This window comes from Siphateles boraxobius, unplaced genomic scaffold (assembly GCF_051911475.1).
Source record: "Siphateles boraxobius isolate OS27281-9 unplaced genomic scaffold, OSU_SipBor_1 19, whole genome shotgun sequence".
Taxonomy (NCBI): Eukaryota; Metazoa; Chordata; class Actinopteri; order Cypriniformes; family Leuciscidae; genus Siphateles; species Siphateles boraxobius.
The window spans coordinates 23,813,056-23,957,234 of NW_027508799.1; the positions used below are offsets into that span (position 1 = coordinate 23,813,056).

General features: G+C 40.3%; 5 protein-coding genes and 1 long non-coding RNA gene across 9 annotated transcripts; 5 read left to right on the forward strand and 1 right to left on the reverse strand.

Moving 5' to 3' along the window:
- Nucleotides 1-25,288: 25,288 nt before the first annotated feature.
- dcn (decorin) lies at nt 25,289-44,878 on the forward strand. Its single transcript, XM_077234442.1, has 8 exons — nt 25,289-25,747; nt 32,806-33,055; nt 40,319-40,431; nt 41,523-41,736; nt 41,863-41,976; nt 42,069-42,162; nt 43,209-43,347; nt 43,607-44,878. Exons 2-8 carry the CDS (start codon nt 32,821-32,823, stop codon nt 43,805-43,807), a joined length of 1,110 nt encoding a protein of 369 aa, XP_077090557.1. The 5' UTR covers nt 25,289-25,747; nt 32,806-32,820; the 3' UTR covers nt 43,808-44,878.
- A 14,848-nt stretch (nt 44,879-59,726) lies between these two features.
- lum (lumican) lies at nt 59,727-62,826 on the forward strand. The gene is made up of 3 exons (XM_077234445.1): nt 59,727-60,049; nt 60,847-61,752; nt 61,832-62,826. Exons 2-3 carry the CDS (start codon nt 60,873-60,875, stop codon nt 61,984-61,986), a joined length of 1,035 nt encoding a protein of 344 aa, XP_077090560.1. The 5' UTR covers nt 59,727-60,049; nt 60,847-60,872; the 3' UTR covers nt 61,987-62,826.
- A 4,602-nt stretch (nt 62,827-67,428) lies between these two features.
- kera (keratocan) lies at nt 67,429-73,823 on the forward strand. Of its 2 annotated transcripts, none has more exons than XM_077234440.1 (3): nt 67,429-67,630; nt 71,171-72,045; nt 72,375-73,823. In XM_077234440.1, exons 1-3 carry the CDS (start codon nt 67,467-67,469, stop codon nt 72,536-72,538), a joined length of 1,203 nt encoding a protein of 400 aa, XP_077090555.1. In that variant the 5' UTR covers nt 67,429-67,466; the 3' UTR covers nt 72,539-73,823. The 2 variants fall into 2 exon arrangements, with proteins under 2 accessions (XP_077090555.1, XP_077090556.1); XM_077234441.1 differs by lacking the exon at nt 67,429-67,630 and adding an exon at nt 69,548-70,034.
- A 4,120-nt stretch (nt 73,824-77,943) lies between these two features.
- epyc (epiphycan) lies at nt 77,944-88,481 on the forward strand. Its single transcript, XM_077234439.1, has 10 exons — nt 77,944-78,009; nt 78,328-78,511; nt 83,106-83,328; nt 83,599-83,844; nt 84,464-85,063; nt 85,419-85,526; nt 85,988-86,146; nt 86,466-86,668; nt 86,946-87,041; nt 87,420-88,481. Exons 2-10 carry the CDS (start codon nt 78,335-78,337, stop codon nt 87,588-87,590), a joined length of 1,983 nt encoding a protein of 660 aa, XP_077090554.1. The 5' UTR covers nt 77,944-78,009; nt 78,328-78,334; the 3' UTR covers nt 87,591-88,481.
- On the reverse strand, nt 87,926-92,722 carry LOC143741903 (uncharacterized). 3 transcript variants are annotated; one of them, XM_077234448.1, is made up of 5 exons: nt 92,701-92,722; nt 90,578-90,726; nt 90,313-90,406; nt 90,105-90,192; nt 87,926-89,432 (listed from the first exon to the last, which is right to left on the reverse strand). In XM_077234448.1, exons 2-5 carry the CDS (start codon nt 90,699-90,701, stop codon nt 88,713-88,715), a joined length of 1,026 nt encoding a protein of 341 aa, XP_077090563.1. In that variant the 5' UTR covers nt 90,702-90,726; nt 92,701-92,722; the 3' UTR covers nt 87,926-88,712. The 3 variants fall into 3 exon arrangements, with proteins under 3 accessions (XP_077090563.1, XP_077090561.1, XP_077090562.1); XM_077234446.1 differs by lacking the exon at nt 92,701-92,722 and adding an exon at nt 91,822-91,945; XM_077234447.1 differs by lacking the exon at nt 92,701-92,722 and adding an exon at nt 91,065-91,154.
- Nucleotides 92,192-94,272, forward strand: LOC143741906 (uncharacterized). Its single transcript, XR_013205272.1, has 3 exons — nt 92,192-93,408; nt 93,492-93,626; nt 93,788-94,272. It is a non-coding gene; the product is annotated as an uncharacterized LOC143741906 (long non-coding RNA).
- Nucleotides 94,273-144,179: the final 49,907 nt, after the last annotated feature.

Sequence of the window (144,179 nt, forward strand, 5' to 3'; positions counted from 1 at the left end):
GATTCTCTTAATTATTTGTCAGGATGTCTTTTATTAAATAAAATGATAAAGAATCAGCTATAAGTAAAGTCTATAGAAACATGACTTAGTGACACAATTTATCAAAGTGGTAAGCTGAATTATGTAATATCTACAATATATATGTAAAATACATTTATCAACATTTAAAAAAAAAAACGATTGAGTAATGCATCCCATTCTAAAATCCCATTGGAAATAAAGCAACAATAATCCATTTTACCCGCCTTGTAAAAAAGGCTTTTAAACTTTTTACATGTGTATCTGTCAATCACAGGCAGTGATTATAATTTATGCACTATTTATGCTTAATTTAGTAAATCAAGGTAGCACAATTTACAGCTGTTACTTCACACCCCACTTTCCCCAATACTTTATTTCAGGAACATTTAAAATTCACAAATATTTCTTAAATTTCACTCTTTCTCCATATTTCCAGTTAACGCTTTGCATGGTTGAATGAATTGCAGTGTGCAACTGTGGCAGTCCTTGCACAAATGTGAGCTAAGATAGGGCATGTTTAGGAACAAACATTATTAGAATCTGGCCTCAGATTGCAGACATCTTCAAATCTTGTGAACCCAATGACTGTTTGCCTGAAAATTCAGTTGCTTGAAGTAGACAACTCAGCACAGTACATTTAAAAAGTAAAGGAAATTCTGAAAATAATGAGGATCACTATAACTACAAAAGCCTGCCTGCTCTTTTAATGCTAATGCTAACATCTGTGATTCCAGTAGGCTTTAGTCTAGCCTGTGGCGTTTAATGAACAGTGGGCCTGAACTTAGTTACCAAAGAAGAATGTCTGCAAACACAAAGCCAGGAAATGAAACCCCACCCTGGAAAAGGAAAAGGAATAAATGGATAGAGACAAAGCGTCTGTCCAGGTCAATAAACAGAAAATCAGGTCAACACTGGTCAGGAGAACCTGTTAGATGTGGGATGACATGGAACTAGGGAGTCGTGCATGTATGAATAATAATAAAAAAAACCTTAGTTTGACCAATCTTTCTGTTCTTCTGTGGTGCTTCCAACATTATTTGGAGTACTGATATTGTTGACTCTTGCACTGTAAAAAAAAAATCCCGTTGTTTTTACTTAAAAAAAACACGGCAGCTGTGGTTACCAGAACTTTACCATCAAAAATACGGTATCAACGTTATTGGTTTTACAGACTTAACGTAAAATTTACAGTAATAAACCGTATTTCATTATCTGATATAATGTTAATCTACCAACCTAATGAAGTATTAATATCTGTGTTGTACCATTGTTATACACTGTGAACCAACAATCATCACAGCAGTGATGAGAGTCACGTGATAAATCAAAGCTTATCACAAGCAATCTTGCACGAAAAAAAAGTTTATACTATTATAGCTGCACAGTGTCATTCGCACAAACATTAAACACCATCATGGTAACACACATGAAATTTTAGAAATGCACTAAACATTAATTTAACAACATTAAATGTGACATAAAACCCTAATGTACATAACTGATTAGAAACGAACTAAGAAAACTAAGAAGAAACATATTATTTCAACAAAAATACATAAAATGTGAAGTGTCACGCAGGGAATTGTGGGAATGTCAATTTACGTTTTTTCACTGTAAATTATATTGTAATTGTATAATTGTAAAATCACGATAATTTTTTACAGTGTGTATGATTATATCTTGGGTTTGTCCTCATTGTTTAAGTCGCTTTAGATAAAATGTCTGCTAAATGACTTAATGTTACAGTCAGTCTTGTTTTTTTTTTGAAGTAACAAGTTTTTTTGATTGAAGTAACAGGTAAAACATCACAAGCGTGTTTATACTTTAACCGCTGGATAAAACTCGACTGTAAATTTTATGAATCACTTTGTTTATTAAAGTAATCTAATCACTTGAAGAGCAAAAGAAAACTGTAACATGATATAAAATGGCTCCCCACACATAATCTGCTCACTTCATTTATATAAAAGTATGACTTTACAAATTTGTTGTGTGGCCCTTGAGATTAAAGGGACCCTGATCAAGTGACCACTATACAATCTAAAGCTGAGTGACTCTGCTATTACTGCAGCCGAAGTGAGGTGGCGCTTGAGTCAGTGGAGAGATGAAGGAGAGAGAGAAAGAACAGAGGGAGGAGAGAGAGAAATCGGGAGGTGGCAACTGAGCAGGAGAGTAAGAGTCGAAGACAGGACCATGGGAGCCAGACGGACCTCTATGCACTCACACCCACACTTGTACACATGTATGTATTTGCACTTACAGCCCCCCGATCTCTCTCACCATCTCTTTTCCTCAACCCTCATTGAGACAAACATTTTGGACACAACGGGTCTGTGAACCGGCAAATGGAAAGTCTCTCATTTAAACATACAGGCTCCACAAGAGGGCCGCTGTGCTTACTATTTTTCAGATTAGCGATTCTTAGAACATATATAAATACATGCAACTACATACATGCGTTTAAATGAAGCAGTTTTCTCTTTCCTGGAAAGCTCCATGCAGGAGTATGTGGTCAAGCCACACCTCCTCTCTTCTGCACAGTGTCTGTGTGTGTATGATACAGGGTTGGTTTATCATTTTTAACTGATTCTTGCAGAAAAATACCTTTTGTTTTTAGCTTGATCATTATTAGCTATGTAAAACTGGTAATATGTAATTGTATACCTATTATCTATTTCACACATGGAGTCTATTTCACTATTATCACACATTTTCCGGCCTTAGAAACATTCACTGAGTGACGTAAACAAGGTTAAGAGCCGTTAACAGTGATAGGGTCATTTGACTGCCAGTCCCCTGAGCATTCAGGTGTCCTCTTTAGGGTCTTTATGAGAATTCCACGTTCCTACACTTTATTTCCAAAGCTTTTTTCTACTAAATGATGCCATTGTGAAGAAGAGAAAAAAAGAAAGAAAACCAAGAAAAGGAACTTTTCAATATAAAACTGATTTTATGTCAGTTTTTGTGAGTAACTGTGAGTTTTGTCTCACCATATTTGTCTCGTTTTCTTTGTCCCCATCCTTTTTTTTTGATATTCTCCCCTGCTGTCACCTTTCAATCATACAGAGACCTTTTAAACATGCAACACATGGTGCTCGCTAGGTAAGAATCACTATTACAGTTAATTACTATTTACTATTCAAACAAATTCTTAATCTTAAAGAATTCAACTTTGAAACATGATGTGTCCTGGACCATGAATCATAAATTATATTGTACAGCTTGTTGGGGAAAGGTGTGTTTTTACTTTTTAAGTGATCGACTTACAGTTTTTCCTTGACAGACAGTCAAATTTTGACTTGGGCCAGTAAACAATGACCTAGCAAATACCCAAAACATCCTAGCAACAGATAGAATAGTCTTGTGCAATTCCTGTTTTCCCATCCCTCTCTCTCCCTTCTTTGGTTGTTGTTGCCCTGACTGGACACAAAATATGTTGTATAACAGAATGTTTCCTCTTTGAGCAGACATTACCTAAGTACTCCAAAGCTGAAGCTTGTCCTCCCATTTTTCTGTCATTTCTTCCTTTTAATGCTGTCTTGTCTACGTCAATGGAAATTAGTACGGTGGCTTCATCATTAGCTGAGAGCAAAATGCTTGTGAAAACACTCAGATGGTTTACCGTTTGCCACTAGGAAGTTGATGCGTTCATGACGCAGCTTTTTCTAGGCCTGTAGACGTTCAGTAATGTGATCTCCAGCTGTGGCAGACCAGTTTGTAAACTTTACTGTGCTGTTTGCTTGCGAGGAGGTTTACCGCACTGCACATCTAGTGATTCATATCAATCCTCACAACATTCTTTAAAATTGTAACGTTATAAAGATGAAGCCAAGAAATCAGAGACTTCGTAAACACGGACTCATCAGCGACAATCACTTTTTAATAGTGCATCTTTTTAATAGTGCATCCAAAAGTGTATTACAAGTCATACTTGTCTGTTTGGGCAAGTACGGGGCCTTCAGAAGAAAGCAGGATGTGTTCTTGAAGATAATTATTGTTTAATGTGTTTCCAGCATCTCACTGAGGCAGCCTGGAGGGATCTTCAATAAGTGTGTGTGTGTGTGTGTGTGTGTGTGTGTGTGTGTGTGTGTGTGTCAAGTCATGTTATTCACACAGGCTTTGTGTGATATACCATCTGGCATTTAAAGGTGATGTTAGCAGACTCATCATTTTTCATTTTGCTTTCAGACCTCTCAGCATGATCCATCTTGAATTTTTGATTCTCCTGTTTTTAAGTGCATAATAATAATTCAATAATAGGATCTTAGGTGCAGAGAAAAGCACAACGTAAAACAATGTCATACCATTCAAAAGTTTGTTGTTGGTAAGATTTTTTTAATGTTTTTGAAAGAAATCTCTTATGCTCAACAAGGGCACATTTATTTGATCAAAATACAGTAAATAGTAAAACAATTAAAAAATATATATTACGAATTAATTAATTTCATATATTTTAAAACGTAATTTATTTCTGTGATGTCTAAGCTCAATTTTCAGTCTTCAGTGTCACATGATCTTTCAGAAATCATTCTAAAATGCTGATTTGGTGCTCAAGAAACATTTCTTATTATTATCAGTGTTGAAAGCAGTTGTGCTGCTTAATATTTTTGTGGAAACCGTGCATTTTTATCAGGATCTTTGAATGAACAGCGTTCATTTGAATCATTGTCTTTACTACCACTTCTGATCAATTTAATGCATCTGTGCTGAATCAAAGTATTAATTAAAAAAAAAAAAAAAACTCATACATAAACCCAAATGTTTGAATAGTATTTATATATAGCAAACCAAGGCCTGCTATTGCAGTTGCATTGCTGTGCTGCTTAAGTTCTGCATATCCATAAGGTTCGAAACAGACCTTATGCTTGAGCTCCTCCATTGCGGACAGGAAGCCACATCTGTTTACCGTTATCTTTCATTGGGATCATATAAACATGTGATCTAATGAAGCTGATCAGTTAATGGATCAAGTGTCTGTATTAAAACATGTTGAGCTGAACCTTTCTTTGTGCTGCTTTGAAAACTCTAACACGTTTGAATACTACACGCATGTTAATTTAATCCCTATTTTGGCTGCAGCCTTAATTAGACATTGTATTAATCAATATTTCTGTTTAAAAAAAACACTCTTACAACAAGATAAAGTTACACGCAATCACATTAAGACTTTTCAAACAAGACACAATTTTGATTACAATATGATTTTTCTTTTTGCAGCACAGAACAGCTGCTCAGATGGAGAAATGAACAGAAGCAGATGTGTTTTGTGTCGATATGAGATCAGCCTCAGGAAACAGAGCCAAGCGGAGATGAGATGAGATGAGAGGAGATGAGAGGCAGACGCGCGCTTAGGTAAGCAGGCAGTCTGTCATGCCAGACATGCCGCTGGATTCGTAGTGGGTAAGCAGGACAGAGTTCACACACTGATCAGTTGAGATGCGAGTTACACAAAATGAATTAGCTGGAACACACACATGCGAGAACACGGTCTCACATTATGCAGATTGAAACTGATTCATGGTGATGTAGGACAGAAACAGCAGATGTATGATCCATCAGTCAGCAACTTTGAGTTTCCAGCTCAAAGTGTCAAAAATACATACAGACTAAAAAAGAAAATAGGGGTACAAACAATTTTCACATATTTTGCTAGTAAATTTCACACATAATAAGAAAGAGCAAGTAACACATTTAATTTAACATGACATTTTGAAGTAGAAAGGGTAAAAGGGTACTGACAATGGATTTTGCGAACGCCAAAAAAGTGATTTGTTTTGCAGATAATATGTTACTTAGACATAATTTATAGACCTTATTCAGAGCAGTGCCATGACAGGTATGAAAGTGGGGCTGTAAAGGATAGACTTACTGTGTTTCCAATATAAAAAGTTGTATAAAGCTCCTAGATCACTTATAATTTTCCTCAGCTCATGTTTTCTGGAGTTTTTTTGTCTACTCAAACTTTTTTTAAAGATATTTCTTCGTTGTTTAGTCAGCAGAACAATAAAAAAGAACATTAAATAACAGTACAATCACTGAAGAGATGTACGTATATTCCTCAAAGCCTCGCTATCATTGGCTGTGTCCGAAATCGCATACTCTCTTGAGTTGGTACTTATTTTGAATAAGTAATTACTTGACGATCATTATCATGTATCAGTTACGTCGCTTCACTGGCATTCATAAATCCTTTCCCGTATATGGGATAGAAAAGTGTCCATCGTATGCACACTTCAGAATCTCAGCGGAAGTAGGTGGTCATCTGGGTACTTTACATCTGGGAATGCTGCGAATTCGGACATACTTCTTTTGTCACATACTATTTTTTGCCTACTACTGTATATAGTAGGGAAGTATGCGATTTTGGATGCAGCCTCTCTCCTCAAAAATCAAAATTTTAAACGCTGCTGTAAACAAGGTCTATAAGCAATTCACTAACACCGTGTTTACATCGGACGCGAGCGACGCGACAAAATAAAATACAACCCATTATAATCAGTGATGCTGTCTACACTGGATGCAGCGCGACACAACATGACAAATTCCTGACAGTAAATTGATGCCCTGTTCTTTTTTTGACGTACTTCAAACGCTCGCTCTACTTCTGATACAAAGAATAAATTGATTTGCAATAGCCGCTTTGTCGCATCCAGTGTAGACATCCTCAAGCTGGAGTAAGCACGGTGTAAGGCTGCTTTTGATATCTTTGGTTTAGGGATTCAAACCGACTCCTAGAACACCACTCACAACACTCTTGAATTGTTGTGGTGAGTTTTGCATGGTGAAAACCCCTTAAAAATTTGAAAATCTAGTTTTATTACAGTTAGGATTCATCTCTGCTTCTCAGGCTCTCTCTCACTCTTTTTTGTCTCACTCAGTGTGAGTATGGATAACTCATTCTCTCCAAAACTCTTTAGTGGCAGCAGACAGCAAGCCACAGGCACTTGATCTCAGTTATGAAAATGTGAAGCATTCAGCCCAGAATATATGCAAACTGTAGTGCAAACACTCGTACGTCCAAGAGAAACAGACTGGGCTGCTTTTATATTCACTGGAGGATGATGGGAAATCAGCCCCACTGGGCATGTGAGAGGATTCACAGTGACATCAGGATTTCATTTATCTCAGATAGACTTCGTTCACCAAAGGCAGATTTGTGGGTGACAGCAATGTAGGAGTGTGCGACATTGCCAAAAAATGATATCCCGCTGTTTTCTGGGAATTTGTTGATAACGATAATTAGACAATATTTTATTTTGTGTTGTTATCTTGACTGGTTTAGTCAATATGGAGTCATTGACAGCTGACTCCCAAAGCGTTTCATATTCTGACATTTTTCATTCTATTTCATACATAAAATGATTTTCAGAGGCAATTTTTTTACCATTATATGGTCAATTTTTTCAAAATAAAAAAAACTTTACCCAACACACAAATGTTGGAAAACATGGCGCGGAATTGAATTGAGTTAAGTTTGTCAATAGCATTTTGCTAAGCTAACACGGAAAAACAACAACAAAAACTTTTGGATTGGATTTTGAATACCTAAAAAAGCTCCCTCAATAGGTACAGTAGCTCACTAGATTCTGGAGCAAAACAATTGTCAAATGTATTTTGGACGGGAACGGGCACCCATAATGGAGAAAAAGAAAACTTTCTCTTTATATTCTCTCTCTCTCAAAAGCACACAACGAGATAAAAACAGGCATAGTAATGGCCAGGCGCCGATGCCTGAAATATACAAAGGAAGTGTTTCGACTGGCAGTCAGTGTTACTAGGCATTCTGGGCGACGGTCATAGAGAAAGCCTGAAAGCTCCACATTGCTCCATTCAGAACAGAGTTGAAGAAAGATGGCTGACCTTCTATTCAGCCAAACTCCCCGTCAGTCATTCGGCTGGCTTACGATGTACTTAGAAGCATGCCAGCTGTGACGGTGGGTGGGTGTGTGGAGAAATACTCCCATAATCTTGTTGAAATGTTTTTTTCTATACAAGTTAGATATTGGTGCTATCTTTTGCCTTTCATTGTAACATATTTTTGCTTTGCGAAACTGCTAGTTAAGATTATCTGAACTTCAAAGAGGTGTGTTGGTGTGTGATAAGGCCAGCATATTAGAAAGACCAGGGAAGGATAAAAAAAGGGGAAAAAAGAATAATGGTTCAAGATGTCTGGGACAGAGCAGGGGGGTTCGACTGTTTATTCAAACTTTAGACAGGAGAGCTGAGCCAAGGCCTCGATAAAATCAACAGGATCGCAGAGGTCTGGGAAAAATAAGCTGATGGGAACGTTCATTCGCAGCAGACACAAAGAGAAAAAGCAACAACATGACAAGCAATCACTTTAAAAACACAGTATCTGGAGAAACACAGTTGCATGAAGGAAATATATACTTGTGTTTTCTAATGGCATGATTAACTTTGCATCAAGCCAGGAGGAGCATCATGCTTTCTTCTGTTTTTTGGTGTGTGGACTCTAGGCTGAATCTTTTTTCCCCTCATCCCGCCCTTTCCTGACCAGCCAGACTCCCCTGAATTTGTGCATTCCTCCGGTATTGCCTAATACATTTTCTTGTCAGGGTGTGTGTGCATAGTATTGGGACTAGAGTATGTGTGTGTTGGATGTTGTTTGGGGTGTGGGTGTGTTTTTGTGTCATGTGTGTACGTTCAGGGTGGAAACATCTGTTTATGTTGTTATCACTGACATTTTTTTGGTGATGAACTGCAGATGTTTGTCTCTCTTGGGTTTCTTTAAAACGTCCATCTTGCAGCTGCAGAGGAGAAAAGGCTTGCTTGTTTTTACTGTATTTTACTGATCCAAAATATGAATGGTTTAGTTGGTGCTGATCAGTTGAAACTGAAAAAATTGTCATTGTGTTGTTACCCGATTTTATCAAATAGGTATTTAGTCTTGCCTTTATCCTTAATACAAGATCAATTTAATTGAGAAGCAACATTGTGCAACACACACACACACACACACACACACACACACACACACACACACACACACACACACACACACACACACACACACACACACACACACACACACACACACACACACACACACACACACACACACACACACACACACACACACACACACACACACACACATACAATGCTCATATTTTCACCAAATACTTAAACAGATTCATTATCAGTGTTTGTGTGATATAAATATCGGAAGATGTATTGTAGCAGCTTGCATCTTGATTGACAGTTCTAATTTCAATACACAAATACTTGTAAGTTTAAAAATATATTCATTTGATCAATTTGAATTGGCCACAGCTGACAAGAAGTTTAATTAAAATGACAGGAAGATGAAAGAGTGACATTCCATGCTTGACGAGACTGGTAAAGACTTATTTTACTTTCTGTCAGGAGTTTTCGACACAAATTTTTCTCACAAATTCACTCAAATACAAACTCGCACTTATTCTGACATTCTGTTTTTCTCAGATAACATATTTGATGTTCTCACACACGACAATCACCCCATGCAGGAACATTTTTAGCTCACATATCTTTTGTAATTTAACACAAAATTACCAGATATAATCAATTCAAGCATTTTTTAAAACAAACAAAAATATAAATGTAGATGGAAGTGGCAGAATGTGAATAATCTGTGCTCAAATCCAACAAAAGACAATTTCTGCTATTTTAAATTAATATTTCACATAATTCATTAATTTATTCATGTAGAAAGACTATAGTAAAACCATATGTACATTAAAAAATTTCCTGGGGGGAAAACTCCTCTAACCAGTAACACTCCAGTTTAAAAGTTAAAAGGGAGTGTGGTGAATTGCAACAAAAGCAAAATCTCACATCATTACCGTTTTTTTTAAAATCTGATTTTATTTGTTATTGCTTTTTAAAGGTTTATTATGCGTTTTGTTTTCTTGTATGGTTTCGCATGTACAAGGATTTCTCCGGGTCTCTGGGTTCCTTTAGTTAGGGACTGTTGGATTTATAAGCAGGTTTGTGTGGGGTTCTGCTGGGTTTTGCCTGGTTTGACATGGATTTTATGGCTCTTTTGGGCTCTTATGACCGAGTTGCCAGCAGTAAAAGCTGTTTGGTGTCTGATGAAAGCTATAAATCAAAACCAGATTGAACCAGATAAACTGACACTGGATCAGCCCTCTTGAAGAAAAGCAGTCTGACTCTGACTCCACCACCAACATACCAGATTTTAAGCAATTAATTGCATCAAATTGTAGTTTAATAACTGAGGATAAAGTTTAGTGGTTTGTTAAATTGGTAATTGAGTTACGTAAATAGCAATGCGGTCTGTCATCTGTCACTTCTTGGCCCTCTTGAATTTCAGTACAACAAATATACACTTACAAAGATGCCAAGGAGATTACACACATCCTGTAACACACAATTTGGTTGTAAAATCCAATTGTACAGAGTTTGGCAAGTCTTGCTAATAAATGTAAAGCTTTGAATGCTTGCTAAATATGCTACACATACAGGCAGGGATATAATCATACAAATAATAACAACACAAATCTAAAAGAAAGTGTGTAGACAGGAGGTAAGAGGACATTCCATACCGCCCATACTTCCACAGCTGTGTTTTGTCTTAAGGCCTTGATTTCAGATGTGAGGTCTGTGTGGTTCCCTTTAGTGATTGTGGTCGGTGATACAGGGATTAGATTAGAGAAGCTTTTAATGAGAGCCTTCATCAGTTTCACAAAACCAGACTGATTTAAAAAAAAAATCACATATAAATCAGTGAACAAAACAAAACACAACAAAACAAAGCTTTAAACTCACAGATATTTCAGCAGTGGCGTGTAACGCAGTCACTCACGCAATCACTAGTCACTTTGGCATCTGAAATAATAAACTAAGTGCAATGTAGTGTTAAAAAAAGAATGATTTTCTATACATGTCGATACCAAAATATCTGAAACGCTTCTAATACTATTTTTTCGCAGAATAGATACATGATACCAGCTGCGCTTTCTCGCTCTCTCATCTCTCAGACAGCGAGTTGGAGCACAAAGCCGCCTGCCACCTCTCCTCACTCACACATTCCATTTCATCACCTCTCATTACTAAATTAAGTTTCCTTTCAGTAGATAACGTCAGATGTAGTCGACGGTCGACAGAAATGGGATCGCGCTAGAGAGCCTATCATCTTCGATTACTATTGAACGAGCCAATGGAATTTGGCGTGCGTGATTTGCATCACACACTCCGCCCCCGCGGCGCGGTTATAAATACGGAAGTGAATGCACGCACTAGTTGCCTTTCGCTTCGGAGCCGTTCGTCTTTGATGTCTCTGAAGAGTGCTGTTGTATTCAACGAGCGAGTGTGTCGGTGTTCTTGTGGGAAGACCTCTCCAGTGTTGGTGTTCTACAGCGTGGTGCAGCGGTGATCGCGAGCTGCTCAGCTCTCAACTGCTGTTTTAACAGCATAAAATTTCTATTGTTTGTTTGTGTGTTGACGGTTGGTTAGAGGGCGAGAAGTGAGTGCTTCACTGTTGATTGAAAGACTATTCAGTGTTTGCCGCGGTCATTCCCTGTGTGCTCCGGCACTGGTGACGGTCCCATTTCCTAAAAGAGCAACACGGGTGTGAGTGCGTCTTTTTCAAGATGCCATTCCATCCGTGCGTTTCTGGGTGCGGTCTGGCGCTATCCCCCTCTGACGGTCACGAAAGTTGTGTCGCATGTTTGGGCTTACAGCATGCCGAGGCAGCTTTCGTGGATGAGTCATGTTCTCACTGCGGGAACATGGCCATCTCGGTGTTGAGATCTAGACTCGCCTTCGTCAAAAGCGTTGGTGCATTCCCCACCTCTGGGACCCGCCCTTGTTCTTCCTCTGGGTTACCTTCCCAGAGAAAGACTGGGGTGCCGTCCAAGCTGGGTGATCTGAGGATCACAGTGAGGGGTAATCCGCCCGGCCAGGCCCCGTGGGTCCCTCACTCCTCTTTCGCACCGCAACCGGTGGAGCTCCCCATTGATCCCGCTGGTCCCTCTGTAATGGACAGGCCAGCCGTGTCATTTGGGGCCCCTCCAGGGGATACTATGTCAATCGCAGCATCGGAGGGGGAGCTGAACTCTGGAGCTGACGACTCGGCTGCACTGCTTCCCTCCGGGAGACCAGTGTTGCCCGAGCCAGATCCAGAAATGTCAGCTATGCTGAAAAAGGCCGCCGAGGCGGTAGGGCTTGTGTGGAACCCTCCACCGTGTCCCGAGCCGTCTCGGTTGGATGATTGGTATATTGGGGCGGGCCGTACTGGTTCTCAGTCCACCGCCCCGGTTGCTTTCTTTCCTGAAGTGCATGAGGAGCTTACGAGGGCATGGATGGCACCTTTCTCTGCCAGAAACCGCCTGAGTGGCTCCTCCCCCCTCACTACCCTTGATGGGGGAGCGGTGAAGGGTTACGAGGCTATCCCTCCGGTGGAGCGGGCTGTTGCGATGCAGTTATGCCCAACGGCGGCCGCTTCCTGGAGAGGTGATCCTTGTCACCCCTCTAAAGCCTGTAAGTTCTCCTCCGCTCTTACGGGCAAGGCTTACAAAGCTTGTGGGCAAGCCGCTTCCTCTCTGCATGCCATGGCGTTGCTCCAGGTCCACCAGGCCCAGGCACTCATGAACATGCACGAAGGTAGTTCGGACCGTGAGCTCATGGGTGAGCTCCGCTCTGCAACTGACCTCGCCCTCCGGGCGACGAAGGTTGCAGCTCGCGCGGTCGGTTCGGCGATGTCCACACTTGTGGTCCAGGAGCGCCATCTCTGGCTCAACCTGGCCGATATGAGAGAAGCGGACAAGGTTCGGTTCCTGGACTCTCCAATTTCCCAGGTTGGGTTATTCGGCGACGCTGTGGAGAACTTTGCCCAACAGTTCTCTACACCTCAGAAACAGACGGAAGCCATCCGGCAAATCCTGCCTCGGAGGGACGCTGCTGCCTTCACCCGCCCACCGAGGTCAGATCCTCCGCCTGTTCGTCGCCGAGGGCGTCCGCCCGCAGCCGCCTCAGCTCCCGCCGGACCACCGCAGCAGCCTTCACCCAGGTTCCGGCGTGGAGCCGGCCGCGGAAGGGGCGCCCAGCTTGCTCCAGGCGCTGCCAAGCCAGGTGGTAAGCATCAGTGCAAAAGGAAACCTGAACCTGGACGGGCTCTCAGGGATGGAGGAGTTGCTCGTGGAGTGGTCGCCGATCCACTCCCTCTGGCTGGTTGGAGGGCCGGCTGGAGTTTTTTGTTATGTGTGTGTCTGTTCCCCCGCTGGCCCCTATAAAAACGGGGTCAGCGGTACCCACATATTCAGAAAAAGAGCAAATTTTCTATTCCTGAGTCCCAAGTGGACCAGTCTGGCGGTGTGACCCTGTAATAGCCTTACATCCCCCGGCTTCCCTTGGTCGCCAGCAGGCAGCTTGGGGTGTTCGAGGACCCGGTCATCCGCCTTCTCACGTCCCCCTGCCGCTAGTGGAGACAGGTAAGTGTTGCACTGCACACTAACACCACAATCTCTACTTTGCTGCCCCACCTCAGGCTCGGCTACCCCGCTCAAGTCAGTGATAATCATCACATTAGGTGTTGAGCAGACGTGCTCCTGAAAATTCAGTGATATTCATCACACCGAGTGTGGAGCAGTGCTCCTGACTTGTGCGTGCTTATCTTATCCTGCTGGCGAAGGATTTGATATAGCCGCTCCTCCAGCCGGTACGAAGGCCAGTTGTAAACTCGTTCTTCGTGCTACTAGGTGGTGGGTCGGGACCATCTTGGCCCAAGATTGGTCTGCAGGTCCGACCTGAAAGACATGTGCTTTAGATCTCTACCTTCCGCACCGCAGGCCATCCTGTGTGTTGCGTGTAAGGGTGGAGTATCAGTACAGTGTCCTTCCCCTCGAGTGCTCCAGAGCCCGTTGGGTCTTCAGGTCAACTGGAAGAGAGTAATCTCGCCCACGGGCTGGGTATATCTTTTTCAGTTTTGGAGATGGACTCGGTCTAACACGTCTCTCCAATGATAATGTGTTCAGCTGGTGTTGAAGTGAGAAAGGGTCCCACTGAAAGAACTTTCAGAGGCTCCTGGGGTATATGGTAGTCGCAGCCTTTGGCTTCCTCCATATGTGACCGCTTCAGCGCTAGCTTCATGATCGAGTCCCGAGGTGACCGTGGCAGAGCAGCTCACCCTGTGTGACTATAGTTCATCCCGGTCTGCTGCCAAACCCTCTTCATGCCTCTTCATGGGGTGTTTTAACAGGGGCCTGGGCGACCCCCGACTACACGGGCATTCGTGCCTCGAGTTGTTAGACATTGCGACCGTTGCGCAAGCTTCCCTTGCCTGTCACAACTCACCCGTCGACTCGATCTTGGAGTCAGTAGCTTCTGATGACCATTTGTTCCACTCATCCCACTTTACTCAATCGTGCCGCCGTCGAGCCTCACGACCATTGTAGCCAGGGCAAGTGGAGACTCCATCCCCTGGGTCCAGCTGGGTCATGACCATTCAGGGGCCGCTCAGTTGCCCCCCCCCCCGGTTTCATCTTCCCGCCAGTGTTTGTGTAAACCGAGCGGACTACCCTTGGACAAACACTGGGTCTCAGCTGCCCCAGGGGCCCGCAGAAATGCTTTTAACCCCAGTGAGCCTTCTAAAAGCGACTGCGACTCATGGTCGCCTTGCGCCTGCTCAAGTCAGTGAAATCATCACACTTCATGTTGAGCAGAAATGCTCCTGAAACTCAGTGAAGTTCATCGCACTCAGGTGTTGAGCAGCAATGCTCCTGTAGCTCAGTGAGTTCATCACACTCAGGTGTTGAGCAGAAATGCTCCTGTAGCTCAGTGAATTCATCACACGCAGTGCTGAGCAGAAAAGCTCCTGGTGCTCAGTGAAGTTCTTCGCACTCAAGTGTTGAGCAGAAATGCTCCTGAAGCTCAGTGAGTTTATCACACTCAGGTGTTGAGCAGGAATGCTCCTGAAGCTCAGTGAACTAATCACACTCAAGTGCTGAGCAGAAAATGCTCCTGAAGCCCAGTGATCTTCACATGTTGTGTTGAACAATGCTCCTGTCTTTTTGCGCCCGTCGCTTGCACCTACGTGCTAGTCAGGAGGAACAGGTCTTCATAGTTGCCCCTTATTGGCCCAACTAGACCTGGTTCCCATCGGCAGCCTTCCTGACTTCCCCTGAAAACTCTTTCAGGGACGGGGCACGATGGCACCCGCGTTCTTCCCCCGGGGATTCTGGGCGGTCATACATCTGAACGCGGAGGTTCAGGTGGCTATCACAGGGACGTGTGATAGTTACCAGCACTTCTGCGAGCACCCCCTAGAAATGGGTAGCGTGCTTACGCCTTTAGAAGTGGAACCTAGTCGTTGAGTGCGTCTTATCTCCAGAGGAGATCCTGAAAGCTTTCGATCACTTTAGTGCTCTCTTTCCTGCAAAATGGATTGGAGTAGGCTGTTTTCCTTCACCCTCAGAATGATGTTGCCTCGGTGTTTAAACGACGCTCATCGTGTTGCAGAAGCACGTTCTGATCGTCAGGTTCCTGAGGAGCAAGGTCTTGTAAATCCTTGCGTCCCTCTTTATCCTCTTGGGCCTTGTCCCTGGTGCGAACTGCACTGCAGAGACCGCCCCTGAGCCACTGCAGGCAGTGAGTTAAAAATTCTGTTATATCAGTTCTCCTGCTCGTGTGGTCTCTACTAGAGGGTAGGGACTTGCTCGCTTTCGGTCAACGTATTGTGCCTGGAGTCTGGGCCGGCTAACTCTCACAAGCTGAGACCCCGGCTCGGATTGTGCCCAAGGTTCCTACCTCTCCCGTAATAGGAGCAGGTGGTGAGCCTGCAAGCGCTGCCCTGGAGGAGGCAGATCCAGCCCTGGCTTCTCTGTCCGTTCACTTGGACATGTACAGAATGCAAGCCATAGACCTCAGACCAGCTCTACAAATATCTGTTGGAACTCAGCACAGAGGGAAGGCTGTTTCCATGCAAAGTTGCACTTAGTGCTTGCCTTCATTTCGGTAAAAATCCGAGATGCAACATGTCCACTTAGGTGTTGAGCTCCTCTATGATGAGTTTAAAGTGCTCCGCCTGGGCGTTGACGATATGCTTTGCTAAACAGATTCTAGAGTTGGGGGCTGGACGACACCTAGTTGAACCGCTGCTTCCCGTGGGCTCCCTTCTCATGAAGCCAGTTTCACCGTGAGCCCGGTTCAAGTGTCGGCTTGCTGCGCCATTCCCCTCCTATGGACTGGATACGTGCGCCTTTCTACTCCAGTTGAGTTCCCTTAAAATTGAACCCTGTTGAGTTCCTCCACACCCCTCCAACGTCGGACGTGCGGAACGTCTGGTGTTAGGCCTACCACTCGTAAGCAGTGTGGAACCTGTGTTAGGCTGGGTCCATATGTTGCGGTCCCTACGGCGACCCCATATCTGTATTCTTCCACGATACGGCTCCCTGCGGCGAGCCCGTGTCTTCCCTCGGCAGAGTCTCTCTGCCGTCACTGTCCCGTGTGTCTCCCCCGTCTTAGGCTGGAGCCACCCCAGTGACATTCCATATGTTAGACTGCCCGGTTTCCGCCCAGTTCATATGTGTATTCTCCACGTTACCTCCCTCTGGGTTGGATGTGGCTTACGCAGCGTCCCTTCCTTCCAATGTACGGGGAACGCTTTCCCAGTGGTCCTGTAGGAACAGCAGTGACTTCCCTGGCCTAAGCCCTGTCCTTCCCTGCCTTAAATTTGCGGGGGCATCAGGAGGCTTTGGTTTAGGCACTGGAAGGTGGCAGCGTTAGTGGCGTGTTCAAAGGGTGATCCCATTTCAGTCGACCGTCGACTACGTCTGACGTTATCGACTGAAAGGGAACGTCCTGGTTGCGTATGCAACCCACCGTTCCCTGAAGGAGGGAACGGAGGACGTAGTCCCCTTGCCACTACCGCTGGACCACCGCTGACCCCGGGTTACTCTCGGCTCCTCAGCGAAAAGCAACTAGTGCGTGCATACACTTCCGTATTTATACCCGCGCCGCGGGGCGGAGTGTGTGATGCAAATCACGCACGCCAAATTCCATTGGCTCGTTCAATAGTAATCGAAGATGATAGGCTCTCTAGCGCGATCCCATTTCAGTCGACCGTCGACTACGTCCTCCGTTCCCTCCTTCAGGGAACGGTGGGTTGCATACGCAACCAGGACGTTCTTTTTCACTGCTTATTGTCTTTAACTGTTAAATACACACAAAATAACACACTCGTCTTGGCGAGTATGCACGTATGTCACGTTTAAGTTAACGTAAAGAAAAGAAAGAATGCATGTGTAACAGTATAATGGATCTGTGTGTCAGATCTTAAAGTGACAGCTGCCTAATATACCTGCTGCCACTATATGAGATAATATTAAAAATATCTATATGGCAGTTATTTTCCCATGGTATCAATGTCAAAACTGTGGCCAGTAAAAATGCATAGTGGCTAGTAATTTTGGAAAAAACACTAGCCACAGTGTCTGGTGAGCAAAAAAGTTAATGTCAAGCAATGTCAAACAATGTCAATGGTTTCATATACATACTTTTATAATGCTTTTTCTAATGAAACACGACAAAAGGTGGCTAACATATAAGACATATTTTATTTGGTCAATACATAATTTACATACGTAGTACTATTTTTATAGTTTTGATTTGATTGAATATCTCTGAATGAAGGTGCATATTTCTGACAATATAACATACATGATGAGGAGAAACAGGAGGAACTTTTAGATTCATAAATGAGTAAACAAAAAGAGTAATTAATGTGTTTCTCATCTGTGCAGCTGATGAGCCTGACCCTAAAACAAGACTTTCCATTGAGTGCTCTTAACTTATGACATTGTATTTTTTATTGTACTATAGTGGTTTATTCAATTATTGGATTATGTTCAGAGTGTGAGTGTCAGTGTCTAACACTGCTGGGAAATTGCTGGGCGTGCAGGATTGGAGGAACAGAGATGGCCACACACATGCTTCACAACATACTTTGCGCAAGATTCACTGTCTCACACTTGTAAATAATCTTTGCAGTATTTTCATTGTAGTTTAACACCCTTGTAAATGTTATTCACCTCATATAGTCTATTGAATGTTGGTATCTTTTGTCTTTTTGTTATGTTTTTCTTTTTTCTCTTGCTCCTCATCTTGTCCCAGCTGTTCAGCAGTTCCAGAAGCAGAAAAGGTTCAGGTTTCTCTTTGCTTCTCCATCATTGTTTGGTCAGCGTTGTGCCTGCAGGTTCTGATGATTTTAACAGACTCTGACCTCCCTTTTCAGATGCATTCATCACGTCTCTCGTCTGGTCTGCAGATCGGTATAATGCCAAGCATAAGGCAGACAGAGCTGCTTCAATCTTGCCACTCTTTACTTGAACCAGTTCTGAGATTGAATCCAGATTGCTTGCAAAAAGTTGAGTCATCGGTCCCGATTCCACTTTGCATAACTAACCTCTGAATGACGTGGGATCTCACACAACTTACTTTTATAACAATGATTCAAAGCCTTTGTCAGGTCAGGATGTCTACAGGAAATTTTAATGTGAGTATGTCACCTATGTTAAGGCCAAGGGTTATTTACCACACTCCGGAGGAGCAGACACCGGAGGCAGACAACCAAGGTAAGTTTAAAAGGTAAGTTTTTATTAAAATTAAAAAGGGATAAAAGCAGGGGCAGGGACGTTCGTGGCTGTGGCTTTGGTACGATACGGGGAGGGGAGTGCTGGTAGGTACTCTTCCGTTCTTCAAGTAAGTATATCCCTCTCCTGGTGGCTCATGGGACGGGTAATGGCTCTTCTCGTCGTCAGACTCGTTGAATAAGATCATGGGACAGACAGTGACTTCTCTCGTCGTCAGACTCGTTGAATAAGCTCGTGGGACAGACAGTGACTTCTCTCGTCGTCAGACTCGTTGAATAAGCTCGTGGGACAGACAGTGACTTCTCTCGTCGTCAGACTCGTTGGATAAGCTCGTGGGACAGGCAGTGACTTCGAAGACAGAACGGGGTACTTTACCAGCCTTCGCTCTCGTTCTAGGTAGATTAGAACGGCGCCGTTGGGAGAAATAGGGAGGCTGGACCTTCTTTGGCGTGGAGTACAGTGCTCGTGAACGGTGGCAATAGAGGTGCGTTGAGCTGTTCTCCTCTGCACCATACACACAGTCCCAAAGACCTAGACACAGCTGAGGGGACAGATCAATTCGAAAGAATCTTCAAAGTTATGGGTCAATTTTTATCCATCAGAAACTCAGAGAGAACACAGTTGTTTGATCTCACCGCACTCGTGCATAAATCACTCTTGTAAATCTCCACACGTGTTTAGTTCACTCTTTCAGACACTGCAAACTCACTCTATCTTCACAGCGATTAATCAACTCGTTTCTCTTTTCTTCATAGGATGGATGAACCAAAGAATAGTGGACTCAGAAGATGAACATAGATTCAACGATCTTCCCAGCCGCTATTGTTACTGTCAACAGGATAACACACACTGCCCATAAACAAAGGTTAGTCGTACTCTGGTGATGGCAATCTTCACATATTGCTTTCTCCAAAAGGTGAATTATAAAAGGGATGCACTTAACTTTTCCTCGCTGAATCGCGTGAATCCTGCAGCGGGTTTCCAATCTCTTTCCTGCCAGTCACTCACCTTCTTCCGCTGTGAAGATTTCTCACTCACTTCGTTGCGTTGCTGTTCGTGGTTTCTTTAAAAAGACTCACTTAATGAGCATGTCTCGGGGGACTCACCATAGAACACCGATCAGGTCTTAAATCTCTGCTTTCTGCACTTGTCACCGCTCACTGCCGCTGCTACAATCCACTCGAACACTCCTGTAGAGCTTTCCTACTGCCAGAGCATTTTTTCCTCCCTTACTGTGCTTCAAGCCCCTCTCTTTATACTCCTTTTTCCAGGACACATGCTTCAATGAAGCGCTACTCACTGGCTTCAGCTGGCGCTTGTTATGGTCGGCGGCCATGACAGGTAAACCCAGAGCCGGCCCGGTGTTACACCGGCATTTCTTCCCCCTAGAAACGAGTCAACAATTTTTTTGGTTCCTGGGTTGTTCACCCGGTGACACCCTCCCCCACCGGATCCGTTCTAGTCCCGAGAACGGGTTCCAGACACCCATTCTCCATACCTGGTAGGAGGTATTCCTCGGGTCTCCCGTTGGGAGTATCGAGTCGGGATAACGGGTTCTTCCTCCCTTGGTTCAGGAGTAGGGGCTCTAGGGACCACAGCCCAACCCACCCAGGGTGGTGCAGGGGCCACAGGCGCCGGCGGCACCTCCGTCTCTTGCAGCGGATAGTTGGGGCAAGGGCGAAGCAAGTTTTGGAGCAGGATTCTCACGGGGCCAGTCTTCCCATCTGGCCGAATGGTATAGACGGGCTGGTCCGGCCTCTGTCGCTGCTCTATCACATACGGCACGGTTTCCCACCGGTCACTAAGCTTCCCCTTCCCCTGGCGCCGGTTATCTCGCACCAGCAACCGTTCTCTGGGTAACAGGGGGGCCTCTGGGGCGTACGGTCATACAGACGTTTGTTCTTCTTGGCGGCCACGTCGAGGTGCTTGGACACTTTCTCATAAGCAGAGTGGAGTTGGTGATGGTGTCGGTGTACCCATTTGGTGGAAGTAGCGGGGGCCTCAGCCGCTGTTGCCCCGAGTAGCAGATCTGTGGGCAGACGCACATGCCTTCCAAACATCAGGTAAGCAGGGGCATAACCCGTAGTGCTATGGACGCTGTTATTGTAGGCCTGCACCAGGGCCGGGAGGCTGTCCGTCCAGTACCCCTGGTGGTCCGCATCCAGAGTCCCCAGTAAACTCAGAAGCGTCTGATTGAAACGCTCACACCCTCCGTTTCCCTGTGGAAGGTATGGGGTGGTGTGGGTCTTCCTGCATCCGTACAGTTGGCATAGTTCTTGAATGACACGGGAGTCAAAGTTCGGCCCTTGGTCCGAGTGGAGTGTTTCAGGACATCCAAAGGGCTGGAAGACCCTCTACAGAGCGTTGGCATTAGTGGTGGCGGTCTGATCTAAGGTCGGTATGGCCCAGGCATACTTGGTGAACAAGTCAGTGATTACGAGGATGTTCTGGTAGCGGTCCGTTGGGCGACTTAAGGTCAAGAAGTCCATAGCCACCATATGCAACGGGGCTCTGGGGCTCACCGGAACCATGGGGGCCCTCACGTTTCGTCTGGACTTGAACAGCGTACAGCGAGGGCATCCTTGCACATACTTCCCTATGGAATGTTCCATCCCGCTCCAGAAAAAGTGCCGGCGCAACAGTGACACTGTTCGTTCTTGGCCTTGATGTCCTAGCCGATCGTGGTAGGCCTGGAGCAATGGCTGGATTTTGGCTTCAGGCACCACCACCTGATATGCCATCTCATGGGTCCTGGAGTCCAAGACAGTCCTACAAATTACTCCCTCCCCCAACTTTAATCGCTTCCAATGCCCCAGAAGCTTCTTCAATCCCACAGGATGCTCCCGTCATTCGTCCGCCCCAGGGAGTTTGTTCCGCTCCAGGCAAATCCGCAGGATAGCCAACCCTTCATCCTGCTCCTGCCGCTCTCTCCATCGGTGGGGGTCCCATCCCCAACTTGCCCAGGGAGTTTGTTCCGCTCAAGGCAAATCCGCAGGATAGCCAACCCTTCATCCTGCTCCTGCCGCTCTCTCCATCGGTGGGGGTCCCATCCCCATTCTGGTCCTGGGGTTCCCCCTTCCCCTGCCGGTGGTAATCGTGACAGGACATCCGCATTTATGTGTTCGCGGCCTGGTCGGTACTGCAGTCGATAGTTGAAATTGGCTACCTGGGCCACCCACCTCTGCTCCACCGCCCCTAGTTTTGCGGTTTGGAGGTGGACCAATGGGCTGTTGTCGGTCACCACCAAGACTTCAGCTCCCCACAAGTAGTCCTTAAACTTCTCACACAAAGCCCACTTCAGGGCCAGCAGCTCGATTTTAAAAGAGCTGTAGTTGGCGTCATTCCGCTCTGCTGGATGGAGACTCCGGCTGGCGTAGGCGATGACCCTCTCTGTTCCGTCCTGTCGCTGGGCCAGTACGGCTCCCAGTCCGCTATTGCTAGCGTCGGTATACAGTACAATTCGTCAGGTGAAATCGCCATAAGCCAGAATGGGGGCCTGCAGCAACTCCTGCTTCAGCCTCTGAAAGGCGATCTCACATTCTGGGCTCCAAGTAATCGTGGGGGAACTCCGACTCCGTGGGGGGCCAGATCCGGCCAGCAGCTGGTTCAGGGGTTTCGCAATCTTTGAAAAGTCTTTTATGAAGCGTCTGTAGTAGCCGACGAATCCCAGGAAGGACCGCACCTGTCGGACGGTTTTGGGTGGATCCCAGCCCTGCACTGCGGACACCTTCTCTGGGTCGACAGCCACCCCCGCAGCGCTCACCCGATGCCCCAAGAACTGCCTCCCTCTTAAGGAGCTGGCATTTCCCTGGCTGGAGTTTCAGTCCATACCGCTCCATAGCCCGGAAGACTTGCTCCAGGTGTAACAGGTGAGTGTCAAAGTCGGGGGAATAGAGGATCACGTCATCCAGGTACACCAGGGTGGAGTCCATCAACTGCCCTCCCAGGTATCGCTGCATCAGCCTCTGGAAGGTCGCGGGGCGTTACACTCGAACAGGCCAAAGGGGGTGGTGAAGGCGGTCTTCTATCGGTCTTGCTCCTCCACCCGCACCTGCCAGTAGCCACTCGCCAAGTCAAGGGTGGAATACCAGGCGGCATTGGTCAGTCCTGTAAGGGAATCCTCGATCCGAGGCAGGGGGAAAGCATCCTTCTTAGTGACCAAGTTCAACTTGCGATAATAAACGCAAATTCTCCAAGAGCCCGTCTTCTTGCGGACCAGGACAATTGGGGTGGCCCATGGACTGCTGCTCTCTTGAATGACTCCACACCCCAGCATCCCCTTTAGTAAGGCACGAACCTCGGAATATAAAGTCGGGGGTACCGGGTGGTACCGCTCTCGACTGGGTGGAGCATCTCCGGTAGGTATAGCGTGCTTGACGATGTCGGTGCACCCATAGTCCTCATCATGGGTGGAGAAGACGCGTTGCCACTTGGCCAACAGGCTCTGTAGTTGACGAGTTTGTTCTTGACCACCGTTGCGTTCACTTGGCAGAAGCGGACCTCCTGCTCCTCCACCACCTGATGGGAACTCACTGGCGTAATACGGGTCAACCGTTGGTGACGATAGAGTTGGACAGGGTAAGTTTTCTTGTTTCTCACTTTCACTGGTGGCCATGACAGGTAAACCCAGAGCCGGCCCGGTGTTACACCGGCATTTCTTCCCCCTAGAAACGAGTCAACAATTTTTTTGGTTCCTGGGTTGTTCACCCGGTGACAAGTATATGGTTTTCACAGGCCCAATTTATGGGTGGCTGACGTGAAATATTCTTTGGAAAGATTGCATGTCCTGCAGTGTGACATGCTATATGGCACGCAAAAATATTATATATGTGTGTGTATATATGTGCCTTTTCCCCTTCAGTCTTAAAGCCCTGTATAACTTCCTCTCTTCCTTTTGACTTAAAGTGTAATAGTTTCCACATTAGGGTTTATAGCTTGCGTGTGTATGCAGACATGCAAGCAAACAGCCATTGACACCAGCAGGGACCTTTGTGTTAACTATCCTTTAGAGACTGGTGGCGTTAAAGATAAACTCATGCAACAGCTGTAACCTGCTTTGATCCCAATGGTTCCTTATGGAATGGATTGCACAGAAAGAGAAATCAGATTTGCAGAAGGGCAAAAATAAATCGCAGTCATGGATTAATTTGCCAGCAAAAATGTCCCATCAGTGAATATATTTAGCATCATTAAGTGCTGCGGTTCTCAAGTGAGCAGTCGGGACCCAAAAAGTTTGTAGAAAGAAAAATATTAATTTTTTGTTGTCAAAGTCAAAGACGTCAAACTTTCGATGCAAATTCATGAGTCACTTGGTTGAAGCTCTACAAATGAGGCAAATGCAATAAGATCAGGTTGCGTGACATGTCCTTATTCTCGAAAACCAAGAACAAAACTGCTCAAGGTAAAAGAAAAACCAGACTATGTTAAATAGAGATTCATGTGCGGTGAGCCAGGGAGAGGAAAAGAGCGAGAAGGACAGAATGTGAAGCGGGTAAATAGGAGGGTGTGGGTCACACAAAAGTGTCTGAGTTTTGTGTGGACATTTGGCCTCAGGTTTACTGGCCATATCCTCTGACTCTGAGCTCAGCCCAAGGCAGATGGCCGGATGGGATGATGAACAGGTCATCATCTGCATCTTCCACTGATCTGACGCCACATCACACTCTCCAGCTTTCCGATAAATGAGCACACAGTGTCTCCAGAGCTCCACCTGTCCCTATAATAGCTGACAAATAGCTCAGGGGTCAGTCAGAAGAAATTTTAAAAACCATAGTACTTTTTCAGCACCGATAAAGTTGGAAACAGTGTGGTCCAAACTCATTGGTGATTTTAGACCTTATTTAGGGGTCTTGATGAGACTTTAATGCTATCCGACTAACCATTGTTTACATATTGAATGGAAAAAAAAATATTATTACATGAGCAACACTACCATTAACAATTGACATTGATAATTGTTATAATAGTTAATTAATTAATCTTGATATGAAGTATTCTAAACTGATGCACTTTATATAACATATGTAACATATTCAAAATGTAAATTTTTACCAGCAGAAAAACCTGATTCTTTGTCCCAATTGAATTATGTTATTTTTACTTGAATTATATCTCATTTGTGATCAGATCTTCATACGCTTTTCAAATGGGCAGTAATGCAGGGCATCCAGTGGTCTGATAAAATCGCTGTCAGTGTGAATGAGACTGAAATCCTAATCACCCCTTTCTAAACGTACAGCTTATCTTTCCTGTATCCTGAAAATGTGCCAGAAAAGCTCAAAAGCTGATTTAGGATAATTGACTCATACCAATTCAGCAGTCTTTCAATTTCGACAGGAAAAAGAGAGAAAGTCAAGCAAGTCTAGAATAACCGAAATAAAGAAAGACACAGAGAGAAAAAAAACTGGGTCTTGATTTCTGTAACTAGCTGAACTCAAGCCAACTCCTCCTTCTCCATTCTGTGTTCCTCCATTTGCACATTCAATGCTCTTCCATGCCTGTTACTCAGTACAAATAAACAAGCTTAATAAGGATTTGGAAATGCTGTACGTGTGTGTGTGTGGTTGAGGTTATGGGTCACCGAAAAAGTTTCTTGTTTCAAAAGAAACAAAAGTATAGTGGGTGGAAAGGAGGGGACTGTTTCCACCATGCAAAAAAGCAGCGTGAAGTCCACCGAAAGGGTACGCGAGAAGGAGGGAGACGCTTTTGTTGTATCCAGAACTCCCTGTCTTTACCAGATGACACAGTATGGGAGTCTGCCAATGCCTGTATAGTCCCAGCCTCTCGTCTTCCAACTTTTTTCCCCCTCGTTCCAACTGATTTTGGATCGCTCCAGACCGGGGGAAGTTCTTCTCCAATTGTCTCATTTGAAAGGGACGAAGAAATCAACCCCTCCCTCTCTCCTGTTCTTCCCTCCCTCCCTCCCTCCCTTCACTCGTCCTCTCTCTCTCCCTCTCTGTCCTTCTCTCCATCCCCTCCCCCCTGACAGAGCACACCTGCCTGATCTTGGCTGCAGGCGTCCACACAACGATCTGCCCTCGGCCTGCCGCGCTGCACATCGGCTCCAGCCCTCTCTGGATTTGCGGATCTTCGTCTACGCGCTCCTGTGCGTACAGGTAAGATCAGCTCACTGCAAGCTTTCCTGTTAACTCCTCTGAGTGCTGAAAAGTAGGGATTGTGATTAAGAGAGCAGATTGACCATCTCAAAGAAAGGTTGATGGTTTGCACTGATGAAATGTGGGTATAACCCCTCGAGAATCTGCGGTTTGGTGGTTTCTGCAGATCTTTAAAGGTTGGTGCAGAAATGAGGACTTTGAAATGGTTTGGCTGTTTGCTTGAAGCTTTTAAGTGAAGTTTTCAATGAATTTGATTCATTCTGGCACATTCTAGATTTAAAATTTCAGATATAGTGCAATTGAGAGAATACAGAAGTGTGTTTATGAAATACCTTTCTTTTGAAGCTCCCTGTATATTTGTACCTTGTTAATAGCTATGTATGGTTTGCATGTGGATTAAGGTCATGTTTGCATTCTGATGAGAAAACCATCATCTGTATTTCAAGCCAGAAAAGTGAGTTCATGCAAATTGATGGCCGATTTGATTTGATTTGTTGTTCAGTTTGAGAGGACAGGACATTTTCCGTCTTTTCCAAATTGTTTCCCTGCTCTGTGAAATCCCTCACACACACTCACTGTTGTGAAAAAGCCATTAACTTTTAGAGTGCCCTAACTCTCACTGCTCCGTCCTGACTTTTCCATACCAGTTTTTCTTCCTTTTGTGCACCACTTGGCATTTAGAGAGAGTCCATGTAAGGCCTGAAAACACTAGAGAATTTCAAACAGCGCTGTCCTCGGATAGACCTGTCTGGAGAGATGTTTTGTCCTCTGGCCTCACTCTGCGTCTGCTTGCCTCTACTCGCTCAATGTCGTATCCTAAACTCTTTATTCGTGGCGTGGAAGCCAAAGTGCCTTGAGCCATATCGGCTGAAGGATGAAAGCGGTCTGAAGGAGAAAAGAGAGAGATGGAGAGAGTGAGAGCGTGGGACTGGTGTCTTATTAATCCTTTAATGATATAGCTTCCTTCCAATCGTAGGCAAGTTTGACAAGGCACTTCCTGGTAATCCCACCACAAAATTCCCAGCTAACTCAAAACATTCGGAGGGGGGAGAGGAAGAGGTAGCCAAAGGTTTAGGCACATTCAATGTGCGTAAATTGGGACAATTTGTGATCTTGAGATGACACTTTGTCTAAACTATCAATTTGCGGGTGCATTAATAATGAAAAACATTATTTGTCTTTTGTTAGGGATTGGGGCTAGGGTTAGAAAATGTTTTACTCTTTTTTGTGGCTTACAACTTTCATTAATTGTGAACAGAACCCACATACACAGTTTGTACCATGACAGGAAACCCTCTCTTCCTCACTTCAAAGACAACATCCTCAGGCCATGCAATAAGTATTATTTGGAAGCCAAAGGTCTCCATTTGATTCAAACTATGTGATGTTATAAAGATAGAGTCAATAAATGGTAGCCATGCGGTTCATTGTCTGCTTTTCCCCTCTTTATTTGACTTTTAACCCTTTGAGGAAAGTAAATGGCAGCTTTGGACCAAAGTCAAAGCAGTTGCTTATGACAGATCGGCAGTTGCCATGGAGAGAGGAAGTGAGAGGATGAGTGAAAGAGTGCTTGTATGTAAATGTGAATGAGTCAGAGAGTGGGATTGACTAAATGAGTTGTCTTAATCTTTTAGATCTTTTTTTTTCCCCATTCATTTTCTTGTTAGCCAAAATAATCAGCCGTCCCTCAGCATATAATTGCTTATTCGATATCTGAAGAACTTTTTGTGGCTTTGGAGGTATGTTCTTTTGAAGAAAAAGGTTTTTTGATGGTATACCATGGTTTTGATCTGTGAGAAAGTCTAATTGTGCTCTGGCAGTGGCTTTGGAGTTTGGTTTAGTGGTCTGGAACCAGTTTGACCGCAGAGAGCAGAGTGGTCAAAACCCTTGTATGCTGGTGTAGGTCAGTGCAGTTTGTTGAGCTGAATAATAAGTCCTCATATTTCGTGTTTTTCCCTTTTGGTGCTTTTGTTTTGATATAGAATTGCATTTCTTAAATTTTTTTGGTGTTTGGGGATTTCTGGGTGTTTTAGAGCTTTTAGTGGGCGAATGCTTTCATAACTAAGAGGCAGTTTTCAGGGTGCATTGATAAGATTGGACCGTCTATGTTTTCATGTTTTAAAATGAAGGGAGCAAGGGAGCACATATGTTTTAAATGTCCCGTAGCCTGTAAATGCCTTTCTGTGAGTCATTGCTGAAAGGAGCAGCAGGTCTGTGTGTGTGTGTGTGTGTGTGTGTGTGTGTGTGTGTGTGTGTGTGTGTGTGTGTGTGTGTGTGTGTGTGTGTGTGTGTGTGTGTGTGTGTGTGTGTGTGTGTGTGTGTGTGTGTGTGTGTGAGAACAAGGAAAGTAAGATAAGAAGAGCTGTATTCCATTTTCAATATGCAACTTGCACTGTTTAATGATTGCTGACAATTTACAAGATACACTACAAATTGTTTTTAAACTTGTTTTCACGTAAAAGATTTAAACATTCTCAAATCAAGAGACATTTACTTTACTTAATATATTTAGTTTTGCTTTTGTTGTTGCATCTTCCATGGGGTAAGAAAATAAGATTTTTTTCTTGTTTTAGGCAAAAAAATCTCCCTTAATTTGTATAAATTTTTTCAAAAAACAATACTTATTATCTTTATTATGTTGATTTATCTTGATTTAGAATGGAGTGTTTAGACATTTTGCTGAAAAATAAGACAAATACGTGGTAAGAATTGTTATACGGCAATGCAGTTAATTGCAACAGGTAATTATATTGTGTACAAGTTATATGTTGGGTGCATGTTCTACTACTACAACTTTATACAGTAATAAACAGTTAACATGAATATTGTAATCTGAGTTTGCTCACATGACATCATCTCCACCACACTATCCCATAAATCACTTGCTCTGTTTGGATAAGCCAACCTTTCTAAGACACAATGCAGTCTGAATGATACAGTACAGAACTATAATTACTGAACACACTAATGTCACAATTCTGTAACATAAACCACCTGTAGTGGAGCAGTCTTGAGATTAAACTCAAATGTAATGTATGTATTTATACAGTATATAAGCTATGTATGTTAGCTGTGGTGTCAGTCTACTCTGCCAGATTATGTATTATTATACACAATATGTTCTATCAAAACAGGTCCCCATGTCTTTGGCTCTCAAATTTATCTTATTTAAGTATGTTTGTATACATCGATACAAAATTGGTTGATTGACGTAGAGAAAGAGAAAACTAGACGTTTCAACCCTCCCTTTAAATCAGACCTGCTGTGACACAACCCAGACCTCAAGAAAGACAAGAAGGTAGACTGAAAACAAGGGCAGAAATGCATGGAGAGAGAATTTGAGAGTTAAAGTGGAAATTATCCTTTCTCCTCTTGATTATTAAAAGCCCACATTTATAAAACCAAAAACAGGTCAGTGCTAATTCTGGATTCTGTGAAGAAGTTCAGCTGGATCAGACTGTTGCCCGACCCGCAGACGGAGAGAAATCAAATCCAAAGGCTTGTAACAGCCTGGCAGAAGCTGATAGTTAGGCACAGTACTGCGTCTGTGAAAAAGCACTTCTCAAGTTTATTTAAACTCAGTCCTGATAATCGTTGACACATTGAGCCATCTGACGCTTTTCCATTGGTTCCTGCTGAGAAGATACAGACATAGCATCCTTCTTGTTGAGTTGGTCTTCGGCTACTTTCTCTTTGATGGGATCTGCGGATCCAAGTAGAGAGTGAATTGAGCCAATTAAACCAGCCATTCATTTTTCTTACCAGCTATGAAACTATTTTGCATTATTTGTAAAAAATTTTTTTACATTATTTGACAGTGTATAAAAACATAATGTACAGATGTGTAAAAATACTTTTAAATATATTTTAAAATCTAAAAATAGATTTTGTAAAAAAATTTTTAGAATTGCACCATTATACGGATATTGATGACATTAAACGTATTTAATTAATCACATTTGGTTAAATACCATGAATCAGAAAAATGATTTCACATTTGTAGGTTTCTGAAGTTGTTTATACGCAAAATGCTTATGTAGATGCAATATTAATTAATGTTTGTGTGCTTTAACCCCGATTTACCTACGAGTACCTCCCATTTTTTATGAGATCAGGTTCACACATTGTGATGTTCCTAATATATTTGTTTTGGTGGTTGGCACATGAAGTTTTATGTTGAAGTTCCTTATAAAGTTAAAATTTGTTAGTCTTGCTTAGCCAGACTTTCAGACTAATGGCAATAGGTCTCCATCAAAGCTTCCATTGGCCAAGAACTGCCCATAAGAGGACGTCTGACTGACATGTAAAGTAACCAATCACAGTTTGTTTTGTTTCCAAGTCATGTTTAGGGGCATGAAAATAAAAAGTTGATGTTCCTACAATAACAGACCGGCGTGCATCAACTAAATTATTAATTTAATAACAATGGCGCCGCGAACTTCACATACTTTTGAAAATCCAGCGTTTAGTTGATCCTGATAAGCGCTCATTGTCACAGTTGTAAACGTGATGGCTTTCTTTTTCCATGAGGGGGTTTGGCATCACAACAGCTTTATTTTACGTTAAAGAATGCGACACACATCTCCTGGAAATCCTGTATTATTCAACAAATCAGATGACGACTTAGAAACTCCTGAAGTGTTTCACATTTTGTGCGCCTTATGCATGAGCCTTTCAGCCAACAGTCCATGGGAGTGACGATGGAGACTACCAATTATTTATTCGCTAAAAGCCAAGTTTTGTGATTGCCGCATGAGAACTTTGGACCCTGCCTGCACTTTCCCAACAACGGCATGACACCATCAATCTGTCTTGTCTGTTTGCCTGGCTCTCATAACGGCCTGCGGTTTGTTGACATGGACGCAACTCAAATGCAGCAACAGCTTCCCATGATCCCCCTTCAAACATAATCGCTCGTGGTGACAGCCTGTAATGCTCAAAGGGCTTCTCGTTCTGCTGACCAGGTCCTGAGGCTCTAAACTCTTACTGTGGCATAATTCCTGCTGGGAATGCATATTGAAGAAGGGGTTCATGCGGCTCAACTGATCGCACAAGGCCATGGGTTCAATTCCCAGGGACGCACGCACATAAAACAACCTTAAATGTAAATCTACCAAAACTTTAAATGTTAAAGGGCAAAGAGATTCTGCAATGTGTTTGCTCAAAGCATCTCATTGCCCACTGGGTCAAAGGTAATTAAAGGTGTTTAAGTGGATGGATATTGTATCCAGGCCTGAAAACATACAGCATTACAAATAGGATGTCTAAATTGAGGTCAGTAAGTTGTTGTTTTGAAATGGCGTTGAATAAAATTACAATTTCTCATTGTTTCTCTTGAAACATGAAAATTGGTTGTGGTTGAGCTGAAGGAACCTCAGAAAATGGTTTCAAATTGCTCTCATGTGATGCAAATCAACAGTAACAAGGAATCTACGGCTGAAGGTCACTTGGCATGCATTGCAGGTCACTTTTTTCAATTTCTTACTGAATAGGACTTGTAGGATTTTGCAACTTCTGATTAATTTTCTTCGACAAAGACAAATTTTTGGCTCTACACTCCATTTGCTTGTAGATATTGGCTATAAATAGTGAATATACATGTTTCCAACAGAAGTCTTTTATGGTTCCTCAATGGAATGTGTCACTAAATTCATCTTCTATAGGTCTGCACTGATTAAATGTATGTATCACTGTCTCTTACTGCTTGAGGAATTAGGGAAGGAAGTCATCTTTTCCAGAAGGTTGTCAAGGTCAGTTTGAGTTTAACAACAGAGCCACAGTAGTTATTCACTGTGCAAGACGTGGCCTCCCGTAGCATTTGAACTACTGTAATTATGCTGTATGTTGATTACATGGACCTGAGATGACCCTGAAAAGACAAACTGGCCTCTGGGAGTTACTGTACCTACTTTACAATTTCCTCGTCATTCAACGAAGTTCAGCTTCTCCTCAGACAGATGTTTATGTGTGGGCTCGTGGACAACTTTGTGCACTTTCTCTGAGATTGTTTTATTTTTCCTGACTGAAGGCATGAATGAGTTTGGTCAAGCCAGGTCAATTTTCAACAGTTTTCACAAATATAGAGTGCAGGGTTGTCCTCTTGACAGATTATGGCAGGGGTTTTCAAACTGGGATCCAGAGACCTCATAGGGGGCTTCATGGAATATTTAAATCACTTTTATAGTATTGTATATTATTACAGTGTCATTTTGCTTTCTAAAGACTGTTTGCATATTAATGAGAATTATCACAATTCATTTATTGTATAAACAGTTTATTGATTTATTTGATTATTCAACAGTCATTACTCCAGTGTCACATGATCCTTCTGAAATCATTCTAATATGCTGATTTGATGCTCGAGAGACATTTCTTATTATTCATTATAATATTTTTCTGTGAACTGCAATACATTTTTTAGGATTCTGTGCTGAATAGAACGTTCAAAAGAACTAAATTTATTGGATAAAATCTGTCAGTTTTGATCAATTTAATGCATTCTTGCTAACTAAATGTATTAATTTCTTTCAAAAATGCCAATTCAAAACAATACTGTATTTTATGCCAATGTGAGGGGAGTCCCTCGCAAGGAGATCATATTCAAGATCAAGTCCTAGGCAAAAGGTTTGGAAACTCCCGGTTTACCGCATTTGATTTAATGGTTTGATTACCTTCATTACAAAAGCCAGTAGTGATTAAAAATATATGAAGTATTTTTAGGAATAATTAAAGAGAATTTTTAATTCTTTATTTCAACCCATGAGGTTCTGTTCTTAATATAATTAATCTCCTTATTTTATTAAATGTATAGTAATCCATTTAGTCATATAAAACTAACCATCTGTCTAACACCATGAAAAGTTGCAGCAATAGCCAGCAGAGACCTCTACTCTAATATGCCTACATTTGACCCCTGACCTCTACTCTGCCTAGTTATTACCCACATTGTTCAGTCACATTCATGCAGTCTACATCTGTCATTTGACTTTTGACCTTTCACAGATCCACCATATCACCCCTCACCTTTAACCCCTTCTCTTCGCCATTTTACCTCCTAGGCCTTAATCAGCAACATGAAATCGGCCTGTCTCTCCCTGCTTTTGGTGTCCGTATGCTGGGCTCTGCCCTTCCGTCAGTCTGGCTTCATGGACTTCATGATGGAGGACGAACCGGGCTCAGGAGATGAAAAATTGCCGTCTCGTAAACCACCCCTTCAGACACCACCTATTTTACCCGATGGACCTGAGGGACCTTTCTGCCCCTTCCGCTGCCAGTGTCATCTGCGAGTGGCCCAGTGTTCTGATCTAGGTAAACACTTTGTGACACTAGACTAGACTGCTTGATGAAAGCTGCATATGTTCTATGTGATTTTTTTAACCATTATCACAATGTTTCTGACTGGATTTGGACAACATGGTAAAATGATCATTGGCAACAACAAACTTGTTGACTTTATGAATAAACCCACAGACCAGTTACAGTCTGTTTATCATCCATCTGATAGCCTGCATAATGTTTACAAAACTCAATCTAGCAAGCTGTAATTTCATACCCTAGCAACCACCCGGAACACCCAAGCAACTGACTTGCAACACCCTAGCAACCATGCAGATCACTCAAGCATCTCTCTAGCAACCCCCCAGGACACCCTTGCAGCCACCTTGCAAGATTCTAGCAACACACTAGAAAACACTCAGAACGCAATAGAAACCACATAGTAATGCCTTATCAACCACCTTGCAACAACTACCTTCATCAAGCCAACATCAAAGCTTGTCTTTATAAACTTTCCTATATTTTTTCAAATTAATTAAATCTTTTGTTTTTAGTGCTGTCAAATCGATTAAACAGGGTTAATCGCATCTAACATAAAAGTTTTTTTTAAATACATAATATATGTGCACACACACACACACACACACACACACACACACTTTGATTCGACAGCACTAATTAATATATTTATTAACTTTCACTGTTCCCTTTCGAAGGGAACTCGAACTGCGTCAAGCGCTATGGGGAACGCCTCAGTGTGACTGATGACTGAAACACTGTAGAATCACGACAATCCTATTGGCCGGCGTCAGCCATGACGTCATGCTCTAGCGCGACCAGGAAGTATAAGAAGAGCGCCTTGAGAATATGTCATCCTCTTTTCGTCTTCAGGGACTGTTTCACTGACACTGTGAGTAAAACGAAACTATGGCAAACAAGGGAAGTGTGCCGACCCGTGTGAGAGGTTTCTCACACCTGGTGGCACTCACTACCTTTGTGGGCTATGTCTGGGTGAAAAGCACATGCACTCTGTTCTCAAGGGGATAGAGTGCGCCGACCGTGAGCGTTTTTCTCAATGAGAACGTTCCGTTCTCCTCTGTCTTTTTTCTTGAGGGAGGATTGACAGTCATCTTTGCCTCGGGTCTCGCTCGTGTCGAGGCTGAGAGGAGACTAAGATCGCGGGGATCTCAGAGGGAGCTCGTTGACGAGTTTGAGAGAGGAGTGAATCTCTCGGACTCGTCGGCGGGTGACGAGAACGAACTGTATGGCGGGGATGCACATTCTGACGCACCCTCTGGTCCAACAGTCAGTGCTCTACTGAACACGCCCGCCAGGCTTGAGTAATGCCATGGCAGCGCGTCAGAGAGGAAGCGCTCAAAAAGAGAAAAAAAAAAGAAGAAAAAACTCTTGATGAGCGCTTTCTCTCTGGCCACACCCTACCAGACACCATTAACAGAGTAGTTGGCACTACATGCCTCCTCCGGTTAAAATGAACGTAGACAGGCTGTAATTAACGGCCTCCGTTCCCCTTCCTGGATAGGATGGGTTTCCCTTACGCTGTGGTGAGATTGCTATAGGAACTCTGTCGCTTCCTTTTCACTGATTCGGGTAGCCCAGATCTAGGTCTCCTCTCATGCGAGAATCATCATGCTGAGACCTCTGGCACTGGAGCCCCATGCAGGCAGCACGGCAGCTGCAGGTAGAGGTAGACTAGGGATCACTCTCTTAAAAAAAAAAGCGCAGAGAGATTTTCCTGGATTTAATTAATATAGTTGTTTCCACTAATAAAAAGACTAGTTTAAGACCACTTGGGTGCGAGCATGGCAGGCCTCCTCTTCTTAGAGTCTTTCTGCTAGGCCCCTACTCCCTATAACCCTGTGGAGGCAGTTTGCGTCTCTGAATTTGAGACAGTGGTCAAGTCGCTCCTCTAGAGTAGGATGATGTAGTACTCCCCTAGTTAGCAGGGTGTTTCTATAGAGTGCTTAGTAACGAGCTAGCTCTCCTAACTATATATATCAGGCCTCCTGTCCTTGAGAGTCATCCTGATAAGGTCTCCATATGTACAGTTAGACTGTGTTATCTGTTTATAGCATGTGTCAGGCCTCCTCTCCTTCGAGAGTCATCCTGCTGAGGCCTTCATGCAAACAGCCCTCCAGGTAGAGCTTGAGAAGATGTCCCTCCCTCTCTAAGGAGGTGTTTTAGGTCCCTCGCTCCCTGAGCTCTGATGATCGTCGAGCTAGCTCTCCTAAATTTGTGTCAGGCCTCCTCTCCTTTGAGAGTCATCCTGCTGAGGCCTCCATATATTCATTTAGGCTGTGTTATCTGTTTTTAGCATGTGTCAGGCCTCCTCTCCTTCGAGAGTCATCCTGCTGAGGCTTCCATGCAAACAGCCCTACAGGTGGAGCTTGAGAAGTGGTCCCTCTCTCTCTGAGGAAGTGTTTTAGGACCCTCGCTCCCTAGGCTCTGGTGGTAGCAAGCCTGCTGTCCTATCTAAATGCCAGGCCTCCTCTCCTTCGAGAGTCATCCTGCTGAGGCCTCCATATATACAGTTTTGCTGTGTTGATCTGTTCTATAGCATGTGTCAGGCCTCCTCTCCTTCGAGTCATCCTGCTGAGGCCTCCATGCAAACAAGCCTGGCAGGTAGTAGGAAAAGGGGCCATCTCACTAACAGAGAGTTGTTTAGGCCCCACACTGCCTGAGTTCTGGATCATGAACCTTATTCACCCTATGATGGAAAGCTCTAGACCACAGTGGTGTAAGTGTGGCAGGCTTCCTCTAGTCTCAGATTCATCCTGCTGACGCCTCCGCTTCCCATAGCACTGTGAAGGAGCTATCGTCTCTGGCTAGAGACTGTGGGATGAAATGCAAACCCAAACAGGTTGTTGGCTTCAGCGTTAAGCATGATAGCCTCCCTGGTATGGGGGTTGACACTGTCCCCCAGAAAGTAGCAGGCTAGGGCCCATAGGCTCCGGGCTATACTCCCTTAAAGGAACCCCCCTCTGAAAGTCGGGCTGTGGTTCCCATGCCCTCGAGCTGGCAAGCCCTGTGTGTGATTCACAGAGTCCCCCTCGCTTAGCATGGAGCTCGGGCAGTGGCCGTAGGGAGTAGTGCTACAGTGCTACAGTGCAAGCAGTAAGGGGCTTTAACTTTGAGTTAATGTGTTTTTGCTTGTAGCCATAGTTGCCAAAGCATCCCCTCAGCATGGCAGCGTGGGTATCTCGTCCCCCATAGCGCTTGACGCAGTTCGAGTTCCCTTTGAAAGGGAACGTCTCAGGTTACGACTGTAACCTATGTTCCCTGAAAACAGGGAATGAGACACTGCGTCTCATCGCCATGCCTCCGGTCTGCTTTTACAGTCCCTTCAGACGAAGTAGATGACATGTTCTCTAGGCGCTCCTCTTATCGACGTCATGGCTGACGCCGGCCAATAGGATTTACGTGAATCTACAGTGTTTCAGTCATCAGTCACGCTGAGGCGTTCCCAATAGCGCTTGACACAGTGTCTCGTTCCCTGTTCTCAGGGAACATAGGTTACAGTAGTAACCTGAGACGTTTTCCTCAAATGTTGGTTTTGTCCTATACACCTGATGTCATTTTTTTCATGGCATGAACTGTCAAAGCCCAAGCAGCCATGAATAAAACCTCTCTCTTTGTTTGATCTGCCCATTGTTGAGTCACCATTGAATTACTTGCGTCACTTTTTCAAAACTACTTTAAATGTTTTCATATGCTGTTAACTTCACTCACTTCCATAGACGACTAGGCATTAACCTCCAGACGGCTGCCTCATTTTCCTAATTGAATCTCCAGGCATGTGTGTAATGCTTGAGAAAGGCTGTTCTTTTATCAGGTTACTTTTAACGATTTCCGCTTCTTTTCCTGTAAAGCTTCCCTGTCCACCGAGTCACTGTGATTAACGCAGAAAAGAGCAATAGAAACAAAAGAGTGATATAGTTACAAAGAATCGAGTCTTACAATTCTGATCCTTCTGAATTGTTCTGGGATTGTTTTAACTAAGTTTTATTGTCTTTGTCATAAGATCTCTTTTTATTTCTCTACCCTTCTATCCCGTAATCCAATGTAATTGAGTTGCTGAAACATGTTGTCTCTGTTAGCACAGCTTTTTCTTACAGGAAATTACTCAGAGGACTGTTTGATAGGCTGAACGTCTGTTTGGAAAGAAATACTGTTGACCAGGAAAAACGACAACAGCAATTCTCAGAAAGGGCCAATTCCATTCTTTCGTAAAATTAACACTCAACTCCAGTTGAAATGGACAGAGAAAGAATGAAACGGTAAAATGGGATTGATAACAAGGATATATAAAAAAAGAAGACCAAATAGTTAAGGTCTCCAGCTCTCATCTGCTCCGCAGGTCTTTTGGCTTGAAACAGACCTGGAAAAGAATAGAGGGAGGGAGGGGGATAGGTGTGCCGACAGGCCTGTTCTCCATCTAACTTCACCTCTTTCCAGTGAAATATGTGACCCAGTTTATACAGCTCTGCAGCTGCAGGGAAAACCGTCTGGAAATAATGCCAGAACCCAAGAACAACCAATGGCAAAATTGAGTTTGTTTGTCTTGGAAAGTTTGATTAAGAGCCTGCTTGTGTTTTTACTTGCTAACCAATTTTTGGTACCAGTTGATATCAGTTTAGTATTTCTCATTAGTAAGTGGGTTAAGTGTACAGTATACATTAGGGGCTTTTGCACCAGGTAGTTATAGAAACTTAGTTATAGGAAGCCACCAGAGCGGTTCCCCTGAGAACTAAATGTTTCCCTAGGGCCAATTTCCAGGTTGGATTCACACCGCCAGTAGGAAGCGACCGACAACGACGTCATTTAAACGTAGCATTCAACAGCGTCAACAACTGTAGAATGGAGGATGCTGTGATCGGAGCTGTTATTTTGTTGTGTCGTGGGATTCATGATAATTTAAATGGAACGTAGACGTATAAGTAATGCGATGGAAAGAGCAAAAAGGAAGGCTAGGAGGCGAAATCTCCTATGACAACTTGCGGGGCTAAATATCATAGAGACTGAGAAAACAACACAACAGCGCAGACAAAGGCGACAGGTAAATGCCGTTAACATTATCTTTTTAAAAATGGCGGCTGCTGTTTCATATGGCATGTGTTCGACCAATCAACGTACATTTACTACACTGATAATTTCTATTGTGCTTGGTTAGTCCCTACTCTGAAGTAGGAGCTAACTTAGTTTTTCCAAAAGGCGTTCTTTGTAAATTCATTCCCAGTTCCTCTGGTGTGAACACGCCAAAAAGTGCTACTTCCGTCAATGAATAACTAACTATGAAAGGTTCCTCTGGTGCAAAAGATGCTATTTTTTGAGTGTTGACGATGTAGAGAAACATGGAAGTGTGACTTATTTTGTGGATTAAACAGCATCTCATGTTTTTATTCTTCTCACCAATATGAGGAATGAGTTTAGCGTCTTTGGGCCTGTTAATGATGGCTGTGTGTTGTTCTCTGCTCTTGATTTTGATTCAGTTGCTGATTTCAGTAGTTAAATAATATTTTTAACCACAGAGGACAGTTTTCTTTTAAATAGTTTCATCTGTTTGTTCCATAAGGTTAGCCAATGCACGTTCTGAATATCTTATTGCCATTTGGGTTTCATTTTAAAACGGTTAACTCTGATTGTGATTTTACCCCCAAAATGTTATGATGTTATTTTTATTGCTTTTTGGATTACATACTGACAATATATTTATACAATATACTTCATAATAAAAAACTCTTTGACCTAAATTGATTGCTGTGATTTTAGCTGAGATGTGTAGCCACTAGAAAATGAGACTAAACAGAGGAGAACGAAAAGAACATGTGTGAGACATCTCGACAGCATTGATATGTCCAGCTGTGATCTCTGTGTCCTCTGTCCTGTGGTTATATAATTAACAGGGACATATTCTTAAACTGTTTATACACATGCACTGATGAGGAAACTCAACGCAAAACAAGACCAAACGATGTTTGTGTGAGGTTCTGCCTAAAGAGCTTTTAGAGTTGGTAAAGCAGATATATTTATGTCTATGTATGTGGATATGTGTTTACCTTATTTTTCCTATCCTTTTCCTATGTTTAAAACTAAAAAGCTTTTGGACTGTAAATGTATGAATTTAATTTGTTAACGATGGCAATTTTATGAGAAAACTTTTTTTATTTTTATGTTTTGATTCAAACAAAGTGTGTTTGTACTATTTTTATTTAAAATATATGCCATTTGTTTAAATATTTTTGTTATACAATCCAAAGACATTCATAAATATTAAAGTGTGACTTAAGTGCCTAAATACTTTTTGTTGTTTCCATGTAGCCTCTGCAGCAAATTAAATGAAACCTGCGTCATGTTGTCCAATGTTGGCAAAAATCAAATTCCCCTTTTGTGGAAATGTTATGTCAGCTTTTGCAATTGACAGCATCATACAGCGTGTATAATCCTTCCAAGAGAAACTGAGATATCTGGCATAACAGCTGTCTATGATTAACTCAATGAACCTTCAGAACTGTTTCGAAACACTAAAACATATGTGAACCATCATCATAACTCACTGATATGCTCTACTCCAACCTTTTTTTTTACTGTGTTACTTAAGCTCTAGCCCTTAAAATTGATTGGTCCAAAGTCCAACTGCATATTTATCATTCAGACTTTTTAGAAGTCTATAGAGCCCTCTTTTTCTTTCTTCATTTTGATTGAATGTTTAAAGTGCTTTAGTACTCAGTAAACCTGTCTGCTCAGACCATGTAGCTCTGGAAATTATTTTATTTTATTTTTTAATGTATTAATTTGTGTATTGTGTATTTAATGTATTAATTTGTGTATTGTGATTAAATGTATTAATTTAATCATTTAGATTTTGATAATAGAAATGTAGACATAATATTATTTATAATGGTTGTCCCTGTTTTAGCCTTGGTCCAGACATTTCTTAGAAACGCTTCTCTTATGTAGAATGGTAGCTCATAAAAGTTTCTATAAAAGTTTCTATAAACAGTTTCATCTATACAATGATGGCTGAAGCTCTTTGAAAACCAAGACCAGTCCAGTCCAGCGTTCACATTCTTTCTGCCATTTAAACATTTTTCAGGAATGTTGTGGCTCAATTTAGTACCAGAATTTACTCTTGAAGGATTTGTTGGTGTTGGACCCAGGATCCACATGTCCACAGCTGATTTGATTTCAAAGTAGATCCTAGCCATAAAAGCCCTGATTAACTCTTATCCCATTTCACCAGTGTCATTTTTCTTACTACTTGCGTTTTGTGTTTCTCAGGTCTGAAGAACGTTCCAGAAAAAATTCCACTCGATACCACTCTCCTGGATTTGCAGAACAACAAGATCTCCGAGATCAGAGAAAACGACTTCAAAGGCCTGAAGGGTCTCCAAGTGAGATATTCAATTACTCACTCTCTCCCTTTTTTTAACCACATTTTCTTTAATTCCCTAAATTGGATCGTAGAAGCAATGACATTTCTCAATCCCCCTTAAAGTCTTCACAGGACAAATCCTATTTAACTTTTAACTTTGATACGTTTTAAGACTAATTGGCTACTCTCATCCTGATAACTGGAAGTGACAGCGTGATGTTTTTTCCACGACCTTGAAACCAGCTATTTAACACAAAGAACATATGTCCAAGTTTTCAAATCAAAGCCATTTGTGAGCCTTGTTTCACATAAAAAGAAATTCTACACTCAAAGCAATTCTTTTCCCAAAAAACAAATGCTTGAGCAGCGCTGAAAAACACTCCAGAGAAAACACGTGAACGCTGTTTGTCTGCCAAAATGTGGAACTGGGTGCTAAAACTATGCGTTGCAACCACAGTGATCTTTGAAGGCAAATATCTGCTCCTATTTTTCGAAAACACTGCAAAAATTCTCTGGAGAACTTCAGGGACACTTTACCAAATAGCGCTTGGGGAAAACTTATGATCCGGAATGTGAAATCCTCTGTGTTTCCAATCCATCCTCTCCAGAAAATAGCTCTCAGTGTGAGAAATGTGTCATTCCCAGGTGCACAAGTGTAATGATTCACTTTTGGAGCGGATCTATTGTTCAGCCTACTGAACATCAATAAATATACAGCCTCCCGTTGAGGGCCCTTTGCTATTTCTCGCCTTCCAAGCTCAACATTCACATGGCGCCTAGATCTGTTAGGCGCCAATGAGAGATGAATGCAAACAGAACAGAGAGTGAGAAAATGTTGCCAAAATGCTATGTGAGCCGTCGCTATTTAATTATCACAGTGAAAATAATAATAAGATTTTTATGTGCTGGAATGTACTATAGATTATAGCAAGCAGGTAGTGACCTTTTTATGACTGAAAACCAGGGGTGAAAAGCATATTACATTTAAACAAACACTAAAACAACTTCAGGTTGATCAACTGAAATTGTGTGCATTTAAACACAATAACTATAAACTATAATATTTACAGTCATACAAATGCCATAAAGTTCCTTTTTTCCCCCCTTTAGACACTCATCATGGTCAACAATAAGATCACCATTATTCATGCAAAGGCCTTTTCTTCTCTGATCAATCTGGAGAGACTCTACCTGTCCAAAAACCTTCTGAAGGAAGTTCCTGCAAACATACCAAAAAGCCTCCAGGAGCTGCGCATTCACGAGAACCAGATTAACAAGATAAAGAAGACCTCCTTCTCTGGCATGGCCAATGTCATCGTCATGGGTAGGAGTTTTTGTCAGTGCTGCAATAAAAGCATCAGTCACCATCAAATCAGCAGTGTAAAAATATTGCATTTCTATGTATATCTAACTGTGAACTAATGCACATTTTGACTCTGTCCCATTCCAGAGCTGGGCTCTAACCCTCTGAGTAGCTCTGGAGTTGATAATGGTGCTTTTGCTGATCTGAAAAGGGTCTCTTACATACGAATTGCTGACACCAACATCACTGCCATTCCCAAAGGTACAGAATCATCCCTATTGTGAATGATAATGGATATCCCTTTCACTTCAATGAATCAGTACAACACATTAATCTGTGTCAAAAATGTCCAGGTCTGCCCAGCTCTCTTTTTGAACTTCACTTGGATGGAAACAAGATCACTAAAGTGACCGCAGACAGTCTGAAGGGCCTGAAGAACCTGTCCAAGTAAATACATCTTTCTCCTTAATACATTTCTCATTTGTTGTGCAAACAACCAGTTGAATTTATTGCATGGCAGACTTGAAAAGGCTGGACAGAAACAGCTAAAAATGTCTCTGTATAGCTGAAAACCTTACCACAATCTGACTCAGGAGGAAAAGAGTGTGATACAGAGGAAATCATAATTCAGATTTCATTAGATGTGTTTAGAATTTGCATGAGAACTGCTTAGTTGGAGGTGATGGTTGACTCACGCACCTTGTGAGACTCAAACACCATGACATCATTGCATGGATCAGTTTGCTTTGGATCAAACAGAGAAATAAGAACATTCATTACACAGATTTTCCACTGTTCATGCCGAGACTGAATCACAGCCGAGTTGTTATAGAGAATTGACTCTAATACTAACCGCTGTATAAGAAGACTGGAAGATTGTTTTAAAGTTGGTCTCTTAATTCCGATGATGAGGGAAATCAATAATATAGGTAGAAGTGTTTCTTTATTTAGCAAAACAGCACTGAGAATGTATCTGTCTTTTTTGGTGTTTTTTTAACTTTATAATTGTTTCGTTTTCTAGTATGAAATATATTAATACTTTTATTCAGCAAGGATGCAATAAATTTATCAAAAGTGAAATTAAAGACATTTATAATGTTACAAAATATTTATATCTTAGACAAATGCTGTTCTTTCATTAAAAATGTATCATGATTTCCACAGAAACATTAAGCAGCACAACCATTTTCAACATTGATGATAATACAGTAATAGGAAATGTTTCATTTTTCATGAGCATCAAATCATCATATTATAATGATTTCTGAAGGATCATGTGACACTGAAGACTGGAGTAATGATGCTAAAAATTCAGCTTTCCCATCACATGAATAAATTACATTTTAAAATATACTCAAATAGAAAAGAGTTATTTCAAATTGTAATAATATTTCACAATATAACTGCATTTTCAGACTTCTTCCAATGAGACTTATTTAAAAAAAACATAAAATACAACATTTTTTAACAACAATATCACTGTGTGTTTTCAGGCTTGGTCTAAGCCATAATGAGATCAGTATGGTGGAGAACGGCTCTCTGGCCAATGTGCCTCACCTGAGGGAACTTCACCTGGACAATAACGTGCTCACTACGATCCCGTCCGGCCTGCCAGAACACAAATACATTCAGGTGAGAGATCCCACACAAGTTAACACCATTTCCACATGTCTTCAAAGTCAGCATGAAACAGAAGTTGCGATAGTCTTTTCTTCCCTCGTAAGATCGTATATCTGAGTGAAACGGCTTTTAGAACAAGACAAAAAATGTAGGGCGGGACTTGATTTTGTCCATTGGGAAATTGATTGGATGGTTGTGGTTTGCTATTGCAGTCTTTGATTTCATGGTGACTTTAAGTCGCACATTGTCATGCTCTCATTCTGAATTCCAGGTGATCTACCTTCACGCCAACAAGATTGCTACTGTGGGAACCGAGGACTTCTGCCCACCCGGCTATAATACAAAGAAGGCCATGTACTCGGGCATTAGCCTTTTCAGTAATCCAGTGCCCTATTGGGAGGTCCAGCCAATCACCTTCCGCTGTGTCTTCGACCGCTCGGCCATTCAACTGGGCAACTACAGGAAGAAATAGAGCGTCCAATCAGACGGCTCAGTCACTGTTTTCATCCCGCCCCTTCCTGTCTGGCCTAATCCTTTCAAGCACATAACTTAGTCTGAATGTCATATCTCAGTTAACTCGAAATAAATTACAATTCCATTTTACATGCACTTTACTGGACAGATATCACATGATACTTTCAAATAGTCAAATGCATATCAGTATTGTACTGAACATACATAATGTGTTGGTATAAGTGCAGTTTATGCAAAGGAGAACAAAAATTGTACGAAGTTTCGCAAAAAAAGAAAATGAAATAAAGTAAAGCCATGACCACTTAGAATATCCAATAGCGCAAATCGCCCAGGCGAAATGATCTTTTTCGAAGGTCCGTCTCGGATCTTCTGGACCTAAGCCATGTTCTTCTATGTTTTCCGCTGGCCTGCGGAGCGGGCAACAAGGGGTTAACAATTTAGCTTGTATTCTAGAATGTACTCAGTTATTACTTTCCGTGTAGCGCTACTTCAGAATGTGCTGTTAAAAATCGTTGGTTCCCTCGTAATCAATTGAAATGGGAGAAAACAGGGAGCTGGGCTGTACAAGTTTCTCTTCGTCTCAGTGTTTCGGTGACATTTATGTTCATTAGTTTCCTTGGATCCCGTCTGCTCTGCCCAGGTCAACATAGCGCTTCGAGATGTAGACTATTGTCATTTCCACGAAAACGATTCCCCGACGTATACGCATGCTTTTTCTACTCAGCTTCTCAAAGACTGTGGTGTTATGTGCGAGTCTGTGTGTTTCTTTCTTTTTTTTGTGTTTGTTGATCGTCTGTGTTTCAGTCTGGAAGGATCGGGAGGGAGACGGCGGACATGGACACCTCCTGCTTTCATGAGAGTCATGAATGTCTCTTGTATAGACGCTGTATATAAATGCTGTATAAAAGAATCCTATCAATGCTTTGAAGCACAAGCACTTACAGTAGTTTGGACTTTAATATATCGGCATAAAGGTAATCCCTTTCTCTCTCTCTTTCTCTCTCTCTCTGTCCAATGAGGGCTCTGACACAGGTGTCTTTTGAACCAAATAAAAAGTCAAAATCTCTCACCATGCTTTCTGGGAACTTTAACTGGGTGGTTTAATGGGCTTTTTTCATGCACAGGGTTGGTTTTCAGGTAAATGAATTTGAATGATACCTCAAAATAACACAAGGCAAACTTTCTTGGATGAATGCTACAGTCGCAGAAGACCTTGAAAAGCTACGGTAAAAATGTCACGTTTGGGTGCTAGTTCTAGTTTCTTTCTCTACCAAAACTGTTTAAACTGATGTGTTTGTGTCATTTATATGAATTATACAGCCTTTGCTCAAGTTCAAACACTAAGCACAAAATTATATATATTTCAATATTATAGCACTTTTAGGTCAATCCAAGGAACAAAGGTTTCCAGAGCCTTTCATGTGGCTGTTTTATTGTCCATAGACTTAAAATACAAAAGAAATTAAGTTTTATATCGGGGGGAAAATTTTTTTTTATGAAAATATTTGTTCATTTTAAATCCTTTTAATTGTGTGGTTTATTTTCCTTTAATTCATCTCAACGTTCTATTTTGAACTGAAATATAAATGTTCCTTTGGATTTTTTTTTCTCTGATTTAGAATAGCAGCTTTTTAAAATATCAGTTACACTCAATACACCACTGCAGGGTTGACCATAAACAGACTTTATGAGAAATTATAAATAGACAAGAGTCTCTCTAAACAAAGGTTACGGTGTTAGGGTATTAGTTAATAGTAGCCTTTGTTAAGATGAAAAAGATATTAGGCCAATATAATTTCCTGATTGGATAATCATAGTCTCTAGCCAATATATGCTTATGAAATCAGGAACTTCAAAAGATGGAATGGAAATGCTGAAAATATCATAAGTGAAGAACATATTTGGCTTAGGTGCATTTTTGATCAACTATGAAGAGCATAATTGCAAATGAAGAGCATCCTTTTAATTGTGTGGTTTATTTTCCTTTAATTCATCTCAACATTCTATTTTGAACTGAAATATAAATTTTCCTTTGGATTTTGTTTCTCTGATTTAGAATAGCAGCTTTTTAAAATATCAGTTACACTCAATACACCACTGCAGGGTTGACCATAAACAGACTTTATAAGAAATTAAAAATAGTCAAGAGTCTCTCTAAACAAAGGTCACAGCTGTTAGGGTGTTAGTTAATAGAGTTTTTAGCCTTTGTTAAGATGAAAAAGATATTAGGCCAATATAATTTCCTGATTTTTAATCATAGTCTCTAGCCAATATATGCTTATGAAATCAGGCACTTCAAAAGATGGAATGGAAATGCTGAAAATATCATAAGTGAAGATCATATTTGGCTTAGGTGCATTTTTGATCAACTATGAAGAGCACTATGTTATGGCAAGACACTGAACATTAACTAACAACAGCAAAAAAAAAAAAAAAAAACATTCAAGTAAGTAATAGCCTACTTTAATACTGTTATACGTTAGTTTTCAAAGATATATGTTGAGATATAGCATACAGCAGAGGTGTAAATTTATTGAAACACAGGTGTCTGTTTCATTCATCAATTTCATAACAAAGCCACCAGATTCTCTCTCGTTTCTCTCTGGTGACGCCTTGTGGACTATTTTGTGCTGCACTATTTTATAACTCATATGAGCTTTAATAATTAAACCCCTCCTCCACAACTCAGTGTTAAAGTGTAATGTGTGTGTGTGTAAGAGAGATGGAGAGGACACAGTGTGGGGTTGTGTGTGTGTGTGCGTGTGCGCGTGTGCGTGTGTGTGTGTGTGTGTGTGTGTAACGTGGTATATTTATTTAACTGTGGAAAGAGCTAATATCATCTGACTGCACTGAAGAAGAGTTTTAAACCTGAAGATGAGAGCAGAGGAAGCTTACAGAGGAGAATACTATCATCAGTAATCGGTAAATAGCTATTGTTATTTTAATATAATTCTATTATAATAAATTTAATACATTTTGAAGTGGCCATCATTTTATAAATAAACTCCAATGACACATTTAGTCTTTGAATTGAGGGATTTAATTCACTGTATCTCAACAATTTCACCCACGAGTCATATAACTCTCATCTACACAAACTGACGATATACATTCAATATACACGGTTTTCTGTTTTATTAATAAAATAAAATAAATAAGTTAATGTGGTAATAAGTAATAAAAATGCCCAAAAAGCACATACTAAAACTAAAATAAAAACTAAAATCTAATTATCTGAATGATCAAAAATGACTAATATATATAAATACATATAAAATATGAATAAATACTTTAATAATATATATAAAAAATGAAATAGCCCTGATAAAAAGTCACATTCTGAAATATAAAGCTGAAATTATTTCATTATAAAAAAGAAGAAAAAAAGTTATTTTCATCAAACTGACAGCACTAAAGATGTTGTCATATCTGTTATATATGGGTTGGGAATAACTCCTATCACAATTAGAGCTGATGAATCATGCGTCACTTAATGACAGAAGTGATGTCATTCTCAGAATGGGAAACGCTTATTCCGTAGTACAGGGCACTGGTGCAGCCTTGTGTCTGTGAGAGCTCTGTTTCACATGCCTCCACATCATGCAAGTGTGTGAGCTGTGACATCTTAACTAGCTTGCTGGTATATTAAGTGGATATAGGCCTACTGAAGTCTGAACTTACCTGTACAGCCACCCAGTGGCACATGCGCTACCATATGTGTGTGTGTGTGTGTGTGTGTGTGTGTGTGTGTGTGTGTGTGTGTGTGTGTGTGTGTGTGTGTGTGTGTGTGTGTGTGTGTGTGTGTGTGTGTGTGTGTGTGTGTGTGTGTGTGTGTTGTGTGTTTGTGTGTGTGTGTGCTTGTCAATGTGAGGCTCAGCACTGAGTCTGTTTGTGGCAGTACTGAGGTGTCTGAGGTGCATTTGTTCACCCAACACTCGACTATTTGTGTCTAAACTGCGTCTGCCTAAAAAGCCTCTAGCTAATTAAGAGGAAAGAGGTGATAGGAGGGATTTTACAAGGTTAACATATTGATCTAAAACAGCACCAGCTAAGACATTTTAGTAATAGTAATTTGCCCCAAAAACCCACCCAGTGTGGCATAGAGCTAAATTGTTTAACTTTAAAATTAAAAAATGAAAAATAATGCATGTGTAGACTTATATATATATTTCTAAACCCAACCCTATTGGCCTATAATATATATAACAAACACACACGCTTACAAAATGTTTAAAAATATTACATTATTTAAGTTTTATACTTCACACTCTACTTCACACTGGGTTCATAATGTTGTCTATGAATAATATATTCATATTTATTAATACATATTTTAATATATTATCTGGTAATTCAGACCTTTTCAGCATTTGACAATATTATGTTGCATTACTTTTTAATGCATTTCAAAGCAAATATACATACAGCCATGTAGATTCAAACGTGTTAAAAAAGTAAAAAGCAATAAGACTAATTGAAATCTTGTTAAGAAAAATCAAGACATCCTTTTCATACTTTCCACTGAATTATCACAGATTTATTTATTTATTTATTTTCTAACTATAAAATGCACATTACTAATCAGCAGTATAATTACCTACATGTATTTTTACAAAAACAGAGTTTAGAATTGATTTGTTTGAAAATGATAGTTTTAACTTATTCATGGAAATGGATCGAACGTACCACCAGTAAGTAATGCAGGTTACTTTGTTTTCCCATTTATTGACTGCGGCTTTCCTGTCCTCATGTTGAGAGAAATCTGAAGTGTGTGAATATGCAAACTCTGAATATTACACAAACTTGCATTAATTAAATGTTAAAATAAACTAATATACTTTATGTATTTAATCTAATTTCATTAACCAATGCATTTACTAATAAGCAAAATGACTTCACATTTATGTTAAATTTTTTGTTGTTAGACTTTCTTCCCCCACGTCTTATTCTTCTGCGATCCAGAATGGCAGCACAACTGGTTTGTTTGAGATGTTTATTGAACATTATTGAACATGCTTGAATTTGCATTTACTTCAGCCTGAGGCTTATTCATTTCACTTTTGGTGTGACAGGGCCTTTACATTTGTCAAAAATATAACTTTTTTGTTTTGGTTATTAAAACACAAACAAGCAAGCCCAGCCCAGCTGAGAATAAGTAATGCAAACGTAACATAACACATTATTGTCCATAAAAAGTATACATTTAGTTACACAATTAGTTAATGTAATGCAGTACTTTTAAAATAAATGTTAGATAGCATGATTTTTAATTTAGCATAATCTCAAAGATATAGTGAGTAAGGGCTTAACTGTTAATAAAACCGGTAAAAATGAAGCTGACCGACACCGTATTTTAGATTAGATTAGATTACGTTAGATTAGATCAGCCTTTATTTGTCTCACAAGTGAGAAATTTAAACTGGTTGACCAAGGTTTATGAACTCACTCTTTTGCTACTGTGTTTCACTGTAAACATAAGCCACCCTGCAAAGTTTTACCTTGTTTTCTTTTGTTTTCTTTAGTCAGCTCTCTCTGCATTTTTGAAACCAATATGAATTGTGTTTGGCTAAACAAAGACATGCATTGAAATGGGAACCATATGAGGTACTCCTCAGATATAATTAAATGAGTATCATGACTCAGCTCAATAAACAGCTGGCAAAAAACTGTTGGTTAGTATGACTGATAGCATTAGGATTTGCCAGTAAAAGTCAATTGTAAATGTCAGTTCAGGTAGAAATAACACCTTAAACCAAGGAGAGGAACCCCTGTAAAGCTGTTGACAAGATCTGAAGAATAAACATTCAATTTTGTTAGGTTCATAATATGTGGTTTAATTTAGTCAGTCTACAACCAGTTTTGTCTGTCTCCAAAGCATCCAGGCCAGGAAAATGGCTGGAAATTAGGAAACTTGACTGGAAGTGTCTGGCACTGTCAGAAACCAAGCTGAGGTTGTAGACTTTCCTGTGCGTAGACAGAGTGAATATATCCACTAACGTCAATATAAACTCATGTAGGTGAGATGAAAAGAGGAAATGATACTCAACAGAAATCTTCAAGGAGACAAATCTCTGTGTAAACACTTCAAAGTGGGTCAATGCTGGTGCTGTTCATGGAACTGGAGTCGAGTATCTTTCCAGTGATCTACAGGATGCTGAGGTTCTCATTTTCCATGTGTGTCTGCATGTGTCCAGACAGGAAAGACAGCGAGAACACAGCTGGACAACAGAATACTTACTGTATTATACAAATTACTTAACGTCATTGCTCAAGTTGGGCTGGACATAGTCAGGCTTAGACACTGGCTTTGTGGTCAAATAAATAGATTTGTACCATAAAACTGCCAGCTGTATTTGTCAAAAAAGAAATATTGTGACAATGTTATAGGTTGGTAAACTGTATAGTTGACAGTTCAAGTAATGCACAAAACAATATATCATGTTATAAAAATACACATACATTAACAAAAATATGAAAAAAGGATTACACTTTATTTAAAGATGTCATTGTTACAGTGTAATTAAATATTTAAGTACAGTGTAATATTAATTAACTACATGTACTTACTATAGGGTTAGGGTAGGATTAGGATTTGGTTGAGGATTAATTGCATGTAATTAGGCATAATTTACTGTTATTACTATGGTAATTACATGTAACATATGTAACAAGGACACTCTAAAATAAAGTGTTAACAAAAAAAGTAATTTAAAATTAAAATTAAATCCAAACAAATATGATGGTTCTGGGAATGACCTTGTCCCTACAAATTATGTAGCAATTTTCATACTTCTTTTACTTTACAAAACACTATTTTACAATAAAACTACATCTGTTCAGGGTTATTATAGTTAAATAAAACTAAAATTTAAAAACAAACATTTAAGATCAATTCTAACTGAAATAAAATAAAAATAAAAAAACTTTAAAAAATTATATAAAATTATAAAAAATGATAAAAAGCTTCTTTCCAAGGCAACATTTCTAATTTTCATTTAGTTTAAATCTATGTACATAAATAACTAAAAAACTAAAATAAAAAATAATGAAAACGTCTTGGGTTACGACTGTACAACTGTTCCCTGAGAAGGGAACGAGACGCTGCGTCGATAATCGACACATTGGGGAACGCCTCCAGCGTGACTCGTCTGAAGACTGTATGGAACTAGTCCAATCTTGATTGGTGTTGCTTGATTGTCACTCACGACGTCGCATTTGACGGTAAAGCGGAAGCTATAAAAGGACACTGGAACATAACAGCGTCATCTTCTGATTGGTCGAAGCAAGTCGTTCTCAGGAGCGCTAGAAGTGTGGCCGAGGGACGCAGCGTCTCGGTTACAGTCGTAACGTCAATAAATGCTGTTTAGCTTGCTCATCCCACACATGCGGTGGAGGATGAAAAGCGTGAAGAATTATAGACCGTGCCACATTTGACGGCACCTTAGGCACATAGCCAGGTCTAGGGTGGAGAATGGCCTTCACTTTGCCGGGAGCGAACTCGAGGCAAGAGGGAGCAACCGATAAAGCCTGCAGGTGCCCAACTCTTTTGAGGGACGTAATGGCAAGCAGGAAGGCTACTTTAAAGGACATAAATTTCTCAGACACCTCATCCAAGGGTTCAAAGTGTGCCGGGGATATCCCTTCGAGGACCACTGTCAGAACCCCTGGGAGCAGAGCGATCGGGGGAAATGCGTACAGACGTAGCCTTGGCTCTGCACCATGGCATCCAGCCCCAGGGGGTGCCCTGGGACCACAAAAGGACCTGATGCGCCAGTCTGCATAGAGGGCGCGATCTCAGGCACCCCTGTCGATTTATATAGGAGACCATGGACATATTGTCTGTCCGCACTAGAACATTATGACCTCTGAGGTCCAGAAGGAAATGTCTGAGGGCCAGAATTACAGCCAACGTCTCCAGGCAGTTGATGTGTCAAGAGAGATTAATGGTCCTTCCAAAGACCCCTGGTGTAGCGGCCTTCCATAACCGCACCCCAACCTGTGAGAGAAGCATCCGTGGTCACAATTTTTCTCTGACACGGTGCCCCCAACACAGGACCTAGGGTCAGGAACCAAGGTTTCTTCCACATCACCAAAGAACGAAGGCATCTGCATGTTACTTTGATAGTGCAAAATGGGTTCCCCCTCGGGGAAAACCCTCTGGTCCTGAGCCACCACTGTAGGGCTCTCATGTACAGCAGACCAAAAGGAATTACGTTGCATGCTGCTGCCAGGAGACCCAGCACTCTTTGAAAGTGTTTGACCGTGATGGTTTGGCCTAGCCTGAAACTCGTTACTGTAGTCAAGATGGTATTTATACGAGCGGGAGATAGCTGTGCCCGCATCGTGACTGAGTCCCATATTAACCCCAGAAAAATAGTTCTTTGCAGAGGAACTAATGAACTCTTCTTGACATTGAGTCTTAGTCCCAAGCACCTTAGATGGTTCAGAACAACATCTCGATGTTGAACCACCATCTCCTGAGGATGCGAATGCCTTGAAGTCTCAAAGGAGCAAGGGCAGCATCCATGCATTTTGTGAAGGTGCGAGGTGACAGTGCTAGGCCGAATGGAAGAACCCTGTATTGATAAGCCTTTCCCCCAAAAGCGAACCATAGGAACTTCCTGTGTTGTGGAAGGATGGAAATATGGAAGTAAGCATCTTTTAGATCTATCGTGACGAACCAGTCCTCGGACCTGATCTGACTCACGATGATAGGTATAGTTACCATTTTGAACCTGTATCTCCTCAGAGACCGGTTTAATACCCTGAGATCTATTATGGGATGTAATCCCCCATCCTTCTTGGGAACTATGGAGTACTGGCTGTAGAACAGTTCCTTCTCGTTCTTGAGGAGGTACATGCTCTATAGTTGGAAACCGATGCGTCCCAAAGCAAACTTAGCAGCGGGAAGCGAAAATCGATTTCCTGAGGGCTCCATGAAGGAGCGAGCTGTTGGTGCTTGATCACAGGGGGGACCACCCTCAGAGCCCTGCGCATCACGTCAGGGCCTCAGAGCCGAAGCCTTCCTCACCTGAATGACAGTCCTCAGATCTGTCTTCGGTTTGGAGGACTTCGCTGAGATTGTTGCTTCTGACTCCAGGCCTTTTTCAGGGGAGCTCGAGAAGCAACGCTCTCCTTCTGCTGCTGCAGGTGTGATGAGCTGGCGGCTGCCTCATGGGACTGCCCCCTGGCAGCTGATCCATGAGACCTAGAACGACGGTGGGGGATGAGATGTTTAAAAGCGGCTGACTGTCGTTTCATCTCCTGAAACCTCTCGACGACAGTATTGACTGCGTCGCCGAAAAGGCCAGAAGACGAAATCGGGGCATCGAGGAGGAAGGCCCTGTCCTTGTCCCCGATGCCCTACAGGTTCAGCCACAGGTATCTCTCCGTAGCTACCATAGCTACCATGGAGCGGCCAATAGCGCGGGCCGTCTCCTTGGTAGCACGGAGAGACAAGTCATCCGCTCTACGCATTTCCTGAATATCGTCGAGGGCGACCTCCCCGCTGTCGTCTACCTCTTTGAGGAGGTCGGCCTGGTATGCCTGCAGAAGCCCCATTGTGTGCAGGCATGCACCAGCCTGACCTGCCTCCATATATGCCTTCCCAACCATAGCCGAGTTGGTACGGCAGGGTTTGGAGGGAAGCGCCGGAGCCCTCAGGGACGATGCAGCATCGGGCGAGAGATGAGATGCAAAAGTCTCCTCGACCCGAGGCATCGCCATAGCCATTAGCCATAGCCCTTCTCTTTTGCCCCCATAATTGATGAATATATATGTACATTGGGGCTAGATAGACAAGAGAAGGGCTTATTCCATGATTTCGACACCTCACTGTGGAGATCAGAGAAAATTGGAAGGCTCCGGCGTGAAGGCTGTGCAGGAAGCGCTCATCAAGTTTACTCTTTTTCGTCACTTCCTGCCTTTCGGGGGGCCAATCAATCTTTAATTTACCCACTGCCCTAGTCACAACCTCCAGCAGCTCCTCGAAGACAGGAGAGTTGGGTGTTTCACTTTCTCCTGCCTCCATGCTCAAAATATCCAGATCCTCGGAACCAGATAAATCGAGCATGCGGTCCTCCTCACGGGCGGAAGAAGCCACAGAGCGTGCTTCCGACCCATGCGCAGGACCACGGGAACTGGTCGATGAATGTTGAGAAAGGGCCGAAGCCGTCTCAACATCATCGGCCAGATCCTTCTACGATCCCCATGATTGCAGGTGCCTGATCCACAGGGAGCGCGTGCCTGGCCTGACTCATTAAACAGGCTCAGGCGGGAGCAGAGCGTTCTTAGGGTCATTTGTTCACAGTTGGCACAGACAGAGCCCTCGAGTGCTGCCTGTGCGTGCTCCGCTCCCAAACAAACAACACAAAGCAAGTGTGTGTCATCCTCGCTCAAGAAGCGCGGGCAAAGGGATGCACACTGCCTGAATTGCTTTTCTGACATACTTTTTATATATAGGAAGACAAACAACACCAAATAAGACGTACAGTTTCACAGAGAACGCTTGCTGTAGAACAGAAAGCTGACGCTGTTATGTTCCGATTTATATCCTTTTATAGCTTCCGCTTCACCGTCACACGCGACATCGCGAGTGACGTCATGACGCAACACCAATTAAGATTGGACTAGTTCCATACAGGCTTCAGACGCGTCACGTGGAGGCGTTCCTCAATGTGTCGATTCTCGACGCAGCACGAGTTCCCTCGAAAGGGAACTATGTAGAATTTTTTTAAACTAATAAAAACAACACAAACAAGCAACAAAATGACCAAAACTTTAAAATGAAAATATAAAAGTAAAATCAAATTCAAAGTATGAAAATAAAATAGTTATTACAATTTTAATTTTATAAAAGGTAATTTAATAAATGTTCAGTTAACTGGTGGTAATTATCTTTGTTTAAAATACAAAGTGTTATTTTGTATTTTAGTATCTTAGAGTGTATATATATATATATACACTCACCTAAAGGATTATTAGGAACACCATACTAATACTGTGTTTGACCCCCTTTCAGAACTGCCTTACTTCTACGTGCCATTGATTCAACAAGGTGCTGAAAGCATTCTTTAGAAATGTATTGATAGGATAGCATCTTGCAGTTGATGGAGATTTGTGGGATGCACATTCAGGGCACGAAGCTCCTGTTCCACCACATCCCAAAGATGCTCTATTGGGTTGAGATCTGGTGACTGTGGGGGTCATTTTAGTACAGTGAACTCCTTGTCATGTTCAAGAAACCAATTTGAAATGATTCGAGCTTTGTGACATGGTGCATTATCCAGCTGGAAGTAGCCATCAGAGGATGGGTACATGGTGGCCATAAAGGGATGGACATGGTCAGAAACAATGCTCAGGTATGCCGTGGCTAGTGATGTGACATTTGAACCGAGGCGTCGGAGCTTGTGTCGAGAAAAAATGGGCTTGTCAGATGAAGCCGCGATTCGAGGCTTGTGTTGTTTACGTGAAAATCACGTGACTAACGACAAACGAGGCCTCGGTTTGTGTGGATACATCATCGGTTTCGGTCTGAGTGTCGCAATGGATAAAGGGGATTCGAAACTCGCGCCACCTTGTGGGTGTTGTTAGGAGTAGTAGAAGCAATTGTAGTGTCAGAGAGTCAGAGAACTCTCATTGTTATTGTCGTTATTGAGTCATATATGTATTAGGGCTGTATATTATTACATTATATCAGGTTAGAATACGTGTAGTATTATTATTAATTATAGTAGCTATATTATAGTCTTGTTATGTTAATGAGATAAGATTATTTGGATTTTTGGATCTGGACTGCTTTTTGTTTTGGATCGCCCTTTTGGATTTGTTTGCTTTTTGCGACTCTTCCAACAAGAAAGAATAAATCCTCCCCTGTCTGGGCTCAACAGAAGCATCAGTATCCTCATTTATACCAACTGACACTGGCATTTTTTATGTTCCTCTGCATCCTCTGTTCCTTGTGAAAGGATATTTTCAAGGCTTGAGAGGTTTTGTCCAAGAAGAGGAATCGTCTAAACCCCACACACTTGAAAAGATTCTGTTTCTCTGTAAAAATCTATTGTAATCCTTCCTTCACCCACCCGCAACTGCAGTGTTGCAGTGTGCTCCTCTATATCCCCAGTCCCATAAGCACAACACTGCACTAAAACTAGTAGCAGTTCACTGCACAAAACACCCCAGATACAATTCTTAACTTTTTTCCACCCAAGACTATTCTGTTTCAGTTTGCTTTATTACACTCCCTCCACAATAAGCACTGCACGCAACACACTGCCAATTTTGTTGTTCATACTGTCACTATACAAACAATTTATGAATAATTAATTAACTGTGTGTGTGACAGTTGTCTCTGCACAAGTAAATTCAGACAGAGAAAGATAGGCTACATATTTTATACCCAGGCAATGGACAAATGTCTGCTCAGGTCTTTTAATTATTGCAAATGAAAGGTTACATACATTAACAGTGAGAAGAAAATAAATAAATAAATAAATAAATGAAACAGAACGGAGTGGGTAGTGGCTTTATATGGACATCATAAGTCTGCTCAGGTCATTGGTCCAGAATTAATTAATTTGTCTGCTATTTCTTTGCACAGTAGCTAGGTGTCACTAGTGAGCAATGCTGAATGAAGCTTCGAGTAATGAACCTTTGGGTGAAGCAATGGGCTGCAAGGTCTCAGTGGTTCAGGAAGCCTCATTTTGCCATCACTAGCCGTGGCATTTAAACGATGCCCAATTCATTTTGCAGTCACGTGACTACCATGGATACCAGGCGGGCAACAAACGCTGAAAAAATGGCAAATTTCCAATACTAGCCTAAAATCAATTATATAGTGAGGCTATTTTGTTTCCATAGCACATTAACAAAACGTTTAATGACACTAATAACACTAAAAACAATACAATTACTAAATATTAATAATATCACTAAAATGACGAAACGATACCGAGCTCTATATCATTTTAGTGATATTATTAATATTTAGTAATTGTATTGTTTTTATTTTTATTAGTCTCATTAAACGTATTGTTAATGTTCTATGGAAACAAAATAGCAGTCTTTAGTTCACGAACAGCACAACTCTGCCATCTGTGAAAATAAAAAGCAGCTTCAAAAATTCAAAATATTCTTCTAATTATTTACTGTCATTAATGTAGGTCCACAAGAGAAATATTAAGCCAGTAAATTAAGATAGTCACTATACTGTTATATCCATCGTTGTCTCTGAGAGTACGCGGAGTTAATGCAGCAACAGATGCTGAAAGCTCAGTCAGTTTCTACTTTCACTTTAAGGGAATGAGCGCGTTTACATGCACGGTCTTAACCCGATTATGCTGAATAATAGTGCATCCAATCGCACAACAACTATCTGGCATGTCGTTTACACCTCAAAACACCAACTTTTGTATATTATAACTGGCGACGTCCTGGCAAGATCCTTGATTACTTTACTGGGTTTCCTTGCTAGAGAACGACGTTCTTGCCCGCCAGCCAGCACTTGTGACGTCACGTTCAAAGAATGAATTGGTACTAAGGCCTAAAGTTGGCACTAAGGCCTTTTTTAAGGCCTAAAGTGTGCCAAGAAAACATCCCCCTCACCATTACACCAGCACCATCAGCCTGCACAGTGGTAACAAGGCATGATGGATCCATGTTCTCATTATGTTTTCGCCAAATTCTGACTCTACCATCTGAATGTCTCAACAGAAATCAAGACTCATCAGACCAGGCAACATATTTCCAGTCTTCAACTGTCCAATTTTGGTGAGCTCTTGCAAATTGTAGCCTCTTTTTCCTATTTGTAGTGGAGATGAGTGGTACCCGGTGGGGTCTTCTGCTGTTGTAGCCCATCCGGCTCAAGGTTGTGCGTGTTGTGGCTTCACAAATGCTTTGCTGCATACCTCGGTTGTAACGAGTGGTTATTTCAGTCAAAGTTGCTCTTCTATCAGCTTGAATCAGTCGGCCCATTCTCCTCTGACCTCTAGCCTCAACAAGGCATTTTCGTCCACAGGACTGCCGCGTACTGGATGTTTTTCCCTTTTCACACCATTCTTTGTAAACCCTAGAAATGGTTGTGCGTGAAAATCCCAGTAACTGAGCAGATTGAGAAATACTCAGACCGGCCCGTCTGGCACCAACAACCATGCCACGCTCAAAATTGCTTAAATCACCCATTCTGACATTCAGTTTGGAGTTCAGGAGATTGTCTTGACCAGGACCACACCCCTAAATGCATTGAAGCAACTGCCATGTGATTGGTTGATTAGATAATTGCATTAATGAGAAATTGAACAGGTGTTCCTAATAATCCTTTAGGTGAGTGTGTATATATATATATATATATATATATATATATATATATATATATATATAGACACATGTATATAATTGTATCTCAGTGATGCTAAAATAACCCTTGTGTATTTTAAACAAAGATAATTACCACCAGTTAACGAAACATTTAATAAATTACCTGCCAAATAACGGTGATTATAGGAGTGTGTTTGAAATGGCATTCCAGAATGCGGTAAGCAATATGCTAAGATCGTTAAAAAAGTGCTTGTGCTACTGCAGCAGATTTTTTTAGTCACCCTGCAGATATAGCATTTTTGCATGGTTTGAGAGCAATAGCAAGTCTTGCATACCTGCATCAGGTACAGCTGCACAGGTTTGCCTTGACCTGCCCCTGCTACATAACTTCATACATGATGTCCAAAAATGAGCTCTTGCCCTGGAGGCCTGACAGATGAGTGGAGTGATGACCTCCAGGGGACATGACAGATGAGGAACGGGTGATAAGGTCACAGCGCTGTTGACAAGCATGGGCACTGCTGCAGAGCAATTTAAGACCATTCAACGCCATCTGATCCATGGCCTAGCAGTTACCGCACATGCTATAACATGCCATTGTGTTAAAGCATTTAACTAGTGTTTGTATTTGTATTTGTCTCTCAACCTCTTGTTTCTATTCTCCCATCATTCTTTATTTTTAGGGGGAGGGGGGACAAGGTTGGGGGTTTTGGTGGTGACCATCTAGAGCTTTTTGTCCTGTAGATAATATTAATTATAATAATAATTATAATATTTAGAATTACAATTCTTTCATTTTATTTGACATTTGATTTGGTTTATCTTGATAATCTTTATTAACTTTGCAGTAATCTAAGACAGTACATAATCTCATCTCCTCTGATAAACACAAGGTTTACAGAACCAACCTCTCATCTGTTTTTCTGGATTTACTGCATTCCTAAAAGCCAACGTGTGCTATTAAAGCCAAACTGACCTGCAATCAGCTCCGTCTCTCCTGGATCCCGCATGAGTTCCAGTCCACCGCTGTGTGTGAGCTGCCCATCAGAGAGTTCTATGACTACAGCCAGACAGAAGCCGTCTGGCTTTTATGAGGCTTAAGATTAAAAGATGGCATACTGTTAGATGATATGTAGTCTACCAGCTGTTAAGAATTGGATACACTCTCCATTCAGATGCAGAAGACAGACAACACAGTTATGTAAGACTGGTTTGGCCCACTACCTTCTTATTTGGTCAATTTTTCCAAGTCTTATTTACAGCCTAGTAGTCTAATAGCAGACAGCTGTCATTTCAAGTAGCCAATTTTTTTTCTAGGCGATTTTCCAAATAGTTTCGTTACCCTTTGTTTTATTAAGAATATTTATTTTTTATGAGAAATGTTTAGTATTGGCTATGAAGGAACTGGTGGTCGAGGTGTTTGTTGGCTTGTTTGCGACTCACACAATAGCTGAATTGTTTTTTGGGGATTGTTTGGAAAGGATGGGTTGGAAAATTGTGTGTGTGTGTGTGTGTGTGTGTGTGTGTGTGTGTGTGTGTGTGTGTGTGTGTGTCTGTGTGGCAGCTATACAGGTATATATATATTTGCCAACCCTCCCCAGTGAGTCGTTGCTCCCTTCTTTGTCCCATGAAGGACTACATGTCCCAAGCTGCTTTGCTACACCTGAACCTTGTTAGAATCCAGATGTGCCACGGTGAACAACTGCTGACATCTACACACTAGAACCGCCTGACTTCTGTTTTCTATCAATCTTGGGCAACTGAGGTCTGGCTTGAGTGTCTCTCTCTCTCTCTCTCTCTCTCTCTCTCTCTCTCTCTCTCTCTCTCTCTCGCTGTCTGCTCTCTCCCTCCCTTACTCTTTCTCTCCAGAGTCCTCGGGCCGCACACAACTCTACCTGAAGTCGTACAAAGAGAGAGAAGCAGGAAGGTAAGGATATCTAGCATCTGAATGCTCATGCTCGCTTTTGATCTGTCTGGATGAGATTATCAGAAATCTGCTTGGCAGATTTTCTGGGGTGTATGAGCATATTGCGGATACTCGGCTTGGTAATGTTTGAGATGCTTCCAGTTCTATCAAGTACATTTTAGGTAAATTATTATATTCAATTGTTCTGAATAATTCATATTGATGATTTATGAATGCATGAGCTAGTAGAAGAGAATTGTTAAGCATGCATGAATTTTTATGTTGTGCTTTAACAGAGAGAGGTTTTGCAGTACTGGATTTAATTTGGTATTTTTCTGCTACAAATTGTTTTGACACATACTGTGTTGCAAAATTCCGTGTGTGACACCTGCTGCAATTTATTCTTCTTTTAACCTTCGTGAAATATTATTTTATTAGCCAATATTATAAAAGTACTCTTGCATTGTTCATTTACAATTCAATTATAATTCAACATTGCACGCAAATAGGAGACATGAGGTAACGTTAATGTAACTTGAGATGAACTTGGATCTGCACATAAGAAATGTGCGTATAATTTGTGTGGGGAGGAACGGCTGTCTGGGCCTTTTTGCACTCTTGAGGATGAAGTCATCAATTTCCATTAGAAGAATGTCTCTGGTTTTAGTTTATGTCTGAGGTTCTGTTGTTCTTACACATTTTTTTTTCACGTTATATTATATAACCAAAGAAACCTCTTCTCTTCTCTTCTCTTCTCTTCTCTTCTCTTCTCTTCTCTTCTCTTCTCTTCTCTTCTCTTCTCATCTTCTCTTGTTCAGGTTCGATTCATCTAAGTTGTCCAGCCATGTTTGCTCTGGGCTCCTTCTTATTGGCTGGACTGGTATGTCAGAGTTTGGGTCAGTATGATTACGAAGACGAATACTACATGCCCTACGCACCACTGGAGGGAGCATCAAGTTCCAATTGTGCTCAGGAGTGCGAATGTCCCCCCAGCTTCCCCACAGCTATGTACTGCAACGCGCGAAACTTGAAGTTCATTCCCATTGTGCCAACTGGAATCAAATACCTCTATCTACAGAACAACTTTATTGAGGAGATCAAGGCTGGCGTGTTCGATAACGTCACTGACCTTCGCTGGCTCGTCCTCGACAACAACAACATCACCAGCGAAAAGATCCAGGCTGGTACCATTGATAAACTGGGCAGCTTGGAGAAGCTCCTCTTCAGTCATAACAAGCTGACCAAACCCCCTGGTCTTCGTACGAAGTCTCTGAATGAGTTGAAGCTGGTTGCCAACCAGCTAAGCTCGTTCCCTGCTAACACCTTGTCTGGGATGGAAAACCTGGCCACCCTTCACCTGTCCAAGAACAAGTTGACTACTGAGAGCATCACAGGTGCCTTCAAAAACCTCAAGTCCCTTGTTCTGCTGGACGTGAGCGAGAACAAGCTCAAGAAACTTCCCACGGGAGTTTCAGCTTCGCTTTTGATGCTCTATGCTGACAATAACGACATAGACAGCATCCCTGGTGGCTACCTGGCCAAGCTGCCACTCCTGCAGTATCTGCGTGTCTCCCACAACAAGCTGGTGGACTCTGGAATCCCTGCAGGTGTGTTCAACGTATCCTCTCTCCTTGAGCTCGACCTGTCTTTCAACAAGCTGAAGACCATTCCTGAGATCAACGAATCGCTGGAGCACCTGTACCTGCAAGTCAATGAGATAAACAGTAAGTCTTTCTCTGTGTCCATCTGATCAAGCAACAGATTTTGCATGGTTTTTACTCCATTTCTACTTCTTTTTTTCAGAGTTTGACCTGACAAATATCTGCAAGTTCAGCTCCCCGGTCAACTACTCAAGACTGAGGACCCTGCGCTTGGATGGAAACAACATCACACACACCAGTATGCCAGATGACACGGCCAACTGCCTACGCCAGGCCTCAGAGATCATCTTTGAATAGGGTCACATCCCCCCAGTAGTTCATCAAACAAATTAAGGCTATTGCTCTTATTAGACACGCTGATTGACATCTGTACGTCTTTATTCATGATCCTGGCAAACCACATCTGGTAACTTGCACATTGACGACAATATTTACTTTCTAAAATGTTGATGAACACGTTTGTATGAAAAATGGGCAGCAATAGTCTGGAATCTTGAAAATCTTGCACATAAAAAATCAGTCTTGTATGATATTGTACGAAGAGTAGTAGTTGAATTTGACAAGATATTCACATCTAAAGAGAGACATATTTGTGCAAATTGTGAATATCCCAGTGTGCACTCTATAAGAAGTTGCACCATATGTCATCTAACTGCATCTTAATATTTCCGCATGTTAAACACCTTAATCGCTCAAAATTGTAATCATATTATTAATAAGCCTGTCGGTAAGGAAATTAGATTGTTTAGAGTAAAAGTTATGAAAAATATCTACTTGTATATAAAATGGCAAAATGTGCAGCGATGTTGAAGGCTATCTAGAATTCAACTGAAACACTAAACTGAAATGAAATATTGCTGGACATTGTGTGAATTTGCTGAGATTTAGCTAACTGTTAACTAAATCGTATGTTTTTTTTTTTATTTAACTGAGGAATTACAGTGCCAAAATGTTGTATTAATAGCAAACTAGTTGCAGCTTGAATCTCTGAACACTGCCAACATTTATACCATATTCTACTGTATCTGCATGCAGTTCATCTTAATTTTGTAACTGTAATTGCTTTCACTACTATGGGAAACAGCATTGATTTTTTTGTTGTTGATGTATTCAATACAACATTTCACATCACCACAATGTTAGTCAAATCATTGAACCACAAGATTACAGTAACTTTGGCAGACTATTGTAAAAGTTGTAAGTTCCCGCATTTGTTGTTGTTGTTGTTATATTTTCATAAACATAATGGCATCAATCTTGATTTGTCTAACAAAAATTAGGCTTGATTCTAGCCTCTACAGATACTAAACACAAAATAGTTTCCTTTATCCACAGGCAAGCTACTCAATATTTTATTATTTTTAACCTGATTGCTGATCTTCTAGCTTGACTCATGTGGATTTCCTTTTCTCAACTCTGCTGTCTAGGATTGAAAGAAAATTCAGGTATGATTCTGTCCTCCATCTTCACCCTTTCTGGCCACTCAGCCAGACTCATGGATGGACAAAGTTTTGTTCTATTTGCAATATAGTCATGATAACATAACTACTTCCTGTAGAAAACATGTTCTCTTGATGTCTCTAGCTGAAGTATAGGCTGTGAATATAAATATAGTGATTCTAAGATGAAAAGGCTTTGGTAGAATAGCTTGTATAGGGTGTTATTTTTGCGGCATATCCGCTGACAGTAAACATTTAAGTTAATACTGCTTTCAAAATCATTATATTAAGGGCTTTAGAAGTAGCTTTAAGATATATGTAATATTTGTGTCCATACATCCCAGACTATGACCAAATTACCATAAATGTCAGAGTATGTATACTGAATTTGATGGCAAACTTGATGAAGTATGCAGCTGTGTAACATAAACACTACATGGCCAACTACATCTGCTAATGCCATGTTGACATAATCCTTGACTGTATATTCATTGACCTGTGATGAAGGCCTACTAGCAAAAAACACAAAAAAACTATTTGCTTGGACGTTAAACGTTAAAAGTACAATTCAGCCCTGAAGGACACATTTCTTGGTACTTGGTACTTGTAAGACTTTTACTTGAAAAGAGCTGCTCAGTTTGCAGTTCTACACCAGTTCAACATTTGTCCACGTGCAGTTGGGATGTTCGCATATTAAGACATAGGACCAGTATTTGATTTAGTTGTAAACATTAATTCCCTTCCCTCAGCTCAGGACATAACTTGGATGAATCATAAAATAGCCCAACATTTGGTCCATTCTTTCCCTTTACCTCTTCCAACCATCTCCTCCCATCTGTCTCTCAATCCTGAAACACACGTTCATGACAGGCACTTCAAAAGTTACTACAGATATTTCTGTACAAGTCTGAGCTAGCACTAAAAATGAGTGTTTTATTTAAAACAGTAAAATTGCAGGCAAACAACCCAGCATTCCAGAGGAATTGAGGGTCTGGGGTGACCATCTGATAGTTATACAGAGAGGCATTGTGGGATTGCTTTTGTCCATGTGTTAGAAACAGATGATGGATAGGCAGTTCTGGCTTTTCATTTGAAAAATCTTTGCCACTTTATAGCAGCCTGAGCATTTAAGTTCACCATAAGCCACAAACACCATCACAGTTAAAGTGCATTGCTAGTATACTGTTTCTATGGCATTGCAAAGATGATGAAAATTAAATGTTGCTGTGTCATATGTTTTGTGCGAGTGTTCTTGTCAGCTGTGCAATTGATGTCTTGCTAGAAAACCACTGCCTGCATGTTATTCAGAGTGTACTAAACACTGGAGAGACATTGTGGGGTAAGAGACCAGGATGTTTCTTAGCTCGTCCTCCTACAGCTGATCTCTTGAGAGAGAGGACACAAGAGTTTCTTGTTGTTTAGAGTATGACTGTTGACTGTATGACTGTCATGCTATGTGAGAAAAAAACATACAAAATAAACACAGGTTGAAATCGGTTTATTTGCTACATGTGATATCATTGTCAGAGAGTTAGAAACTTGTTTAATTTTGCTCTGCACAGAGAAATGTATCTTTGGCATAAAAATGAAATTTATCCTATCTTTATCCAAATATTTAGCAAAACGGAAGTAAGGTATTTTCTGTGAATGTGCGAGACTTCCAAATAACAAAGTACAGTAAATGGTAAAACTATTTGTGCTGCAAACCAGTGTGTTTATAATTATGATAATAATTAATAATGTAAGAAATACCAGTTTGCAATAGCAAGCAGCATAACGAGTTGTTTTGTACAGCTAAAAATAACTGCATACATTCAATTTATAAATTTCTGTATCTGCTCTTACATTTTAAATAAGGTGGATAAATGCTCTGGAGAGTGTTATTATTGTAAAAAAATAATTTATTCATATATTTTTTATACAAATGATCACCAGTCATTTTGTCCACTTAAACCCTACCCTTTTCTTACATTCAACTGCAAGCTTGCATTCAGATTTGCCTAAATACAATCAAATGGATAGAACCAGGACTCTGCCTGTTTTCTTCTACAATGATTACTACACTGTAAAAACATACTGTAAAATGTACAGTAACTTACTGGCAATTTTGGTTGCCAGTAAGACTGTAAAATGTATACTGTAAATCATTAACTAAAATGTTACTGTAAAAACAGCACACTGCACACTGCATATATATATATATATATATGCAGTGTGCAGTGTGCTGTGTTTTTACAGTAAAATTGTAGTTAATGATTTACAGTATACATTTTACATATGTATACAGCATATATTACAGCATGTATATATAGTGACAATTTTACAGCATATGTATATATATATATATATATATATATATATATATATATATATATATATGCTGTAAAATTGTCTTTACAGCTGTCACTGTAAAATTACAGTAGAAATAATGTAATGTAATGTATAATGTATAATGTAAAAAAATTACAAGGAGCCACTGTGAACTTACATGCACTGCTACACATTTTACAGTAAATTAGAGCATTTGCTGTGGAATTCAATTCACTAACTACAGTTGAGATTTTTTCACTGCTGTGAAAGTGTAAACATAAGTAGACTTTCCCTTTTTGTCAAATAAAACTCACAATAACAGGTTTTCATAAAAATAACCAAATTTATTGTGCAATAATGGCTATTTAACATAAGCACCAGATTTAAAAATATTCAAAAGAAACCAAAATTGAGATTGCACATTAAATGAAATGCTTTAGCCTTGGAAAAACTCAAAAAAGAAAAAAGAATACTTATTTCCACATCAAGAACCACTGAGATTTAACCACACAGCATTTAAATATAAACTATACAGGGGACACATCCCAGTGTGACTGAACTTCAGTCATAAACAAAAGAAATGGTCTGAACCATAAAAAAGGCAAGAAGTGTGCATTAACTTGAACATCAATCATGAACTTGAAAATCAGGTCAGAGTCTCTTGTTTCAATTCCATTGGAATACTTTTGTTTAAATGACAAGCCATTCAAAGTCCATTAGCTTTCATAACAGTGTACTCTATACATTGAGAAAATGCATAATATCTGTAAAGTGTGATGGTAAGTCTGGCTTATTTCCGTGAATTGGTTCTTTCAAACAGTTTGTTTAAAGAAATGTTTTGAGTCACCAAACCCAAATGAAGTTGTTTTAATGAGACATTGGCTTAAGAATTGCTCTGGGCTACATTTCTTAAAAGCATTGCAAACCTAAGGAGATCCTAAAGACCATTGGTGCCAGTGGTTTCTACAATCTACTTAGGCTTACAATGCTTTTGGGAAATGCAGCTCTAAACAGGTAAGGCCGGTTTGTTATAGAATCGTTCAGATGGTTTTTGTAAAACAGTTGAGACAATTCATTGAAAAGATTGAACTCAAAATAATTTATTCATGAATTAAACATTGCTGGTGTACAGAAAAAACACAACTTTTATGGAGCTTTTTGGGCATGACCAGACATCTGGAGATCTGAAAGTGCATGTGTGCTTTGATTGTGTGGTAATTTATGAGAATTGATGGTCCCAAATACTTAAGAACAGAAATCATGAATCCTTTTATTCAAGACAATAGCATACATTCAATAGGACAAAGTTTTAATCCTTTTTCAATTATGCAATGGGACGACAGTGTCCTAGCCAAATCAAAGACCTCCTATATACCACTTTTCTCTTCTCCATCTTGAAATATCTACAACAGGATCCAGATGTTGAAACAGATGTCGCCTGGTTACTACACACTGCCCTTTCATTCATTGTGAAGCTATGCACAACTCAAGGAGAGAGAGACCTACTGGTATATAGCAAGAGTGCTGGAATATTAACCCTCTAGCATCATTGTAATTTCACCAGTTTTTGCATTTCAGCTTAATTCCACCTTTCACAGGTTGGAACGAGTCTCCATCAGTGCAAAATGACAGCTTGATGACGTGCATTGCCCCAGGGCGGCCTGGTTTAATGGGGTACATGATCCCTCAAAGTTGTGAGTGACGGAGATGAGATATGTATATTGAAAAGAAAGACTTATATGTCTCGAAGCCACCTGCAGTTGTTTGGAGGGTGTCATATTTACCAAGGACCCCCACTTCCCGATACCCCACAGACCCTTACTGCACAAAGAGAAGAGAGTAAGAAAAGAGAAAAAAAGTGCTGTGCTAGAAATAAGTTCCCAATGCACGCTTGTGGATATACAACAACACACGTATCTGTCAAACATTCACACACACCCTTTTTCAACCTCACCAGCTGATGTCAAGGTTTGGCCTTGGGGAAGTTACACTGCTAACAATAGTAATCTAATAAGGCTGTGTCTTCTGATGCATGTCCGGACCAGAAAGAAAGAGGGAGAAACTGCAGACTGGACTCAAACTGGAGAGGAAAGCAGGCGGACCAAGAGATTGACTACATCCCCAAAAACAGAAACGGACACTTTGCCTCCACCTGCGCAAACCAAAATCAGCTCTATGACTGAGATGAGCAGGTAATATTTTCATTTTCTTTTTTTTTGGTCTCTTATTTGGTGGTGATGCAATAAAGAAGTGGGTGGTGGGTATAGGGGGTTCATGTTTTTTCTGTGGCGGAGTATTGAGTCTACAAACAGTCTACTAATACTGAACTAATACTCTGAGAGTTAGTTGACATGTAGGTGCAATGTTACTTATAGTCAACAGAATGTCAAAATAAAATAAAGTAAAAAATTAAATGTAAACTTGAATTGAATTTTTTTAATAACCAGCATTTACAGGCTCACGAACTTGAAATGTATATGTATTTCTTATGTAGTGGTATTCACTGAGCTAACATTGAAATGGCTTGTGTAATACTAATAAAAAATGGCACAAAAAAATTAAAAAAAATAACCATGATAGCAGTTTGGTATTTTTTGATACGGTATAAATCAAAATACTATTGTATATATCTGTCATCTCTGTACCAGATTTCAGCACAGCACATTATGTTTTTTTAAGGAAAGTCTCAGATGTTGCTTGTGTAAGCAACATTGTTACAATGTGCAATTCATTATTTCAATTTTAATCTTTTTTGTAGTTAAGTGATGCTCTTTATGAATAATATTTATATCAAAGAAAGAACAAGTGCAGCATTTTGTTGTAACATAACTGCCTGAGACAAAATGCCCCAAACAGGAAATTAAATGAGAGCATGTTTCTTGTTAGGTGAAGCATAAATGTCCCGCAGTTGTCTTGACCATGTTGTCATTTCTCAGACATCATTTCTTTTTAACATCTATGATGGATTTGATCCTTGTTCCAGTCAAATATGCTTGTAAATTATTTTACTAAAGATAATAATTAAACACAAAGATGTTCAAATGTTGTTTAACAGTCTCAGATTTCAAAAAAGTGTTGAGTGAGTTGTCATGAAGATATTCTCAAATATTTAACAGTTAGCACAGATAGCATAAGCACTTAGCACAGTGCAGTTTAGACTGCTTGATCATAAGCAACTGATGTGATTACTTTATCCCTGCTACTCAAGACAAAGAAAGACATTACAGGACAAAAAGTTTCCCTGTGCACATTTAAGGGGTCAGTTTTGAAAAAAGCTCAAAAATCACAAATATGATTTCATTGGCTGTTGCTCTCATTGCTTCTGGGTGATTAGACTGGGTGATTAGAAAATCCAGTCTGAAATTTGTAAGCCGTGTCTAGTCTCACAGGTGCAGACGGTAAAAGAGTTGGCACTTGCTATGATCTGTGGCTTTTGTCGCAGACTAGTCACAAACATGAAAGGGTGACAAGGTTTAGTCTTGTAGTGTGATCTTGGTTTCAGAGATTCATAGAGTATAGCAAGTCTGTAATATTTCCCTATTGATATTATGTATTAGATGTATATTGATATTGCACAGTTTGTATGCTTGTATTGAAGTCATCTTTGAAATAAAGTTAAAAAGATATCCAAGATACAGAGTAATTTAATAGACTTAAACATCTTGCAGACACTGTGTTTAGAGCTCTTTTACATTTATGTGAATAATAGGTTTTAAATTCTGTAACTGGATTAGGTTGGTGTTTGTACTCTTTGGCCTTAGACCACTGGTTCTAACGTAGAGCTGCACCATCCTTGACACGAGATGCTAATAGACTGGATTACTAATGGTCTCAACAGGAGGAGCCCATTGCAGCGGATTACAATGACACAGTAAGGTGTTGTTGTCGTCAGTGGAATTGAGAAGTAATCAGCACTTGGCAGTCAAACAACGACACCATATGTGGCTACCTGTGCCAACCTCAAATCCGCCTCTAAATCCAGACTAGTGCTCCCATGGGGACAAAAATTTCAGCTCATGCGTTTTGGTGATTGTGCACATTAAATAGCAGACTTTTTTCAGTACTGATTTTGCAACTGTAGGCATCTACAAAAATAAGGTGGGCCAACTATCATTTACCAGTCAACCTGGGAGTCCTTATGAAGATAGATAGATAGATAGATAGATAGATAGATAGATAGATAGATAGATAGATAGATAGATAGATAGATAGATAGATAGATAGATAGATAGATAGATAGATTGTGCGGTCTGATCGAGACATTTGTTTATTCAAAAGACAGGAGACAGGTGGTGTTGTGAGGGACGATGAAGAAAAGGATGAAGGATCCAATGTAATATTGTATTAGCCTAATTATAACTGGGCTAAGGCCCATGTCTTCCTTTGACCGACACGCCAGTGTCCGTCCCCAAAGGATTATGACTCTTGATCTTGAGAGCCTATGATTGGCTAAGGTTGTGTCCAGTGTGTCTGTCTGTGAAGGGATCATGAGATATCATTGACACTACAAATAGGGGCAGGAGATGGCAAATTAGCTCAGAGTTGAGACATCTGTACCCACAGCAAAAAATATAGAAGAGCCCCAAGAAGACAAAGGTAGGTCTCTAGCATTTGTGCAATGATTCTGTGCATTTGAAATATTTTGGGAAGGATATTGTCAGTTTCTTCTAAACTCTAGTAGAAAGCCTCATGAATTATGAGTATTTTTTACATCTGCTTTAATCTTAATGACTTTGTGTTTATTTTGTCTTGGTTTAACAAAGAAGTATGCTGCTTAATTTAGGGTACTAAAGATATCAGCTGTTTTTCTGCAAAGCCAGTTTGGAGGTCATGATTTAAAAGTATTTTTCTTACTTTTTAGAGATCTTTACAGGTGAAGCTGGTTTCACCTCACCTGTTCACTAGATATCCAGAGATTCCCTTTGATCCCCTCTGGTTTAGTGTGAGAACGCTGCCCATAGAAGATGATCTCCAGACAGTCGATTATAGAGCTCAGGGCCAAAAATTTAAACCAGTACCAGATGGGAGAGAAAGCTCAGCTATGAATATGTGTTAACATTTTATTTCTTGAGCTTTCTGTTTATTTTATCCATACAGGATCAATTTAAGCCAAGAGAAATATGTGGATGTCAGCAAGGAAACTTCTGAGGGAATACCATAATAATTGATTGTGAGGATCAGGGCACATACACATTAGACGAAGCTCAAACGTGCATTTGACAGATTTAAATGTTTAAAGGTCAAATAGGAATACAACAAATTGAACCTGGCCAACGGATGTCTAATGTGTACGTGTCCTTATTGCAACATGAGGGCCAGGTGCAAGAGGTAACTGTCTCCTGAATGGAGATGAGTAGCACTAGTCAATTAAGGCTGACCTGGCAGCATATTCTGAGTTTAAGAGGATTACTACTTAAAAGATGAAGACACAGGGAATGAGTATCTTAACTAGAGGATGTTCCTAATTTTTTGTCAATGAGTTCATCCACTTAGAGAGAACCTGAGATAATTGTAGGGTGGTTTGTATGGCAGGGGACAGCTAGGAACATTGTTCCAGACCTTGTGACAAGGGGGCCAGCTCATTGAAGGGAGAAACCTTAAAGTCCTGTGAACTTTAGTGACAGTCCTGTTTAGTACTAAATGAAGTCTCTAATTTGATCTCTAAGAGTTATATAGTTTTAATATTGTTAACAGATAATTTTGCTACTTCTTTTCTGTCTCTGTTTTTCTAGGTTAAACCTAACCATGGAGTGGCTCATGTTTGCATTTGTGGCCCTTCTTTTGGCCAGCCAAGTCCGCTCTGATGAAGTTCCCTACGAGCACATGATCTCTCAGCTCCAGGCATGTCCTAAAGAGTGCCACTGCCCTCCAAGCTTCCCTAACGCTGTCTACTGTGACAACAAGGGTCTGAAACGCATTCCTGTCATCCCTCCCTATACCCGGTACCTGTACCTCCAGAACAATCTCATTGATGTCCTCTCAACCGATGCTCTGCGCAATGCCACACAGCTTAGATGGATCAACCTCAACCGCAACAAAATCACAAGTGAAGGCTTCGAGGTTGACGCTCTTAAGGCTATGTCTAACCTTGTACACCTCTACATGGAAGACAACTTGCTGACTTCCATTCCATCTCCTCTGCCTGTCAAATTAGAGCAGTTACGGCTGTCCCGAAACAGAATCTCAAAGATCCCAGCCGGTGTCTTCTCTGGGATGGACCATCTCACCTTACTGGATCTGCAAAGCAACAAGCTTCAGGATGATACAGTGACTGAGGTCAGTCTGAAAGGCCTCAACAACTTAATCCAGATAAATTTAGCAAAGAATCAGCTAAATAGCATGCCCCTCGGCCTACCACCCACAACTACACAGATCTTTTTGGATGGCAACAATATTGAGAAGATTCCAGTTGAGTACTTCAAGGGTCTTCCGAAAGTGGCGTCTCTGAGGCTCAACCGCAATAAGCTGGCTAATGGAGGTATCCCAAAAAATGTGTTTAACCTTTCCAGCATCCTGGATCTACAGCTTTCTCACAACCAGCTCACAGAAGTGCCCGTTATCTCTTCTGGCCTGGAGCACCTGCATCTGGATCACAATAAGATCAAGAGTAAGTCCATAACTCTCTTTTTTTTATTATTATTTATTAATTAGTTAATACAGACATGTCTCAAAAGTATCACAGTTCATACTTTTGCTTTGGTCAGGACAGGACCATTAGATACTGTAGTCTATACTTGTTTGGTTATTTGTAAAGCTCTAAAGACTTATGAAGCCTCTGGAAAGCTTTCTTTGTTAGAACCTCTTTAGACAACTTAAATTATTGACTGACAGCAAGAAAATCTTGAAGTTTGGATGCACCCAATTGTATTGCACAAACATGTTTGTGACTTTATCAAGAAGACTTTAAGAAGTATAATTTTTCTGTCATTTTCCTAGGTGTGAATAGCTCTGACATCTGTCCACCTGGTGCACTTGATGATTACCTTGATGAGAACGGCCCACGTCTCCGTTACCTTCGCCTTGATGGTAATGAGATCAAACCCCCCATTCCACGAGAGCTGATGATGTGTTTCCGTCTCCTCAGGGCTATTGTCATATGAAGATGCCAGACCATCTAGATACTCCAGTCCATTTCATCTACCAGAATTGAAAATGCATGTAAACTAAAACACTTGAAAAGGGTCCAATAAAGGACTATCTTTTTGGAAAGTCAGTAAAATATTGAAAACTATACACTGCTGAAAAGACCAGCCAAGACTGGAATGAGTTTCCATGCTGGTCCAGATTGACTTATGCTTGATTGTACTGAACTAGCACTGGTCTAGCGTGGACCACTTAAAGTAATCTGATAAAACTGTTTAACTAGCATGATCTTTCTGGTGGAGCTTTTGGCCAAGAAAGCAGTAGTTAAAACCCCAGGTGGGGATACCAGTATCCAAAATATAAGATATTCTGAGGGTCTCCTGTTCTGGTCTTTTCAGCAGGATTGAGATCCATCATACTGATTCATATGTGCATTTGTGAATGGTTTCTCATGGCTGTATTAGAAAACCACTGTGCCTTCCTTAATTCCATGCATATGGGAAACTAGCAGGCTAAGCTCCTAAATATAATTGTCCTCATTTGCATGTAATATCATTTCCCCATCCTGTGCAGATTTTATTTTATTTTTTAAAAATCGATCTTGGTAGGTGTACCATTATCCAAAAAGTTTTACATCACCACACAATTCTGGGGTGTTTTTGGACAGAAGAGTTGTGGTCTGATTATGGAGCCAAATTTTCTGGTAGTAAACTTAGTACATAGCGTTGGTTTATTGTATTTTATCGAATGCATGGTAATTCTCAGTAACAGCACCAACAGAAGTTTGAAATTAGAGAAAATTTAGAAATCACAATTGTTTATTGCCTCTGTTGTAGCCATTGACATGTACTGACATAAGTTTACTTCTACTTTTTAAACATTTCTTTACATCTTTGTACAATCAATATTTCAATATTCAATTACTGTTTAGTGTGACAGTTTGTACATAAAGTACAATAATGACATAATGTGACATTTTATATATTGAGCAGTTCAGATTTATTCACCGTCATTAATTGTAGTGTTACATACCGATTATTAATATATAAATACAGTTTGAATTTAGCAGCTGACAATGGTACTACCAGTGAACCTTCTAGATTGATTTTAAGATTTATTTTCCTCTAGGGTATAAAACAAGGTGAATATTATTTTTCAACGCACAAATGTGACAAATATTTTTCATGTTTTCATTTATCAATTTTTGGAGAAAATTACAGGAATTAGGATTGACAAAAGGGAAATTCTAATATAAGATAACTTTTGTTTGATGTTCCTGATTAAACTGGTTTCAATGGTTCAGCATTGTCTCATCACTGACTCATTTTATATACATGTATACATATATATACTGATTGGCTTCATCACTGTCTCCTCTCCACCTGTAAGCTGGTGTGTGGTGGGCGTTCTGGCGCAATATGGCTGCCGTCGCATCATCCAGGTGGATGCTGCACATTGGTGGTGGTTGAGGAGATTCCCCCTTCTATGTAAAGCGCTTTGAGGTCCCAGAAAAAGCACTATATAAATGTAAACAATATTATTACATAATAAGATTTTGGTTACTGAAAACTCTTTGATCTTTGAGAATAAGGACCTGAAGGGTCCAAATCAAGAAGAGCAGCCAGTCAGGCAACCTCATAAATGAAGATATAATCCACAAACAGTGTATTCATTTACAATATTGTAACTTGTGTTTAGACTTGTGATTTATTTTAACAAGCACCCAGTTTTAGCCTTTGCTAAAAATTTAGTGTGAGCAAAAAGCAATTCCAGTCTTTGAAGACGATTTGTTTAATACGATTTTTAGACAAATTGCAAAACTTCTCATGAGAATATGGCGCATGAGAACTTCTATACCAGCACATATTTATGATTCAAGAGCTTTGCGGTTACAAATCCCCCAAAATTGAAACACTTTCTTAGAAATATTTATACATATCTGACAGAGAGGAAGAGCAACAGTGAGTGCACAGTACATGTGGGTATCAGTTAAAACAATGGCTGCATTTATACGGCAAGCCTAATGCATTTATGTGTATAGCCGCATCAGTTACGTTGACTTTAGACATAACTGACTGTGTTACATTAAATCCACCATTACACAGTGCAGGCCTGTGCTGCTCAAATTGATCGTGCAAGTAAATGGATTTGCTTGGCTCTGCTCAGTGGGTTTGCATGGCTACTGGTGCATGCCATATGGTTCAGCTAAGCACTTCTTCTGGTCCCCCTAAAGCTCATCTATATAAAACAGGCTGCAAATAGTAGATATGTTTACCTACCCATTAAACGTCGTCACAATTAATCAAACAAAGCGAGATTAGTGTTTAAATGTGTCAGTGAGACAAACAAAATGTAATAAGTGCCATTTTTTATTAATTTGAATAGCTTGAAGTCCTTAACGGACTAATATTGGATTTTTGTGACTCAGCAGGAATATGATTACCGAGCCGCCAAAAAAGAGAATCATTATGGAAAAAGAGATTGAGGCCTGTAATAACATCCCACCGAACATGAAGCAGGCACTTGTATGTCACTTTCTAATAGGTTAGCAGATTTTCTGCAGTTCGATGCATCTAGGTAGTAAGAGTCCTGGCGCAGAGCAGAATGGAGGCCTTTACTCTTCTCAGCATTGCACTAACAGAGGAGCCTTACAGAGGGCCCATTGTGAGCTGGGGCCCTGCAGATCCCTACATGAAAGCAGAATATGGCTCACGCTCACCTCAGGAAAAGGAAGACAAATATCTCATAGTTAGGACCGAATAACTTATGTCTCTTTGGGAAACAAAAAAAAAAGACGGTCGTAAGGGATTAAAGGATTTTTGCAGTTGGGGGTCTGTCAGTGTGCAAATTGTGTGCCCTATTCAGTGTGTGTGTGTGTGTGTGTGTGTGTGTGTGTGTGTGTGTGTGTGTGGGTTGCAGTGTGTGTGTGTGGGTTGCAGTGTGGTATGGGGTGGGCGCTGCTGTAGATGTGACCAAAACTCAATTTCTCCCTTTTCTCAGTCTCATTTCTTACCTTCACACACACAGGTAGGTAGGGCACACAGGTCTGGGAGTGTGTGCACATGAACACATCACACACCCAGAAGCATCCACATACAGATACACACTCGCATTTACACTGTGAGTGACCTGTTGCCATTGGCCAGGCCCACCAACCCTCTGCCTGTCCGATCTGAAGAGCAGGACCATTTGGGAAAGGAGGAGAAAGAGGTAAGGGTTCTTCTGTATGTTCGTCTAAATGCTGGTGCTGTGCTTTAGAGCAGGGATCGGACACAAGGGCTTCACCTTCTGCTTCTGAGCCTCAGTGGTACTTGGCACTTGGTACCTCATTGACTCTACTGAGGCTTTCATTGATTTTTAAGTTTTTGTATTTGTATATGACTGGCTTTATGATATAATATATGGGTGCACTCCATGGTATTTATTATAAATCTATTTGTAATTCTTGTAACAATAATGCACATTTGCAAAGCCTCAAAAATCCTAATACACAAAATCGACTTTACTGAGACTTGGATTGTTGGCTCAGTGTATAATCATTCCGTTCTCCATAATGTTCTTATAATTTTGACAGTGATTTAGAACAGTTTAAAGTGGGCGAACAGGTTACCTGTGTGGCAATGATGGCAATTCATACGTGTTCTTTATATTGGTCAGTTTTCCATTCCTTGTTTTTTGGGGGTTCATTTTGGGTGTGATGATGCTTCTGCTTGATTTTAAGAGGATAGTTGATTTTGTTAAGATTTACAAATCTAAGAGTTTGCATAATGTGATGAAGAGCTGTAAATGCTGTCACAGACTTTTGATGTCTTATACATTGTTAATGTGTTTAAGGTCAAAGGCCGTATTACAGAAACTACAAATCTGATAAGTTATAAATGACCAGGGTTACTAAACAGATAAGATATGTCTCTAATATGTGTTTACTTAAGCTACAGAGCTTGTAAATTTTAGTATTTTGACTTATTGGAGGATAAAAAGTCATACATTTGCTGCACCAGAAGAAGAAATAGTAGAATGAATGAGCATGAGGAATGCTGTTGGGTAGAGCCAAAAACAACATCGGGATAGTTAGTTCTAACACACATACTCACACGGGGTGTACATACTGCAAACACTGCTGGGAGTGTGTAAAAGCCGAGCTCTGTGTTCAGTATAGTCCCTCTTTGAGCATTTCCCTGCTGAAGCTGTCAGGCATTGGTACACTACAGCTTTAATGAGAGAGTTTATTTTTTTATAGTTACAAACAGAACAAATTTTTGTCTTTGTTCGATATCACCACTATTTAATATCTACTCATGATGTGATGGCATATGTTGATTGGCTGTCTGAAGCCCACAGGGAATTGATTTATGTTTAAAAATGCAGCGGTTTCTGGAGAGCAGCTATGCCCCAAAATAGCCTTTCATCGAGTTACGTGAATGTGTGTGCATGAGAGAGAGAGAGAGAGAGAGAGAGAGAGAGAGAGAGAGAGAGAGAGAGAGAGAGAGAGAGAGAGAGAGAGAGAGAGAGAGAGAGAGAGATAGTAACTCATTGCCATGCTGTCCACAAACCTCGGTGGAATTTCGAACTTGAGTGTAGAGTCAGACACACATAAAGGGGCTCTGTAAGAGTTATCCCTCTCTTTCTCTCTCTTGCTTCGTTCTCTCCGTCTCACCCTGAGGACCAGAACTTGGTCTGCCCATCAAGTGCACCCTTCTCTTCTTCCACTCCAGTTGGTCATTGCTTTCCTGTGAGCCTCTTATCATTCAAAAGAAATGTATATATCTCTACTGTTAGAGAAAAAATAAAAAATAACATTATGTGATTATTGAGATTAAGAAGATGAGGATGAGAAAGTATATGAGAACTAAATAGTACTTCAGTTAAATATTTCACAAATCTTTATCATAGACACCATTAAAATTGTGATCCATAAAAGGTTTTGGTCATTGTTTGTTAAGAACTATAGGGCTATAGGGATTCTAACTGTAGAATCTGCTCTCACAGAACTCATTTTAAAAAAGATCCAAAGGATCCAATCAGCAGAATTTTTGACCTAAATCAGCACAGAAGATGGAAAAAAGTCTGCAGATTCTCATTGGGCCAGCTGATGACTAGCTGGAAATTGAACAATGTTAAAATAACCATGTTTTATTGTCTTTCCATTAGCATGAATTTGCGATAGGTAATCTACCCACATTCTTAAAGGTGTCAGGGGGTTATTCATGGAACCATATAGAACGTTTATTCAAAGATATAAAGAACTAAAAAATATTTTATGAGTTAACTTTTTTTCACAATGTGTGTTATGTTTTTGCTATGTGTGTGTGTGTGTGTGTGTGTGTGTGTGTGTGAAAATGTGTAAAAATGCATTATGTGTCATAATTATGTTTAAAAAGAAACCTGTATGATGTCAGCTATCTCACCTCTGACCTTTCAACACACAAAACAGTCACTGAGTGGATTCAAGATGGCCGCCGTCTTAGGCAGTGGCTTCTTGGCTCTTGTAAGTGAGCTAAAGACTTTAGAGGCTTATATATCAGTATTACAGGCTGTCTGCATCCTGTAAATGAACACTTCTCCAACCCTACAAAGCTCAATAGTCTTTATTCCTATGGCCACAAAACTCTGCAGAAACTGTAAATGCATGGGTGGTAACAATAAAACTACTTATTGGAAATCTAAATTGGATTTGGTTTGGATCTTTGCTGTCATATCTATGTACCTATCTATGGACATGTCCCCTGTTTACTTCTCTTTTGTTGCTCCTCTACATGGGCATTTTAAGATATCACTAGACATTAATCAATCTGACTCTGTGTAGCAGGAAGATGGTAACGCTGAGGTTGATGTGGGGACTCCTGGTCCTGTGTGTGGTGGCAGCCTCTCCTCCCAGATACGCCCGACAAGCAGAACTAGACAACTATGACAACAACAACGTGGATTTAGACCTAAATGTGGATGGCGGCGATTTATATGACTATTACGATGAAATTGATGAAACACAGGTAAGAGAGTCATTCAAAGTCATTCATATGCTCATGGCTGTGACCTCAATAACTGAGATTTTGGGTTGACCCTATTTTGCCGCTTTTTTGGAGCATAAATGGGCTTTGCATTAGCACCTGAACTCAAACAAGCAAGTTTTGTTTTTAATTACATGTTGCATATAAGAGTTCTGTATCAAGTCTCATTTATATCTGGACCCTGATTACGAATCCTCTCTTTACATAATCATTAGTTTCCTCCAGCCTGTTGGGCAAATGCTCAAGCATTGGCTCTAATTGTCATGCAGGAATGTATTGCATTAGTTTTGCTTCAGGGTGTTTGACAACTTTTCATTTGGTCAGTTGGTCCAAATGTTCCTCGGGATAATCGTATCCAGCTATGTCAGTCTATGGTTTATGATTTTCATTTAGAAACTTGTTTTAACCCAGCTGCTGTGCTTCAGGGTAGGTCATCAAGGGCATGTTGGCCTGTATTTACTCATCCTCTCCGATTAAAGATGACTTTTCGGCTGTGCATACTAATATTAGTCCCGTCTTCTTGGACTGCATGGACTGCATTTTATATAGCGCTTTCAAAGACCCAATGGCCACCAAAGCGCTTTACATATTACCTCACATTCACCCATTCACTCACTCACTCATACACCGAAGGCGGTCGTAAGAACCATGGTTCTTCATAAGAACCATCATTTTCAGTAAATTGCCTTTTTACAATACAAACTCAATTTGTGACATACTTCATTTGCATTCAAAGATTGTTTTTTGTTCTTGTTCTTCAATGTATTTTGTTTAAAGAACTACTCATGGACAGAGGCATATTGGTGTAGCAAAGTTCAGTGTGTCCAGGGCCGGCCCGAGGCATAAGCGAACTAGGCGGCTGCTTGGGTCCCCCTGGCCACCAGGGGGCCCCCCAATCGAGTCGAAAAATATATTTTTTAGATGACTTAAACAAGTGACATAAATGAATGAATATGAATAAATGAATAATTCAAGACAAAAAAAGTAAGCGCATAATCTAGATACCTCGCGCGTGCATAGACAATTTGTGCGCAACTGCGCATAGTCACGGTAATGTTAAGCCATGTCACAAAAAAGGACGTATCCCTCTGGTGCCGAAAATAGAAAGAAGAAAAGGACAGAGGAGGAGAAAAAAAGAGCAAGATAAAAGTATGTTTGCATGATTATTTACTGTATGTTTTGTGCAGCTCTACGGCAAGCCCCGAGGGGAAAAATACATTGCATACACACATATACAACGAGCGCCAGTACATCATTACCGGTATTAACAGACTTTGTTGGATTCTGTCATGTACAATCCAACAAAGTCTGTTACAATAATAATAATAAAAAAGATTTTGAGGACAGTTACACTGTATTGAGACAGTTGAGAAATAATAATATTTTTACAGTTTTCAACAATAATTGTCATTGTTGAACCCTTGCTCTTATTATGTTTCTGATTTCTCAGTTTAGTCATTATTTTAGCAAATAATGTATTTGATATGTTTTGAGACAGTTTGTTTTAAGAAGTTTCAAAGAATTAGCAAAAGAGTAAAGTAAAAGTCAAAACCTTTTTATTTAAGTAGGCTATCTATTTTTTATTTAGTATTTACTTTGTATTAATACATAATCTCACTGTATCATTATTGCGTGATATTTGTGTCAATAATCGTCAAGCACAGGTGACTCCGCATAGTGGGAGGGGGCCCCCAAATTAAATTCTGCTTAGGGCCCCCAATAGGCTCGGGCCGGCTCTGAGTGTGTCAGACTGATTTATATTTCTTTCTTTAATATAAGAAATACTTCTCTTACACAACATATCATCTGTATAATGGCCACACCAGATGTTGTTGAACGTGAAATGTTCTGAATTTTCCACTGGCACAACCTTGTTGAATGAGAGGCAGACGCTGGCAGGTTTACAGTACTGAAGTTCACTTATAATCAATAGTTGTACAACAGTAGTCATACTGGCACGTCAGATTATTTCACTTAAATGGCCTTTTTTAGCTAGATGCACATTCACATCATCAATAGTTGCTCAGAGCATCTAAATTCGCTAATGCTTACTGACTATTTGGATGTCATTTCCAAAATTACTTTTGTATCAGCATCCACAGAGAAAAGAAAAGAATATTTTAGTTAAGAACATGAATTAGTGAATGTCTGGTATTAAAATGCTTAATTTTACCCATGTTTACATGCTTTATTAAATTAAATGTTGATGTTACAACATTTCTGGCCAATAAACTGTTCAGTGCAGTTGGCCAGAAGTTAAGCTACAGATCTGAAGAAAAATACTCAATAATAAATATGATATAACAATGAAAACAACGACCAGTTTATCATCTTCAGCATGGAAGAAAGATAGCTAAAGAAGGCTAAAACTATGCTTGACTGGCAAAAGCCAATATGAGTTTTTAGAAGAATCACATCGAAGCCAGAAAACTTAACTTGATCCTGATGTGAATGTTATGAAGTTAAACTAAACCCACAACCAAAAGCACACGTGTGAGTTACAACACATTTTCATTGTGTAATGTGCTTTAGTTTTCAGCTCTTCAGGATATTATGAATATAACTTTGTGGGACTATTTGTTGTTTCTCATCATGTGGAAAGTTTTTTTATTATTACTATTATGAAATACAGTTTCAGAACAGTAGTTGATTTAGATTGCTGGTAAAACTTTTAATGTACATAAACTGATAAAAAAAATTACTTTACATAACTTGAGTGAATCGTAAAACTCTTTCAGTATAGTTTGGCTCTTGGGGTAAGTTTCTTCTTTTTTTATGCAGTTTTAAGTTGAGGTTACTTATACATGTAAGAGTGCTTGTAGGTTGATATGGTGCTTGTCTTTCTGCATTTGTCTATGTAAATTCATGTATTAATTAGGACATAAAATGAGTATTTTACTCTCTCACAAGAGTTGATGTCAAAAAGTTGCTGCTGATGCTGTGTGAATCTTGGGCTCTAAAGTACGAACTTAGTAAACATCTGACTGTTTTACAGGTTTCTGAAAAAGCATAAAGGCATATAATGCATAGCTGCACTGCAAGTAGTTACATCTATGCCTAATAAATGCTTACTTCCATATTTCACCATCATCTTCAGTCCCAGCTGATGAAAATATAAAATTAGCTTTCAGTTGAACCTAATGACCCCTTACTAAGCTGTAACAGGATAAAACTAATTGTTGCAATGCTAAACTACAACAACAGAAAGATTTTGAATACTTTCCAACTTACACAACACTTACACAATGTAAATTCCCTCATAAAATCATCTTTTGTCTACCCTTTTCTTTATAGCTTCAGTAAAGAACAAATGTCAGCACAAGCTTGTGAGTCACATGCCTGACTGTTGTAGAAAAGATTTTGGTTGTGGTTCCAGAAAGCTCTCATGCATCCTGGTATCTGAAATGAGTCAATGTCACTGTTTATTGCTGTACACGTTGATTTATTTTAGCTATTCTATTAGCATTTGGCTTTGCATGTTTCACTAGTTTGGTGTATGAAAAGCATGCATATTCTAAGCAAGGCCTCTCTAAGAGTTATTGTTTTATGGGCTCTCATCTTAAGTAGGTTTTGGCCATTTGTCTTCACATATGCTGAATTAATAGTGTAATGCATTTTATGCATTTGCAAGTTACTGCTCTATAGTTTACTTATGTTATTTTTTTAATCTCGTTTTAGTGTGTTCAAGTCGACCACATTGAGACAAATGAGATGCCGTCTCTGGAGTTAATACAACACTCAGGAAAGAAAATGTGCAGAAATATGGATTTTTCTGCTACCATGTATGTCTTGGTTCCACAAGGACCATTTCTAGAGAATAGCAGCTGTTTGCAGATGAGACAGTGAATGGTTTCACAGCTCCCCACTCTGGATTGTAGCGGAATCAAATACAAAAAGAGAGAGAACTGGTCAACATCACAACATATGCAGAGAATGTTTTTAAATGAATAGAATAGGTTTTAAAAATCAGCACATCAATATGACCTGTAATTTGTCTCACACCTTACAACAATTAGCAATTGTAAGGAAGAGGGCGAATTTAAAAGATTTGATTGAACAGGTCTGATACGTAGTGAAAAGCCCATTACTCTTTCAAAGGGATAGCCTTCTGCTGAGTCACACCTCTTACTGAACCTTGGAATTGTTTATCTTACAATCAAATGTGTCTGCAAGACTTTATGCTTTAGTAGGACACATAAATCTAATGCATAAATGGTTTGTATTGGGACATCCGTACACAGTTTTAAAACAATATGAGGTATGAATCAATTCGGTATAGCTAAAGGGTGTCCAATCCAGCTCATGGAGGACAAATGTCATGCAGACTTCAGCACCTTAAGACCTTGATTAGCACATTCAGTTGTGTTTAATTCAAGTTGGCGCTAGACTCTGCAGAAAGGTGGCCCTAAAGGAGCAGTATTGGGTACCTTAACAGATTGAGATAATTATCTTCTACATCAGTCTTTTTGACACAGCCCTTTCTGTCAGTCCTTTAAATCATCGGCCATCTGAGAAAGCCATGTTTTGGTTTGTAATATGACAAAAATGAGTATACTGACCTGAATTCTTCTTGCAGATAGAGATTGACACCTTGGGCCCTGATGAGGACATTGATCCTTCAAATGGTGCCTCATTTGAAGAGGAAGAAGAGGGGGAGGAGGAGAATGTGGAGCACGAAGAACAAGAAGAAGGGAGGACAGTTGAGGAGATTGACCACAAGGAATTACCCATTAAGCCTCAGCTTATTCCATCAGGCTCTGGGGAGTCAGGGACTCTGATGGGCCCTAGTGCTCAGGGAGGTTTGTACCATGCATGTATAAATGCACACACTACTAATAGTCATGACTAGCCTTCCAACAATTTCATGCAGTTGTTCCATTTAACTGGCAATCCGATTGGTTAAATGAGTTTTAATAATTCTTGAACTTTTTATGTGCATCATTCTTATGCTTTTTATGTGCATCATAACCAGTAAATCACTCATAGTCTTTACTGAACCAGTCCAAATGGTTCTAAGTGTAATTCCAATTTTAATAACTGTTCTAACACCTAACCTTGTCTTGCACAAGAGGAGGAGCTTCGTCTGACGCCCATTGACATCCTTCAGATTTCTGGGGACATTTTGGGTTCTGGTGACTTGGGCTCTGGAACCTCTGGAGACTTGCTCGATAACAAAGCTTCTGGTTCTGGAGAGCCTTTGGGCTCTGGAGGTTCTGGGGCCTCTGGTGACATTTCGGGTTCTGTGGACTCAGGGGACCTTGCTTCTGGAGTCTCGGGGCTTTCTGGTTCAGGCATAATATTGATTTCAGGTAGAGGTCAGTACTCAGGACTTTGGTTTACTTGATATATTTACGCTATGAGAAAGAAATGTGCAAAAATAGAATCTTTAAGGATACAACAGGTTATCACTGGGGCAGTATACTTTAAGGTATAACCTCTGTACCTTTGGCAACCTTGTACCTTATCCACGCATAAAAGGTGCATATTAGTACTTTAGGAATAATAATATGTAACCGTAAGGTCTACTGTGAATCTTTTAGGGGTAAATAAGTTACAAAGATGTCTCTTCAATGGTACTCCACCTGTGAGAAGCTGTTGTTCCCCTAACGGTACAATTATTGCACACCTTTTTGTAAGTGTAGATTAAGGGGGTTCTTGATTACTTCAGCATAGTATTTTTTTTCTGTGGGTGAGGTGGTGTCCAAAGTATGGTCTATAACTGTTAGACCGCAGTGGGGAGGGATATCCTAAATGTTTTAAAGCAAGTAACCATGATCTGTAATTCAGAACCATTTATCTTTGTGTATTGGTTAAAATCTTGTTTCAAAATGGCTACCTCATCATCATTGCCAGCATTGTTGTCATGCTGTTATCTATCATCTGCTGTTGAGGAGGCTAATTTCCTTTTTGCCACCCCACCTTGTCTCTTACAAGAGGAGGAGCTCCACCTGATGTTTGAAACCCTTCCACATGAGGCCTCTGGGGATTTTGGGGAGTCTAGAATCTCTTGGGTGTCTGGAGGCTCTGGGTTACCAGAGGTGTCAGGGGATCCTTGGGCCTCTGGAGTACCCGAAGTGTCAGGAGAATCTTGGGCATCTGGGGTATCTGAGGTCTCAGGAGAACCTGTGGTACCTGAGGAGTCAGGAGAATCTGGGGCCTCTGGGGTATCTGAGGGCTCAGGAGAACCTGGGACCTCTGGGGCACCTGAGGAGTCAGGAGAGTCTAGGGTACCTGAGGTGTCAGGAGAGCCTGGGGCCTCTGAGGTACCTGAGTTATCAGGAGAGCCTGGGGCCTCTGGGGTGCCTGAGGTGTCTGGAGAGCCTGGGATTTCTGGGGTGGCTGAAGTGTCTGGAGAGTCTGGGATCTCTGGGGTGCCTGAGGTCTCTGGAAAGCTTGAGCCCATTGAATGGTTTGAAGAGTCTGGCATCCCTGAAGAGACTGGAGAGCCTGTGGTCTCTTTGGAGTCAGGAGAGTCTGGGGGGACTGAGGCCCCAGACGTCACCACTGACATAGTAATTCCTGACCTATATGAAGGTCAGTACAATGATATCAATACCTTGCACTTCTATGACTTAGATTTATGTCAGAAATATGACAGTTGTTAGGGCTATTTTTTAATCAAGGACAGTTTAGACAAGATTAACAAGAATTATGATCACTATTGAACTTATTGTTGCACTCATCAATGCTAATATTTTCTACAAGTGTTATTCCCACTGGGAAACCCATGTAACTGGCTGATATTGGTTAACTGTGTGTTCATTATAACAATAATAATGCATTATAACTTCTCAATGTCATTATTGCTCACTGTCTTTCATGTTCCATTGTTCATCTGTTCATGTGCTAATCTGTCTTCTAACACATTAATGTTATTGTGTTTAACAAGAGGAGGAGATACTCCTAACTACCCTGACCACTCCCCAGGAGGGGACTGGGGGTGATATAGGGTCAGGGTTACCTGATATTGACACAGATATTGACACAGATACAACAGGTCAGTATTTCACTCGTATAGTGTTAACTGATGAAGTTCTGTTGTTTACCAAAGATACCTACATATCACTATTAATTTGTGTAATATATTATACTGTAGGATTGTCCAATCCTGCTCCTAGAAGGCCACCTTCCTGCAGAGTTTAGCTCCAAAATACTTGCCTGGAAGTTTCTTTTGATCCTGAAGACCTTGATTAGTTCAGGTGTGTTTAATTGAGGATGGAGCTAATATCCTGCACTAAGGTGGCCCTTCAAGAGTAGTATCCCTACGTACTGTATGCAGCACATGCTCATGTGACTTTGTCAGACATTGTGGCTTTGCAGTCTCTTAATGACTGATACAAAAGTTTGTACTTGTGTATCCAATCAGGCTGCTGCTGGATATGGATCAATACAGCTTCTGTGTTTTTAATATGTGTTTGTGTTTGTCTTCTAAATACCACCTTCTGGTTTGGTGGTAAGGTATGGCTACCTGTATGCTGTGCACCTGTCTGGTCGGATCTGTGTACTGTGATGACCTTAAGCTGGACCGTGTTCCTCCCCTCGCCAAAGAAACCACTCATTTCTATGCCCGCTACAATAGAATTGCCAGGATCAGCAAGTCTGACTTCGCCAACTTGAGTATGTGTTTCATTAATGGGAAAACCAAACCAAATGTCAAAATGGACAAAAACGGATAAAATTTGCCCTGCCCTACAGTTTTCTATTTGAATATATAGTTTAATTTGAAAATGCTTCACAGTACAGAAGTAAATGGGTTGGAAATAACTATTCCTGTTTTTTTAGGCCTATAGAGTTCATATACAGTAGTTTGTATAAAAATCTAGACCTGATCTGATAGCGTTAGCAACATTTGATTTCTTTAGCATAATGCTAAAATATGAATCTGATGTTTTCATAAATTTTACTGAATGGCTTTTTGTCTTTTGTTGTCATAAAGATAAATTAAAGAGGATCGATCTGACTAGCAACGGCATTTCCAGGATTGATGATGATGCTTTCTTTGGCCTTCCTGCTTTGGAAGAGTTGATATTACGGGAAAACAGTATTAGACAACTTCCTGCTCTGCCACCCTCTATGACTCTTATTGATGCCTGTCACAACCAGTTGGGCAACACTGGCATCCAGAGAGAAGCTTTCAAGGTGAGAGAAGCAAAAAGTTTAATAAATGTGCCTTTGGCACATTCTTTCCTGTGCTTTCTTGCATATGGTGTGAACTTGAACCTGTGATAGCCTACAAGTAGACCTGAGGGAGCAGTTTACATTTAGTTTAAATTAGACAAAACCAGACAGCAGAAAAGCTGATGATGGTCCGGTCCCTACGGGAAGGGCTGCTATTGCTCATACTGAGAGGTGTTGAATGTACCGTAGCTAATTTTGTTTGACAGGATTGTCATCAACTCATGTTTTCTGTTTTTAGGACATGCCAGGGCTACTTTACCTTTACTTGACTGACAACAACATAGACCACATCCCAGTTCCTTTGCCTGACAGTCTGCGCTCCCTGCACCTACAGGTACCTGTACTCCCACCTCACTAGTGCCACACTGTGGACATCTATGGCACTTGTCACGTAACTGAAATATTAACATTTATGTATAGATTCTAATTTAAAGGAGGCAGCTAACATTTAGAAATTATTCTATTTGAGAACATGGGGAAATTTGCTAAGGTTATTATGAATGGCAGAGAAAATAATAACCTAAACCAAGCATTACATTTATTGTCAATATTACTGGTGATCCGCATAGTGCTCTTTAATTAATATTGACATCTTTACTATGGTAAAATTATGAATTATCACCCAAAATGTAAACATTAAATAAATTTAAAAAAATACATAATATGTATGCACTTGCATGGTACATCTAAAATATTCTGTTTTATCATTCAGAATAACAATATCCAGATGATACACGAGGACACCTTCTGCAATCCACATGACTTAAATTACATCCGCAATGCTCTAGAGGACGTTCGCCTGGACGGTAATCCCATCAACCTCAGCAGAACCCCACAGGCCTACATATGTTTGCCACGTATCCCCGTTGGTGCCCTTATTTAAGCCGGAAAACGCACACTCAAATTCACACATACAAAACTCACACGTATGCACATGCATCAAAACTCCTCTGTGCGTACCTCTCTTCTCTTTTTTTTTTTTTTTTTTACTTTCGGCTCAAGCAAACACTTGGATATGAATGGCTGTCTTTAAAGGAGGTTGGCATAAATACATAAACCTACACTCTCACAGTTCTGGTGGACACTCCAACTCTACGCTGCTTGAATTTCTACCTTTTTACACAGTACATACTTTTCATAATGTAGGTTTGTAGTCGTATCTGGATTAATGTCTCAAACACCCATACATATTTAGAGAAACAGAGAACCATCCATGCATAAATCTGAAAGTTTTTTATTTATCAAAAACTGGAAAACAAGACGTCATTAATTTACAAATGCAAATCTGAACACGACAAAAACCTTCATTTTGTGTGCTGTACTGGTTGCCTGTTTGGGGCTAGCTGCAATAGCCAGCCCAAATTGTTTAAATATGTTTTTTTGTAAATTAAATATTGTTAATATTCATATAGAATTTAACAAATGTTTATCATAGTTAGCATAAACTAATTGAAGCTGGTGCTCACAGAACTTCTTGAAAGGTAAATTTGACTAATGCAATAAAAGCATTCTATCAATGAATTTGTTGTAAAGTCTGTACTGTAATATAAATATATGTAAGCTGAATTTTTTTTTTACAAGAACTGCAATATTTTGGTTAATCACATCTCAAGCTGTTGTTATGACCAGTGGCCTTCAAAATGAAATCTGTTGTATTGGCTGAGGGGTTTGAGAATGATTGGGGGGGGGGGGGGTATTTGTGTGCTCAGCATTGTGTGTTTTGTATGGAAATAATCACACCTGAATAAAGATTTCTGATGACCTCTCCAAAACAGAGGTGGCTTAACGTTTTCGTTGTTAGCTTGTAAAGTCTTCAAAGGCATGAAACCGACACTTAGTGCTTCAAAGTGCTCTTTAAACAATAGCTACTAACATTACAAAATCAATCACTGTAACACAGAACAATCCACTTCCGGCAACAGTAAACGGTTTTACTTCAAACAGAAGGTGTACAAAAATAATGACATTTACATAATGGGTCCCGTTCAGAACAATTGGTTCTATTTTAGAAGTTCTCAATGAGCTTTTCAAACAGGTTGAGGAATTTCTGCCTCCTCTCTAAGGAGGCCGGTTCCATCACTAAGGGACTAGAGGTGTCAGTTCCTTCTGAATTGTCGTTCAGATTAGCCGGCTGCTCCCCCTTTTCCATCCCACGCTGCTCAAGGACGGCACGCTCTCGCTCAAGCTTTGCCCTTTCTCTGTCAAGAATCGCTCTTTCCTTTTCCAGCTGAGCTCGGATGTACTCCACAGAGGCCCTATCTCTCTCCACAGCGGCTTTCTCTCTCTCTAGGGAGGCCCTGTCTCGGTCCAGTGCTGCAAGTTCTCGCTCCACTCCTGCTCTTTCTCGGTCTAAAACCATCTTCTCCCGCTCCAGGACCATCCTCTCGTATTCAATAGCGGCCTTGTCGCTCTCCAGAATGGCCCTCTCGTGCTCCATCTCATCCCTGTCTCTGTCTAGATCTGCCCTGTCTCGCCCCATATCCTCAGACATCATGTCATCCTCTTCGACAAACAGCTCGATCTCGCTTCTGTTCGGCTCACGCGCCCTCTTGCTCCTCCTGCGCGTGGTGTTGTTCGGCCGATACTCGCTGTCATCGCCCACAGAAGAAGTGTCTACGGTGACTTCGCTTCCCGCGAGTCTACCCTCCATGGCGTCATCCATGAGGGAGAACCACGGCCAGTTGGTGGGGTTCACTGAAACACCAGGTGGGGGATTCTTCATTTCCTGAAACACACAAGGTACACAGACACAAACAGTTTGTGAGCAGAGGGCAAGATCATGCAGATTAGGGGGGTAGAGTGTGATTACACAGTATGATGTTTACTTATGTGTGTAAAAAATTATTAAACATAATATGAATATACATTTAATGAAAATGACGTTCTGATGTTTATATTTATTAAAATGTAATTTTGTTAATTTTGTGTGTAACTTTAATGTTATGTGTATGTATATAATACATTATTGCTACTACCATACATTTTAAATAGTAATTGAGATTTTTACTATATGAATATATAATTTGTCATTCTTAAATACATTCTGATGTATAATTTTAAAATGTCATTAATTAAAATTACACACAAAATTAACAAAATGTTTAGGTATATAATACATTCATCCTATTACCATACTTTTCAAATAGTTATTTAGATATTTATTAAATAATGTTTGTCATCCTTAAATGTAATGACATTCTATTGTTTAATATTTAAATGTAATTTAGGTGTGTGTGTGTGTGTGTGTGTGTGTGTATATATCTATATGCAGAGCACTGTCTGAAGATTGAAAGGTCTTTATGACGAGCTTCTAAGTTGCATCAGTTCTGCTACATATGGGCAATATCTAAAATGCACAGTGCTGGGGGCCTGTGTGAAAGGAGAACCGTAAGCATACCTTATACTTCATCTTTAGGTTTTCCCATTTCCTCCTTGCCTGGCTGGCAGAAATTTCCCTTTGCAGACCAAGCTCTTTCAAGATGGCCCTACAAATGCAGATTTTAAACACTGATTGCTGCAGGCTGTTGGCAAAAACTACTGTATACTTATTTATTGGTGCAAAGACTTGAATGGCTATGCATGTGTGTTGGTGTTTATTGTTTTACCTATAAGCCAGAGTTGAAGAATTTCTCTTTCCAGTGAAAAGTGAATCGTTGGTCACACGCAACTTCACGAATCTAACAAATTCTTCATTTGACACTTGATGCACATACACATTAAGACACATGCAGATATTAATATGGGTGAGACACGTGATTTGTATAATACATGCATCCAATTTACGTGGCCAGCTCAATGCTAAACTGCTCAAATTGGACAGTTATTTAAATGCAACGGGACTTTAAATGCATACATTTAATCGCTACTCACTCTTATAAATGAATTCTGCATGATCTGGGCCATCCTTAATGTCCTCGGAGGGACTCTGTACAGTGTAAAGTTCGTGGTCCATACTTGCGTCTGTTGTCTTTGAGTCATCAAGTGCGCTACTCATGGCGCTAGTGCACAAACGAAGGGCACTAGAAGAGAAAATGGAGGGTTACGTTTATTCCTTCTGCTATTAATTCACGGCGGTCAGAGTCGATACATACCGCCACCTACTGGACTGATGTGATATCACAATGTAAAATGTCAGGAAAAGTGAGATTATTTTGACCAGGACAAATTTATAAATTATAGTATAAGTATAAACCTTTAAAAATGTGGAATTGATGATGAAACATATACATATATTGTTTTGCAGATGCATCGCACCCTACACGGTAAAGGCTACTATAAAGTATACAAATAAATTATTTTATTACAGAAATAAAATATTTTAAAGTTTATAATCTCAACGAAAGCATTTATATTCTACCTTTCAGGATGTTCTGCTTAAAAACAATGGAATGACTTTCAAAATCGTTTCTTGCTAAAACTGTAGTTTGGCAGTAGAGACAGAGATAATGTTGACGGTCACATCCACATCTGTGAATGGAGAAACCTACAGCATAAACATGGTAAATTATTAAAATGCCGCGTAAAAACCTGTATATTTAGCCTATATATAGATTATTTAAAATCAACACACTATGTACGGACCCTCGTGGAAAACTGCCCTGTTAAAATGTCTTGTCGCAGTTTTAATTTGTAATTTCAGTGAATGATCTTTCTGAATCGTTATATGTGTCTAAAAGAAGAAGAAGAAAAAAAACAAGACGACAAAATTCGATTCCCAGTCGACATCTCGCGAGTTCAATATAGGGGGGAGAGTTCAATATAGGGGGGGGCTACATCCACTTTTTTAGTTGAGAAACACGTTTATGCATCTGTTATAACCTTGCCAGCGCTGTCTATGTTCTTGTGCGATAAATACTAAATGGGTATTATTGGCCCTTGTTAGCCAAAGCACCACAATGTGTTCATTTATAAATTGATCATGAGCACAATTATTCAATCAATGAAACGTAAACAGCATCCCGTTTTGTTCCGCCTGTGGTGGTCTCAAACCCGCATGTCTACTCGATGAGCACTAACCTAGTGTCGAGATCTGTGATGTTGCACATATTCCAAATAAATGTCCCAGATTGTTAAATTAGATTGGACATAAAAAGCGCAATAAGCTCGATACTCACTAAGATAGGACCCGTTGTGCTGTCTTTCATTTTTACATTGTCCCTTATCATATTTACAAACTCGCGTCCCGAAACTGTTGGACTAAAACTGCTGGCGTTGCTGTTACTGTAATGTAAATGGCGGTGCATTAATGCAAATACGCCCTTCGAAACGGGCAATCCTGAGAACTACTTGAAAAGGGAATGTTTTTTTCAACAAAAGAACAAACAGCTCGGACATTTTCTGAAGAAGAGATTGATGCAAGTAAAGATGTATTTCTCAAATAGATTCATCTTATTTTTCGTAAGTTTCTCAAAGATGGCAGCAGAGAGCTTCAAGATGCAGGATTATCTAGCAGAGAGACGGCGCATTTGCGTCACGTGGCCTCCTGGATCCTGGGGGCGCCGACATTTTGGTGAGGTCGACAAGATATCTCGCTGCTTTTGTTTTAGAAAAAATAAATGTTTGGGTGATGTTCTTCGACATGATTTCAACAACATTTGTTTTTTTTTTACTACTTGATCAGTTAAATATGCGCTCCGAACCACTGATTCGGAACAAAAGATTCGATAAGGTTTCGAAGCTCAATGAAGCAGCTATTCGAAAGCGGCCATCACTATTTTATAGACAACTTTTTACTACATAAATATAGCTTTTTGTTTTTACAGCTACCGACTGTCGCACAACTTGAAATTGCTTGAACGTGAGCACAGCATTTATAATCAGACTGACTAACCTAATGTAAATGAATAACAGAACATGATCAAACGTTTATCTCAGCTTATCTCACTGAACGCGATTTTTGCGTTTAAAAACACGAGATACGGGGTAGTGGAATGGGAAAAAACAATGTTTTGATGTTTTAAAATGAACGTGCATGTGTTGGATGGCTTTTATACCTATTTTGTTTGTGTGTTTATAGTGTTCCCGGCGGTGGCTTTTCTTCATGTTTGAATATGTGGCAATGTTTTGCTGATAGGTCCCTTGCGGGGCACTGTGTCCAAATCGGTTCAAATCAATGGTCTCATGGTCACCGCCGAATAAGACTAGACGAAAGCTGATTCGTTGGAAACGAAAAACGTCACTTCCGCAAGTTCCTTAAGTAACGTATGTAACTCGCACGTTCATCGGCCACGTTTGTCATTCGTTTTTGAACGTCGAGGAGTCAGCAGCAGTTGAATCTTTTGTTCTTTTTCGAAGCTCTTTTGTTCTTTTTTTACTGTTATATTTCAATCACTCTGTGGTTTTTGTATCTCTCACATCTAGGCAACGAAAGACTGTTTTTTTGGGTAATGTATCTTGAAGTTATGACAATGAACGGAAACTACCAGAAAGACACTGAGACCGCGACTGTTCATAAGAAGAAATGGTCAAAATCAAAGAGGAAAACTTTTTTGCGTGCAAAAATCAGCGAAAGGAGGCGACGGGTCCGTGCTTGGTCAGTCAAGAGACCACAGTTGTGTCTGAACCGTGTCGACGGTAACGTTACAGCTACGAGGAATAAAAGTTACATTCCACAAGTTGCCATGGCACCAAGAAACACAACCCAGTATTTAATGGACCTGGTGTACGCTGAACGATTAGATGTTTCATTCGAGACATGTGATGTAAGCCATGATTTCTCAATGCAGAGTCATCATGTCCAATTTGATGAGAGTGTTGTCTCATTGTCGGACTCTGATTACGACAGATCTTTGGACTTCCAACAGCGAGACTTCGAGGACGTGTTCTTCAGGAATGAAATCTGACGTGTTTCCGAAACCTGACTTGATTTCGTCGGAACGAGACGACGACCTGGCAGCTGTAAAACCATAGACAGTAATATGTGCGTGAAATGCCAATGGTTTTATTGTTAACCTAGCACTATTTAAATGTGTGGTAGTATCGAACAATGTTTCATTGAAGCCAAGGCGTTCAACAGAATTCTTTGAATTGCATGTTACGAGTTGAATTTGGTTTCATTTGTCGGCTCTCCTTGTCTCACAGCATTGCGCAGACTCCAACTCAGGGAGGCGGAACGCTCTGCGTTACAGCTACGCGATGACGTGTACGCCACGCCCCGCCTCCAGTTCGGCCACCACCACGTGGTCTGCAGGTAAACCCGCTCCACCCTTAATGTACGCGGTGTTAGAGCGTTGCAGTAACCTGATGCCGCATTGTCGTTTGTGAGCAAATGTGCATGCATTGTTCTGCCAACGGATGCATGTGTTTTGAGAGACTTTTGCAGGTTGCTGATCCTCCTCGACGGATCGCAGCTGTCTGTGCAACCCACCCAGAGCCTTGGGACAAAGCCACATGGCTGCCTGGTCATCACTGCTGGGTAACTGTGGTAAATGTTTGAATGTGAGATCACACAAGTGCACTCAGATCTTCATCTCGTGTGATATGATCTTATTTTGTGATCTTTTTTGTAAATATTGATTGAATTATCAATAATTGTATTAACTATTAAAACACACATCTGACTTTCATGCTGATTTGTTTCTTCTTTATTAAACATTGTATGAGTTTCATTCAAATACATGGGACAGGAAAATGAGCATATGCAAAGATTGCATGCACATATGCTTGACAACATCTGGATTGCCTATATAGCGATCTCATTGCCATAAAGGTGTTCGTTGGATTAAAATGTTAGCACACAAAGGCCTAATGGTGGTATGTGACCAGGTTTTCATGCAGCCAAAATGCATTTAGAACTGAGTATCAGCTTGGGTTCTGCAAGAGTACTTGAGACTAAATATTAAACTGGCAAAAATGTGTAGAACACATTGTTCCCTCTGCCCCGTCATTTTCTTTTTAAGCATATTTGACTTCTGGATTAACAAAATTGGCACAATTTGTAACTTTAAAAAATATGAGTTAATTGACGTGTTGGGTCATTTTAATCTTGTCTTGCACAATTGGGGCCCATGGAGCTCGAGGACTGCTGCTGGAGAGAATGGATATTCTTAAGGTGATAATACAAGATGCATGTTTGTGAAATGTGAGTTTGTGTAGTAGGGTAAGAATCTAGCTTAAAATTAACCTTTTAGTGTATGTTAAACCATTTACACTGCTTAGGCACGGTTGAAATCAATGGGGTTAATAGTGTAATATCTTTTCTCAATTTTATGCCTTAACTCATATTTGATAAATTGCATACATAAACGTTTTTTTCTGGCTTAAAATAGCTTGAATGTAACTGCACCCGTACCTCAGAATTCACTGTTCTATGAATACGCAATTTAACACCGCCCCCACTCAAACTAGCTCATAGATCCATTCGTTGACTATCACTGCAGTTTTAAAGAAAATACAGCAATGGTGTTTTGAATCTGCACATGGGTTATGTTCATTAAAACACAACGTAGGCCGCACGATAATAAAAGCTTATTTTTCACCACAGGGACTTTAAAATAGCCTATTTGCTATACAGGGATTAAAATTCTCCGTCGCTACGAAGGATTTCCGTTAATTGCAGCGAGTTTATGACGGATTTCCGTCAATTGCAGGCTTCCCGTTTGTCCGTAATGTCTTAAGTTCACTTTTCATAATTTTAAGGACGTAAATAGGCTTTCATTTCTCAAATAGTGTGATAAAAGTCTTACTTTTAGTTTGAATAGGTCTTAAATTAAGGAAAGAAGAGGTGTATTCACCCTACTGAGGGGGATGTGATAAAGCCTGGATTGGAGCGAAAGCACGTTCCTCTATCCACTCTAAAGGCCCGTTCACACCAAGCACGATAACTATAAAGATAACGATAAAGATATAATTCTAAAAATCGTTCTCCATAATAAAGAATAGCAGAGTTCACACCAGAACTATAACGATAAAGATATGAGGAACGATATCGTTGGGATCACTTTCAGAATGATTTTTTCCTGCTGTCGAACGATAAAACACTGACAGCCAATCAGAATCCATTCTAATTTAAAGGTCTCGCGCATTTAAAATGGCAGATGACATTGCAGAGAAGTTAATCGTCGAGGTACAAAAAAATCCTCCACTGTTTCAACCCCCCTTTTCAAGGATACGTTAAAAAAGATGGATATATGGAAAGCAATCGGTCGTATCCTGGGAATAAATGGTGAGAAGTATTAACGATGAGATATGCAGTCTAGCATAGTGTAACAAAATTATCTCAGGTAGGCTATCCAGCGCTAGTTTTGACAACATTGCTGAAGTTGCAGTGAAAAGGCGTTGTATACATAAAGGTGTTGTTGACTAGGCGATATTTTTATCCCATCATTGACTTCGTCAGCTAAATTCACAGTTAGATTAGATCGATTAACGTTACACTAGACTTGCTAGATTCACTGTTTAGATCATAGACTGTAAAAAATGGTTTAGATGCGCTCGGAACATAGCATGCTGGCTGAGGACATCTGCTGGCAAAGACGTGTAAAGGCAATAAGAACAGAAAAAACATATTCAATGACATTGTTGTAAACAACAATTACAATAAAATGTAATCTATAACATCAGTCAATATCATTAAAGCTATTGTAGTACGTTTTTATGAATGAAACGGTTGCTGATTCATTCGAAAATATGAATAAGTTACAATTTCTCTTCAAAAGACGACAACTCTCTAATCAGAGTGGGATTCTCCCAACTCCTCTCGTCTTTTAAGGATATCGTGTACCCAAAAGCGCCTGTTTTTCTTTTGATATTTTTTTTGTAACGTAAAACAGCAGCAGGTCATCCATTTTCGCTATTTTGAAACCGCAGCTCGGGCGCGCGCGGGCTTGGAATAAAAAGACCATTATCGGTTGTTGGTGTGGACCCATATATAGTTATCTTTATCGTTATCTTTATAGTTATCGTGCTTGGTGTGAACGGGCCTTAACATTCTGTAATCACTTCGCTTATGGGCCAGTCCGGGTTTTTTCAATTCCCGCTCAAAAAACTGCTCCGTGTTCACTCAATTAATCTTAGTTTTGGAGAAGTGCATGTCAGGCTACAGCTGGTTCACTGCGGTCCGAATCCGAGCGCGTTTTTTCCCTGCGCCCCCCGCAGCGTTGGTCTGGTTTCACACTCAACTTGCTTCTATCGAACCCTGGTGCGTTTGCCTGCATATTACGTCATCACAAACGTGCACGGCGCATGATAGAAAACAGAACGCGGGTCAATATTGGCCGTTCCTCAATACCAAGTACGCAAACTTCGGACTTGCGTCCTTGGTAGTTCAGACTTGCCAAGTTCGACTCAGGAGAACCGAACTCCCGAGGACGAGAGGACGCGAGTCCGGTTATTCTGCAAATGGAACAGCGCGTTCTTGATCGCGTCACTCAGCTCGCTCTGGCTACTCCGGTTATATCTTTATGTATATTTTAAGGCAACAATAAAACGAAATATGGTATAAAATACAACTCTGCCTCTTTTCATCAACAATAAAACGTAATATATATAAAACACCTCTTTTCATTTATAAATGAACATATTAATGGCCACACAAATGTGGTTCCGGTAACGCACATTGATTATCTTCACTGCATATATTTATAACAACACAAAATATAAAACACAAACCGGCTTCTATTTGTTTTCATTTAAAAAATATGAAACATTATTGATCATTAAAACTGACATTTAACAAAAGAGAGAGGGTTGTATCGTTTTATTTTATTATGGATGTACACATACAGTGAATAGAATGCATAGTAATATACATATATAAAGAATTGTTATATATATTTTAGAATATATAACATTACACAACCCTGTCTCTTTTTGTTAAATGTCAGTTTTAATGATCAATAATATCCAGTATAAAGTTTAAGTAGCCTAATAGGTAGGCTACGAAGCCATGCAATGAGAAATGAAGCAAACAATTCAGTCAAACATTAGTCAGCTCACTAATAGGCTACAAAGTTAAAGTTAAATAGCCTAAATATATAACGTTATGAAACTTCACTTTACCCTCAGCCAAAACGATTTGCCATGGAACAAACTATATATTCATGTAGCCTAGTTTAGCATTGTTTGGTCTTATAAGATAAATAAAAACATGCACTAAAAAGTTATGTAGATGGTTGAGTATTTGTCAAGCTAAGTAATTTTTTTTCATAGATTAAAATATGCAAACTGGCAATATTAAAGCGGTTTACAACATCTCCCCTTAAAACGCTATTGGTCTCGACTATTTAAATAAAGTTAAAGGAATATGACTTGGCCAGAAAAAAATTTCAGTCAGAAGATTTTTTTTCACTTTAATCCCTGTGCTATATTACAGCCAAAAAGTGTGCTAGTTTTGTTCTGTATAAAGATCGATAAATGTGTTATGACAATGATCTGCCATATTCAACAAAACCTTAAACTGACAAAATATCAGATCAAATAATAGTAACATAAGAATGAATGTAGCCTACTGAACTCAGAATATTCCTGTGGTTTTAATTATGACAGTGTCTTTTACAAATGTTTACACAAATGACTGCACAAGTCTACAAAGGCTGATTTATACTTCTGCGTCGGACATATGCCGGAGCCTCTACGCTATACACTACGCTTTGGTTTGCATTTATACTTCTGCGTCGTTGTCCGCGTTGACGCGCAATTACACATGCAGAGGGAGCATTTGAAACCCGAGGGATGGGTTCTAGCAGACCAATCACACCGCTTGCGTTCGCGTAGAATTGACGCGTGGTTACATTTTTGGAGAGGTGCACGTCACCGTGCTGATCCACTTGTCCGTGCGACACTTCTGTCATGCCACACTCTGCTTTAATCCAATGGGTGACGTCACGCGACTTTAACGCGCCCGCAAAGCATCCTGGGAAGGCGGCGCTTCATGGAAAAATGCTGCGCGTCCAAAAGTTGGCCGATGCCCATCTTTATGCAAATGAATCCGTCAAACGTGACGCGTCTATCCAATAGAAGTAGTCTCTCGAGGGGCCTAGTTCTAGACTGGCCGCTGGGTCAAAACCAGGCCCATAGATAGCGGTAAACTTGAGGAACGCCCATCAACTTACAATGTGGAGCAAATCTCTGCAGGACAGTAATAGGAGTTACCAGATCAGTGGGCGACAGAAGGGCGTTTTCAAGCGCGTTACCTGATTTGCCCATGTCACAGTGAAGGTAGGTTTAGGGGCGGGGTCAGGTGAAAGGCATCATTTTCATTGCATGATTTATAAACACCCACCAGTTTGAAAACGCCCACAAATTTAGAAACACCCACTTTTGTTCCGCAGAGACCCCATACCCATGTGGAGAGGCGTGCGACACCACGCTTCAGTCGTGTCGCAAAAGTGGATCAGTACCATCAGGGTGCAGCTGCGTTCACACTACACGCGACCAAGCGACACGATACCATTAATTTTCAATGGTGAGCGGGCGACTTCCGGAGACACGTGCGGTCGCGACCGTTGGCTACCGGATAGGGCGTGTCTGGCGACGTGACAAAGTTGAGATCTGTTTAACTTTATGCAAATTAAGAGCGACTTTCGGAAGCGACAACCAATAGGAGCGGAGCGCGCATGATCCTTCTCCACATCTTGGATGTCATTCATAAAGGCAACCAGTAGTGGGAACGCCCACTAGTGACCTTATCGCCAGCCACTGGCGACATGCAGCGACAAAGTCAATACGCAATCCGTATATTTTGTGAAACAATGATGTCATCACCCCACGTGTCGACTAGTCAGACGCGCTAAATCAGTAGCCTAACATCAACAACAACTGCGACTACTTGCTTGAGTTCATGCTGCAGAAGCTACTGAGCCTCTTATTTCTTTATTTATTATTTAGGCCTACTTTTATGTATTTTTATTTCTTTATTTTACCTCTTTATTTATTTATATTTCTTTCTTATGCTATGATGCGGCATAGAGTAACTTGAGTATAGTAATAGAGTAACGGAACGGGCATTTCAAGCAAAAATAATTTTCGACGATCGCTGGGAATTATTTGATTATTATTCAAAAAACTGTGCCCCCCTCATACTCACCGGTAACACGGCGTTTGCTCCAACATTAAATTTCTCTGTACTGTAGGCCTACATGTTGTAGCCATTAAAGAAAAGTTAGTTTCATATTTATGTTTAAATATTATGTTATTTTTTTCCATTTCATATATGTTGATTATATGAAAAGTTAACAGCATGAGTAGCCTATGCGCAATATCAAGACGCATCATTTTGACCACTTCATTAAGTTTTGTTTTGTATAAAGCCTTTCTTTAAAGTGAATTTCGTTTTGTATAAATTGTATCTTAATTTTAATCAATGTTTCATCAACCATTTTCCTGGATTTAATAAATAAGAAGCTAATATAGCAGACAATAGCCTAGGACATGGAGGCGCCGACGCGATATAACTTGCATCGCACGTGAACTGGAGCTTGTCTCATAAATGAACAGAAGCTCAGAAATATATCTAAGCTTGAAATGTCTACTTTTAAACAAAACAATTCAAAACGTAAAGAAACAGACAACTCTAATAATCCATATGAAGTGCGCATTTCTCTTTATAGGCACCTTCACAATACTGCGAAGGTGGCGAGTCAGCATCGTCACAGAAAACACTAGTTTGTTAATAAACAATTAAAATGTCTCCTTGCTATATTTGACACATTCATAAGGCTATTCGCCGGTTCTTTATGGCAAGCTTTATGCTTTAGCTAACTAATCGAATATCGTGACTCATCCCTATTTTGTACCAGGCCATTTATGTTTTTTCATATTGTTCAATAAAGTTCTTGGTAAAAAAGAAAAGAAGCTACTGTGCCTAATATTACATACTGTATGTTATTGTATACAGCGTGAAAGGTTTATGCGCAAGTCTTCTTCTCTGTTTTTAGTGTATCTGTTTCAGAAATACAGTGCCTCATACTGGTCTGGCATGTATACTAGATTGGTTTGAGTCGGTTTCAGTGGTTTCGTGTGTACGCAGATATTTCTTGAGACGGCGCCGTGTTTACGGAATTTCTTTTTAGAACGAGGGAAAAAAAAGATCGGATAGGGACAGCTCTGGCTTCGTGTGGACGTGGCCTAAATCCCAAAAGAGCACATTTGGGATTGAGGAAGGACGCCTTGAATTTGTGTTTAAAAATCACCACAGACTGAAATCTAATGTTTCAAGCTCATTTTCGATTCTCTATTCTTGAACAAAGTTCTTTATAATACACAATTGTACAGCAATATCTAGGTTTTAGATGTGTGCACAAAGCAGTTCATCAAATGAAATATAAACAAGCTGTGGATCAGCTCTTCTGTTAACTGGCTCTATATGATTGTTTTGAGCACAGGAACACTTTGTTCCTTTATCTCACCGCACAGGGTGTTTTTTATTTTTTATTTTATATAAACCACGTTGCAAACAGGTGCACTTGGCCAACTGGCTTACACCACAAGGTGGCCCTAAATTGCCACAGTAGAGTAAGTCCCACCACCAGAAATCAAGGAAGGCTGACAAGAGCAATGTGTTGATAATCCTAGTGCCACATTTAGAATAGTGCATGGCATCTGTTTGTGAGGGCCATTAAGCAATGGAGGAAAGCTGGACGGGAAAACCTCTCAAATTACACTAGTCAAGGAGGACACAAACCACAAAAGGAGGAACTCAAAAAAGGTAAAGCCTGTCTATTTCTCCATGGCCTGGTTTCACAGAAAGGGCTTAGATAAAGCCAGGATTATGTTTAGTTCAATATGGACCTTTTAGTAACTTTTAGAAAAAGAAAAAAAAACATTTCTGGTGTGCATCTTGAGACAAAACAATCCCACTGACATTTTTTTTTAATATAAGATAAGTTACTTTCAGTTAAAACAGCTCAAACATGCAGTTTAGTCCGGGACTATCTTAAGCCTTGTCTGTGAAACTGTGGTGTATCTCAACTCCTACTTTACTTTAATATGCCAAACTTTAGGTTTCGACTTTTATTTTTATTTTTATGGAGAGTGTTTCTCCCACTCTGGCAATGCTATGATGTCAGCTCAGTCGCCCCGTGGTCCATATGCCAAGAGTAATGGATGAAACAACACGTCCCTGGCCTACTGTGTGCTGTCGATGAGAATACAAGGCTTGTGCATTATGATTGATATGGAGCCCTCCAGCCAGGCCACACTGCCACTCTATTGATTAGTCACCAGCCTGGCCTCATAGGAGGGCCTGTCCCTCACTCATCCATCATACACATTTTCTCCCCTTTTAGACAAGAAAAGTTACTAGGATAAGCTTCTACTTGAAGGAGCAGCTTTGCCCAGTTAGACCATATCTCTAATCCAATAAGATTTTAGTAAATGGTACACTTCCTTTAGGTGTGATAAGGTTGTAGGTAATTCATGCAGGAGATTTTAAGATAAATCTAAACTAAATAGGCCATTATCTGTTATCTTTCTTTAATGTGACTCCAGTCTATTTCCTTCACATAAAACCTGTGGGTTTATAAATTGTTTTATTTTTCAATTACGTGTTTGTTTATTTATTTTGTAAGAAAAAGGGCATTTACTTTCAATAGCTTTAAATCAATTTTAAGCCCAACAATTACCTAAAATGTCAAAATCTGAAAAAGATTTTTGCAATGAAAAATATTTCAAACAAAACAACAGCGAACACACACACACACACACACACACACACGCACGCACGCATGCACATGCACACGCACACGCACACACACAGAGACAGTCTCAGTTCGCTGTTGGTTTGTTTGAAATATTTTTCATATATATAATTGTATATGTATATATATGTGTGTATATATATATATATATATATATATATATATGCAAGGTTCTCAATATCAACTTAGTTTGTTGAACTATGTTTAGAAGCAAGTTGGACCGGCTCCCGAATCAGCTGTGATCACCTGTTGTATATTGCTTAACTAAATCAGATGTTCATAATCACACCATTTTACTGTCTGTTTTCCAGCCTTGTATTTCTCACCTCAGGTTATGTGTTTATCGTACTGTTCTGGCAAATGTTATGGAGAAAGCATGGAAAAACTTGTGTGTATCAGCTGTTTGCTGATGGATGAATGGACCAGCCTTTTGGCCTTATAGGCAAAGCACCAGTTCAGTTCAAGAAGATAAAGATAAAGTCCTTGAAAGCAATTTGTTTGCTTTTCTTTATTTTTGAGCAATCAAAAAAGAAAAAGAAAAAAAAGGCTGCTTGCTCGTTGTATTTAAAATGCAACACTATTCTTAAGCAGTTTGTACTCCATTTCATTTTCTGCAGTTTCTTTACATGGCAGAGTAGATTCATTTAATTAATTTGCAAAATTGAGGTTGAATTGATAAATAATTAACACTCAAACTGAATTGCATTGTTGAAGGATATTGAATTTCTATAAATTAAATGAGTTCAAATAATGCTTTAATAATGCCTGATATTTATAAAGCATGCATGTCTATAGACGTAGAAAAACAGCACTTTGACCTTCACAGAGACAGGTGCCTGTGGCGTTGTGGTTGGACACACCCACGGAGTGGACTCTGTTCAGCCGAAAGAAAAGGTCACAGAAATGTCGTGCAGTCATGTCCTTGTAAGTTTGATCAGACTTGATAAAAGCAAAACTGCTGCATGGTTTCTTCCTGCTGTACTTTTTTTAACATCCTAATAACTTCACACTACTCATTTAAACTATGTTGTGATGTGTGATGACTCCATGTGTGATGACACAACAACCGTTGTGTTAAATTGTTCATTAAACATTATTTCATTATTACATTTCCACAATATGCACAGTAATCTGAAGTATCTATTTTACATTTGTTAGTGTCCTGCAAGATTTTGGCTGAATTTGGCCATTGACTGAATTAGAATAGCATTGTGGCATGCAGGTCTTTTACTATTTCTTCCCCTAAATACCCAAGTATTATTCCTGTTTTCTATCTAAATATATTTTAAAATGTAATTTATTCCTGTGACGGTAAAGCTGAATATTCAGGTTCATTACTCCAGTCTTCAGTGTCACATAATCCTTCAGAAATCATTCTAATATGCTGATTTGCTGCACAATTATTAATAATGGTTCTGATTAAGAAATCATTCTACTATGCTGATTTGGTGCTCAAAATAACGGTTCTTATTATTGTCAATGCTGAAAACATTTGTTGCATCGGATTGGAAGTTTTGATACAATTCTTTTTCAAAAGAACAGAATTTATTAGAATTAGATTTTTTTTGGTATCATTATAAATTTTCCTGTACTGTCACTTTTGTTCAATTTAATGAATACTTGTTGAATAAAAGTCTCTTTTTAATCTTACTTTCCCAAGCAAAAAATCTTACTCGAGCAAAAACTTTCCACATTACTCGAAATGCCCCCATTGGATATGGTGTCACGCAGCGCCTCTCTCGATAGGCTGCTGCTGTTGCCGCAGGGCAGCCAATAGGCGCGCGAGCCGTCCTGCCTATGTCTGCATGCTGCTGCACAGCGTTTTACATTAATTCAAAATTAAGGATAATTTTTGGCTTCAATATCTATAAAAGAGGTTTTCCCCATAGCGTAAGATATTACGCAGTACTCGTTCCCTCTAGAGAGAACCGAGGTTACGTTAGTAACCGAGTACGTTATTATAAATTGTATGTTTTTGTACTGCATTTTTCATCAAATAAATGCAGTGAATGTTTTTTGTTAATATTCCAAACGTTTGACTGGTAGTATAGGTGTATTTAAGTATCACTGATATACCAATAGTGAGGTGAGGTGTGTGGGCACCAAAACTCAATGGTCAACCACGTGTGTTGAGGGTCTGTGGTTTCTTGAGATGCAGGTGTGAAAAATGACTAATCTAATCTGTCAAATGACAAATTGATTTTGAGTTGAATGCTTTGAGCTTACTATTTTGCCTTGACCCAGTTGAGGCCCTAAAGCCTGCTCGCTGGGGCCATTTTAATGAATTTCTGTACCGGAAATAGGCCACGGGTGAGGGGGGCAGGGGCTTTGACGTGAGCGTGTGCACCTCCGGGAGCATCCCTCTCCTTCAACCTTGCCTCATTAATCTAACTGGCCAGTTGCAGAGCTGTTGTGTGTCACATCTATTTCGGTCCCCCTAAACTCCAAAGTGCTCCCTCAACTTATCTTCCTGTATTCTCCATTTCATCTCTCGCCACCCAAGAGACGAGGTGGCAGAAATGCGATTGGCCCCTGCTCCGTCATCATCAAGGAGACAGTTTGGCAAGGAGGAATCGGACACTGATTCGGTCGCTAACTGTGTCAAGGACGCAGAAGCAAAGACCTGCTACAGTTCACCTGTAAAACATCCGAGAGCATAAATGCAGAGAGGAACTGACCCATAAACCAACTTACAACTCTCTGCACTCTCATTAAATTAAATTAAAGGTGTAGTTCACGCCAAAATAAAAACGTTGCCATTATTTACTCATTTATTTTTGTTTCATTAGAACAACCCTAGTTAATGTAATGAAGCGTGTTTGCATACAATGACATTTCAGTGACCGGGGGCTTTCAAGCTCCAAAACACATTATAAACTGTTTGATATGTTTTCTATATTTCAAGTCTTCTGAAGTCATATGATGGATTTCTGGGGTGATTTTTTTAGAAGGACATTTATTCAGAAAGTATGCATTAAATTGAATAAAAATTGTGACAGTAAAGACATAACATTACAAAATATTTCATAATAAATTATGTTCTTTTGAACTTTTTATTCATCAAATAGCCCTGTTTTCCTTTCTTTTTTTTTTCTTTTTTTACAGTTTCCACAAAATATTAAGCTAAATATTAAACTTGTTTTCATCATTAAGAAAGAAAATCCAAAAATAAAAATTGAGCAGCAAATCAGCATATCAGAATGATTTCTGAAGAATCATGTGACACTGAAGACGGGAGTAATGATGCTGAAAATTTTGCTTTGCAATCCCAGGAATAAATGAATAAAATATGAATTATATATATATATATATATATATATATATATATATATATATATATATATATATATATATATATATACTATTTTTAATATATATATATATATTTTACAGTGCTTTTTTGTTCTTTAAGGAGCTTGACTTCTCAGAAAAAAAAATAAACAAACGCATAGACATGTTTGTGATGACATGAGTCAGAATTTTCATTTTTGGGTGAACTATTCCTTGTAAATGTGGCTGTTTCTAGACGAAAAATCTAGCAAATGTCCAAAATTGTATCTAGATTTTTGCACACCCATGTCATTGCACACATGCACACATCCTTATGTCGTGTAGCCTGGCCCAAACCTGGAATGTGCCTGTCATCCAATCGCTTAAAGCCTTTTAAAAGAGTTGAAAGAGCTCAGACAAGGGTCCTACTGTTCAGCAGAAGACACTTGCTGTTGATAAAATCAGGCACGTGTACACCAGCACGCTGCTGCTGGCTGAACTGTTTTCTTCAGAATACTTTGTGTAGGTGAAATGAAATAATAAGGGCCTTCTTGTGCAAGTGTGTCTACAGACCAACCTGAAATTTTAACTAAAGAAGCAGGAGTTTGTATGAAGCAGAAGCAGCTGATTTGAATGAAGCTATTGAAACGGAATCAGAGTATTAGATATTTTAATCCTTCCCCATTCATGTAGGAGCTGTACTTATCTATAAGGAGGTGTCCCCATACTTTTGACCTTGTGTCTTGTTCTGTAGAGCACGATTTGGGTTTAATTCTTTATTCCTAAAAAAAATACATTTTAAATAAATCTTTGTTAATTACGTCAATGGTGTACTCAATCTGATATTATTCCACCTTGGGTTGGTGTACATGTGCTATTTCATGTTTATGAATGTACCTCCTCTTAGTGTTATTATGTAATACTGTGTGGAAAAACAAGACACTCTTGTCATAACATTCATCATCAATGATAATCAGAGTGAGGAGTCGCACTTGACTCCAACACCTTATAAACACACTAATGTGATCCAAACACTATTGCTCACCTGTCACCAACACACATACTTGCACAGTATGCTACCATTAATGTTCCCTTCTTAGAAATAAACGGGGGGAAAAATCAACCTTAGTCTTCCCAGAATCATCCCATTCGCACACTCGTAGGAGTTTCCGTCAGGCAGAATGAGAGGGATGCTGGCATGGAAGCTCTAAAAACAGCACTTTGTTGCGAGACAGACAGTTTTTACTAATAGCTTGATCAGGTCAAACCAGGTGACTCTCTGTAGAGTGTGTTCATGATGTGGCTCTGATATACCTCCCTGTATTTTGGCACATGCAACAGTCATGGATTTTAGGTTGGGCAACTTCAGGATTTAGTTGATTTTCAGTGGAAGTAGAGAGATGTCATGGGGTGAGGACAAGACCTGCTTTTATTTTGGCCTTTGGTGGATGATGCAAACAAAATCACTATTGCAATCTTAGATTTTTATTTAATCTTATAATTTAATTAGTAGTTTAGTTTATTTATTTATTTTTATTCCATTTTATTTTATTTAAATGTGAGATTTGTATTTGAGTTGAATAGACCCATTTTTTTCAAAATTATTATACTTCTTTTTGTTACCTGTTTTGTTTTTCGTTTTTGTTTTGTGTTGTTTGGCTTTCCTTTTAATTCTATTTCAGTATTATTCCTTTTTATTTTATTTAAATGTGAGAATTGCTGGGTTGTTTTGACCCAAGTTTGGGTCAAATATGGACAAACCCACCCATTTTAATTTTACATTAAAATTTTTAACCCAACGGTTGGGTTCGTCCATATTTGACCCAAATTTGGGTTAAAACAACCCGGCCTATTTCTTTTCCAAGTGATCTTAGTTTTGATTTTGGGCCTGTTTTGTTTTTATTTTGTTTTGTTTAGTGCTGGGCCTGTTTTGTTTTGCTTTCCTTTTATTTCCTTTTAATTATATTTTAGTATTATTCGTTTTTTTATTCTATTCAAATGTGAGATGTGTGTTTAAGTCGAATAGACCTATTTCTTTTCCAAGTATTTTATTCAAATGTGACTTCATCACTTGTGTGATTCAATTTCATTAGGATGATTTCACTCGTGTTGCAGCATTCCTCATTTAAACGTTGCTTTGAATTAAAGAGTCCGCTAAATAAATAAATATAAATGTAAATGTCAAAAATAAATAGCCTTTTCATTTGTGCTCTAAATGCGCCATGACTGAGAATTAGGAGAAATGTCAAAGTTTTCGAGATCACGACCTTAGAATGGACAAACTGGCAGTGTTTGTCTAATGTTCATTTTGAAAATAAAATAAAGTATAAACAGCCCCATCACAGACCTCAGAGTCTCTTTATGCGTTGTGATTCATATCTCATTAGAGAAGTCAGTCTCGTTAACCTCTCTGTAATTACCCAATGCGCAGCTCCGGCCCACAGCACACACAGCGTTGGCAAACTGAAGCCATGTGCGTCAGTCAGACACCAGTCATACTTCAGATCTCTCAGCTGATTACTCCTACTCAATATTATAAATTCTACATCTCAAGTTCAGTGATCTTCTTAACTGACGTATACAGCAACCCTGAAATGATCTGAAGCTTGTCCTTGTCCACTGGTCTACTTAAAAACTGCAGTCATTTGTCAAATAATGCAATATGAATCCCTGAATGTGTGTGTTTCTGTGACCTTCTACGTTTTTTCCTCTGGTTTCTGGGATCTGTCTTGGTGATGTGCATAAGACTTTTTTTTATGTCCCTCCCTACTGTTCTCTTTCCATTCGGGGACATATCAGAGCCTTGGGAACGGTTTCCATGGCGACCATAACTGCAGACAAGGAGAGTGTGCTGAGACAGGGATGTGAACGCACTTGCACTCTCGTCTCATGTGGAGCGCTGCTTTGCCTCCTTCCTTCCATCTCATTTGCAAAATGAGAAGCTATATTTGTTAGTTTTTTAAGTTGAGCTTTTTTTCTTGGTTCACATCATCAAGCTTATTAGACTGCTGGCTGCAATTAAAGCATATTATACTACTTTCAAAGACTTTTTTTTATTAAAGGTGATCTAAGCGATGTCACACGTTTATATCTCACAATTCTGACTTTATTTATTGCAATTTTGAGTTTATAACAATTCCAACAATTCTGCAGTTATAGGAATTCTGAAAGTATGAATTGTGAGAAATAAACTTGTTGTATAACTTTTTTTGTTTTTATTCCGTGGCGGAAATGAGCGCCCATGTCAGCATGAATAAAATGTAAATGTTGCTATATTATATTGCTCCATTCTATATCACTCCACTGCTGTATGCATAATATATCAATAGAAATGATCTCCATCAGTCTAAGGGGACGTTTACATGACACCGTTTTCAATTAAAATAGTAATTGAAGGTAGTAGCTGAGCAGCTGACAACTTTTCTAAGTAACAATGAACTTTTGGATAAATATCAATCTGGTTTTAGAAAGATGCACTCCACTGAGACTGCTCTCCTCAAAGTGTCTAATGAAGTACACATGGCTGCTGATTCTGGAAGGTACTCCGTATTGGTTCTATTGGATTTATCATCAGCGTTTGATACAGTGGACCACAAAATCCTGTTGAATAGATTAGAAAAAGAGTTTGGTATCGTTGGGTCTGTTTTAAAGTGGTTTTCCTCTTACTTGAATGACAGAACTTTTTCTGTATATGTAAATAATATACTGTCTGAAGCCACTCAATTCGTGAATGGCGTTCCACAGGGCTCTGTCCTAGGGCCACTTTTGTTTTTACTGTACATTACCCCTTTGGGAAAAATTTTGAGCCATTTTAACAATGTGTCATACCATTTTTATGCGGATGACATAGAGTTGTATTGTTCGTTCAATGACTCTGAGTTCCACAAACTAACAGATTTATTGGAATGTTTTTCTTCGGTTAAATCGTGGCTTGCTATTAACTGTCTTCAATTAAATTCGGAAAAGACTGGAACCCTAATTGTTGCCCCAGACAATAAGATACCATCCATCCTTCAAAACCTTGGTTCTCTGAGCTCCTCTGTCCAGTCGAGCATCAGAAACCTGGGTGTCTGGTTTGACCAGTCAATGTCTTTGGACTGCCATTCTAGACTTTTGGTCAGAAACTGCTTTTATCATCTAAGAAATATTGCAAAATTGAGGGTTATTTTATCAGACTCTGACCTCGAAGTGGTTATCCATGCTTTTATTTCTTCACGTTTAGATCACTGTAACTCTCTTTTTACTTTTTGTAATAAATCTACTTTAAATTCGCCTTCAAATGGTTCAAAATGCTGCGGCAAGGCTTCTAACAAGATCTGGCAGGAGGACACACATCACACCCATTTTGTCCTCTCTACACTGGCTACCCATCAAATTGCGTATTGATTTTAAAATATTAGTTATAACTTTTAGAGCTTTACATGGTCAGGCCCCTCAATACATTGCTGATTTGTTATGCACATACTCCCCAGGCCGTGCACTTCGATCCTCAGGCCAGGGTCTGTTAATGGTCCCAAAGACTCACTATAAAACCCGGGGAGACCTGTCTTTTCAGGCTTTAGCCCCCAGACTGTGGAACGCCTTGACTTTGTTCCTCCGTGTGGCCGACTTGGTCGATTCTTTTAAAAGGCATCTCAAGACACTGTTATTTATACAAGCATTTAGTTAACTGGGTTTTATTTTGGGCTTTTTAAATGATGTAATTTTTACTGATTGTATACTGTTTTATTTTGTGGTTGCACTTTGTAAAGCACTTTGTGATTTTATCCTATGAAAAGTGCTCTATAAATAAACTTAACTTACTTACTTACTTACTTACTTACTTACTTACTTACTTACTAAAATTTTTGTATGCGTTTTGGGTGTTCTTTTGCACCACAATGAAGTTTTGGGGACCTGAAAATGCAAGCTGAAAACTACATTGTCTCTGCGTAAACTACAAAAATGTGAATTAGTGAGAACAATGACGTCATGCGCATGTGTATTACATGTTCAGTCTATAGGCTCATAGTGTTTTGTTACAAAGTGACATCGCCAACTACTGGCCTGACAGCATAATACAGCTTTTTTTAGTCATTTTCGTGGATCTGTGTGAAAGGGGATCATTTTGTCATCTGTTCATTCGTTTCCTTAGATGAAGTAAAGTTGGGATCAGAGAGCAATTGGTCACTCCACACCAGTAACCTTAATCTGGATCTGCATTTGAGATGGATTATGCAGCACCCCCGGGGGAGATGTATATATATATATAAAAAAAGGTTAATGCAGGTCCAGGCACCATTTGTATCCGAGGAAATGTTCCATTGCTTTTTAGAAATGAGAAAAATTATACTAGCTACAGGAATGAAAGGCTGTTACACACCCACATATTGCTGCCTTGGTATTAATTGGTTTGTGCCTCTTCAGTTAATTTGACCATCACCCTTTGGTAGGTTGTGACATCGCAAGGCTTCATAACCGGTCGATATATAGCTTGAGCTATTGTCGAGTGCTCAGTGAATCTTTATTGTAAATCAATTTGTTTTGATATGTTGGAGAAGGGAAATGTGGAGATGTCTTTGTGTACGCAGATGCTGTATGCCACTTTCATCCTGTTTGCAGCAGGTGAAGTGAGGAGTAATTGGCTTCTGTCAATACTGGCTTGTGAGTTTTAGCAGCAGATATACAGGATGGAAAAGAGGTCGATGCGGAGAGAAAGAGAGAGCCAAGGACAGAGCGGTTCACCCCACCCACCTCAAAACTGCCTTTTCTCACATCTGCAAACCCGCAGTAAATGGCGGCCTTTGACGCTTTTCTGCCTCACCACACTGGATTCAACAGATATTTCCTTCTTTTCACATTGGTCTATTGCATGTGAAGAATTGTTGGGTAGAGAAAAGATTTTCCAACACAAAGTTCGTAAAAAGTGCTGCATTTTACTTTACAAAGATACTGTACACTGTAAAAAAGTTGCTGCCTTAAATTTTTAAGTACAATCAGCTTGGATGTTTGAGTCATGTCGACTTTAGGGTCATAATAACTTTTATTATGATTTTTTACTCTAGACATCCTTTCATATTTATTTATGTGTGCACTTTGAGCTGCATTTTATTTATGTAATGTGCTATTTTATTATTATTATTATTATTATTATTATTATTATTATTATTATTATTATTATTAATATCATCATCTCATGACCGCAAAGGTCCTAGAGCCATATAGTCTTATATTCTTTGGTATGTGACCACCTCTGTTTTATTTGTACTGTGAGGGTGACTGTGAGTCTTTGGCAGTCAGTTTTATCTCTGCTATGAGTGCCTCTTAAAATTTAAAAAGAGAAATATGTACATTTGTGGCAGGTGTATTCAAACACATGCTCTCATTTGAACAGGCCCTGCGTGTGTTCAGTGCAGTCAAGTGGGCATTTAACTATTGGACGAGGAACCAGGATTTGAATTGCTTTTCAAGACTCCAATTTTGTTTCAATTCTTCTTTTGCAAAATTATATAACTAGACTGGCAGCATTTGATGCTTTTTTTTCTTTAGTTTGTTAGAGAATTGAAATCCAGACTGATATGTTGACTTCCTGTCAATTAGTATCCCAGAAATTAATTTTACACCACAATATTTCTTTGTTTTTAATATATGTAAATACTAAAACTTTATTTCCAGTTTTAAATCAGATTTATAAATCCCAAATTTTTTGGACTGTGCCATGTGCTTCATTTGAGTTTTCTGGTGCCAATTTTGACTTGTGACAGTTTTTGTGCTTGGCATCTCAGTATGTTAATGAAATAGATTTATATGTTTTCTTACATCAATCGTACCAATACATACCTCAAGGGATGTGTTATTTTTGGCGTTTGGAAATAGCCACCTCTCTCTGACGGCAGAGCACCGTGTCTCTGAGGACATTTACACATTTACTCTCATGACTAGCCTGGCGATTGAGTGGCATCAAGGACACTCTATGCACTGAAAAACTCTGAAGAAGATTTCTCTCGCTCTTGTTCTGCTCCTCTCTAAAGAGTGTTTTCCTTTTCATCACGTTCCAGCCTCCAGGGGGCATCTTTTACCCTTAATGTCCTCAACTAACAGGTGTCCCATCTGCCCTAAAAATACAATACGCCTGTTGCGTGCAGGAAAATCTTAGACTAGAGCCACTGGGGTCTCACATTTCCACACCGGTGCTTTCCATTGCACTAATGCATTGTGAGTCCTTGTCGCATGGTGGACCCTGAGAGATGTTTTAATTTTGTTTTTGTCTTCTATAGTCCGGAAAACCTGGAGGAGAATTTTGAGCCATGGCTTCCATTGAAAATGCATAAGAACACCCCTTGGCCTTTGTGTGGCGTATTGCTTTATTTTTCCGCAGTTGTCTACTTTAGAGTTATCTGCTTATTTATTATCTTTCAAAAAAGGTGAGGTTAAAACATGTGCTGTGATCCTACAAAAACAATATTTATGAATTTAAATATCCATGATTATTAATTAATTTGTTTGTTTGTTTAGTTATAAAATAAAAACTACAAACTAAAAAAATGTTCAAATACTCATGTACTACGACAATGATGTACAACAAATTTTTCCTTTGCGTTTTTTGTGTATAAACAACAGCGTTGTCAAAACAATCCCATTCTTAAGGATCCACAAAAACTATTAAAAACGCTGTATTATGCATGTCAGGCCAGAAGTTGGCGATGTCACTTTGTAAAGAAACACTATACGTATCTGAGCAAGCATGTAATACGCATGCACATGACGTCACCGTTTCTACAAATTCAGACGATAATAGTATCGTTTTCAAAAACTTGCACTTTGAAACCCATTTGTGTTTTCAAGCCTCCAAAATGCTGGTGTCGTGTAAATGAACTGCCAAAATGCATACAATTTTTCCCATTTTAAGTTGAAAACAATGTTGTGTAAACATCCCCTATGATGGTGTACTTGCATGTACTGAAGGTTTAAGGAAAATATTTATTTAGATTTTACTTGATGGTACAGCATTTTAGAATCCTTAAATTGAAGCTTTTTCATTTATAAATGGTATAGAAATTTTTCAAAACCACATGAAATCAACATGACATTTGTAAGGACATGGCATGTGTGTTTAAAAATAGACTTTTAAGAATTCTTTTTTTGCATATTTGCTGTCCGAGTAAGCCTACTAATTGACTGAACATCACCATAGTGTCTCATTCCCAGTCCTCAAAAATATCACTGACTTAACTAATTCACTTCACTAATTTTTGAAACATCATGCATTTGTTTCCTGTGTACTGCTGTTTCTATCCAGTCTGATCCCTCTGCTCCTGTTTTCCTTTGCGTCAAAAGGTTGGCCTTTTCTCTATGAGAGTGCTTTCACACCCTTGACTCAAATGTGAGTATGTGTAACGCTGTGAGCCCCTTGATTGTGGATCGTGTCTCATCCTGTACGTTGCATGAAAGTATGAAAGAACATCCAAGGTGAGAAGTGCTAACAGTCCTCGTAGCCTCATTTAAAGTCATCCAGGGAATGCCTGACTGAAAATGCAGGTTCTTCTGGAGAGATGGAAATGGAACAGCAGACGTTAGATATCCAGGAAAGGGAGGGGGATGGTGGGATAAAGTAGTAATATCACTCTCATTAAACTATATCTGCAACCCTGCCCCCTAATGCTATTCTAATGAGAATCCTACCTGGCCCCCTGCCGACTGCACATCAGAGACCACAGCAGACCTTCCCAGGTTCTTTCCAGGGGGTCGTGTCTAAATCCATGTTTTGATCAGTGCAGTTATTGATTTGAAGTCTCATCACTGACTGAATGTTTTTACGTGTACATAAAAAAAACACTGACAACTATCAAAAAACAATGATCAATGTTTTTGCATGAGATTTTGAACGATTTTTTTTTCTGACGTCAGACCGTAAAGATGGTGAAATTTTTTGAAATCCAGCAATAATTACTTTTTATGACCTTTTGCCATTCATTAAAACAGCCTCCAGTCTTATATTAAATATCTTAAATATTTTTTTAACTATTTAATTATGGAAAAAACATGGAGGATTTGATAGTGAATATAAAGTTCTCTGTGCTGATAGACATATGCAAATCTTAACAGGAAAATCATGGAAATTGTGATACTTTCATACTTTTTTTCTAGACATGTCTAAAGGTCTAAAAATGTGTTTATATCTCTTAAAGGTCTCTTAAAATCTCTAAAAAAAAATACTTTAAAAAAAGTCATGGAAATCCAACATTCCAAAGGTGTGGGAATCCTGATAGATGTTGCTGCATAATTATTAAGCATAATTGGTGTAAGATTGTGCATGTAAATACACTCACTGAACGGATTCTAAGACGAAAGTATGATTTTCTCTCATTGACACATCAACGGTCTCTCTGTCATTCGCTATTCCTCCAATCTGTCATCCCTTCCTCACAGACTCAAAGGATTATACAATGGAGCATTTCAAATCAAAATGGGATTTTCTCACTGATACTACACACACACACTCTCTCTCTCTCTCTCTCTCTCTCTCTCTCTCTCTCTCTCTCTCTCTCTCTCTCTCTCTCTCTCTCTCTCTCTCTCTCTCTCTCTCTCTCTCTCTCTCTCACACACACACACATATACACACACAACTCCCTGGATGATGACGTAATCCAGTCATGGGGCTGGTCCAGACCGGTTAGGCCATCTTGTGACATGCAACTTGTTGTGCTTTCACATTCCCCACATCTCTTACATTGCTCAAAGGACACAAACACACTACATTAGAAGGCTGCAGGCAGTGTTCACTTTGGCTTGAAAGGCTTTCTGGATGACAAAGGTTGCCATTGCATTTCTCATATACTGTAGAGAGAATACAGTGTCTCTTCAGGTTTTATCCAACTACGGGTACTATAGCAATTCTGCTGCCTGCAGCAGTCCTGCGGTGTAGATCCAGGAGGATGCCTGGCACAAAGACACTTAAACTTGCACAGTATTAGGTATACACTTAGGGCAGCAACAATCAATGAAATCGATAAAAATCCCCAACAACAAATATCTTTATCAATAAATGTGTGGTTTGGTTTGACCTTATTGATAATTTTGTGACTTTCCTACTGCTTTAATATTGTGTTTAGATCATTTGGAAAGCTGCTGCAAATATTTTTTTTCCCCCCACATACAATATTCAGCGTACAATTTAATTGTATACCCTTCAGTTTGCACATTTTTTGGAGGAAACATTGAGCAGGATAAGATATACCCCCTTGTTGATGCAGTGAGATGCGCACATTTATCGAATTTAACAGGGCTGCAAAATGAATAGATTAAATCGATAAAAAAGCGATCAACAACAAATTTCACTATCAATTAATTCATGGTTTTGTTTTTCCTTTTTGATTTTAGTGAATTTCTTGCTGCTTTAAAATTATGTTTTAATAATGTGCAAATCAATCAAAAAAGTTGTTTATTCTATAATACTTTTCCTTTTTCCCCTTTTTTTCAATATTTTGCATACATTTTATAGTCCTCAATTTGGAGATCATCAGAAATACAATAGCATTTTTTCCTTATTTATGCAGCGAGATTGCAGTGAGATCAAATTAATCAAATAAATAATTGACATAATGATTACTAAAATTAATTATTTTTTATTTATTACCTTAAACATATTTTAAAACATTTATAGAATTTTCACAGGCACATTAATTCTTCGCTTTTTTTTTCAAGGATTATATGTGTCCAGAAGTACCTGCAAATGAGAGTAACGCTTGTCTGAGCTCTGTTGCTGAGTTTGTAGAGCGTGGCCAATTCAGACGTGAAGATGAGTGAGTGAACAATGTATCAAATGAATGAAAGGCACTCTGAGGCAAACCATGTATGACAGCGGGCAATTTTGAGTGCGTTTTGGCATGTCAAGCTCCTCGATTTTCTGCTTTCCACCCAAGACCGTCCCTACTTTTTTACGCTAGACCTTGTATTAAGTCAGCTTGGGAAAACCATTTTGTTAACTGAAGGTAAAATCAATACTCTTCTCTTTCTCTGATCCCGGCTGGACGCAGACAGCAGCAGTAAAGGCAAGGCTTGACTAGATGAGTTTTAAATTCTCACTCTTGTATGATATAAATCCATTTGATGCCTTTGGAGCCAAGGTACAAACCTATCTCGTCTCCCCAGGCTCTGTTTTGGTCTGGTGCTGCGTCCATCTGTCCATGTGTGTTAGAGGTCAACAATCAGTAACCACATGCCCAAACATATGGCGTGGCAAAGCACCACAAGGTGGCGCTGTAACCCAGCCCCTCTCTGGGAGCAAAGTGTTTATTACCCATCACGCTCCTCTCAACAAAATGTTCTCTGTATCCTATTGATAGGCCACTGGATTGTGCTCTTCGAATGTCACACCATCTGCCTTGGCATGTTTTAGCTTTGTGTGTGTGCGTGCATGTGGTGTTGTGAATATTTCATGTCCGCTCTGGCTCAGTGCAGGTTGGCTCCAACAATCTCTTTAATACACCAGTGTGGCTCTAGTTACAGAGTCACACTCTCAAGCACACTTAGTAATATACATGTAAGCTCAAAGTCACTCACACAGACAAACGCTCATTGTTACACACTCGCCAATGCTCATGCTGTTAGACATGCTCTTAAATGATGGTTCATTTCTGGAGGAGTGTTTTACATTACTGAATGTAAGATCCTACGCTAACATTTTACACCTCCAAGGATCCGTTCTATTTCCTGGTGACACTAAATCGAGCTCAAAGTATGACTCATCTTTCCTTAAAGTCACTAGTCTACCTTTCTGTCCTTGTGTAGCTCACCTCTAAGGACAAATGACAAAATCAGGACTTTGTCATCATTCTTCCTGCAGGTGTAATTGTTGTTGTTGCTGTTTGTTAAGATTGTCACTGGAATAAATAGAGCTATACTGACAGATACATAGATGGTAGTCTCCCTTTAAAAAACTTCATTTGTTCAAATAAATGATCTCCCATCATCTTTTGCTGACACCCTTTGATGCATCTTTCATCCTGCTATATGCTCATATCATGTCCTTGACTACGTCTTATTAGTAGAGAAATGGTGATCTGGATGGGGTCTCTTATCTAACTAATGTGTGAATGCACACATGATGTTTCTCCTTGAATTCAACACCTGAGACACGGTTATATCGGTGCAGTATTGCACCGCAGGCGTTGGACACGCTGATGGTCATATTTAAGGTTCACTTAATTTGAATGTATATGATTGGGTAGGACACATGCAAGCACACGTAGATGCACATTCACTTGAGGCTCTACAGCTGGTATTTGAATATAAAGTAGGTTGGTAGTAGCTGTTTGCAATCCATTTTACCTGCAAATTGTAAAATGGAGCAAGACCAAATGTGGGTTTGCTAAAACAATCACTGCAGTTCAAAAGTTTGGCTCAGTAAGAATCATTATTTATTTATTTAGGAAGAAGTTATACTTATTTTTTGTTGCAAAGATGCATTAAATTGAATAAAGGTGAAAGAAAAGGCATTTATAATGTTGCAGAAGATTTCTGTATCAAATAAATGCTGTTCTTTTGTACTTTCTATTCATCACAGAATCCTGAAACAAAAACGTTTCCACAAAGATATTAAAGGGATAGTTCAACCTTACACAAAAATTTTGTCATCATTTACTCATCCTCATGTTGTTCAACATCCTCAAAAATATGGAAGTCAGTGGCTACCGTCAACTGTCTGGTTACGACATTCTTTAAAATATCTTCTTTTGTGTTCAACAGAAGGAAGAAACTCATACAGATCTGTAACAACTTGAGGATGAGATGACATATCTCATATCATATCATATGATGACACATCATATGATGACGTAATTTTCATTTTTTTGCGTGAACTATCCCTTTAACCATTGATAAAAACAATGTTTCTTGAGCACCAAATCAGCATATTAGAATGATTTCTGAAGGATCATGGGATGCTGAAGACTGGAGTAATGATTTTGATAAATGATAAAATAAAACATTTTAAAATATATTTAAATAGAAAGCAGTTATTTTAAATTATAATAGTATTTCACAACAGCACTGTTTTTATAGTATTTTTTGTGATCTTTCAAAAATATTTAAATTTAAAACAAAAACAAATATTATACATAATTACTATTATTATTATTATATTATAAAATTATAATCATTATGTTAAAATTATTTTAATTTCTTGTTGACTCAAAATGTCATGTAGTCACTGATTGATCTACCTGGATGATCTTCTTCTGCTGGCCTGTGTGTTCTTTAGTTAATGACATCAAATTAGACCTACTTCCTATGTCACCTATGTTCTGTAGTCACAGCTCTGCTCTTCTTAAACACACGCGATTAACCCATAGTATCATTGCCTTCACTCTCAGCAGGGTAATATCAGCATCTGCCATGTGTACCTCTGTTGTTCCCCCTTTAAACACTCGGCTTGTGTCATCCTGTACTCAGGAGCCCCAAAACAGTCTGAAACCGATTAGATTGATGTGTTCACGTCTGTGGATGTAATTTCAGAAGATGATTTCCTGTGCAATCGAGTTCCCTGCATTTAAATAGTGAGGCTATTTCATCATTCCTCTCTAGCTCACCAGCTCCACTAACAAAGTTATTACACACTTAACATGATGAAAAAATGTCAGGTCATGTTATAGGGAAAACCTCACATTGGATCTGTTCTGTGTCCTCATACTGCAAGTACACATGGACAAATGTCCAAGAGTGTTTTTTTTTTTTATAGTTTTCTTTACTTTTCCAACACGTTTCATAATCTGTTTCCTATGGAAGCTTGTTTCCGCCACAGAATTAACAGTCTAAAATATAATTGCAAGTTTTTTTTTTAAAGTTAGAATTACAGGATATAAACTCGCAATTGCAAGAAATAAGGTCCAAATTGTGAGATATAAACTTACAATTGTGAGAAAAAAGCCAGCCATCAAAAGTCATTATACCTTTTTTTTCCTGCTGGAAACGGCTTCCTTGTATCACTGCCATCAACACACATTTAATGTATTTATATCTAAAGGCCACACATCTCTATCTTTATGAAACATGGATATCCGAATTATAGCAAAAAAGAGAAGAATAAAGTTTTCCCTCCGCCACCCATCATTTGGCGCAGTCATTAGAGCTGGAGCGATAACATCAGAGCTGCCATGTTGTGGTCAAAACACACATTCATTTAGTCTAGGTATGTACTACATAAATATAAACACTGGACAATAATGAGTTGTCTTCAAAGAACAGTAGATGTTGAGCAAAATCTTCCTTCTTTCCCTGTTTCTCAGCTCCATTTTACTATACACAAGGTTTTGGAAAAGTGAAAGCACATTCATTAAAGAGATATTCTGGGTTAAATGCACAATTGCTCTAATCACTTCGTAACTATAGACACCAGCTTACAGCTTTATAATTTGCAATGAAAATTATGGATACATTATATATTTATTTTACAATTTATTTATTGTTTGTCTATAATATTTATTGTTTATAGTGGAGCGTTGCTCACAGTGTCTTCTTTGTATTTCTTTAATTTAGGGTTAACTTAAAGACCTATAGTGAAACATTTCATTCAAAAGGGCTTGATTTGTATTCATAATGTATATTATATTTATATTTGTATTTATATTTAATATTATTGTTTGATATATTAATATATGTTTTAAATGATTAGTTTAGCCCTTTTAAAGCTGAATTAAGCCCCTTTAGATTCAATTTACATCTTTAAAGATGTTAGGTCCATTTCAATACAACTTAATTTAAAGGGATGATTTAAAGAGCATTTGAGACACCATAAAATCTATATATTAATTTAAAATTAAATAATATTTCCTTGTGGCATGGGGGCGATCAAATGATTACAGAATTATAATTTCTGGCTGAATTATTCCTTCTTCATCATTATGCATTATGCTGTATTATATGATACAGAAGCTGTTTGGGTGTAATCTTGCCTGAACATCCAGCCTTCTGGGTGGCATGATTGTTGTGGAATGTTCCAACCTCCACGGAGCACAAAGGTGAAAAGAAAAATATTTTGAAACACTTATTGTACATCTATTTTTACAGGGAGGGGGGATGGGGGGGGGGGGGGGGGATCTCCTATCTGCCCTGTCATTGCATGGTAGTACCCCTCATGCCCTCTTTCTCCGTGAGCTAAGTTTGGATGTTGCTAAGTCCCACTTGGAAACTGAATGCTCCTCTTTGTCCCTGAGAGCAGGATGTCTCACATATGACATTTGGAAGGAGAGGGAAGCAGGCAGAGGGGGCAACTTTCAGTGTAGAGTTACTCTGTCTGGCAGCTGAGAGCCACAGAAATAAGAGAGACGTGGTGTGAATGCGTGCACTTGTGCACATGTACATGGCTCATCAGACACCCAGTTCTTTTATGAATTATTCAGTGTTGTCAATTTAACACATTCATTTAGTTCAATTATATACTCAATGGTCAATGATATGAAAATAATTTCATTCTAAAACCACTTGTAGTGCTGTAGGTTTAATGATGATATGTCTTTGAATCGTCATTGTGCTTTTCTCACCATACTGTTATGTCCCCTGTACTGTTATTACCCAATATTATTAAATATTGTATCAAATTTATTTGATAAAAAAAAATGTTTTTTTCAAAGTCTTTGCAAGGCTAAATTCATTGAATGGTTATTTTTGTTTTTAAAAGGTTTGTTGTAAGGTCTTGCAGTGAACTCTGGCTTTAGTAACAATGGAAATGGTGGCGGAAATATAATCTGATAGTGGAAAGATGACATAATGCTTGTCCAACTATAGAGATGTCAGAGCGAACGTCACGACTGCGCTCAACCTAAGTGCAAGCAGAGATATCTATATGCCTCTCAGATTCCTTTCTCCATTTATCTCCAGCTTCCCCCCATTGCAAATGTGTTGTTTTAAAACAGTCATCAAGGTACAACTCTGTACTTAAGGATAAAAGGCTGATATACACTGGCTTTCCATCTATAAAGGTGATAAGCCTTGATGACTTTACAGTGTATGGTTTATATAGTTTGAGCCAATGTAACCTGGAGTTGTGGCCTACAAAAGAATAAGTTACTGCAATAATTCTTGAAGGGAGGGGAGGAAGATGTTGTTGAATAAGAAAGAAATAACAGCCGTTTTAGGGGCAAGTCAGAAAATAGAAGGAGTTGGACTTGGCATTGCATTGTGCTCTGATAACATCAGTGCCGACACAACATTCTGGGAAGCATTTTAACAAACGCTCTTGAATTGGCCTGCCGACAAAAAATGTGAGGACAGTAAATGCAGTACTATACACGCATATTTTTTAAAAGGGATAGTTTACCTAAAAACTTAAATAGTAAATGACCACTATATCATTACAAACCTGTATGACTTTCTTTGTTTTGATCACAAATATGAAGAACATTTTCCATCTAAGGGAAGTGAATGGGGACTGGAGCAGTCAAGATCCAAAATGAAAATAAAAACACCATAAATGTATAAAAAATGAGAATGACTTTTGTCTAAAAATTAAAACGGCCATTCACTCAACCTCATTACAAACCTGTACGACTTTCTTCTTTGGAACACAAAAAGAAAACATCTGAAGAATGTTATATGATGGAAGTGAATGGGGACAAGCTCCAAAAAAATGCCCTATAAAAGTATCAAAAAAGGAGTACATATGACATATGCCTGAGACTGTATGCCTATGACGTATGGCTGAGACAATGTTAGGCCTGCATATTTATAGGAGGAACATTTTGCAGTGAAAATTTAGCACTCAAATCATATGCTGCCATTAGATTATCAACAAAAAAATATTTTGAAACAATGATTTCAGTCTGTTCCTCACATTAGGCTCTCATGGGTTTTAGAAGACTTATAATATAGCACAGAAGTAAAACAAACAAACAGCCAGGATGTTTGTCAGAGATATACATTTTGTGTTCCATGGAAGAGAAAGTCAACGTGATTTAGATCATCACGAAAGTGATGACATCATTTTCCTTTTTTGGTGAAATATCCCTTTAAATTTGCATGTGTAGTGAATGTGTATGGTATCTATAGATGTTCCATTTGTCCCCTGTGGACAGGGCATTAGCATATTTGATGCTGCTACCTGATTTTTGTCTTTTCCCTTTGCTTTTGTCTTTTTATTTATCTCCATCAATCTTTCGACCTTGTTCCACTCTACCCTTGTCTACGTATCTGTCTTATGTAGCAGTAGGAGACTGATGAGTCCACCTGGACTCCCTGGTGTGTGAGATGTCCCTGTGAGAGCAAAACACAACGTCGACTCCGCCTCACTAAGTGTGTGTTTGGAGTCAAAGGCACAATCCTCACTGCTGTGCCCACAGATGGTCACACTACAGGAACAACATTCTGTTGTGTCTCCAATGGTGAGAAAGAGAATGAAAAAAGGGAAATTTGGGGTGTTTTTGTCCTTTCCTGAAAGAGAGAAACAACCACATTGTCTGACCTAGGATACATACAGTGTGGTTAACAAGCCTCATAATTACTACAACGACAGGCTAACCTTTTTTGTTTGTCTTCAATAATAAAAATGGTACTTTTTAGTAGATGGAGTGAGTTCCTTTCAAGTTCACATAGGTGTCCTCGCATAATACCCACATTAATTCACTGTAAAAAAAAAAAAAACCCTGTTAGATTTAGAGCACAAAAACGGCAGTTGTCTTTGCCAGAAATGCACTAAAATCATACTGTGAGAATGGTTCTGGTACTGGAATACACACAAAACACCATCAGGGTAACACAGATGACACTCAAATAATACAATAAACAATAAACTAAATAACAGAAAATATAACATGAAACAGCCTAATCTATATTTCTGAAAGTTTTTATATAAAATATAATCGTATGTGATGTGTCACGCAGCAGGGACTTTTGGGAATGTCCTTTTACTGTTTTTCAATGTAAATTATAATTTATATATATTGTATTTAGGGAATTGTTTATATATATTGTATAAAGTTACTGTGAAAAATATATACCGAGTATATAATGTGTGTGTATACATATACATTTACAGTGTATACAGTTATATACTTATAGTTAACTAATTTACAGGTTCTGTTTTGTAGTATTTTTTGTTTTTTCTTCTTCCAGACATCATCCAAACACTTTTTATTAACAAACTTATTCTTGTAAAATGTTTTGCTAAAAGTGAGCTTGTGCTACATTTCTTTAAAATAAATTAAAAGAAACTTTGTATGATATTTTGCTATATAATTCAGTGACATTCATACTTTTTAAAGTGTGGTGTAAGTGTCCAAATGTATTTTGGGGCCACTGTGTGAACTTGAGTAAGTTTTTACTTGAGACGCATCCTGTCTTCTGTCCGTGTTTCTGCAAATACACAAATTGCAACAGCATGTGTCCTCAAATGCCTTTTGGTACTTGCCTGAGTGCTTAAATGTACACGGCTTGAGTCTGAACTATCTTTTATCCAAACCTTTTGAACACACCATTGGTCACGTAGGAGAGGCTTGATTGGTTGTAGAGGATTACATCTGCAGTGATATCATGAGTGGCGAGTTGGTCATTACGTGATCTCAGAAACATTCAAAATAGGGATGAGCGATGCCACTTGTGATTGTTTCGATTTGATGTACTGTCTAAAGTCCAATAAGGTCATTATCACCTGTTTAAATGAACATGATCATTAATGATCTGATAAGCATTATATAATGTAATAATGATAGTTAATGTTTCACTTTTAAGTGTCAAAGATAAATTCTAGCTTATTAAGGGTCACTGGGTCTGTAAAACTTTTTAACCAGCCTTAACTATCAAACCCTTCTTATTGCATTCCTTTGACCTTCCTTATATTCATTTTGCAAAGAAGTGGATTTTCTTAATCTAATTATAGTCGTCGTGCAGGTTTTAATAAGCCTTGTATCTGAGTGGCTTTGCCTGTCATTCGCTGAGGCACAACTCTATATCTCCCCCTTTCAGCCTCATTCTTTTTGTCAGACACACAGCATTAACCTGGTTTGCTTGCAGTGTATTATAAGTAGGTCAAGCTTGAGGTCAAGTAATGTTGCATTTTGCTTTCAAATCATGCAGCGTTATTCACCAGGATAAAAGCATGCAGGCATTTGCTGCCGGTGAAGAGACTGAATTTTGAATTGAATGATTTAAATTAAATGTGATTCCCCGTCTTCATGGTTGAGGGAACATCATGCCCCACGAATGCCCTTGTATGTGTCATCCAGCCTGATTTTTGAGGTCTCATATTGGCTGTGTCTTAACGCAGCTGCTTTTATAGAAAGTATCTTTATTTTCTGGCATGATGGCAGTCGCATATGTGTCATGTTATTTTATATCTTTATTCAGTACTGAATAGTATCATTAGGGAAAAGATCCATATCAGGGGCCGTATTCACAACACATTTTAAGGCTAAAAGTAGCTCCTAACTGGCGAATTTAGGAGCAACTCCTAAAAATAATGGGCGTGTCACTCGTAACTTTAGGACTCCTAATTTTTTTGACTAAGAGTAATTCACGAAGCATTTTAGCCCTAAAAGTAGCACCTAAGTCTGGGACAGCTTAAAAGAAGTCGAGAGGACTCCTAACTCACTAAGACCTATTCACAAACCGCTTTTTGTGGCATTTCACGTTGCGATGTTTTGAAATGCGTATGCGGCGGCTACAGGAGCTTCCAATCACGAGGGAACAATTTTGCATTGTAGGCATAACTAGGGATGCAACAACGCCACCAACAACAACCAAAACTACTCACTGCATGTAAACTAATTGTAACATTTCATTGTGAATCAAATTAAAATGTTCTTCTCTTTGCAAACGTAGGCAGAGGCATATAGTGACAGATTAATTCAATAATGTTGCAAAGATATTGCATCAATCCATATGTTTCATTAGGCTACCAGGCTATTTGTTTTTCCTTACTCTTTATTCATTTAGGCTATTTATTCAGTTATTCATAATCTTCCGTCCTTCGCACTACTTGTGTAGCGCACGCATTCTCAGACCTGTCACCTGTCACTCATCATCATAGGGGAGGTGTTTGGAATCATTCCCGCGTTACAATCATCAGCCAATCAAGGTGGTCACTTCAGTCAAGCTCGTGCATGAGTAATGACGTCATCCATAGCAACGAAGACTCACTCTTAGTTTAGGAGTTGTCATTTTTCTTTACTAAGAGTAGGTCTGAAAGGCATTGTGAATAACTTTTAAGAGAAAACTCCTAGCTAAAATATTTTAGTGCGATTTAGGAGCACTCCTAGTGGTAAGATAAAATGCTTTGTGAATACGGCCCCAGAACTGTAACCACCATGTATTCAGATTATTGGACAATCTTTATGGGGTTTTCATTGGCCAATTTCTAAAACATCTCCCAAAAATAGTGGATGGATGAAGTCAGTTTCTCTGCTTTAATTGTAAACATGTTTATATTAGGCTATAATATAATTTAATATTATATCACACTGTAAAAAAAGATGGTTAAAAAAATAAGTTGCCTTCAAATAAAAATGATTTAATATGAGTTAATACAATGAAGGAGATTGGTTTAATAAATAGAAAAGTCTCGGTTACATAGGTTAACCCTCATTCCCTGAGGGAGGGAACAGAGACGTAGGTCATGAATGACCAATAGGAATCTCGCTAGAGAGGCCAATCTACTTTGAGTGAAACTAAACAAGCCAATACACATTGGCGTGCAATCATTTGCATCAGCTGTGCGGCCTCACAGCGCGTGTATATAACGAGCAGCTGCTGCGATTGCACTTCAATTTTTTGCTGAGGAGCCAAGCCTGATTATCTGGCCGCCCCGGCGGGTGGGAGCAGATGTGTCAACGGGGCCTATGTCTCCGTTCCCTCCCTCAGGGAACGAGGGTTACCATATGTAACCGAGACGTTCCCTATCGGTCAAACACTACTACGTAGGTCATGACTGACCAATAGGAATCCCTACCAAAATGCCACAGCCGCTGCACCCCATCCAGCACCCCGTGCAAACCTCTACACCTTCTTGCCTGGAAGGACGATAGGATGAGACTTACACAGAGTGTATCTGACACTGTTGTTCCGTGATAGCCCATACAGTGAGATATTGGATAACACTGGGAAAGCGTGCCCTTTCTGTTTAGGAAGATGAACGCTGCGGAAGCCACTTCTTCAAAGAGTTATGTTGAAATTACATATAGACTAGCCCAAAGGTTGTACTGCATATGAAACAATGGGTGACTTAGCCCAAGGGAAAGACACAGGCTTCTGATAGGAGCAGCCGTGGAGAATATACACATATGGGATCCACGTAGGGTCACACATATGGAACCCAGCCCAGATCCGGTTCTCAAGTATTCAGTGGATAAAGGCCTGGCACTGGACGCTTCGCCATGTCCAGGCCGAGGGGTTTTGGAGGACTCAACAGGTTTTTACTCTGGAGCAATAAGGGTGCACAGTAGGGTGCAGCAAGCCGACAGAGCTGGACCTCTCGGTGCTTCTACCCATTTAGGGTGAGAACACAGGAGGAGTCCGGCTATACACGTAGTCTATAATATCTAGCGAACGTGTTAGGTGTCACCCAGCCCGCAGCTCTACAGATATCTGTTAGCGAGGAGCCACGTGCCAGCGCCCAGGGCAACGCCTCTCGTGGAGTGTGCATGCAACCTGAGCGGGTAGGGCACGCCTTGTGCTTGGTAAGCCAAGGCCGGGGTCTTAATACTACATGGTTGTCACCCGGCCCGAACTCTAGGCATGATTTGTCGACCGAAAATGCCTGCAGGTCCCCTACCCTCTTGGCAGAGGCCAGTGCAACCAGTAGCAAAGTCTTCATGGAAAGAAGCTTTAAGTTTACTGATTGCAAAGGCTCAAAGGTAGCATCCTGAAGTGCTCGAAGCACCAGGGAAAGGTCCCAAAAGGGTATGGTCGAGGAGGATTTAATCGTCTCGCCCCCCTAAGAAACCTGACGACCAGGTCGTGCTTTACAACTGTTTTGTGATCTATTTGGTCGTGATATGCTGAAATAGTTGCAGCATGTACTTTGAGGGTGGAGGGGGACAGCCTTCACTCCAACCCTTGCTGCAATAAGGAAAGCACAGAGAAGAACACCATTCGACGAACAGGTTCCACTTAATGGCGTATACACGTCTCGTGGATGGTGCCCGTGCTGAAGTGATGGTGTTAAGTACCTCTGGGGATAAGTCACCTAGAACCTCTGTGGGATCAGACATGGAGTTTCCAGAGGTCTGGATGCGGGTGCCACAGGGTGCCCTGTCTCTGAGTCAGAGGATCCTTCCTCAGAGGAATGGGCCAGGGAGGGACAGTCACAAGGAGCATGAGTTCTGAGAACCATGGGCCAATATGGAGCCACCAGAAGGACCTGCTCCTCGTCCTCCCTGACTTTGCACAGTGTCTGCGCAAGTAGGCTCACTGGGGAAAATGCATATTTGCGGAGACCCCAGGGCCAGCTGTGTTCCAGTGCGTTCCAGTGTTCCCTCGGTCAGGGAGTAAAACAGCTGGCAGTGAGAGGTCTCTGAGGAGGCAAACAGATCTACCTGAGCCTCCCCGAACTCTCTCCAGATCAGCTGAACCGCCTGGGGGTGGAGTCGCCATTCTCCCGGAAGTACAGCTCGTGATAGCTCGTCGGCCACATGGTTGAGCATGCCGGGGACATGGCTCGAAGCAACCTCAGATGCTTCTGACTCCAGAGGAGGAGATGGCAGCGAGTTGCAACATGCGACGAGTGCGTAGACCACCTTGTAGGTTGATGTACGCAACGGTTGCAGTGTTGTCCGTACGGACCAGCACGTCCTTGCCCTGTAGTGGCCTTTTCAAGCGGCTCAGAGCGAGATGTACTGCTAGCAACTCGAGGCAATTGATGTGCCAGTGCAGTTGGGGGTCCGCCCACACCCCTGACACTGTATGCCCTTTGTACGTGGCACCCTAGCCGGTGCCAGAGGCATCTGTGAATACCACAGCATGCCTGGATACCTGTTCCAAGGGGACTCGTGCCCGCAGGAACGAGGGATCTGACCACGGGCTGAAGGTCTGGCGGCACGCCGGTGTGATTGCCACCCAGTGAGTGCCGTGATGCCACGGCCATCTCGGGACTCGGCCGTGAAGCCAGTCCTGAAGCGGTCTCATATGAAGCAGGCCGAGCGGGGTTACCACTGCTGCCGCTGCCATATGCCCCGGGAGCCTCTAAAAAGAATTTCAGTGGGACCACCTTCCTGCCTTTGAACGTGTTCAAGCAGCTCAGCACCGACTGAGCATGCTGCTCTGTGAGGCGCGCTGTCTGTGCGACTGAATCCAACTCCATACCGAGAAAAGAGATCCTCTGCACAGGGAAGAGTTTACTCTTTTCCCAGTTGATCTGAGACCCAACTGGCTGAGGTACCTGAGCATGAGGTCCCTGTGTTTACATAGCTGATCTTGAGAGTGTGCTAGTATGAGCCAGTCGTGGAGATAGTTGAGGATGCGAACGCCCTGTTCTCTCATGGGAACAAGGGCCCCCTCCATGACTTTCGTGAAGACACGGGGGGACAGGGACAGCCCGAAGGGTAGGACTTTCTACTGATGTGCTCGACCCTCGAACGCAAAGCGCAGGAACGGCCTGTGGCGAGGAAGAATCGAGACATGAAAGTAACCATAGCCGAGCCTGATGGTCCGAATGAGCCAGCGAGACGGTCTGGGGAGTGCTAACCAGGCTCGCAGGGACTGTACAAGCGGGACCAAAGGGACCGTAGGCGTACCCGGAGTGGGGCAGCGAGGTGGAACACAGGGACACGGCTCGGGAGGCTCTCTCTGTGAAACGACCCGTAGCGGGGTCTGAGTGTGCTGTACATCACTTATCTGGTTCCACGGGGCAGGAGGTGCAGGAGGCAGCTCGGTGGCGTTCTCAGACCGCACACTGCTGCTCGCTGGCGATAGAAGAGGCAGATGAGAGTGGTGAAGATTCTCTCCTCCCACTGCTTTCCGGGCCCTCTTCAGACCCAGAGATGAAGGTAACCACTCTATTACTGAGAATTTGAGTACCGCTGGTTTTGAGGCCAGCGGCGGAACAGAAAAATGTTTACACCCGGCCCTCTTCCGGGAAGGGAGCGGTGAGGTCACCGTTTCCTGGAGAGCAGTTCCATCCATCTCCGGGTTGCCCGTCCTGGGGCCACTTACCTCTGGCTTTGCCACCCTTCTTGGCACCATTTAGGTGGAGGCTGCTGCTGAGTTGCGGGAGCAGGGGCAGAAACAGGAGGATGCCGCCGGCGACGAGCAGACTGAGGAGCCGCGGGCGGTCGAGTAGAGGCAGCAGCTAACCGCCGCAGCAGAATGTGTTTGATAGCCTCTGTCTGCTTTTGTACAGCCGAGATCTGCTGGGCGAAGTCCTCGACCGCGTCGCCGAAGAGGCCGGTCTGGGACATGGGGGAATTAAGAAATTGGAGCTTGTCGGTCTCCCTCGTGTCAACCAGACACAGCAAGTGATGGCGTTCCTGGACCACCAAGGTGGACATCGCATGACTCACTGACCACGCGGTGACCTGCGTTGCACGAAGCGCGAGGCTCCACTGGCGGGATATGCCTGTATCCCTTATCTGCCCCGCCATCAAGGGTGGTGAGGGAGGAGGAGCCACCAAGACGGTTTCTGGCAGTAAAAGGTGCCATCCACTACCTTGTGAGCTCCTCGTGCACTTCCGGGAAGAAAGGGACGAAAGAAAGAGGTGGGTTGCTGAGAACCAGTGCGCGTCACCCCGAGATACCAATCATCCAGCCTCGAGGGCTCGGGTCACGGTGGAGGGTTCCACTAGAGCCCCGATCCTGTTGGCGGTCCAGGAAAGCATGGCCATCTTCTCTGGGTCCGACTCGGGCACCGCTGGCACACCCAGAGGAGGCAGCGGCTCCAAGCCGTCGTCCGCGGAGATGTCTGACCCACCCTCCGATGCAGCGATCGACATCTGGTCGTTGCGGGGAGCACCAAAGGAAACGACTGGTACACATCTCGAGGATGGTCCAGCACGTTCGGTTGGTAACTCAAATCGCTGCGGAACGTCAGAGGGATGAGGGTTCCTTGGGGGTTGGTTCCGCGAAGGAAGCGCGCTCACCGTGATCCTCAGGTCTCCCGTGTTACTGCCCGAAGGCAGATGCACGGGGACTCCGCCCCTTTGCAGAAAAAAAAAAAAAAAAAAAAGAGAAGAAGGAAGATAAGACTGCTCGCGCTGCTGTGCTGTCATGCACGTACCAAAGTGGAGAGATCCAGAAGAGGCTTGCAGATTCACTCTGTGTAGTCAACATACGAAGTGCTTTGCTCCGAAGCAAAAAGCTGAAGTTCAATCGCAGCAGCTGCTCTTTATATACCCACGCTGCAAGGCTGCGCAGCTGATGCAAATGATTGCACGCCAATGTGTATTGGCTTGTTTAGTTTCACTCGAAGTAAATTGGCTAGCGAGATTCCTATTGGTCAGTCATGACCTACATAGTAGTGACTGACCGATAGGGAACTCAAAATATCATGTTACTGAAGCGCATGAATTTCCTTAATGGATGAATAAAGTATCTTATCTATCTTATCCAAGTTGATTTGATAAAAACAATTGTGATAACTAATCATGAAAATGTTTTTTTACAGTGCATATAATATCCTATAATATAATGTTTTCTTTGAGGTTTATAATATAAAAATAACCATGCTACCAAAATTAGTGTAAATAAATCAGTGATTAGTGAGATTTTAATGAATTATTTTAAACAAATATTCATAAAATTAATATTATAAATATAAATACAAATTATATTAATTATTATTTTTTTAAAATCCATCGATCACCATATTATAATGGTGTTTACATATTTAGACTATTAGATTATAAGAAAAATTATGTGGTAATGTGGTTGTGTGAAAAAAAGTTGGACATATCTAAATATCATGTTTTTAGTAATTTAAAATGTAATAATAAACAATACTTTTTTTACTACAATGATTCGATATTCTTAAACTTTTAGACCTAATACCCCTCTAATCTTAAATAGTTGATTACATCAATGTTCCATATAGTTACATTTAAATTATTTCATCCAATATATCCAATATTTGTGCTTCATCTCTTGTTTTGTGCTTAATAGATTATAGATTACATTTTAGTTTACGTTTTGCACACTTGGTGGCAATATTTTTGTAAAAAAAAAAAAAAACCTTTTTGAAAGATATCTGTTTCTTTTTTCCATTTTCCAGTACCCACGACTTGCGTAGTCTTGCTTTTGTTGCATGTACACAATGAATGAGTCAATGAACCGGAGTCGTGGCCAGTCATTAAGTATAAACAGTGAGAACACACCTCTGAAATAACACGACCACAATCACTCTCTTCTAATGCATTCAGAAATGTACTTTTGACAATCTCTCACTCCCATACTTCCTGTACATTTTAAATGTGCTCACTGCTGTCAGAGAAAGCTCCTTCTAAAGGTTTCACTTATTAGCAGGAAAGAGCTTACCTTTCATTTTTATGCTCTAATCACCCTGCATATTACCATATTCAAATGAGATGAATACATTAATGTTAAGAGTTGCTTCAATTGGGCTGTATTGATAGAGAGTAGTAGGTCTTATGAACTGGTTTGTGTGTCCACAAAAGCAAACATACATTTACACATGCGCAAATGCTTTTTATTTGTAGGCTGTACTGAAAAGTAATGCCATCAAAAAACCAATCCTGCATTTTTCGTGCACCGCACTTAGCGGTAGCTGAAGCTCAATAGTCTATCTCACTCATTATACAGCGCTTGTCTATAATGGTAGGACATGGTTGCCAACAGCGTTCAGCCTCACCGAGTTAATGTTGTAGCCACTCATCGCTCGTTCTACTTTCCAAACAGCCTGTGCATCTGGGAGCTGCTCTATATATTATTATTGGGCTCCATGTTTTATTATTGTAAACCCCCCAGTGAGCCAATGGCAGGCCAACCACCATCCTCGTGACTGCCACTGACTGCCCACCGTTTATATCTTCTATGTGACCGTCGTCGTCACATCCTGGTTTATAGTGTATAATCTGTATGATGCATTTATTTTTCTATGGTGTGACTGTCTATATACACATTCAATCATGTGGATCATGGATATGGTGCGTGTACTGGACTAGTTTGTCTATATACACACATTGTATTATATTGTTATTCAGTATATCAAAATTTTATTGCTATGTTATATATTATAATATATAACAGTTTAGCTCATTTTATGGAGTTAATATACTGAATACCAATATATGGCATCTATTTATGTCTATATACACACATTGTATTATATTGTTATTCAGTATATCAACATTTTATTGCTATGTTATATATTATAATATATAACAGTTTAGCTCATTTTATGGAGTTAATATACTGAATACCAATATATGGCATCTATTTATGACTCACTAAGCATGTAAAAAGCTTTTCACACCAACTACCCATGTGTTGTGTGGCGTTTCAGTGGCAGTCAGATCCTTCCCTGTTCAATTACAATTCATCATCTTTGCAAGCCACACAGGCAGACCAGCTATCCATGATCCATTACATAACAGCCTAAAACATCACAGTTAGTTTCATGTTTCACATAATCTGGCATAAGATTAAAATGTTTGTCACGCTATACACTAATAAATTATGACAGCGGCATTTGTGTCTCTTAGATTAGTTTGATAGCTTTGATAGCTTATGCATTCACAAAATTGTTCTGTGCAATTATATTGCAAGAAATTGGATGAAGAAAATGACTTATTTTCCATTTGCCATTTACTGTGGTCAGAGATCGCTGCTCTAATTTGCTACATTTTTATGTATGTTTATTTATTTTATTTTTTTATTGTTTAATATAATATAATATAATATAATAGTTTTCTATTTTTTTTTTTTACATAAATAGTATTTTAATTGTTGAATATAGTCAGTAAGGTCAAGAATTCTTACCTTAGGGTAGAGGCCAAAATTCAGACGGATATAGTATTTGAAATATGAAATCAAATTTGATTTTATGGAATATTGCACTATTTATTATAAATGATTTGTCCGTGCACTTCATTATTTTAATCATTTTTTAAATTCATGTGCAATAGCAATGGCAAACCATAACCATCCAATCAATTCCAGATGGACAAAATCAAGTCTCACCTTACGTTTCTTCTTGTTTGAGGAGCCGTTTCACATCACAATAGGGAAGAAAAGACTATTGCAACTTCTGTTTCATGCCGACTTTAAACTAGTTAGGTACTTGTCAAGCTAAGTTTTGTAAGATAATAGCTAATTTAAGGGGGCACGTTTTATTTATTTTTTTAAACGACACGATATGATGTAAACACGATTTGAACACTACACTAACACTTCATTTACATGACAACGGTTTTTTGGGTGCCTGAAAATACACACTTTTAAAAACAGGTTTCAAAGTGCAACGTCTCCATGTAAACTACAAAAACGCAAATTTGTGAAAACGGTGATGTCATGCGCATGCATATTACATGTTGAGTCTATGGGCGCGTTGTGTTTCCTTACAAAGTGACATTGCCAACTTTACAATGTAGAGCGACCTTGAGCTATGGAAAGGCGCTATATAAATAAAACTTCTTCTTCTTCTTCTTCTTCTTCTTCTTCTTCTACTGCCCTGGCATGAATAGTACAAAAAAAATGTTTTGACAACATTTTCATCTGGACCATGCAAAACTTAAAAAATGCAAAGAAAAAACTTTTCTGTTTTTAGTACATTGTTGTTGTGTAAACCGTAAGTCGTCTAATAGTTCAAACAGCTAAAGATTTGTGCTTCTAATGCTATAAAAATTTAAAATTCACACGTAACCACAGCATACTGTAGTTGTGGAAAATGCCATACCTCTTCCTTTCTCCTTCACAAAGCCTAAGCTGGGGAAGAGAGGTATAGTACGCCTGGCATCTGAACAGATGGCACTGCCATGTTAAAAGAAGTGCTCCCAATCCAACTGTGGCTCAGAAAACTAATTATGCGCGTGTCAAAGGAAGCAAAGCAGCAATGCTGTGGCATTTAGACATCACAGGCTCATACAATAGCCCCGTTTATCCTCTCCGCTTGAGCGCAGAGATGATTCTGCAATTAAAATGTTACTCATTAAATAGAGGGAAAAATTAAACTGTCGTTAAGTGTTTTCAATTTGCCAAACCTGTTCCTTGTCTTTCATGTGATTTCAGCGCTGTTGATGAACCACCCCGGGGGAGGAGGGGTCAGTCGTGCTACAAGAAAAATTAAATCAAGAGGTAAAAAAATAGATAAACAAAAGAGTTTTGATGAATAATTTTAAAAAGCAACAGGGGACAGTAGGCAGGGGCAAGGGTATGGTGATTACCTGAAATTAATTTCTAATGCGTTTATGCTGTGGATTTTAATGTGCAAATGCCAAATTTAGTCTCTTGTATGGTCGTGTGGTGATTACAAAATGCAATTAGAGAGGATAAAGGCAGGTGATGGCAGAGTAATTATTCTCAAACTAAATTAGTGTGGCAGCAGCATGCAAGAAGAAAATGAAAGGGAGTAGTTTACATACACATCAGCCACATCATTCTTTATATGCAGTTCCTAGATGTATTATTGTATTATCTGACACGTATATTATCAAAAACTGAAACCTTTTACATATATAGAAAGACAAGGACAATTTTATTATATATATATATATATATATATATATATATATATATATATATATAGAAAGTCCCCATAAAACTTGAATACCCAACGTGTGTTTATATATGTTTATGAGAAATAAATACATTTGTCCCAAAGTCATACTGACTTTAGTTTTCGTAGTCATGTGTGAGTACTGTGCTGTTGGCTGAATGGTAAACACATTGTGGGTTTTGTTCAGTGCTCTGTCATCAGGAACTGGTATGAAGCTTTCATATGAACCGTCTGTGTGATAAACTGGACAAATTTGTGTCTGGTTTTGTTCCATAGACTGTGTGTGCACAGTGTGAGGCCCAAGGCCAGAGGAAACAACAAACATGTCTGTTTTCTACCCTCTCCCTTTCCCTCTCTCCCGCTCTCTCTCATCAGCCCATCTGTCTACCTTTGTCAGTGTGTGTATGTGTGTGTGTGTGTGTGAGATTGTGTGTGCCGTGCGGGTGGAGGTGACTGCCAGACAGAGGGGCGGCAGGTGTGCAAGCAGAGCTCTCTCACACACACACACACACACACACACACACACACACACACACACACACACACACACACACACACACACACACACACACACACACACACACACACACACACACACACACACACACACACACACACACACACACACACACACACACACAGACACTAAACAGAAACACCTCATTGTCTAGAAGTGTTCTGTCTCCCCCCTCACATATGTCAGTGTTCCTGGCTTAAGCCACCCAAAACAAAACCACCCTATTTAAGCTCAGACCACTTAAGTTTCACAAAGTTTCCACTGCATCCTTTGAAAACGTGACCTGCATTTTACTATGGGTTGCATGGTGTGGAAAAAAAATTAAAGAAAAAATTGTATTGGTGTGTAGAGTTTTCGAAGATGCACATTTGTACACACATTTCATGTAATTTGTGATAATGTCCAACAGTAAATGTGCAGATTTGTCATGATAAATGTAAAATATTTGTTTATAATGTCATAACCACCACAACTTTTATGCATTGTGTTCAATATTCTGTTGTGGAAGTTGTAGTGTTTGGAGTTTTCCCGCAACTGTTCCAGCAAACTTTTATTTGTTCAATAATTAAATTGGTTAAATAGAATTCAAAATAATTACTTACATCATCAATATAATCTTTATTTTGTTCTGCAAGACAGGGAAAATATGTATTTTTGGTTATAATTAATATTTTGAGTTTGTTCTGTGAATGACGTCATCGGTAATGGACCGGTCGCGCACGCGCCTGCTCTCTCTCAGAACAGCCTGTGACTGGAGAGAGTCAGGTATGTCCCTACCGTGCTCTGCATTTAAGAGCGGAAATATGCTATATTAAGTGAAGTTTTAAGTTGACATTTATTATAGAAGTGTCATAAAACGGGAATGAGTTTATGTATGCATTTTTCTGCCTACAGTTCAATGTATTTTCAGAGTTTTATAAACGCACGTGTTTGTTTTATGTTGCCGCCTGCGCGCCAAATTAGAGTGCAAATAGAGGTTTTTCCCTGTTAATAATTTTCTCCACATATCATTTTGGTGGATTGAGTCTGTGGAAATGTTGTTTAGTATATAAAATGTATGTTTATAGCCATGTGTGATCTGTGTATTAAATGAATTGCAGTTGTTGTTAGGGAGGACGGTACTTAACGTTTCTTTTCTCATACATCCTTCAGCTGGAAAAGAGTGAACTTTGAAGGAGTGTGTGTTGATTGTCTGTCCTCTGTCAATAAACTGCAGGTATGTTTAACAACAACAAGGAAAAAAACCACTATACGATCTGACAAATTGAGACATAGGCTTTTGCTATAATATTAATGTAAAAACATGTACTTTTGATGGAATTTAATTGCTTTAATTTGATTTGTGTGAATGTGAATTGTCATAAATGAGACGCAGAAAGAAATTAATTGTTGTAATACAAGACTTTATTGTAAAAACTGCTCTCAGAACAGCCTGTGACTGGAGAGAGTCAGCTGGAAAAGAGTGAACTTTGAAGGAGTGTGTGTTGATTGTCTGTCCTCTGTCAATAAACTGCAGACGTGGTCCACCGAAGCCAGTGGTGTCGTGGGAGTTTCTTTGTGGCGTGAGACGAAATCCGCTACAAATTGGTGCCGCAGCAGACCCGGATCAAGGGATCAGCCATCGCAGATCACCGGGAAAAGTCATCGACATCACCAGTCAACAGAACTTTTGTGGTAGATAAGCAGTGTGACTTAAACATGGACAGTTACGGATTTACACACAACAAAACACCAGAACACATGTCAGATGCAGATGTTAATCATGCAAACGTGACACCTATCTGTGTAAGGAGTAGTGTTTTAAGCTCACAGAGGTTCTCTACTGGAATGGGGAGGGGGGCCCAGTTAAATAGTATGTTAGAACAAAACAGAGTAGCTAGTCCAGTACGTCTAGCCACTCCAGTACGTCCCTCCACTAGTAGCCCAACTATGCAAGGCATGAGTAGTGACACAACAGTGCCTCATGGAGAAAGACTATACAACTCCCCAGTGGGCGAACAAGTAAATCAGTGGCAAACAATGGCAGATTTGATGAAGCAACTGGGTAGTGAAATAGGGAACCAAATTTCTGCAAACCTGAGATCTGCAGGACCAAATGCTCAGAGAGACTATGTTGATGCCAAACAGCCTTCACCTCAAATTCCTGATTTGTCAAATTTTAACCTAATCGTTAGGCATCAAGATATCAAAGAACCACCAACCTTTAGAGGTGATAAGACAGATCGATGCACCATTAGTGAATGGCAAGAACTGATGCAAGCTTACTTGAACAAGAAGGGCTTCAGTGAATCTGAACAGGGCCAAGAGATTCTCGACAAGCTAATGGGCCATGCCAAAGATGTCGTGAGGACATGTATTCGCAACAATCCCCTGCTTGATGTGGCTAGAGACCCACATGTCATATTTTCAATTCTGAGGCAGCATTTTGGAGATGCAATTTCCTCCACAACACCTTTAAGAGACTTTTATGAGACCTTGCCAAAGCAGTCAGAGAGTGGCTTGGATTACTGGATCAGACTAAATAAGGCTGTTGACCTAGCTGATGAATGCCTAAAAAGACAAGGGAAAAGAGTTGAAGACCCTAGTCACGAAGTGACAATGATGTTTGTAAGGCATTGCCCTGAGCCTGGTCTGTACACCGCCCTTCGGAGTAAACCATTAGAAGGTTGGAATGCACATGAAATTCAAGCATTAATTGACAGCCACCACAGAGACAAACAGTCTACAAGAGTAGATAGGGAGAGAAGGGTTGACGAAACCTCATCTAATGCCTGGTGCATGACCCAGCGGCAGTCCACTACTGTTAATCAGGCAAGTGGTACAGATTCTGTTCTCCTCGGGCGAGTGGTTTCTCTTCTAGAGCAGTTCCTTGTCAAACAGAAGGGGCAAGAACAGAAAACTGAACAGGTCAAGGCCGTGCCTGAAAGCTCTGCAGTCCCCTGCAAAATATGTAGGGCTCAAGATCATACTACAAAGACTCACTGTTTTAAGGAGGGACTGTGTTTTAGGTGTTTCAAGACCGGGCACAGGGGTTTTGAATGCCCTGACAAAAGACAAGTAAAACAAGTCACAGCCAGCATAGCCACTAGACCTGAGCACGATTTAAACTAGAAAACCTGCACTGTGGGGGGGACAGTGTGGGTGTTAGACAAGCAAAGACCCCAGAAAACCCATTAGCTGTTCATGTAACTACTAGTGACCACTTAAGTCAAAACAGTGCAAGTGAAGTAACTGCAGTTAAGCAAAAGAATCTCTGTGAGGCTCCAAAAGCTACCTACCAGAAAATTAATGATGAAGATGATCTGTTCTATGCTCCAGTATCGGTTGAGGGGAAAGTGAAACTATTAGCCCTCGTCGATAGTGGATCCGTTACCTGTACATTGAGTGAAGCAGCTGAACAGACACTTAAAGATTGGAACTTGATCTGCACAGATTCGAGTAAACCCACAAAAAAAGTACTTACTGGCTGTGGAGGGAATGAAACAAAACCAAAGTGTACATATGAGTTGAGTGTGGATATGCTTGAATGCAAGATGACAATCAACTTTCTAGTTGTCCCAGGTCAAAAAGATGAAATGATCGTTGGATCGAATGTCATCAGGCATGTGACTCGGCAGATGAGGAAAACGGAGTGGTACTGGAAAAGCTTATCTCAGCCAGTTCAAGATAATGCTCAAGAACCCTTGCTGAATGTGCTTTCTAATGTTGACCGCTGGCATGGAGATAAGATACCACAGAGAGTTGGCACAGTAGTATTGAGACAATGTCTCACACTAGAGCCACAACAAGAACATTTGGTTTGGGGAAGATTAAAGGAAGAAGTTCCCTTGTCTGTTGGAAGCACTGTAATGCTCGAACCCTCCACTTCCCGTTCTGCACCAAGAAATGTTATGGTAGCTCGCAGTGTTTGCCCACTCTGGGGTGATAAGTGGATTCCTATGAGAGTGATCAATATGATTGACCGCCCCATTGTTTTGCGCCGCAATACTAAAATAGCTAACGTGCACCCATGCCTCGCGCTAGAGGAACTAGATCTCGCAGGAAAAAGTACAGAATACCAGCAGGAAGGGGTTCAGCAGAATGTTGTTCAAGTTAAGGAGCTTAATGAGAAAAGCAAACTGCAGTCTGACTATAAAGTCAAGCTGAGAGAATTGGGGCTGACAGAAATTGACATTGAGTCTTGTGAAGTAAGTGATTACTGGAAAGGAGAGCTGACTGACCTCATAGTACAGTATGAAAGTACCTTCTCTCGTGACAAGCTAGATTGTGGTGAAGTAAAGAACACTGTTCATCGGATACGACTCAAAGATGAGAAGCCTTTTCGACTGCCTTACAGAAGGGTTCCACCCACCCATTATCAAAAATTGAGACAAACATTGGATGAGATGGAGGAGCGCGGTATCATTCAAAAATCAAACAGTGAATGGGCGTCACCCTTAGTCTTAGTTTGGAAACCATCTGGGGAGTTAAGGATATGTACAGACTTTAGGTGGCTCAACCAAAGGACAGAGAAGGATGCATATCCTTTGCCCCATCAAGCTGATGCCCTCGCATCATTAGGAGGAAATAGTTATTTTAGCACCATGGATCTAACATCGGGCTTCTATAACATTCCAATCCATGAGGATGATCGGAAATATACAGCATGCACAACTCCAGTAGGGCTCTATGAATATAACCGTATGGCTCAAGGTTTATGTAACAGCCCAGCAACGTTCTCGCGCATGATGACATCTATCTTTGGAGACCAGAACTTCCTTTCGCTTCTTTGCTACTTAGATGATCTACTCGTCTTCGGTAAAACTGAGAAGGAAGCGCTTGATCGCCTTGAGATGGTGTTTTCCCGGCTTAGAGAGCATAACCTGAAACTGGCACAAAAGAAGTGCTATTTCTTGAGAAAAACTGTCAGGTTTTTGGGTCATATTGTAACTGAGAGTGGCATAGCAGCCGATCCAGCAAAAGTGTCTGCAATCAGTGACATTAAATCCACTGATCTGATGGAAACAGACGGAAAGACTCCTTCACCAACCAAAGTAAAGTCTTTTCTTGGGATGGCAAATTATTATTCCCATTTCATTGAAGGCCTCTCGACTTTAGCGAAACCATTGTTTAAACTGACTGCCGGGCAGAAAATCGGGAGGAGACATGGACAAAAGAAGCCCTTCGTTTCCAAACCTAGGCGTTTAAGACCTGAAGACTGGACTGCAGAGTGTGACACAGCTGTAGAAAATATAAAACGTGCACTTTCTCATACCGTTGTTCTTGCCCACCCAGACTTCCACAGACCTTTTCTTTTGTCTACCGATGCATCTATGGATGGTTTTGGTGCAGTCTTGAGTCAGATTCCAGAAGGTGAGACAAAACCTAGACCAGTCGCTTTTGCAAGCAAGACCCTGTCAAAAGCCCAGTCCCATTACCCTGCTCATAGGTTAGAGTTCTATGCACTGAAATGGGCAGTTTGTGATAAATTCGCCCATTGGTTGAAGGGGACTCAATTTACAGTGCTGACTGATAACAATCCCCTGACGTACATTATGTCAAAGCCAAAACTAGATGCCTGCGAGCAGAGATGGGTATCTAAGCTTGCCCCTTTTGATTTTGACCTGAGATATATACCCGGTACCAAGAACATCCCTGCTGATCTTTTGAGCCGCCGACCTTTTGCCAGAACATTAGAGGTCTGTGATGCGCTTGAGATTAAATCTAAACATGTGAGTTCTGAGACCATACAGGAAACTTTCCGGTTATCAGTGAATGTGCACCATCAAATGGGTGAAAGCAGCATGGATTCCCATGGTGAAAAACTGAAGGTGGTTAGTAGTGAAGGGGTGAGAGCTGTCTTTGAGTCCTGTCTCAACTGGGAAGCCAGCAGTTCAGTTCATAGTGTTCATCTAGCCCAGAATAATAATTTTGTCCTTGGAGGTGTCAGCTCTCTTCCAGTTTTCTCTATGGAGGATATACGGATGAAGCAGAGAGCAGATCCCACGGTGTCCCGTGTCGCGTTCTTTATCGAAAGAAAAAGGAGACCATCACGCAGAGAGAGAGACAATGAAACTGCTCCAGTAATGAGACTTCTGAAACACTGGGAAAAGCTTGAAGTTAAAGATGGAGTACTGTACCGCAGGTCCAAAGATCGGGTCGGTAAAGTCAGGTATCAGCTTGTACTTCCACTGTCACTGAGAATTGTTGCTCTCAGAGGAACTCATGACGATGCAGGCCATCAAGGACAAAGCAGAACCCTTCATCTTGTACGCCAGAGGTTTTTTTGGTCTGGAATGGACACAGATGTTAAGAAGTATGTCTCGCACTGTAAACGATGTGTTGTCGGAAAGACGCGGGAACCTGAGGCTAGAGCGCCACTAGAGTCTATCAGAACGAATGCACCACTTGAGCTTGTGTGTATAGATTTCTGGTCTGCAGAAGGAACACATGGAGAGAGTATTGATGTTCTGGTCATAACAGACCATTTCACAAAACTAGCCCATGCGTTCCCCTGTCCCAACCAGACAGCCAAAGTAGTTGCTCAGAAATTGTGGAACAACTTTTTCTGTGTGTATGGCTTTCCACAGAGAATACATTCTGACAAAGGTGCAAATTTTGAGAGCAAATTGATCGCTGAGTTGTTGCTGGTGTCTGGTGTTGAAAAGTCACATACCACACCATACCATCCTATGGGCAATGGTCAGACTGAGAGATTTAATCGCACTCTTGGTAGCATGATCCGCTCTTTGCCTCCTCGAGCAAAGGAGAAGTGGCCACAAATCATTCAGACACTCACGTTTTCCTATAATTGTACTACCCACGAAACAACAGGGTTTGCGCCTTTCTACTTAATGTTTGGAAGGATTCCAAGGTTACCTGTAGATGTCATGTTTGGAAGTGCCCTCAGAAATGAGGATGTTCAGACTTATGATGAGTATGTGAAATCTCTTCAGAAAGATCTCAGAGAAGCTGTGCATATTGCTAAAAGCAACACTACTGATGCACAGAGAAAACAGGCAAAAGGGTATAACAAAAGATCTAAGGGCGCTCCTCTGGAGGTTGGAGACCGTGTTCTCTTAGTAAATAAAAAGGAAAGAGGAAAAGGGAAGTTGGCGGACGTGTGGGACTCAGCAGTTCATGTAGTGATATGGAAAGATCCATCAATGCCCATCTACAGAGTTGAGAATCCTACAACAAAGAACAGCAAGGTTGTCCATCGTAACTTCCTCCTCCCAGTCAATTTCCTTCCATTGGAAGAGCCGGACATCGAATCGACAGTCTTATCAACAGTGTCGGAAGACGAAAGATATCAAACAGAAGACCAAAGATCTTTGCTCAGCATGGAAAGAGAATCGAGGATCAGTAGAACAGCTGCATGGATTTTTCAAGGTGTAGGCCCCAAAGCACCTCAGAGCACTGGAAAATGTGCCATGAAGAAGACCAAAGAACGTGTCACAGAGTTGGAAAAATCAGTCTGTGAAAGTCAAACAAGAGAGAAGAATCTTTCTACCAGAAGTGTATGTGAACACACTGAAAGTTCTAGTGATGAACATGAAGCAAGGGATATGAACTCTGACAGTGAGCAGTCTGATGATGACAATGGTGTACATGAATTCGAACCAGATCAATTGTGCTGCAGGAATGGGGAAGGGCTCCAAGAATCTGTGAGCAACCAGAGTGTTCCAGCTGAATCAATTGTCATGTCAAATGATGCCAGTTCAATGAGCAGATCAGTCGGAAGCTTCAAGCATCCAGCCTCAAGTTGCAAAAGTGGACACGCACAGAGAAAGTCCCCAAGAACAGTGACTTTAGCAGATACTGCCTTGAAACCAAATGAAGGAACAGTGAGAACCAGGGCAGGACGGCTAGTGAAACCTGTCAGGCGCCTGCTTGAGTGTATGAGTATGATATTGACTGAGTCGGGGCAGAGAGATCCTCTTGCAAAGTTGCTCAAAATTCTGTCAAATTTGGTAGAGTGTTGAATTGATCCTTGAAGTCAAATATTAAGCTGACCTTGAGAACCGATCAGAAAACAGAACTGAGTGAGCTTTAAATAGGTTTGAGAAGTACTTTTTGTGGGAATATATGGTAATATGTATAAGGGCATATTTCTCCCGAGCAAAATGTTTTGCTATTCATTTGAATGACTATTGTCTGGGTATCCCGCTTCAAAGGAAAATGTCTCTCCTACAGCCTTAAAGTTTGCTGAAATTTAGGAGGGGAGAGTGTAGTGTTTGGAGTTTTCCCGCAACTGTTCCAGCAAACTTTTATTTGTTCAATAATTAAATTGGTTAAATAGAATTCAAAATAATTACTTACATCATCAATATAATCTTTATTTTGTTCTGCAAGACAGGGAAAATATGTATTTTTGGTTATAATTAATATTTTGAGTTTGTTCTGTGAATGACGTCATCGGTAATGGACCGGTCGCGCACGCGC

Excerpts from the sequence above, each read along its gene's own strand:
- dcn (XM_077234442.1), top strand. The coding sequence starts at position 32,821 with ATGAAATCGGCCTGTCTCTCCCTGCTTTTGGTGTCCGTATGCTGGGCT. Across the intron at positions 33,056-40,318 it reads GGCCCAGTGTTCTGATCTAG|GTCTGAAGAACGTTCCAGAA; the intron begins GTAAACACTTTG and ends TGTGTTTCTCAG. Across the intron at positions 40,432-41,522 it reads AAGGCCTGAAGGGTCTCCAA|ACACTCATCATGGTCAACAA; the intron begins GTGAGATATTCA and ends TCCCCCCTTTAG.
- lum (XM_077234445.1), top strand. The coding sequence starts at position 60,873 with ATGTTTGCTCTGGGCTCCTTCTTATTGGCTGGACTGGTATGTCAGAGT. Across the intron at positions 61,753-61,831 it reads GCAAGTCAATGAGATAAACA|AGTTTGACCTGACAAATATC; the intron begins GTAAGTCTTTCT and ends TCTTTTTTTCAG.
- kera (XM_077234440.1), top strand. The coding sequence starts at position 67,467 with ATGCATGTCCGGACCAGAAAGAAAGAGGGAGAAACTGCAGACTGGACT. Across the intron at positions 67,631-71,170 it reads TCTATGACTGAGATGAGCAG|GTTAAACCTAACCATGGAGT; the intron begins GTAATATTTTCA and ends CTGTTTTTCTAG. Across the intron at positions 72,046-72,374 it reads GGATCACAATAAGATCAAGA|GTGTGAATAGCTCTGACATC; the intron begins GTAAGTCCATAA and ends TCATTTTCCTAG.
- epyc (XM_077234439.1), top strand. The coding sequence starts at position 78,335 with ATGGTAACGCTGAGGTTGATGTGGGGACTCCTGGTCCTGTGTGTGGTG. Across the intron at positions 78,512-83,105 it reads ATGAAATTGATGAAACACAG|ATAGAGATTGACACCTTGGG; the intron begins GTAAGAGAGTCA and ends TTCTTCTTGCAG. Across the intron at positions 87,042-87,419 it reads TGCGCTCCCTGCACCTACAG|AATAACAATATCCAGATGAT; the intron begins GTACCTGTACTC and ends TTTATCATTCAG.
- LOC143741903 (XM_077234448.1), bottom strand. The coding sequence starts at position 90,701 with ATGAGTAGCGCACTTGATGACTCAAAGACAACAGACGCAAGTATGGAC. Across the intron at positions 90,407-90,577 it reads TGCAGAATTCATTTATAAGA|TGTCAAATGAAGAATTTGTT; the intron begins GTGAGTAGCGAT and ends ATGTGCATCAAG. Across the intron at positions 89,433-90,104 it reads ACCTAAAGATGAAGTATAAG|GAAATGAAGAATCCCCCACC; the intron begins GTATGCTTACGG and ends TGTGTGTTTCAG.